General features: G+C 41.0%; 2 protein-coding genes across 4 annotated transcripts; one reads left to right on the top strand and one right to left on the bottom strand.

The window, feature by feature from the left end:
- Positions 1-58,178: 58,178 nt before the first annotated feature.
- On the bottom strand, positions 58,179-60,616 carry lsm6 (LSM6 homolog, U6 small nuclear RNA and mRNA degradation associated). The gene is made up of 4 exons (XM_088419810.1): positions 60,548-60,616; positions 59,215-59,321; positions 59,015-59,128; positions 58,179-58,227 (listed from the first exon to the last, which is right to left on the bottom strand). The coding sequence occupies exons 2-4, from the start codon at positions 59,306-59,308 to the stop codon at positions 58,193-58,195; spliced, it is 243 nt and encodes an 80-aa protein (XP_088275936.1). The 5' UTR covers positions 59,309-59,321; positions 60,548-60,616; the 3' UTR covers positions 58,179-58,192.
- Positions 60,617-76,233: 15,617 nt separating this feature from the next.
- znf827 (zinc finger protein 827) lies at positions 76,234-137,259 on the top strand. 3 transcript variants are annotated; one of them, XR_015866090.1, is made up of 15 exons: positions 76,234-76,710; positions 96,291-97,505; positions 103,109-103,281; positions 104,160-104,658; positions 112,200-112,475; positions 123,731-123,988; positions 125,649-125,703; positions 125,790-125,890; positions 127,519-127,656; positions 129,343-129,514; positions 130,676-130,842; positions 131,519-131,731; positions 131,859-132,045; positions 133,367-133,419; positions 133,560-133,631. XR_015866090.1 is itself a non-coding variant. In XM_088418848.1 (15 exons), the coding sequence occupies exons 1-14, from the start codon at positions 76,668-76,670 to the stop codon at positions 133,413-133,415; spliced, it is 3,537 nt and encodes a 1,178-aa protein (XP_088274974.1). In that variant the 5' UTR covers positions 76,234-76,667; the 3' UTR covers positions 133,416-133,419; positions 133,560-133,707. The 3 variants fall into 3 exon arrangements, 2 of the variants coding, with proteins under 2 accessions (XP_088274974.1, XP_088274973.1); XM_088418848.1 differs by having other exon boundaries at positions 131,859-132,036; positions 133,560-133,707; XM_088418847.1 differs by lacking the exon at positions 133,367-133,419 and having other exon boundaries at positions 131,859-132,036; positions 133,560-137,259.
- The last annotated feature ends 6,920 nt before the right edge of the window (positions 137,260-144,179 follow it).

Raw genomic sequence — 144,179 nt, 5'->3', positions numbered from 1 at the left:
AGCTCACCTTAGGCACACCTGAGGAATAATCATGCTAATTTTGGATGTTTTGAGGGCCTAACATGGCCACTCAATGTCTTACAATGGTGAAATATGTCAAGATGGTCTTTGCATGTTTGTTTGTTTGAAGCTTCCTTTTCCACTTTGCAATAGTTCAACAATATTCGTGTCTGTCTTTTTTTTAATTGGAAATGAAACCAAACTTGTGATACCGCCTGTTCGTTGGGCAGTTGTTGCAGTTGCCGCCATTGCAAGGCTTCGTACCTCTAATAGAGAAAGGTCCGTGTAGAGCAGGGGTGTCAAACTCATTTTTATCGTGGGCCACATTGTAGTCATAGTTTCTGTCAGAGGGCTGGCGTTACTGCGAAATCAAATACATTTTAGGTGTGTTTGTCACACTTCTGACTAGTTTTTAAATCACCTTTTTGAAGTTGAATCAGCATTTGAGCATAAAATGTGTGGCAGGCGGGATCTGGCCCCCGATCCTTGGGTTTGACCCCTGTGGTGGAGAGAATGATAGCATAAACACGGTTCCGGCGGATATTTTTGAGTGACCTATTTCTAAAGTCAATTTACCTGACTTGGTCAACTTTTTTTCCCACCAGCCCTAGTCAATATAATTCCACAATCTGCTCAAAGTACAGAGCTACTCACAGGCGTCTTAGGAAAACAACCAAATGTTTTTTAATGTGTAGTTTTAGAGATGCCAGACCCGGAACTTTTCTGACACCTCTTGTGTGGAGTCTCCTTGACGTGACTTGGCATGCGGGGGGAGGTGTGGGCGGTGGGAAATTGCTTTATGGCCATCCTCCGGCCACTGCCTTGTGGCAGCCGGGGACTGGGTCCAGTCAAGCGGAAGTGGAGGAAGGCCGCTTGAACGTAATCGCTTTTGACTGGCACGTCTTCCACGCTCGGGCGCTTCATTGATTGGGCGCATGTTTGCTCAATCACGGCCCGGTCCCGCCCTTCTGCTCGGTTCCGGCGAGTCCGGACCGCGGATCGCAAACGAGACGGTTTAGAACCAAGGATAATATGAAACAACCCCCCTGAATCATCCGCTAATGTTAGCACTTTGCCGTTTCCTCCACGGACACTCAGCATAACACCCTCCTTTTCCTCTCTTCCATTTCACTCCCCCCTATGCTGCCCCCCCCCCCCCCCCACACACACACACACACACCCACTCGTCCGTGTTCCAGACATGCTTTTTACAGCTTGGAGGATGTGGAAGAGCTTGGTGTCATGGGTCAATGTCACTCAGCCAGATGTTTTCTCAAGCACACACACAAGGACAGCAGAGATGAATTTTTTGGGGCCATTGTAGATCGATTGATTATGTATAAATTAGTTCATAATAATAATTATCATTAACAATGTGTGTTTGTGTGTGTGTGTATATATATTATATATATATATATATATATATATATATATATATATATATATATATATATATATATATATATATATATATACTGTGTTTGGCTAAACATGTCTATTTATTGATCTTTTTTTTTTAAACAAGCAGTATACAAACAAGGCTTGACTGCTTGATACTTATAAATAATAATAATATTAAACTAAAACAAATAAATCAAACAAACTCACAGAAGAAGACATGGCAAATACTTGGCAAACAGGGCAACACAGCTAACTCAGTTGCTGAGTGCAAACCCATGAAAAAAAATGAAGCCTATATAGAACCAAGCGCATTATTTACTTTTGAGCAAATTGTAATCAATTAGCAGTCAAAATGTCATTTTCAATCATTTCAAACCAAATCGTTGCAATGTTTTGCCAATCAAGAAACTCAACGCCATTTCACACTGTTAAATAATACATTAGGGTGAGAAAAGCAGAGGCTTTTGTCACGCAAACATGTGGGAAACATTGCCACCTGGTGGTAGGATGACAAAGTGCATGGTTTGACTGTAGCGAGCTTTTTAAATGTTAATATCGCTGAGAATCACCTAAATTAATCGTGGCAGCCAATATTGTTATCGCGATTCGAATTTGATTTATTGTGCAGTCCTAGAAGAAACCGTTTTGCTTGTTTAGAAAAAAAAATCTGATTCACCAATGTTATGAAGAGATGTTATTCCACTTTTAGTTGTAAACACTGAATTTACGTTGTTACATTTTTACATTTTTTATTTTCGGTACGTGCCACTTAAAAATGGACATCGGGGAACAAAAGGCCCCCGGGCCATATGTTAGACACCCCTTTAGGATTTGCTGTGTTATTTTCCTGTTTGAAAACAAATCAAGTCCAAACAACAATCAAATGCCAATCAGAATAGATCTTCAACTGTTTATGATTTTTTTTTTTTTTTTTTTGCAGAGCAGAAAGGTTATCAATTAACCTCAAGTACGCTTCAACGCCTCGGGCTGCCGCCAATGTTTTAACAGGGGAGTGATTGAAGAAGGTGGGAGGAAGTGGGGGTGGGGGTGGGGGGGCGGGATCAATATCAGATCAAAGTGTGATAGCTCACTTCACCGCAGAGAGAGACACTGTTGTTTACCGGCCATTGTCAAGAGGAGTTAGCATTCGAAATGAAGGATAAAAATAATAATACATCACAGCCATCATATTCTTGAGTGACAGCTTCAAAAAAAAAATACTAGCTTAATGCTAACATACAATGCCAGGAAACTGGCTAAAGAATAGCATTGATGTTGCGCTATTGTAATAATAGGGCTCTTACAATCAAATCTTTTTAAAATTGATAATCCTGTCGCTAATTCCAACACATAATTGATCATTTACCCCTATATCCCATTTCAAATGAAATAGCGTCCTGAAGGTCACTTACAAACGATGCTTCCGCAATATTCCTCAAGTGAACTTGTAGCTACTAAGAGCTCAATAACTTGCCGTTCTTCTTCTTCTTGAGGAGCCGACTGCACACATTTTGTGCTTGACGGCCTCCTACTGCTTAAAATGTGAACAGCTTAAACTGAGCCACTGTAATTTGTAATATAACCACTTTTGATAGTCAGCAGACCCGACTTGGTCAACTTTCCCCCACCAGCCTTAATAATAACCCTTAAAGCAACAAATATTGGAACCATATATATATATATATATATATATATATATATATATATATATATATATATATATATTAGGGATATATTGTAACTCATTAATTTCAAAATAAGGACTTCCTTTTATTTTTGCGTTCCTTCGCATTTTTTATGTTAAGGTGAAAAAGTTTGCATCCGGTTGTATTTTCTTAGGTGTGTTTCATTCCTCTCTCTGCGGGAGCGGGGTGGAGGTAGGAGGGGTGCAGGTGCGTAAGGGGTGAGATGATGAAGTTTCAGCGTTCAGGTGGATGTGTCATCCATTACAAGCGGGCAGAAAGGCGGCAGATAAATCACCTTATCAGGCCCCGGCCTTCTCCCCGCTGAGCTGAGGCGGGCGAGCGAGGGGGGGAAATCCATCACGCTCCACAAATAGGACATGACTCAGACATCAACGCGCTTGTGTACACGCCGAGGTGCGGCTTTAACGCCGCACTGCACCTCCTCTCGGGGGCGGCGTCACGGAAATCTGGGCTTACCTTGTTGTTTACATCCTGGGTCGTACCATTTTTTGTTCCGTTCTGGGGCAGAGCGGAATGGTAAGAAAGGAGCCTTAAAGCAGTGCTTCTCAAATGGGGGTACTCCAGATTTTAAAGAAAACAAACGTGCAAAGATCCTTTGAAAAATAGTTATTGAATTCATTGTTTCAGGAAAATATCAGTTCATAAAATGAATGTTATATTCAGCAGGTTATTCCATTTCATTATTGTAAAACGCCAGATTCTTCCCATACGACCCAACTTGTCACGTGCCTCCTCTCGTTACCTGTCAAGTTCATGAATTATTTTTGTCAACACATCTCTACTAATATCACAAAAGAGGACATTTTGACAAATATTTATTTCTTTTTGAGAACAGGTCCGACACTTTATGTTGTTTTTTTTTGGGGGGGGAGCAAATATTTATTAATAATTCAGTTAATTATTTATATTGTGAACAGATCTCTCACTATGATCCCAAAAGAGGACACTTTAAGTTGATATTTTCTGTGGATGGATATTTATTGACAATTATTTCTTTTTGAGAACAGGTCTGACACTTTATGTCGATTTTTATTTTTTTTTTGTGGACAAATATTTATCATTAATCAAGAATGATTAATTTTTATGAAGCAATCTCTACTGTAAAACCCAAACAGGGACGCACTTAATGTCATATATGTAACATTTTTCTGTGGACAAATATTTGTAATCATTTTTTAAATAAAACATATTTGAAATTAGCATGTAATTAGCTACAGAAAAGTCTTCAAATTTGGAACAAATTGTCAATGTGCTATTTGGTGATAAATGGACCATTTGGACATGGACCAAAGGAAACAATGGACGGTTTACATTTACATCAAAGGTATTCTACAACAGAGGGAAAGCATTGAAAAGGGACATAGGGAGCTGAAATTTCACCCTGATGATGACCACATACTTATCACTGTACCAGAAGGTCGCTATCCCTTGGCTAAAATGACGTGAAAGAATCTGTCCAAAAAATGGACACAATACTGCAGTTAAGGGTTAAAATTGTCAAACGCCGTTTAATGTCAAAGTAAATCTCAGATTTCAGTAATCCTCTTATGAACATGTCTTTGGAACCGTTTTTCCGACATGTTATTTCTGACTTCCGACTGAGTTCCCCTTCACGCGCAAATTTTCTAAATGTTTAGTTTCAAAGCTTAACACAGTCACACAGTTACTGTACCTTTATGGCTTCCCATTGCCGGTTGCCTGGCAACAATAATGACAGTGACCTTTTAGAAATCAGTGGGATACGTCTCACTCGCGGGGCCTCACCGCTTATCACAGTGCTCGCACACACACACAGTTTTTTTCTATCATAATGGGGACCTCCCATTGACGTAACCATCACAACAAATTCCCGAACCCTTACCCAATTTCAACCAACACATTTCTACTACGATCTCAAAAGAGTTTAATATTTTTCTGTGTTCTAATGTTTATTTGTAATTATTTGTTTTTGAGAACAGCTCTGACACATTATGTTGATTATTTTTTTCTGGGCGACAAATATATATAAATAAGTAATGATTTATTTTTGTGAGGAGCTCTCTACTGCAATCCCAAAACAGTACACTTGATGTTTAATATTTTTCCGTTGACAAATAGTGTTTTATAATTATTTCTTTGTGCAAACAGGTCTGACACTTTAGCTTTATTATTATTTGGTGGAAAAATATTTATTAATAATTGAGTTAATGATTTATTTTTGTGAACAGATCTCTGTTTCAACCCCAAAACAGGACGCTTAATGTTGTGTATTTTTTATGGACAAATATTAATTTGTATTTTTTTTTTTAACTGATTATTGATTGATTTGATTTTGATTAATTATTGATTTTTTTGTGGAAAAATATTTCTTAATAATATTTCTTTATATATATATATATTTTTTTTTAATTTTTTTTTTTTACCAAAAAATGCACTGGTTAAGGGGTATTTCACAGGGGGTACATGATTAAAAAAAAAGATTAAGAACCACTGCTCTAAAAGGTCTGAACTTGTGGGATCCACCAAAATGGTCCCTACAAGAACAAGACTCCCCCACAGAGACTAACCTGGAATTTGGGCCCCACCATGTAGCAAAAACCAAGGGCCCACACACACAGGCGCGCACACACACCCTTTTATTGACGCGTCGCGTGGACATTTTTAAAAAATGTAATTTAAGCGCATTTTCGCCCTTGAGGAAACCCGGAGGAGTTAGCGTTCCCCCCCGCTAGCTGCTTGTCACCATCCCCCCTCCCCTTCCCTTTTCCTCGTCCTCTTAACGTAAGCGCAGTCTATTGGTATTCAGCGGCACAGGTATGTTAAGACAGCAGAGGGCTTTTTAAACATCTTAGCCGCTGTTTGTTCTGACTCCGGCGGGGGCCCCTGGTGTCGTACACCGGGGCGCTTTGGGAATAAGACAAGGAGAATTGCAAATGTGTTTTTCGCCGGCGACACGCGCCACGTAACTCGGCTCCGGTGTTTTGTACATAAACACGCTCAAAGGTGCAGTGTTTTGTTTAATTTTTTTTTTTTTCAGGTGTTTTATTTTTTTTTACCGAGCAAGCGGAAGGTTCACTGTTCTGATTAATGGCTTGTCTACAAGGCGCGTTTGATGCTGTTGTTGTTTAGTTGGAACAAAATGGTGTGATGTGCAGTATAGGCATCGTTAAAAGTTATGAATAATTGACTTTTGAACGGCTTGTAAACAAATAGTTGGGGTTCTGGAGAGCCTCGCCACACATGAGTATGAAATTAAACGACCTGGTGAATTTTTGTTATCTGATTGTATTTTTTTTTCGCCGTATTGTTTGCTAATTGGACCCTTTCGTCTTTTGATGTTGAAAATGGGAAGAAAATGTGGCGATTCTGTAAGGTTTGTAACCGTGCGTGTTTCCTTGTTTATCTAGTAGATCATTGGTGACACTGTTGTAAAACCCCTGAGCGTGTTGATTTTGATGGGGTCACAGTGTTTGAAATGAATGGATCTAGTACAGTTCCCTGTGGAACACCGCTAAAAAAAAAGTGATTGTTGGTGTTGCTTTTGATTGGTTTAGGAGCTATCGCCCATCCATCCATCAAGCTGCCTAGCAAGCAAGATTGCTAGCTAACTAGTTCGCCTACTATGCATTCATGTATTCAACCATCCATCATCCATCCAGCTACCTAGCTAGCTAGCTAGTTTCCATCCAGGTACCTACCAAGCTAGATAGCTGGCTAACTCTTTACCATCCATCCATCATCCAGCTGCTTACCTAACAAGCTAGCTATCTTACTAGTTCGAATACATCCATCCATCCATCCATCCATCTAGCTACCTAGCAATCTAGCTAGCTAGCTAAATACTTACCATCCATCCATCCAGCTACCCAGTAAACTAACTATCTGGCTAACTAGTTAGCATACAATCAATCCAGCTACTTAGCAAGCTAGCTAGTTAACTATTTACCATCCATCCAGCCAGCTTCCAACCAAGCTAGTTACTTAGCTAGCTACCTAGCTACCTAGCGATCCATCCATAATTGTGCAAAAATCAAATCAAAGGAGTTGGTGAGAATGAATACTCAAAAAAAAAAAAAAAACTTTTTAAAACAAAGGTCTCTGTTACATTTCCCTGAGAGACACCTGTCCAAAATTCCTACCGACCGTTGTTGCTTTGGACGATAGAGTCATCGTTACACAAAAAGATCTCATCCCTCACATATTCACCCCACTTTTGTCCGCGCAGTCTATGCGACTGTGCCGACTTTAAGCCGGACACAACAGGGGAGCAGTTGGAATAAAAGCAACAGAAAGTTTCCCCGGGCATAGCCCATGTCCAGAATGGTAAAAACCTTCTCAAGTCACCTAGCTTGCATGTGAATAGCAAAAAACCTGTGTCTGTCGCCCCTTTTATGAAATCCTTTACAAGTGCCTTGACACCAGGGCCTCTGCCTTGTGCCGGCTGTATATTTCTATTCATAATTGATGGCCGGGACCCAGACAGACAGAGCGCTACACATGTAATATGGATTCGCTCTCGGTTACAGATGCATGCCCTCATCTGGACTTGACTCTCAACTGCCATTGTGTGCCAGAGCACGGATTTCAGTTTTTTTTTTGCTTGGAAATTAATCCTTTTGTTTCGTGTTTACTTTGTTTGTCCCTCACAAACATAACAGTATACCCTTTTTAAGTCTTGGGTAACCTTTGATTTACCGTAAATTTCAGACTATTAGCCGCACCGGTATATAAGCCGCCTTGGCAAAAATTGAACAAAAGAACAATTGTCGTCCATCAAATGTTGATGGAGAAAGCTAGTACATTATATGGAAGTTTCTTTTTTTTCATTTAAAACTTGTTTTAACTGCCTGCTTATAGCAATATCCTATCTTCAAAAGACTAAGCATGCCTGTGTGTTTAGCGGCAACATATTTTCAATATAACACCTACAAAATACTTCAGAGTAAAATACCAGTCCAAAGTCAAAATCAATACTTACATAGCATCTTCTTCTGCTTCCCTTTGTTTAATTGATTATTTTTATGAACATTTGACCACTTTTCACATACAGATATATATAATCAATAGGTAGGTAGGTAGGTAGGTAGGTAGGTAGGTAGGCCGGTCGGTAGGTAGGTAGGTAGGTAGATAGGTAAGTAGGTCGGTAGGTCGGTAGGTAGGCCAGTCGGTTGGGTCGGTCGTCGGGTTGGTCGGTCGGTAGACAGACATTCGGGTAGGTAGGCAGGCAGGTAGATAGGTAAGTAGGTAGGTAGGCAGGTAGGTAGGTTGTTGGTCGGTCGGTTGGTTAGGTAGGTAGGTAAGTAGGTCGGTAGGTAGGTAGGTAGGCCGGTCGGTTGGGTCGGTCGGTCGGGTTGGTCGGTCGGTAGACAGACATTTGGGTAGGTAGATAGGCAGGTAAGTAGGTAGATAGGCAGGTAGGTAGGTTGTCGGTCGGCCGGTTGGGTCGGTCGGTTGGTTGGGTTGGTCGGTTGGTAGACAGACATTCGGGTAGGTAGGTATGTAGGTAGGTAGGTAGGTAGGTAGGTTGTTGGTCGACCGGTTGGTTGGTCGGTTGGTTGGGTTGGTCGGTCGGTAGACAGACATTCGGGTAGGTAGGTATGTAGGTAGGTAGGTAGGCAGGCAGGCAGGCAGGTCGGTAGGAAGGTTGGCAGACAGGTAGGTATGTAGGTAGATAGATAGGCTATTTAAAAAAAAGAAGAAAAAAAAAGATAAGCCGATCACCCGCACTAACCTTTTAGCCGTAGGGCTCAAATCACGAGAAAAAAGTTGCCGCTTAACGTCTGAAATTTACGGTGGTTATGCAACGTCGTTCAATACCATTCGGGCAAATGTGGAATGACGTGGCCACTCCACTAGCCACATCCACAAGTGTTGGGTTCAGATGTCCTATAGACTAAATTTTGGATTTAGAAATAACAGAAAAAGAGTTCCGTTGACATGTATGGCGTTAACGATGCTATCGAGCTTGTCTGAAGCAAAACTATAGTTGAACAAGACCACTCAAGAGAGTTCAGGCCTCCACCTGTGTTTATTTATTCATTCATCCGTTGGCCCAAAAAAAACGACTTAAGTGACATTTTGGCCTCAGTGGAGGTCTGCGCCCTCTAGCACTCTCTAGCTTGAGGGCGCAAACCGTTGCTGTGGATTGAAATTTGGAGTTGGATTTGGATTTGTCACGAATGTCACAGTTTCCTCTTGTCCCATGATAAAGTTTGTCGGGAATACAATTTAGTTTAGTTCGCCTGGTTCCTGTCAAGGAGTGTCAAAGACAGTCACGCTAGCAGCTTTTTTAGGAAAGGTAAACAAGTACAAATAATTACTAGAAAGTTTGCATTTCAGGGATGAATCCCTGAGAATATCAATTATGCCCACCCAATTTGGTGTCGCTCAGTGACAGGAGCAAATGTATCACCAACCTTTGAAATGATGAATCTTCTGTGAGAGAATTTCACTATAAGGCGCACCGGATTATAAGGCGCACTTTCAATGGATGGCCTATTTTAAAACAGTTTTCACATATAAGGTGCACCACATTATAAGTCGCATAGAATAGAAGCTACTGTAGTGGCTATGGTTGCGTTATGCATCCACTAGATGCAAGGGAGTGTCAACAAAACAATCAGGTCAGTCAAATTTGATCAAAAATCAGAAATTAAGAATAAAGACAATTTGTGGAAAGCGCCATCTGAAGAATGGGGAGAAAAAAAACTTTTGATTACATTAAAAGACTGTTTAGATCAATCCCAAGACCAATCAAAAGCTTAAAAGAATTGAATTATGATTAATTGCAACCACAAATCTTAAAATCTTAAAATATATTGTTTTGTTGACGTAAAAACAGTTTTATAAAACCGTGCTTTCACAGTAATAATGGATTGAACCATTGTTAGCTACAATTAAATTTTGTTGTGAAGTAGCATGTTCATAGAGGAATTTTAGGACAGGACTAGGCTAGGCCATCAAAATTCATTTCCACGAGATGACTTTCATGTGTTCCGGCGCTAACTGCCTAAGCGTGTTGCATAATTGTCCATGTTGTCCTCCTCCCGTATGAACTCCTTTTGTGCCACTTGATTGAGCGCCCCAAACGACGCCGAAGAGCAGACACCTTCAACCCCTAGAATCCCGCCCTCCCTCAGTCCTCCAGTCTCGACTGAAGTTCACGAAGGTCGGAGTTCATAGTCCCTGTTTCCATAGCAACACATGGCATGTCACCCGTTCAAAACAGACACTCTCTCAATCCTCCGTAATGGGTTTGACCTTCGAACTCTGTCTTCCAAGCAGACAGGCATCTATGCCGCAAAAAGAGATGTTTGCAATGCTAGCCTATAGTCATGCAAGGGTTAATGATCCATGGGTCCAGTTGTCTCAAGTGAGGCTAATGCTAAAGGCTATAGGAGGAATCAAGGAGTAACTCCTGATAGATTTCGATTCCAAAGTTGCCAGCTGCTGGTTTACGACCTTCTCTGTTCTCGAGAGTTTTCGTATCGCGTGTAGCACTTGCCACATTAGTACAAAGTCAAGAGCGACTGATATGGGATTTTCAGGACCGATGATAGCACCGATTATTAGTCGTGGAGGAGGCCGATTACCGATATTTGGAGCCGATATTCATTTGCGGTAAAAGTATAAATTTTGTCGTAAAAAATGAATAATGCAAACAGAGAACTTCATTGAAATGCCAAAAGCATGTTTATTAAACCGCACAAATAGAAAATAACAGCTCAAACCTGCAAACGCGTCATCGGCAAAACCGTCAAAACGACAAAAATATACCTTCATATCGATACTCATATGTTTGAAACATAATAAAATGAAACTTACGGCATTCCTGTCTGATAATTCATCGAGGATGGCGTCAGATAGCGTTCTGTTCGATTAGCGCGACCGCCTGCAAACCCCGGAAATGAAAATGCGTCATCGGCAAAACGAGAAAATATACCTTCATATCGATACTCGTATGTTTGAAATATACAAAAAATGAAACTTATGGCATTTATGCCTGATAATTCAGAGAAAATAGCATCAGATAGCATTTTGTTCGATTAGCGCGGCCATCTTGGAAACAGAAATGCGTCATCTGCAAAACTGAACGTACTTCTATCGGGGAAAACCTTTTGTTTACACAAACAATACAATAATCATTCATCAAAATGCACCAATCATTTAACAATATTGAAAGTATTTACTTAGCATTTTTTGAAACAAAAAACGTCCTGTTCTATCAGCCTTAATGGCAACACATTTACATTGATTTATGCATGGCGGATGGTTGGACTAAAATAAAAAAATGAAAAACCCTGATATCGATATACGTCAAATTTCCAAATATCGGCCCAAAAATTGTCCCAGCCGATACTGGGTCAAGCACTAGTAAGAAGATTTAGTTGTTTTTTTTTTTTTTTTTTTTTTGACTTAAAAGCTGCTACTTCACAGGTCCCCCCCATCACCTCTTCCCGCCAACCCTGCATTATTAATGCGCGCTAATCAGGAACCCCCAGCTCCGGTTTGCTAGCTACCCGACCGCTAACATCACTTGCCCGACCCGACCCTCCCTGTTTCCCCGCAGCGTCGGTGTGTATTTACGCTAACGTCTGCTCATTAAGGGCTAGCCACGGCGCGCTGGCTGGCTTTTCAACACCGTGTAACCAGCCAAGACATCCGCTAGCGTTTGGGGTACAGCTCTGAGCTAATCTGGAACAACAGGCAAGCCGCGTGCCGGTAGCTCGCACGTAGCCGCGCTCGCGCGCAGATACGGCCCACCAGGACCCGCCATCCAGCTCCATTATTGTCTTAATTAGCGCTCCTCGGTGGCGTTTGCGCCGCCGGCCGTGTGAGTCGTGACCTCCTCCCGGGAGACGGAGCGAGGGCAGAGGGCCCCGAGCCTCTGCTAGCAACACAGCTGTTTGCTTATTTGATGTAGCCTGGGTGCACTAAACAGCTCATTTCTCACATCCGAGATGTTTCTTCAAACTAAAGCGTTCAGCAGGCAGGTGCGGGAATGGACAATCCACGTTGTAATGTGAGAAACTCAATGCCATTTCACACTGGTAAATAATATATTAGGGTGGGAAAAGCATATGCTTTATCAAGCAAACGTGGGAAACATTGCCTCCTGGTGGCAGGATGACAAAGTGCTTGATTTGACTTGTAATCAAAAAAAGTGCCTGACTTTTTAAATGTTAATATTGTCGAGGATGAGCTTGATTAATCGCGGCAGGCAATATCGTGATCGCGATTAAATTTCGATTGATTGTGCAGGCCCTAACAGTGCTGTTAGCGGCTAACGCTGCTAGCCGCTAACATATGAGCTGGCCAGAACAAGTCATATAAAAGTCAGCATAATTCTCTTTGAAGCATCCATGATTAGCATAATTAGCAATTTACTTGAGGACAATGTAGTGTTTTGGAAGTCGGTGATGAGTCACGCCGGCCGTTACGCGGTGGGTTCCGCTGTTATGCTTAGCATGAACACCCGATGCTGCGGTTAGCTTGACTAAATAGTCAGCTACCTGTGGCAGAAAATAAAAACCCTAACCCTCAAGCATTTTTTGAAATGACTCATTTCACCCCGACTAAAAATCGTCCTTCGAAATGCACCCAGAAAGGCGTTTTCTTCCCTCAAGGGGGCGACCATGCGTGATTTGAGTTAGCGACTCCTGCCTTGTTCCTGTTCCTGCGCTCGTCAAGGCAGGTAGCGAAAGGCGCTAACGGGGCAGCTTGAGGTGGAGGTCCCGTGAAGGACACGGCTCCCCCGGGGTGGCCGAGCAATGAGCGCGGGAGCGTGAAGGGCTGCGGCGCCGGGTCCGGCTTCGCTAGCCACCTTCTATTTGTTTGTGTTGCAGCTGTGGCATTTTGCACGCTTTGCAGATGTATTCGCATCCTCTCGACGCAAGTAAACGTATCAGATTGTGCAAGCCGAAACAGATTTATTCATATCATTTGTGTGCTCTGGAATGGACATTTCAATTCCTTTCCACTCATCGGAGCTACTCTTCCAGGTCCTCGCGTGCTTATCGCGTTGCAATCCGACATAATTGTTAAAAAGATTAGAAAGAAAGGAAATAAAAATTAACTGAACAAAATTACTAGGGAGGAGTGAGTACCAGTACCATCTGAGGGCGGATACCTGGACTTATTTCAAGGTATCGGTACTCGCAGTGTACTAGTATCTAATACTAGTATCATATGCTCTGTTTGAGCAGTTTTACGATCAAAAACAAATGATAAAAATTGAGTGCCAGTACCATGTGAGGGCGGATAACTGGACTTATTTCAAGGTATCGGTACTCGCAGTGTACTAGTATCTAATACTAGTATCGTATGCTCTGTTTGAGCACTTTTACGATCAAAAACAAACGATAAAAATTGAGTACCAGTACCATGTGAGGGCGGATACCTGGACTTATTTTAAGGTATCGGTACTCGCAATATACTAGTATCTGATACTAGTATCGTATGCTCTGTTTGAGCAGTTTTACGATCAAAAACAAACCATAAAAATTGAGTGCCAGTACCATGTGAGGGCGGATACCTGGACTTATTTCAAGGTATCGGTATTCACAATGTACTAGTATCTGATACTAGTATCGTATGCTCCGTTTGAGCAGTTTTTTGATCAAAAACAAAAGATAAAAATTGAGTGCCAGTACCATCTGAGGGCAGATACCTGGACTTATTTCAAGGTATCAGTACTCGCCATGTACTAGTATCGAATATTATTACCGTATGCTCTCTTTGAACAGTTTTACAATCAAAAACAAAAGATAAAAATTAAAAGATGAAAACTAGTATAGGGGTAAATCTTTCACGATTGGATTACTATTTTTGGTCGATACTTTAATTCAGTTGATTTTCGATTCCAATGTATTCGATTCAATTGAATTAATGATTTCTGCTTCACTCTATAGCTATGCAAAGAATCATATACTGCTTCAATCTGCTTTGCAAGACATGGTGACGTCATGACGCCCCTGATGTGTGTGTATATATATATATATATATATATATATATATATATGTTTTTTTCCAAGGACTGATAATTTTAAGGAATATGTTAAATTGGAATAGGTCGGTCTTTAAAATTATTTGTATTGGTATCGGTACTTGGTATCGATATTGGTTGTTGCATCATAATGCTTAAAGCAGGGGTGTCTGTTTATTTTTTTCCGGAGGGCCGCAATAAGAAAAACAGAAAGATGCGAGGGCCACTTTATTTATTTACCGGTATTTATTTTTATGCTAAATGATTAAACATAATAAATAACAATCAATCAAGCTACTACACATTGCCTGTATGATGATAAGATGCATCAAGGAAAAATAGGATTTGTTTTCATAATTGTAATGCCTACGATCAAACAAGTCTTTGACTTTTTTATTTTCAATAGTCAATATATTTTTTCATATATGCCACGGGTGGGCAACATGCGGATGGCGGTCCGCAAATGGGACATAATTTGGACACCACTGAACTAAAATTATGAAGTTGGACTTCAAGTCTACAACCACACACAGACGCAATTCCAAGAGGCATTATTTGTAATATTTCTCTCCGTTCTTTCCCGGTACTTCAGAAAAAAAAAAAAAAAAAAAACTTTATACACAAACAACTAAGAAGGACGCTATGGAAATGTATATATTTTGACTGGAGAGTTTGCCGGCGTCTCCATGAGCGCAGACGTGTGCATAATTCACGCGCGACAGCGAAAGGCTACACCGCGTCGGATGAATAAACTATAATGCTAAATATTTGACAGAATGCTAATAATTGCAGAAAGAATTCATTAGCATCCGCCAGGCATCCTTATGAATAATGGACCTGGAGGAGAGCGGGAACATCACGCCGGATCTTCCTGTATGGGCCTGATACCTGATCGCTTCATTCATTGACTAACTACTCGGCGCGGGCAACATGGGAAGGGCAAAAGCGCCATCTGCTGGTGACGCCGAAAACTGACGCAAGAGTTTTCTTCCCGTAATGTACTTCGAAATAGATCGAAGAGCAAATATAGGTTCATCTTGAAAAAATTAGCAGGAGTTTGAAAAGTGAAAGTACTATCAAATACTCTCTTTTGGCGCGGATGGATTTTGTTTTAAGATAACAAAAAAAAGAAAACCTACAACATGATTTTCAACGTTGAGTTTAGTTTGCTGTTGGCCTACTGAAAAGCTTTTTTCCATGATGTCATTCTAAAATCAAATCTCCATTTTCTTCTATCATTATGAACGATTACAATTTTAACCTGTTTTAACGGAACAAATAAGCCCAATAACCATTTACTTAAAGGGTTTGAGTTTTTGAATAAAAGTCCTATGGAAAATATTTACAGAATATAAAAATATCAACAAAATCAGTTTGACTTAATAGATGTGCATAATTTTCCATTTATTTGCCGATATTTAGCACTAAAAAGTCAATTAATTTGCTATATTTGTTATTTTTTATCCCCTCCTGCTTAAATTCTGCATCACCTCGATTCAAGGTTTGGGTAATGACCAATCATGAATCACCTGTTGGTCATGTGATTTTCAGAAACTGAATCGTAATCCATCGGCCGTTACGTGATACTCCAGAACTTATGTGATCTAATTTTCAGTCGACAGCAAGTTAAAAAAAAAAAAAACATGCTTTTAAAAGTATTAATTTACCTGAGAAATAATCAAGTTAAAATAAACATGCTTTCAAAATTCTTAATTTACCTGAAAAATTATCAAATTTTAAAAAAAGTGCTTTTAAAAGTATTCATTTACCTGAAAAACAATCAAGAAAAAAAACCATGCTTTTAAAAGTATTAATTTACCTGAGAAATAATCAAGTAAAAAAAAACATGCTTTCAAAACTATTAATTTACCTGAAAAATAATCAAGTTTAAAAAAAGTGCTTTCAAAAGTATTAATTTACCTGAAAAATAATAAAGTTAAAAAAAAGTGCTTTCAAAAGTATTCATTTACCTGCAAAATAATCAAGTAAAAAAAAAGTGCTTTCAAAAGTATTCACTTACTTGCAAAATAAAGTAAAAAAAAAAAACGTGCTTTCAAAGGTATTACTTTACCTGAAAAATAATTAGATGAAAAATAAATCATTCAATCCCAAAAACGTAAATCCAGACATGCAATCCAAGGTAATTAGTTGTATAATTTTTTTTCAATTCTTAGACTAAAGAAGTGCTGTTATATATATATATATATATATATATATATATATATATATATATATATATATATATATATATATATATATATATATATATATATGTAAACTGATAAATAATTGTATTTATTGCCCTGCTCTATTTCAATGAGATTCACAATTACAGCGAAAGCACTCAAGTTGCTAAACTTGTCTACTGTATCCTATTCGATATGTTACATAATTTATTTATTGTTACAGAGAATGCTGTGCAGAGAAATTGCCTCTGGGGAACAAGCTGAAAAGCTACTTAACCCAGACAAATGCACTTTATTATTATCTGCTAAGTTCACAGCAGCATTTTTTTGCATCATTTCAGATACAGGAAAGCACAATTTTAGTTTGACTTTAGTGAGATTATCAGAGCATTTTTCATGTTTGGAAAACATAGAATAATATTTTTTCTGTTGCAGGTGTACCTCACGATTTTTTTATTTTTCTTGTTTTGGTTTAAGACCGAGCAGTTAAAAATGTGTACTTTTGTTTATGTCATTATCACATCTGTCATTAATTTTAATTTATGATCTCATATATATATATATATATATATATATATATATATATATATATATATATATATGGTTCCAATATTTGTTGCTTTAAGGGTTATTATTAAGGCTGGTGAGGGAAAGTTGACCAAGTCGGGTCAGCTGACTGTTATATATATATATATATATATATATATATATATATATATATATATATATATATATATATATATATTTTATGTATTCACCTCACCTTTTTTTTCTCCTCATTAGGACCAGACCAAAAAAACTAAATTCTGATTTTATCTATTATTTTGATAAAAACAAAGTAAAATAAAAAAAAAGGAGGGGGAACTCAAGAAAAAAGAAATCAAAATCTACTTAGCGGATTTTGTTGACTGTTTTTGGACCAGAACGATACACTTCGGCAAAAGTGAAAATATCATATCATAAGTTTTTAAAAATAATTAGGACAAACAGGGTGTCCTGATGAAGCAGCGGTTCGCATATCCGCCTCACAGTTCATGAATCCAAGTTTGAATCCGCCTGACTCCACCTGTGTGAAGTTTGCATGTTCTCCCCGAGCCTGCCCGCTCTCTCTCCTACGACGTTTATTTATTCATAAACATGACCGAAAAGAAAACATGACAGCCTCGGACGCTCATTCGTCTGCGTCGGCCATCTTCTTTTTTGGCACTGATCGCCCTTAGTATCTTTTTTAATCGCTACTGTCAGGTGTCCCTTCCAAAAGAAGAAGGTAGAGTGTGAAGGTTAGCTGTGAGCATCTCTTTTCTACGTGTACGTCTTTCACTCGGCGTATCGGCAAACAATGGCGTGATCAGACGTGCGTGTGTGTGTGTGTGTGTGTGTGTGTGTGTGTGTGTGTGTGAGGGTGGGCTGACAAAAGTATTACTTTGATAGCGCTGATACGTTCCCCGCTTCCTGCTTAGAAGGTAAATGCCGTTGATGAAATGGAATGAGGAAGTAGACAAGCAGCTCTGGCGCACAAAATGACGAAGAAAAATAACTTGATGCGTCTTTTTAGTTGTCCTTCACTCTTGATTTTTTTTTTTTTTTTTGGATGTGTTGCAACTGTTAAGCAGGTTTTCATAGCGTATTTTCTGACTATAAGCGGAATTGAAATCATTTCAATTGCTCGAAAATCAACAGTTTGCCTTTTAACCGTTTTGGGATTATGTTAAAAATGACAGAAATTGGATTTTTTTATTTCATAAAAGAATCAAGGGGAAAAAATACTCTAGGGAGCTGAAATTTCCAGCAGATAATCAAAACATTATATTTAAAAATGCAACGATTCTGATATTTTTTTGTTATAGCAGCTGGACGTGCGAGATTTTGTGTACAAAAATAATTATTGTCCAAATTTTGGACCATATAAACCCATTATAATTACATTTTTTTGAGATGCATTTTAATCGGAATTATGACATTGATTTTCTTGCGATTTTTGCAACATTCCGTTGAGCGGCTGTCAAATTATGTCACCAAACAGAAAACTCTTTGTTAACTTGTGTTTCACCTCAAGACAGTAGGTGGCAGTAATGACCAGTTAAGTGTTATCACATCACTACAAAGCAAGACCATATCATGTTTCTTTTTTTTTTTTTTTTGGGGTGTTTGTGAAATTAACCTAAATATGTATGGATATAGTTTGAGTGGATGAAGGGGAAAAAAATCAAAAATACTTTAATGACTACGCCTTTAATAGCGTTTACAAATTTGGGGAGAAAACTAACAAACCGTTTGTTTGAGGTGACATCATCATAGGATACCGATATTTGAGGAAATAAGGCACAGATTGACTTTTGTCACTTTTTTACGAGAGGGGAGGCGTTTATACATTTGACGGCAGACGCCAACAACTCATGTAGTCTCGTTTGAGGTGATCAAAGTTGACTTGTGTGCCCTCCCAGCTGTGAAAAAGCAAAATGTATATTTCAGAGGCGTCGGCTCCCGTTTCCTTTTTCTCCCCGTCTTGTGAGGACCGCCCTTTTGCGGATTCACGCATTTGCAGATTATTTATATCCGAGGATGCCGTGAAGAGCCGCGACTGCCGCCGCTGTCCTGAGGAGACGGCTCGGCTCGGCTTGGCTCGCTTTCCTCCGCGAGGTGCAAATGTTTGAAAAAAGGCTTCCTCTGTGCCCTGGAAAGCTGGTATCACCTGCCACTATATATATATATATATATATATATATATATATATATATATATATATATATATATATATATATATATTATTCTTAGGCTAGAAGAAGTGATGTAAAAAAATATATATATATATTTTTTTTTTTCACATCATTATTACATCATCATTAAAAAAAATATATATATGTATATATATATATATATATATATATATATATATATATATATATATATATATATATATATATATATTTTATTCTTAGGCTAGAATAAGTGATGTAAAAATATATATATATATATATATATATATATATATATATATATATATATATATATATATAGATAGATAGATAGATAGATATATATATATATATATTTTATTCTTAGGCTAGAATAAGTGATGTAAAAAAAAATATATATATATATATATATATATATATATATATATATATATATATATATATATATATATATATATATATATAAATATATATATGTATAAATATATAATTCTTAGGCTAGAAGTGATGTAAAAAAAAATATATATATATATATTTAATATTATGTTTGCTAATATATTGTAATATTTATTGTTATATTTTCTTAATATAGTAAACTAGCAATGATATGTTTTTACATGCAACTTTATTATAACACTATTTTGACGCGAATGACTTACAATGTTCCTTTTTTTTTTTTCAAAGGAGACTTTATTCTGGCTATTCGCCTTGAAGTTGTTCATATAAAATAATATAAAATAAAAGTCCATTCAAACAAATATTCAAATTTAAAAGCTGAAGAACATATGATATTTTCTTTAAATTGTTTACATTTTTAAATACCAATGGTTAACATTTTAAAGAATCTATTGAAATAAATTCTAATTTATGATGTGAATTCAACCAATGCGATGTGAACATTAATTTTTTTTTATAATTATTTTTAGCCACTTTTGTTGTGGATATGCACCACAGCATTTCCCTAATTTGGCGAATGACATGTCAGATTTTTTCTTTTTATGGAAAAATGTATTTATAATATATTACCGTAATTGTATTCCGCCCAAAATATAGCAGCTCGTTCTTTTGATTGACGAGGAAGTCAACATTGCGCGTTAATGAATTTGATGACATCACACGAGACCCGAATCTTATAAATAGTCTGTGTGTAATTAAAAACCCGGACGGACCACCTGGGCCGCTCCAGAACCTCCCGGGACATCCGGGCGCGGGAATCCTCCCGCGTTATAACAACCGAGTATTAAATCATCACATTGAGGGAACAATTTGCGCCGCGACTCGAAGAGAAAGCGCACGAGGCCTTGTAAATTTTTACCGCTTGGCCCCCGAAGAGCAAGCGAGCGTAAATAGAATAAAATAAGGTGTGTAAATGAATATTAAAAGCAACGTTCTCGTCACGGTTGCTGTTTTCACATCTCCGCCCCCCCGTCCCCGCGTTTCTCTCGCCTACCTTTCACTCTCCTCCCCGAGGCCACGAAACACTACTTTTACATATATTACCTTTTGATTAATGGAGCCGTATTCATTATTCCGCCCCGTCGCTAATTAGAAAACGCACTCGCGCTAATGATATACAGTCGGAATAATACTTGCCCACGAGGCATCGCCGTCGCCTCGGATTTCATGCTCGCGCGAGCTCTCGACCCGGCCCGGCGACGCAACTTTGGCTTCTCCATTAGCGCGAGTCACGCCGTCGTTGTTGTCCGCCCTAATGAAGCCTCGCCGCCTCCCGAGACGAGCTGCGAGTCGCTCTTAATCACTCCGTCGATATCTCTGGATGCGCGCCCCGGGTTTTTGCCACAGGGCGGGGACCGAATCCCGGGTTTCAAGGTCTTTTTTCGGACCGTTTCGGTGGACGCCACGAGTTCAGGCCTTTTTTTTTGCGGTTCAAGACTTGCTCTTTGAGACTCTCGCTTTGAATCTAAGGGTTAGAATTCGGCAATTTCTGGGGATTTTTCACTGGCCTGGCCTATCACAAAATCTCAAAAGTATTTTCGTGGCTCCCAACGCCCCATCTGTGTCAAGAGAGAAACGAGCTGAGGGCTCCGGTTCGTTTGGCGTTAATGGTGAGCTCGTGTTTTAAGTGCACGTTATGTTCGCCGTTCGAGACCCGTCGACGATAAAATTGTCAAGCGTTGGTCCATCCGCCCCCTCACTCTACAATAAATATGGCAAGCGTTGACCGTGGTGTAAAAAAGCGTTAGGGACCCCTGCTTTGTACCAGTACCATCTGAGGGTGGATACCTGGACTTATTTTCATAAATAAATACAATTTTCAGAGATGTAAACGTTTGTGTTAAGCAGCAACAAGGAGTCAAAATCAGCATACCCGCAGACTTAATTTCTCTAACGAACCAAATAAGAAATCTCAACTTCGATAAGGTCGACGCAAAAGTACCCATAAGTCAGAGGGAACGTCCACGTTGACGTTGGCGGTAGTCCAATCCCCCTCATGCGGGGTCTACTGACCCCCACTCCTCTAAAAGTGCGGCCCATCCATATCACACCTACACACTTGTTCCCTCTCCTAATGCAGCCTATTCCCCGCGGCCGCACCGCGACAGAGGTAATGGCTGGCGGGGTGTGATGGAGGCAATGGGTCACAGCATGTTAGCGACAAGGTTACAACAACTTTGGGACCGCCGAGGCATGCGGGGGTGTAGTAAGGGGTTCGGAACATCGAGAACAAAGCCACTCTACAAATTCGGCCAAATGGTTTCGAAACGGACTCCATAGGGGTACTGTTGCAACCTGGCGTCCGCCCGTTGTCACTCTGGTGGCGAGTTAGCATTGTGTAGCCATAGGACACCAGATTTACTTGGTGCCGGCATTGGCGCTCTAATTTCTGGCCGTCGGGAGATGTCCTTCAGCAAAACCGGCTTATTAAGCGAATTAGACTTGTGGGTGCCACTAATATAACCGCGGGTCTCCGTGAGACTACAGCCAAATGGATGGGAAGGGATAACACTACACTTACGGTATAAGGTTTAATCACTTATCACGGGGGGTAATTCCGGTCCCCATTAACTGTGAAAAACTACGAATTACTGTATATTTTCTCATAATTTCTGACTTTTATATGTTAGTAATATGTTAATCGAATGATGTCTTTGTGACTTAATCCGAAGCCGATTTAGTCTGTAAAGGCTAACGATTAGCACACTCATCCACTGGGAAAAAAAAATACTGAAATAGGCTCCAACTACCTTCTCGTGAACCCTGAACAGGTGAAAACCGTAGAGAATGACGGACCACCTATTTTCGGCACTCAGGGGTCAGCATTTTCTGAGATTAGGTCGACTTATTTTCTCCTTTTCTACTCTGTCCAAGCGTCATTAGAGACTGCTGCACTGCCATTAGGGCTCTCTGTGTTGGAATGGAAACCTCTGCACTCTCTCTGCGCCGATTGAGTTTTCTCGTCAAATAATAAAGCCCGCGTGATTCTGTCATTGATTCTCAACGGGAATGCTGTATTCCTCTGAAGGTTGCAAAATGTGGAATTGTGTGCTCGGGCTTTTGAGGTGTACGAAAGCTTTTTGTGAGATTAAATATGACCTAATATTCGGTATTGTAATTTATGTTGAAAATGCTGAAAATGTTGAAAATTTACCTGCAACGTAAAAATGTTGAAACGGATGCTGGTGCAGATCGACAAAGTCACGGGTATATTCCCGAATCGAGGGTACTCAAAACCTATAAGGCAGGCAAGGCCGGACCTTGGCAAGTTGAAAATGGTCCGGTGTTTTACACTTAACATATTTGGGTGTTTTTCACTGTTTTGAATCAAATTTTCTGCTGTAAGACTCCTCACCTACAACTGAGACCAAACCTTTCTCGAATATACCTTGATAGTTTTGATTTCATTATACACTGCGTAGATCCAAGACACCCTAAGGCAGAAAATAAAAGTGCTTCCTTCAGTGTTTCTCAGTAGGAGTTTGCATGTTCTCCCCGGGCCCGAGTGGGGGTCACTCCAGGCTTCCTCCTACTCTCCAAAAACATGCATGGCAGGTGTGTTGGACATACTAAATTGTCCTTAGGTGTGATTTGGTGCGTGAATGGTTGTTCGTCTCGGTGTGCCCTGCAATTGGCTGGAAACCAGTTCGGGGTGTCCCTGTGGGATAGGAACCAACAAGTCTGCGACCTTTGTGAAGATAAGCAGCTATAGAAAATGGATGGATGGACGGATGGATGAACGGATGGATTTTTTTGTGTGTGTGTTTGCGAGCTGGCGCACCTTGCCAAGAAGTTCCAACTTTGTCTCGTCTGTCCATGGGACCTTCTCCCAGAAGATTTTCTAGCTAATCAAAAATGAGGTCTGGGAATTTCCGGTCTCTCTTTTCATGATTCTTTTACAGGGGTAGGGACTGACTCTCTCTGGTTTTTGATCGGCCTGCGTATTGTCACAGATTCAAGACTTCGTCTGACAGAAAATACCAGAACCTCCCTCACATTTAATAATGTCCTTTTTTGGTATTAGGGTGAGATAGGTGAGTTGGCGCACCTTGCGACGACTCTTCAGGTTAGTCTCTTCATAGTACCTTCTCCCAGAAATTTGGAAAACTTGGAAATTTTTTGGAAATTTTTTGGAAACTTTGGAAATTCCAGTCTCTCTTTGATTAATTCTGAAGGTAGATATTGACTCTCCCCGGGTTCGGATCCACCGGCAGATATTATAGAGGGCTCGGGGTAGACACGGATTTTGACTGGTTGTCCGTGCGGGACAAGCGCAGGTTCTCCCGCGGCGGGGTAGGCACGAACGTTAACACGGATCCACGGGAGCAGCAGACGGATAATAAATCACAAGCGATGTCTTCCACTCGTCGCCTTTGTGCGCCTCCACTCAGCCTCCCGCGGCTCCCGTCTGCCAAAGGTTCTGTGACGGCGAAACCCATTTTTTTTTCTTTTCCTCCACCCCGCCACCAGCGCACAAGTGTTTGAAAGCTGCCACATTTCCTAACAGCGTCGGCTTAAAGGCAAACACGGGCAAAGTGACAAGCCAAAAGAGGCGGCGTGAGCGCCACGGTTGACATATTCCCCATCCTTTCAGCGTGTCATCTCACTTTTTCTGGACACCTGATGGATTGTGACAGCCTATATTGGCTTCTTTCATATGAAAGAGAATTTGGCCATGAAATGTTAATGAGCTGGAATTTCTTGCCGCGCTTTTATTACAGGCCGCCAGTTTTTGAACATTATTCAAAGCAACACGCACAAATTCCACTGTTTGCCATCAATTAATCATGCCGGCTTGTCACCGAAGTCGCACGCGTTCTTTAATCAAGACGGCGGCGAGCTTCTTGAGGAGCCTTTCTTTATGATCACAACAATTACAAACTTAAAGGCGATTATTTGATTACATTTATTTGTTTCTGTCGCGCCGGAGGCAGAAGGCGAAGCCCCGGGGGCAGGATTTGAGAAATCAAGGCGAAAGGCTGCGAAGACACCGCAACGGAACCCGTCTTTCCAAAAGTTTTCAAATAAACATCCCAGAGTTTAACTCTGACGTGTTCTGATCCAGAAATCACAGAATTGAATGGACTTATTGCTTTGACTCACTATAACGGTTCATCAAAATTTGACAAATCGAGAAGGTCGGGTCCCTATGGGGCTGGATAACCGTCAATTGAGAAATACATTGATTGAATTGAGAAAATTCGACCTTAGGTGCGGAAAGTTTCTGTGATAACCTTTGCCTGCTTCGTTTATCTTGAATGGTCACTATGCTAATACAGTGGGTATTTTCAGTGAAGAATCCTATTTGCCTCGTAACGAAATTTCCTAACGTGGGAAACGACGATACATGTCCTGCGCGAACGTCAAGTACGTTACGAAAGTACAGTAGGTGTGTAATGCTAAAACAAGCAATAAAATGCAAAAATATATCGTTCAAAATTTGTTTATTAAACAAAAACGGCAGTATTCAGAACATGTGATCCATTTTGGATCCGGTTATAGAAGATTGAAAAAGAAGGTGCCTTCACTTGTACCGTTGTATCGAGCGGAACTTCCTGTTTCTGCGCGAATGCAGTCCGAATAGCTTCAAGTTCCAATGCGAGGTATCAATTGTTAATGCGATACAGTAATAGAAAATTTAATGCATACTTTTTTTTCCGGGTTTGGGAATTTCCATTTAACGGAGCTCCGTATTTGGGAATACTTACCATAGTAACGACCAGAAGACTACATGGGCTCTGGGCTATTTATTGTGTGCCACAAAGATCGAATATACTATTTTTTAGAAATTTTTAGGGACAATTACACAAGTAAAGGCTACAGTTCACAAACTGTTTTGATTTTTTTTCTCAGGCAAAAATCTCTCTGAAGAAGTCTTCTCCTAGACTTTTTATCCATCCTTTTATAATTACACTGGCAGTCCAATTACAGGTCAAAAAAGGACGGACCCAATATTTGGGTTAACGTGACTCAACTTCCTGCTTTGTTTCGCGCTAGACCAGTGGTTCTCAAGTGGGGGTACGGGTACCCAAGGGAGTAATTGTAAATAAAACAACAACAAAAAATAATTGAATTGTTTCTGGAAAGTTCATAAAACAAACTTTATTTTCAGTAGGTTATTCGATTTCATTATTGTGTATAGCCAGATTGTCCCCCATACTAGAATGGTTCGACCCATGTGCCACCTCTCGTTACCTGTCAATTTAACGATGTATTTTTGTGAACAAATCTCTACAACGATCCAAAAAGAGGACACTTTAAGTTGAATATTATTTGTGGACAAGTATTTCTTTATAGTTAATTTATCTAGTTTTTAGACTTTTGGGGAGTTTAACGAGTTTTTGTAAATATGTGACCGATTCGTGCTGGGGACTTCTACTAAACACATCAATTCCAAGGATGAGAATTTTTTTTTTTTGCCCGTATTTACTACTGTTGCGTAGCACGCCGGCAGCCCGGGATTGAACAGGCAGTGCCCCTCAATAAGTGATAGGCGCAGGAAGACGCAACAGTCCGGAGGAATTTCAGGCCCCGTCTAATTAGTCCCCATCAAAAATGTAATTCCTTTTTTTTTTCCGGGAATAACGCCGGCGGGGCCGAGCGGCCCAAAGCGAACATACCTGGCCGAGGACAAAATATATATAAATATATCTAAAATAATGAATGAAAGTCTTGTAACCCGGAGCCATAAGTACATTTATATGCTTGACACGAAGGCGCCATCAATGCCGACCCGAGCTTCTAATTGAATCCCTCCGACGTATGTGTAATTTTGCCATTAATATGAATGCCGGCCGCGCTGAATATTTCACGCCTCTCGTAGATATTGTGAGCCTCTCATATATCCTTCAAGGGCATATTAATTAATAAACTTTTTTTTCCCGATACTTTTTGGAGATTTAATAAGCAGGTAAAGAGGATGATGTAGTGCGCTGGAATGTAGTTTGTCTGACACCTCATTAACACAAGCGATATCTTTTTTATGGGACAATGTGGGATGGACTTTATGTTTATTAAATGAATGAAAAGTTGCAATACCTTAGAATAATTCATATCATGTGAACAAATGTTAATAAACAGTGTTTTTAAGTCTTAAAAGTTATAAAATAAACAATATTTAAGATTCGTATTTGAATTTTATTACATTATGTATATATTGTTATACATATATATGTATATACTCATAAATTTATATATATGTCAAATTTTCCTTTTTACCAATCCGATAATCATCATTTTCATATAAAATGCTTTTTATTTATTACAAATGAACAACAAATTGCTAAAAACCTTACTGATTTAACCCTTGTGGTTTTATCTTACAAATTGTGGAAATTCCTCTGATTTTTGATTTTTTTATATCACAAAAGAATGGGGGGAAAAACACACTGAAATTTCCATGTAAAATCATAATGTAAAATGTCATCATGTAAAATTTCACATGTAAAATTTCAAAATGTAACGATTCTCACACTTCTATATGATTGCAGCTGAACGTGCGAGGTTTGTTTACAAAATAATAATTGTCCAAATAATAATTTTGGACCATATAAAACCATTATAATTACAATTTTTGAGATGCATTTTAATAGGATTTATGACATTGATTTTCTTGCGATTTTGGCAACATTCCATTGAGCGGCTGTCAAATTATGTCAGTAAACACTTAAATTCTCTGTTGGCGTGTGTTTCACCTTAAGACAGTAGGTGGCGGTAGGGACCAGTTAATGGCTTAAGTGTCATCATCCTGTCACAAACACAGACCATACCATATTTCAATTTTTTTGTGGGTGTTAATAAATCAAACCTACATATTTATGGATAGAACTGATGCCACTAAACAATTCGAATTACACGTTCATGAGCATTTATAAAATTAGGAAAAAATGCAATGTATAGTTTGCAAGTGTGTGCACAAGGGTTTATGAAACAGCATCATGTAAATCGCGTGAGAATGAAATATTTTCATGTTTTTGATTGGTAGTCCCTTCCACTACCGCGGTTACCGTGATTACTTTTCTAAAACCGCTGCTCAATAATGAATCGATTAAGCACACAACATTAATTCCTCGCTTGTTCAGTCGTGGGGCCAGTCTGTTTGGATTTGGGCCCTGATGGCTGAGCCCCCCCCTCCCACACACACACACACACACAGCCTATACACACACATATAGGCAAGGAGAGATGTAAAAAGCCTCGTCGCAAGTGCCATTTGTCTGCAGGTTAACAGAAAGACGAGATATAGGGCGGGCGTGAATAATTCAAGCTCCCACAACACATGCACTTTTGCTTTTCAAGCATGAGTTATAATTTAATTAGCAACTTCTGGTGCCTCTGCTGGCCTATTTAAATATTAAAATCTTCCGCCGATCACATTGGATTAGCCGGCGCCGTGAAATTCCCTGAGATGTCAGTTGTTGTCTCAGCCCCCCCCCCCCATCACTTTAACTTCTCCCCGTCTTATCACTCTCGTCGCCGTTTGTTGTCGCCGTCGACTAGTCCATTAGAGACAAAAGGGGGACGGATGTGTGTCGCGGGCCTTTGGGAGGAGGCCTTAATGTAGGGCCGTGGCGCGTTAACACGCTTTGGACCAGATGTGATTGCAAAAAAATAAAAAATAAAATACACTCATTAAAGCATAGGTGTGAAACTCAAGGCCCGGGGGCCGGATCCTGCCCGCCGCATCATTTTTGTGGTCCAAAATGCCGATTTGACTTCAAGTTTCTGGCGAAAATATCAAACTTGCAAGTTGTCTTCAACTTTTAAAAAAATGTGAGGGGAAAAAAACGCGTTTTCTTCTTCCTAATTTCTTTTTTGAACAGTTTTTACCGGCTTCTGATTTCAAAACTAGTAAGTGTTTGATGAACACTCTAAAATCAGACATTCCGACCCTCTGACAGAAACTATTACTACAATGTGGCCCATGACAAAAATGAGTTTCACACCCCTGCATTAAGGGAATGTGTAAAAATTCTCTGCTTTAGTCATATTCAAACAAAAACTTTCTGAGATTTGAACACAAGTGGTGCAGCAACACAGCCAATCATCTAAGTCATTGAAAGGCTTGCAAATGTCATAAGTTTCCCGCTATCGCCACTCAGTTGTTTTGGGGTGTCTACAAATTTTTTTTATTGCACCCCCCTTCGTGAGTTACTGTTGAAAAGATTCTTGCAAAAATCGTGGGAAATGCATGATAAAGCATCGGGTTTTTAATATGTCCATAAGTGACAATGTTTCCAAGTTTGAATGGCAGTAAATGAGGCCGACATAGGCCAAAGTTTGACTCATTTCCTCTATTGTTTTGTTTTGTTCTTTGTTCTCTATAACCTGGTGGGCCTTATAACCCTGGTGCATCTTACCAAAAAATACGGACCAATAAATATACCAAATGTCAAATCTTCCAAAGCAAAAGTTTGACTAAAAATCAATAGATGTTCCAGGCTCAACAATAATGTTAAATTCATCAGTCCCTTAAGTGGCATTTTATAAAACTGAAAAATTTGATCTGACAGCTAGAAAATCCTCGTTAGCCTAGCGACATTAACTCCCTTTAACCTTTCACCTCAGCAACCTTTATGTTGCTCTTTCGTTACGTAAATCATTTATAAAATATAGTATTTACCTACTGTAACGTCTTTTTGATGAGGGGTGGTGTAAAGGACCCAGATTGATGCGGAGGTGTCCCTCCATACGCCGATGTTTACAGCCACGTGACATTATTAAAGCATGCGGTGAGGCCTGCATGAGCAAAACGCTTCAATATTAAATCCGACAGCAAGTCAAACACGTCTTAGGAGCTCTGAGTTGAAAGTGAGACATTGGCTTACTGCGAAAAACAACGTGGGAGAGAAAGCGTGGAAAAAAAAAACTAGCTTGCTACCGCCGTATTACGAAAAAGACGCTTTTAGATAAAGCAAATCAAGATGTTTATATATCGGTACCGAAATATTGATTTGTAAATGTTTTACTATGTCAATTTTGAGGCTAACGTCGTAGTGAGTAAAGTCGAGGGAATCGGATTGATTGCTAACGTTAGCCGCTAGCACTAGCGGCGCACAAGCGAGCTGCATTTTTCTTTTTAACTTTACAAAAGACGGTGTGTCAAATGCTTGATTGCGTTATACAACTTAACAATTCTTATTTTCAAAAAACTTATCGATGTTAAAGTATTTCCTTAAAACCCAACATTTCATGTTATTTTCATTTTTTTATGATCAGTTTTGGGGGAGCAAGTAATTCATTAAGCATTTGTGTTGTCCACTCATTGATTACATCATTAAAAATAAAAATAAAAAAAAAAGATACAAGTCCTTTTAGCCGCTAGCACTAACTACTCAACTGGTTAGCTATGATTGCTACATATTGCTAATGTATGAAAGAAGTTAAACGCAAAATATTCTTTTGCAAAATATGTTCTATCTTGCCTTACTAGTCTATTTTAATATTTATTTAGATAGAGCTAAGTCTTAAAATCCACCTGTTTTGAATCCATCTCGGGAGGGGGCGGCCATTTTGCCACCTGCTGCCGATTAAAAATCACAATTGAGCAATGCACGGGTTACAACCAATCACTGCTTAGCTTGAGATCGTCACATGACCAAATACAGAAAAGTGGTGTCCTGGGATTGCTCCTTACCTGACCCTAATAGTTTTCACTTCTCTGGCACGTTTTTCGTAGTAAAAAGTATTGTGGTCCATGGGGTATACAGTCCCATTGGTATTTCCTGGAAATGCAAGTGGGAATTTTTTTAACTACTTTTCCTAGTATGCTAGACTTATAAACAAGTAACATATGCCATACATTATATTTTCTTCGGGAAAATAAAAATGGTAGCAAAAGGGTTAAAATGGAAATTATTCCAAACTCGCGATATGTCCGCAAAGAAAAGTCCGTTTCGAAAACGTCGGTGCCAACATGGAGCGTTGAGGCGTATGTTTTTCATTGACCTGTTTCTATTTGGCTTACCCGGATTGGTCAACTTCCCCTCCCCAACACAAATTTTAATCTAGCTTTGTCACAATATCCATAACGCGATCGTAAAGATCCAAATGACAGGGAGATGTCCTTCTTCCGAGCTAAAAGCGCGGCCCAAAATAAAAGCCGACACGCGTCCGCCCATCGGGACGCGTGGGCAAACCCCAACGTCACTCCCCTTTAAGTCATTTTCCGCCACGAGGCTGCGGTGAAAGCCCCCCCGCCGCCCCCTTTACCGTCCCATGTGTAACATACGGTAGAGCTTCCTCCCTTAATTAACACTCACTCTGCGGTGTAGCGTTGCAATACGGAATGAATATTTCAGACCCCCCGCGCCGCCACCATTTTGAATAGGCCTTTAATCGAGACGTTCCCGGCGACCGCTCGGGCATGAAAAATGCACCAGCCGCTTAAAAGCAATGGCCGGTCACAAGGAGACGCTCCGAGACCCCCTCAAGACACGCCGTCGCTCAACCCCAGATGATCAGGGGCTACCTTTTCATCACGCGCGCCCAGCCGGGCCAGATTAGCCGAAAATGGTTTGATGGTGAAACATTAGCTCCCTTTAAATCTCCCGCCCGCCCGCCCGCCCGGCATTTTTCAAAACGCGAGGCGGGCTCAATAATTCAAGTCGGGCACATTCGCCCCGCAAAGCCGTATTAATCGTCGCCGCCGTCCCGCGCTCCTTTTGACGTATTTCAACTGTTATCTCGGGGATGAGCTCATTACCCGCAGACGTGTGAGCGCAGTATTAATGGGGAAGTGTAAAAAAATAATTAGCCCGAGCACCCCAATCGATTGAAATTTCACGCCAAAATACTCAGCGACAGATGTTGCTCAAATCCACCCGCTTCGATTTTTTTTCTTTCAAAGTTGTCCCAACTGGAGTGAAAGGGTTAAAAAAAAACGTGACAAAAATACCGTAATGTTCAAATATTGATCAAATCAATATTTTATTTATTAAACTTTAAAACCTTTCAAACTTCATTTGTATTGGTCCACAAAAAATAATCAACACAAAGTGTCCCGTTTGAATCATAGAAAAGATCTGTTATCAAACAGAAACAACTTAATTATGAATAAATATTTCTCTACAAAAAATATTCAACAAAGTGTCGGACCGCTTCTCAAAAAAAAAAAAAAAATGTCCACAGAAAAATTTTCAATAGAGAGCGTGAATGAAATTGTGAATAAATATTTGTCCACAAAAAATAAGAAACTTAATGTACTAAAAAAGTACTAAGTAGATAGTAACTATCTGTTCACAAAAATGAATCATTCATTTAAATATTAATAAATATTTATCCACAAAATAATCAACATAAAGTTTCAGTCCTGTTCTCAAAAAGAAGTGATTACCAAAAAATAAACACAGAAAAATATTAAAAATAAAGCATCCTCTTTTGAAATTGAAGTAGAGATCTGTACACAAATATAAATCATTAATTTACTTATTAATAAATATTTGTCCATAAAAAAATGATCAACATAAAATTTCAGTTACGTTCTCAAAACGAAAAAGAAAAAATTGACCACAGAAAATATTCAATTTGAAGTGTTCTTTTTTGGAATCGTAGTCGAGACCTGTTGAAAAAATAAATCATTAAGTCGACAGGTAACGAGAGGTGGCACATGACAAGTTGGGTCAAACTATTCTAGAATGCTGAGAATCTGTTTTAGGATAAAAGATCATGAAATTCAATAACCTACTGAACATAAAATGTTTCATTTTCCTGAAACATTCAAATAATTCAATAATTTTTTCAAGGATTTTTTTGTTTGTTTTAGTTAAACTCTTGAGTACCCCCCGAGTTCCTTCAAGTCCCCCCATTCGCGAACCACTGCTATAGAAGATAATAAATAATGCGTCGTTACAGCCGTTTTTTTCCACTGATGATATAACAGCCCTACTTTATGTCCCATGGCCCGCCATTCCATCCCCGCCGGCCGTTTATCGCCGTAACTGGGCACGCCGGCGGGTATCCCTCCTTAAGCGTCCTGCGCGTCACGCAAACCGCCAAAAGAATCAAAGCGACACCTCCCTCCTTTGATATGCCATCAGAGCCAGCCGCCGTCGAGTTTCCTAAGACGGCGGCGCCGCCGACGCCTTTAAGTGGCCAAAAGTCTAAAAATGTCATCAGGAGCGGCGAGGCGGAAGTACCTCCGGCGTTATTTCGCCACCATACCTTTCAATTATTGAAAGGCGCTTTTTTTGCAACGCCGCAGCCTCGCGGATCAACTACACCTACGGAAGGGTCAGGACGGCCGCCATTTTTAATATATTCCTAAAAATTGGCGCAGCTGCGGCTGGTAATTAGGAATCTGTATTTCCGCGGGCAACGCGCATTGCTAAGTTTGCACCTTGTATTAAAAGCATAATTCTACGACAAAGCCAGTTTAAGGGGGAAAACCTAATGTTATATTAAAGTCGAGTTAATCAATGCAAGGCGAGATACATTATTATGCGGCGCAAATGCTTTAATGTGCAAAAAAGAAAAAGACGCAAGAGCGGATTATTAGCGGCGGTAGTATGACGACAGGTTAATAAAACTTTGGCTTTCTTAATTTTTCATACTGGTGAGTGTGTGTTTAAATGTTTAATGAGCCCTTTATGCTCCAGATATTCCAACAAAAAGGTTAATAAGCCCTAAGATGGAGGAGCGGGTATATGATAATCGTCCCTCAAGAAATAAAAAAAAAAAAAAAAACGAGCGCTGGAAAGAAAGACACTTAAAATGCGGAATAATAATGCCGTAAATTTATAGAATCGGCTTGTTTAAATTTTTCATTGAAAGGAAAAAGGCGAGTAATTTATATTATGAATGCTGAGCGGTACAAAACTAAATACAGAGTTTGGATTTTTTTTCAAGGGCCTAATTCATTATTTGACCTTAAAAAAAGATTGCTGTGCCATAAACGTCGGATTTTGTAACTTTAGTAGACGCGTTTTATTCAGCAACTCCCAAAAATAAATGTTTGTGTAATTTTTATTTCTGCCTCATTTGCTGGAAATTGCAGCCATTCAAAATCGTATCGGTCGCTACCCGAGTCCATAGCAACGGAATTGTGTGTTTGTGTTGTCCACAATGTCCACGACAGTGGCGTGTCAGTATAATTTTCACACAGTTTTCTACGAAATTAACAGTTTAGAGCGTAAAATAGTGAATAAATTAGAATATTATTCCAAAATGGAGGTTCCCATAGCTATGGATTTCAAATATTGGCAGAAAAAAAAAAGGAAAATTTGACCCCGTGTGCCATTTCATTTGCTCTTAATTTGAAAAGAGAAAAAACAATACTGTTCGCACTGCGAAAAGCGTATTAAATTTGCCGATTCCTGCAGAAACACTGGAGTTATGTTATGGAGTACGGAAACGTACTGTACTTGCAAATACATTCAAACGTATTTGAATACAGCGTACAGAGTACGAGTGGCGAAATGGTAATAACGGAAGGGTTCGGTCTAGTTAAGACTGGCAACTGCGTCAGGGTTCGTTTTAATTTCATTAAAGATCGTTTCTTAGCTTTACGTTTCACCCTTTAACCCGTTTAACCTAACTTCTTTCTTGCAGTTTTATAGACCCCCTAGTGCGGTCGTGCCATGTTGAAATGTGACATGTTGTCGCCATCAGGGTGAAATTTCAGCTCCCTGGTGTCTTTTTTCAACGCTTTGCCTTTGATGTCAAATGCCTTTGATGTAAAGGTCAAAGTATTGGATAAAATACGACACAAAGGGGAATTTGATTTGATTGGCTGAGGATTTACGTCGCGCTTCGGTTGTGTTTTGAGGGACCCGAGATCTCCGTCCCCCGGCCGCGGATTTCACCAGGCAGTGACATACGGTTTCCCTGTTCCAGCTTGAAAGTTGTGTGCTACTTGGCGGCAAAGTTAAGAATAAAAAATGAAATTGCACCGCATGATGAAAATCTCCGACAGACAATCCAAACTCCACGCAACGCGACGGAGAACCGCGCCAAGTTGTCCGCGTTAAACTTTGATGCCTCTTCGCCGGGCGAGAAGTAACAATTGCACAGCGTAGCGGTAATGGGCGCAGCAGAAGGAAGCTGGGGATAAGGGCTTGGAAAAATTAGACGAGGGGAGAGGGCCGGACGGTTATAGATAGCGAGGAGAAAGGTTATCCATGATTTAACGCCGATGAGATGAGCCGTGCCGGTTCACGCCGCCGCGATTCTAGTCTGCGCTCGGGCCTTTCAGCTCATTTCATCATGGTGCTCCTAATGAGGCCCGGTTCTACTCCCCGACGCGCATTGGGGGATAGCGATGGGCGGTGCGTCGGTAACAACAGGTCCTGGAGTAAGTCAGATTGGTTTGGCTTAGAGGGGGTGGTAAAAAAGAAAAAAAAAATGGTGGTTGTCGCTCCAGGGCAAGCCACTTTGTCCTGAGGCTGTGTGAAAAGGTCACTGCCCCTGAAGACTCACCACGGGCAGGCGCTGTAGGGCGTCTGCAGGGGGGGAGGATGGGCGGGGAGGACTTGTTTTGGTTCAAACAGGAAGTGGCAGGTTAACAGGAGCGTGTCTTTCAACCACAAACCTCCTAATATTTTCCGTATCCTCGCAAAGGTTATTTGCAGGATATTCAAATGTACCGCCCTGCTTGGCGCTAGGTTTTAGCTTGCTATCGTGATCTAGCCAATCGCTATGTGCTAGCCTTCTCCAGTTATGATTTCCATAGGTACTTAGCTATACATCTATGTCGTTAGCCGTCCTTGTCCAGACTTTATTGCTGTCTCGCTAAATGTAGCTAGCTACATTTAATTATGTCTTAAGTTACCTAGACGTACTCTTCACTCTCTATTAAACCATCTCTCAAACTACCCAACTATGTACCTAGTATCTTTCTAGCTAGCTATGCTACTTCCTAACTTCGTCATGTATTTTCCAGGCAATCTTTCTGCCTCACTCAAGCTAGCTTTAGCTACTCAAGTTACTGTACTTTATTTCCTGATGTTAGCTACCTGTCACTCCAGGTAGCATCAGAATTGGGATTCTCATATCAATTCAATTGAAAAACGATTCAGGATCAAATCGAAGACCCGCAAATCGTAATCCGATCGTGAGACAGTCCGAGATTTCCACATCCACGATCTGGTTTTAACTACTTTTATCTCTAGCTAGCTCGCTGGCTATCTCATTAGCTCCCAAGTTCACTGTTTGTACTTCCAGCTAACTAATCTCATAGAGGCTATCTAGCTTGTTTTCCCGTCGCTAGCGTTGACATTAGTAATTAAACATATCGCGCGTGTTGCCGAGGCCTTAGATCGCAGTCAAATCCATCCGGGGGACACAGTCAAACCGGTCCCCCTAATGAGGGGTGGCTCCAGGGGATATGAAAGCTCAGAGTGGGTGGGGCAGGGGGCCTGCTGGTGGGGCGACCTGTCTATTGGCCTTTGTGCAGAGTTAATGATGCCGCTAATATGTTCTTTTAAAAAGAGCACACGGTGATTCATGGCTTTCATTAGCGCCCGTGTGCCAGGGTAGGCGTCCCGGCCTCGCTTTCTCTTCCCTGTCGCTTACCCGCCCCCTGTCCTGCCCACCCCGCTTTCTTTAATGAGGGCCTGGAGATGAGGTGGCACACTTGACCCTTAATCATATGAGAAGGCTGCGGGGGTGAGTCCAGCGGTTTTTCAGGGGAAGACGAAGGGGCACTTGGGACGCTCGCTAAGCGGATGGGAATCGAAGGGTTGCCAAGCATCCATTTTAATCCTTGTGCGCACGCTTTGCAAACTATACACGTTGCTTTTTTGCTCTAATTTTGTAAATGCTTTTAAAGGCGTAATCGTTTGTTATTTCGGAATATTTTTAGTTCCCTCAGCCACTCAAATTGTTCAGTGGAATCACCTCTATCCATACATACATTATGTAGGTCAAAAAAAAGGTTTGTAAATGGTATGGTCTGTCTTTGTAGTCTGTGACATGATAATGACACTTTAAGACATAGTCATGAACTGCTCTCTACTGACACCTCCTGTCTTGAGGTGAAACACATGTCAACAAAGAATTTTCTGTTTGCTGACATAGTTTGACCGCCGCTCAATGGAATGTCACAAAAATTTCAGGAAAATTATTGAATAAACCCTAGTAAAATGCCGCTCAAAAATTGTAATAATGGTTTTATATGGTCCCAAATTTGGACAATGATTATTTTTTTACACAAAATCTCGCAGACGAAAGGGGGTCTACCTGTCAACAGGATTGTAAGGATGGGCCAGAAAAAAAAATGTAAATAAGTTTAAAATACTTTTATATGGTCTTTCTGTATCACAAATTTTCAGGGGAAAAAAATGATATGCTCTAATTTGGAGTTGGGCGCATGGCCTTATATTGTAAAATCCCACCTAGCCCAACGAACGCCGAGCATCTCTCACCTCCGTCAGCCCATCGGGAGGCGGCCAAATAAATAAATGATGTCTAAATTACACACGGACATGCGGTATTTGCGCTCGCCGTGCACCAAATTACACTTGTTTACAAGAGCTAGACAGGTTTTAGACTAGAAAATTTCAATAATTTACTCACCATGTGTTGTGTTGTGTGTTGCTTTTTAAAAATGTAAAGCAGACTGTGTTAAGCCACAAACACACACCCGCACTTAATGCAAGTATTCCCTAAAGAACCCCCCCCCATCTGTCAATTTTTCAGAGGCGTAAATGTACAGATTCCGGCCTAAACCTCCCAACGCTTTCTGTCGCGAACTTTTCGTATGAAAACCGAAAAGATCGCTGTCACCGATGGGAAATGTAGATAAAAGAACGCCAAGAAAAGAAGCCGTCGTACTGAAAGAGCTAAATGTGATTTTATGTTCTATCGTGCATAAAACGTTGAATAATTTAACTTGACTGCCGGGATGACCTCAGGTAAAACGTGTTTACTGGGTGTACGTGAAACCCATTTTGCTATCCTGCTACCTAGCATGATAGTTTTCTAATTTTCGCTCTGAAATGGTATACTACCTTCATCCCTTTCATCTTTCGAGTTATCTGTGTATTTTTCTACCAAGCCAGTGGTTCTCAAATGGGGGCTACTTGAAGGTACTTCAGGGGGTACTTGAGATTTTAAATAAAACAAAAAAACGTGCTCTCAAAATAGTTAGAGAATTGATTAATTGTTTCAGGAAAATATAAGTTCATAAAACAAATGTTATGTTCAGTAGGTTATCCAAATTCGTTATGGTAAAAAGCCAGATTTTCCCCCATACTAGAATGGTTCGACCCAACTTCACGTGCCACCTCTCGTCACCTGTCGAGTTAATGATTTATTTTTGTAAACACATCTCTACTATGATTCCAAAAGTTGAATATTTTTCTCTGGACAAATAGTTTTAATTTCTTTTTGAGGTCTGAGATTTTATGTTGATTTTTTTTTTGTGGAGCCAAATATTGATTAATAATTAAGTTCATGATTTATTTTTGTGGAAATATCTATTGTAACGCCAAAACAGGACACTTTATCTTACCCTTAAACGCTTTGCGCTGGTTAAGGGGTGCTTGGCTGGGAACATATTTGAACAAAAACAAAAACATACATTGTACTGAGCTTTTACTTTACCTAAATACTCCACACCTTTCCATGTCGCAAGCTAGCTGTCCAGCTCGCTAGCCTTCCATCAACTTAGCTAGCTAGCGACCTTCTTTAGTTTGTTGCGAGTTGTTAAAAAACAATCTTGAAAATGAGTGAATTCCTCTGCTTTTCTGGTGAAACTTGTATCTCCAGCGCCTTCCTGGAACACTCGTCGTAAACAGGATGCGAGAAAACGCTAGCTTGGCTCGCCGATCCGCCGTAGCGCGGCCTCGTCTCCAGTTCAAAGCGCCGGGATGCTAATGAAGGTTCCCGTTTACAAAGAGAAGCTTATGTAAATGTTACCTCGCCAGATGTGGCGTATAGCGCTCGCGTAGCGCTAGCCCCGAGCCGCTACTAACGTTAGTTAGCATGGAGACAAACCTATGTGCCTACAGGGCCTGCTGTGGTGCCGCCGCCCAAAAATCAATGTGTCTATAATGAAGCAGAAGCCAATTTGCATTTGAAAGTAAAAAGCAAGGGAAATGGGTTCATTTTACAGCCACGTTTTATTTATTGTGCCCCTTTTAATAGAAATCAATGACACCGGGTGTTGCTTGTTCTTATATTGGACACAATAGTCATGAGTCTTGTTGTAATTGTCAAGTAAATGCACAGGAACAACATCAGAAAGAAAATGTGTATAGTTCTAGAACTCAGGTCAACAAAGAATTTTCTGTTTGCTGACATAGTTTGACCGCCGCTCGACGGAATATTGCAAAAATTGCAGGAAAATCAATGTCAGAAATCCTATTAAAATGCATCTGAAAAATTGGAATTATAATGCTTTTATATGGTCCAAGATTTGGACAATTATTATTTTTGTACACAAAATCTCATAGAAATGTCAGAATTATTGCATTTTGAAATGTTAATAATTTATTTGTAATTTAAAGGGATTAGGAGTATTTTTTTCTGGGGGGTTGGAACAAATTAGGCCATTTACATATAAAAAGCGCATCCGCTTAACGTAAAATTCACGTTTTAAAATGACTTCCCGAACGAATGAATTCCGTAAATGGAGGTTCCAACGTACGAGTAAATATGTCACCAAGGTGCTGAGATACGCATCCATCGTCGGATGTTAAACACCTTTTCCCAAGAGGTCTCGCTCATTTCATGTACCGTAAATACCGCAAAGTCGCTCACTAGGTGATCTTCCGGTTCCGGGCAAATGTAAGACAGGCAAACCTCGCCTCCAGCGAGACATCAGAGTAAAACAGTTGTTGACTTTGTTTGAGCGTCAAAGCCCGCCCTGGGGAACGCGTCGCTCCTTCTCGACATGTGACAAAGACTCGCATGAATAACAATGTCATTTTCCCACATTCTCTCCTTTCCGACTTCGACGCAGCCCCGCCGACAACCTCTCGTCCCCCTTATCTTTTCTTTTTTTTTTTTTTTTTTAGCGCTCCTTTCCAATTATTCATACGCGCTTTGAAAGTTTGGGCGTCGCGCCCCGGATCGACGGTGACACACAAACTGCATTATCCTCGCCGTAAACTAACTAGCGCCTTAGTTCATGGCTTTTTAATCAAGCAGCAGTTGGGGACGCAGATGCGCGCACAGATGCGAAGAGGGATGGCGGAGATGGGCGTTCCTAAGTGGCTGTTACGTGGACACGAAAGTCTTCCGAGTAATTGATGTTGCTCAAGTTCTGTTGTTTGTTAACAAAGGGAAAAAAAGCTACAGTTATGTCAAACTTTGTAGACCGGTGGCACAGTTGCTGAGTTAAGTTGTCTCCCTTGATTTTCGGTTTACATTTTGGAGAATTTTTGAATATTTGTGTCCCTTGAAAGTGTCTCCTCTAAAGGACAGATCTGAAGACAATTTGATCCGTCACATCTCATTACAGCAATCATAAGAAGGGGGGGAAAGTTTTCGTTGACTTTTGGTGAAAATTTTTGAGATTTTTTTTGCATATTTGTGTCCCTTGAATTTGTCTCCTCTAAAGGACAGATCTGAAGACAATTTGATCCGTCACATCTCATTACAGCAATCATAAGAAGGGGGGGAAAGTTTTCGTTGATTTTTGGTGAAAATTTTTGAGATTTTTTTTGCATATTTGTGTCCCTTGAATTTGTCTCCTCTAAAGGACAGATCTGAAGACAATTTGATCCGTCACATCTCATTACCGCAGTCATAAGAAGGGGGGGAAAGTTTTCGTTGATTTTTGGTGAACATTTTTGAGATTTTTTTTGCATATTTGTGTCCCTTGAATTTGTCTCCTCTAAAGGACAGATCTGAAGACAATTTGATCCGTCACATCTCATTACAGCAATCATAAGAAGGGGGGGAAAGTTTTTGTTGATTTTTGGTGAAAATCTTTGAGATTTTTTTTTGCATATTTGTGTCCCTTGAATTTGTCTCCTCCAAAGGACAGATCTAAAGAAAATTTGAGGTGTGGGAAGTCACAATTTCCCATTTCCTTTTATTACAGCAATCATTAAAAGGGGAAAAGAATAGTTTCGTTGATTTTCGGTTCAAATTTTTGAATAAAACTAAAAATTCAAATTTTATAAAAAATTAAGTAAGTTTTGTGTTGAGACTCCAAAACACCAGGGGGCGCTAGCGGTCAACTTATGACATTTGCAAGCCTTTCAAATAATTCGTATTGTGGCTTAGCCTGACTCCCATGATGCAAAGTTGCTGCTGGGCCTTGTGGGATAAAAGACTTTGCTCCAGGAACTAGAGGTTGCCTTTTTTTTTTTTTTTTTCTCCACACAAGCGTTTTAATTCATGCAACACATAACATTATATCTTCATATTTCTGCCTGCGAAATCTGCGGCATTGATTCACTGTTTTTTCTCCAAAAAATGAATATTATTTGCAACGCAAAGGCCTTGGAAATATAAATAAAATACTCCAAATTTTCTAAACCTTTAGATTATTTTTTTCTAACTGAATTTCGGGCCACAACACCATGTTTAATAATTTCTTGACAAAACTTTGGTTGAAACTTTCGGTAAATTTGTTGAAATTTTCATCGTAAAAAAAAAAAGGAATGAATAAAATGTCAAAAAAATTAGATCAACACCGAGGGCACGTAACTCTAAATCCAGATTTGACCGTAGTGTACAAACCCATAACAAACAAAGAAAAAAATGCAAACATTCCGAGCTTTTTCTGAATTCTAACACTAGAGTGCGTTTGTTGCCTCCCTGGCGTAATCGCTGCCCGCCCGGGAAGCCGAGACTCTCCCATTTAATGGTCACCGCGAGCGAGTGCAGGTAAAACAATATGGCCGCTTTATGACGTCGGCTTTGGCTGCGGGCGCCCGACCATCAATATCGCGCGTCCACAGCCGGGGGACGGAGAAAGCGAGCGGGAAGGCCGGCGCCGCCTTTCATCTCCTATCAAAATCATCCGTGGTCGTCCCGCAGCAAAGTGACACAAAGCCTCCCGTGCTTTTAGTGGCACTTTGGAAGATAAGACCTCAGCGGAGCAAAGAATAATCACGCCTTTCTACTCTCTACCCTTGATCGCGTTCCGGATCACCTATGACTTATTCATTCCTTCGTGGGAGGGGGGGAAAAAAAGTCCAAGCAAAGATGGGCTGACGCACCAAGAGGAGGTTGCGCGCTAATGCTAACACAAACACCAAAATGTTGCTTTCCCGAAGAAGTATTACTTTAAAAGTGGGCTTCTCACTTATAGTTTGCCAAGAACACACAACGCGCTGACTATAAGTAAGATTATTATTGATAAAAACTGTATAAAAATACCTAAACCTGTATCCTTTTTAACATTAATAAATTAAAAAAAGCAGTATTAATAAGGTTTTAAAACTGATCCTTATTTTTTACAGCTTTTAAACAGGTTACAGCTTAGTCTAAAACTGAAAAAAATTACCAATTGCCTCAAAAAAAAAAGATTAAAATTCTTATTACACTTCACTTGACACTTGCCTTGTTGTGCTGACTGTTCATTAATTTTTACAGAGTTTATACAGATTATAGCTTAGTCTAAAAATGAAAAAAAAAAAAACAAGTATATCAAAGTGCCTAAAACTAAACAAAAAAAAATCCAATTTTCTTGCCATTGCAGTTCACAAGCCTCATCCATGGATTAATATTTAGGAAAATAGTACTTACTACATTAGTTTGTTCCTAAATTTGAATATGTTTATGAAATTTTGACATGTTTACCTGCGGGGGTAAAGGTAAAGGGGTAAAGGGCGTAACGCGCCGCCCGTCGTCCGAATTTGAGCGCCGCTCATCCGCCGGCTCGTCCCCGTCACCCCCCCGTCCCCCGTCGTCACGGTCACCCCCCCCCCCCCAAAATCCTGCCTGCAGATTTTATACAGATTTTATACTTTATACAGATTATAGCTTAGTCTAAAAATGAAAAAAAAAAAAAAACAAGTATATCAAAGTGCCTAAAACTAAACAAAAAAATCAAATGTTCTTGCAATTACACTTCACAAGCCTCATCCATGGATTAATATTTAAGAAAATAGTACTTACTACATTAGTTTGTTCCTAAATTTGAATATGTTTATGAAATTTTGTCATTTTTACCTGCGGGGGTAAAGGTAAAGGGGTAAAGGGCGTAACGCGCCGCCCGTCGTCCGAATTTGAGCGCCGCTCATCCGCCGGCTCGTCCCCGTCACCCCCCCGTCCCCCGTCGTCACGGTCACCCCCCCCCCCCCAAAATCCTGCCTGCAGATTTTATACAGATTTTATACTTTATACAGATTATAGCTTAGTCTAAAAATGAAAAAAAAAACAAAACAAGTATATCAAAGTGCCTAAAACTAAACAAAAAAATCAAATTTTCTTGCAATTACACTTCACAAGCCTCATCCATGGATTAATATTTAAGAAAATAGTACTTACTACATTAGTTTGTTCCTAAATTTGAATATGTTTATGAAATTTTGTCATTTTTACCTGCGGGGGGAAAGGTAAAGAAGTAAAGGGACGCGGCGTAACGCGTCGTCCGAATTTGAGCGCCGCTCATCCGCCGGCGCTCGTCCCCGTCCCCCGTCGTCACGGTTACCCCCCCCAAATCCTCTTCCCGCCCTCCCGTCCCTTGGCTGAAATGACTTTAGTCAGTGAAGGAAGAATCCATTTCCAATGTGTGCTTTATAACATCTTCTTGACAATGCAGTAGTGGATTAGAGACATTTGTGATGAATCTTTTATAAAGACCCCCGACCCCCACCCCGCTCTCATCCTCCTCTTCCTCCGTCGTCTTTCTTCCCCGTGTGTACGCGCCACATGTGTCTGTTTGGATGTCACAGCAGAAGAGCCGGCAAAGACAAAGAAACCGGGAAGAAGGGTGACAAAGAATCGGCGGGCATTAAAATTTATCGGCGACGAACTTCTTTTTCCATTTTTTTTTTTTTTTTTTGAACAGGCGCCCGTCCTCTCAGACGCCCAAAGACGCGCTCTGTCCTCATCAATTCTTCACCGCCATTTTGACACTCGCGTCGCTTCGCGTCTTTTCGCGCGGCGCTTTTCCGAAGACGTTCGCCTTTCCCCCCCCCTCCGCTCGAAAAAAAGAAAACGCCCCCTTTCAAAATTAATGTCGGCCCAAAAGGAAATATGGAAACGCATCTCAAAGCCGACATGATGTTGTTCTACGTTATTCCCTTTGAAAAGCCATTTTGTTCGCCGAGCTCTTCGGCGAACAAACACGCGCGCGCTTGTCTGCTCCGACCACGCGGCCCGTCTGTTTTACTCCGCCGCTGAGCTGGAATGTGGACTTGCAACTTGTCTCTTGAAAAGTTTTTTTTTTTTTTTTAACCCCCCAAGTTATGTTTTTTGCCAATGTTGTGAATTTTTGTGAACAAAAATAGTCCTAAAAGTTGAAAAACAAGGAATTCTAACTTCAAAGTTTTGTTCCTAAAGTCAAATTTAAAAAAAATTTGTGAAACAATGACTTTGGAAGTTTGTAATAGTAAATTAATTGATAGTCTGCCATGTCATTTCAACAAAAATTTTGTCCCAAAGTTAAAAAAATCAACAAAGAATTTCCTGTTAGCTGACATAGTTTGAGCGTCGCTCAATGGAATTTCGCAAAAATTGCAGGAAAATCAATGTCATAAATCCTATTAAAATGCATCTGAAAAATTGTAATTATGATGGTTTAATATGGTCCAAAATTTGGACAATGATTGTTTTTTTGTACATAAAATCTCGCACGTCCAGGGGCAAACACATACAAGTGTCAGAATCTTCGCATTTTGAGATTTTACGTGTTTCAATCACTTGCTGAAAATTTCAGCTCCCTTGTGTTTTTTTTTTTTTTTCCCTCATTGATTCTTTTATGATATCATAAAAAAAAAATCCAAAGGAATTCCCATTTGCAACACAGTGCTACAAGAGTTAAACTAAAATTTCCAATCTGGTCAAAACGATTTCATGAAAATATTGGCCTAAAATTTGAAAAACAAGAAATTCTAACTTCAACTTTTTCCCGAAAGTCCAAATCCAAAAAATCAAGGTAAAAAATAAACAAATCTTCCAAACTTTGCATTCCAAAAACATCACCCCGCAGCGCAAACGACGGCGAGTTTCCGAAATTTTTGATCCACAATTAGGTCCAGTTAATCCACGGGTAACAAACGAGGCCTTTTCTCTCCGGCGGCTTTTCCAGCTCACCTCCCTGACCCCGACGGTCCGTATTTCGGGATGAAAAACAATAAAAGAGGACGGCGAAGAAAGGGAGCGCGGCGCCACGACGCCAACGTCTCTCACGGGAGAGGACGATGAAAAATTGATGGGCTTTCCATTTGAATTCAAGGTAGGCATCACTCTGCCTAAGTAGGCCTGTCTCTTTAAATCAGAGGAACTGTCGCCCGTGTGACTGCCTGTTTACAAAATAGCGGGCTGAAAATGAGACCTGCTCCCCGCGGACAAGCTAACTTGTCTAAATATGAATAATGAACGCGGGATAAATAATTCCCCACCTTTGAATAATGCACGCAGCCACGCGAAATTCACTTACGCCGGAGAAACGCGACGACTCCAGGTAGCGGCTTCGCTAGCCGGTGACCCCGCTTCTTCCGCCGGTTGGCTCAAGGCCCCGCGGTCCGAAACGCCGTCCGGTCGCTTCGTCGGTCCGAAATGGACGTGGGAATTATTGTATGTGGGTTATCTCGACATTTTTTTAATGATGTTCCCCCTGTGAAATATCTTTTCGGACTTATCCCATCGGTGTCTGATTTATTCAACTTTAGACCCTTTCAAACGTCGTTTGCAGTGGGCCACAAAAAAATAATCAACGTAAAGTGTCCTCGTTATGATCGTAGGAGAAATCTGATAGCAAAAACACTCATCTTGATTATTAATATTTTACCGCAAAAAATAATCAACATAGTGTCAGAGCCTTTCTGTAGAAAAAGTAATTATAAATAAATATTTGTAAATATCTGTTCACAAAAATAAATGATGAAATTGATTGTTAATAAATATTTGTCCACAAAATTAATAATCATTTAGGGTTAGGGTTATTAATTGTTAATAGATATTTGTCCACAAAAAAATAATCAACATAAAGTGTCCTCGTTATGACCATAGAAGAAATCTGTAATTATAAGTAATTATAAATAAATATTTGTCTACAAAAAAATATTATCTGTTCACAAAAATAAATTATGAAATTAATTGTTCATAAATATTTGTCCACAAAAAATAATCAACATAAAGTGTCCTCGTTATGACCATAAAAGAAATCTGTAATTATAAGTAATTATAAATAAATGTTTGTATACAGAAAATATGATCTGTTCACAAAATAAATTATGAAATTAATTGTTCATAAATATTTGTCCACAAAAAAATAATCAACATAAAGTGTCCTCGTTATGACCATAAAAGAAATCTGTAATTATAAGTAATTATAAATAAATGTTTGTCTACAGAAAATATTATCTGTTCACAAAAATAAATTATGAAATTAATTGTTCATAAATATTCGTCCACAAAAATAATAATCATTAACGGTTAGGGTTATTAATTGTTAATAAATATTTGTCCGCAAAAAAAAATAATCAACTTAAAGTGTCCTCGTTATGACCATAGAAGTCATTATAAATTAATATTTGTCTACAGGAAAATATGATCTGTTCACAAAAAATAAATTATGAAATTAATTGTTAATAAATGTTTGTCCACAAAAAATAATCAACTTAAAGTGTCCTTGTTATGATCATAGAAGAAATCTGATAGCAAAAAGACTCATCTTAATTATTAATAAATAATAAAAAGTAAATACTTGTCTACAGAAAAATATGTGTTCACAAAATAAATAATGAAATGAATTGTTGATAAATATTTGTCCACAAAAACAATAATCATTAAGTGTTGGACCGGTTCTCAAGAAGAAATGATTATAAATATTTGTCCGCAGAAAAATATTCAACATAAAGCATCCTGTTTTGGGAATATAGTGGATATCTGTCCACAAAAATAAATCTTTAACTTAATTATTAACAAATATTTGTCCACAAAAAAAATAATCAACATAAAGTGCTCGACCAGTTGATTATGAATAAATATTCCAAAAATAAATATTCAACATTAAGCATTCTGTTTTGGGATTACACTCGAGATCTGTCCACAAAAATAAATCATTACCCTAATTATTCATAAATAAATATAAAATTGTAAAAGTATTCGGGACTCATCTATAAGGCAATCAATTAAACCAGTTGGACACGCATTTAAAAATGTAATAATTTAGCAGTTTACGTTTTGTGTCTACATTTGTCGAATAAAATGCTGTTTTTGACCAAATAATTGTCAGCAACCTTTTGGGGGGGGGGGGCCAGCTTTGTAATAAAGGTGGCGTGCAATTTCCAATTTTTATTTCATAAACTAGCCGAAAAGCAACAAATACGCCGGTTGTCAAATGGAACATGTTGCTGAATAAGGGCTTATTTTCCTTTGTTTGTTTTGTTCCGGCAAACGCCGGCGATGGGGGCCCTTGCAAAAGTGTTCCCCGACTCCAAAAAGTTTGATTTAGAGGACGCCAGAGGTGGGAGTCCGCCCGGGTGTCCTCTGCGGAATAAGCCCGCTGACAAATGGCTCATTACGGCAAGTGCCAAGCGCTCAAACTGTAATTATCCTCAATTGGCTAATTGGATGGAGTTGTCGGATGGCATCATCTTAATTGCCGCTCCCCCTCGCCGGCGAAAGCAAGCGCGTACCGCGCGAAGATCCTCCGCGCGCGCGGCCGAGCATCCGATAACGCCGTCGCGAATCGGCGCCCTCCAAATAGCTTCTCGTGTTTTCGCCCTCGGGGCCTATCTACCCGCGCGCCCGTTAGCCATTAACCGCACGAGACGGTACGTAAAACTCTTAGCTTGAAAAAGAACACCATCGTGGCTGAAAAAGGACACACCCCATATTTGGGTCGGATTAACCCTCGCGCGCACACTTTGCAAACTATACACGTGGCATTTTTTGCCCTAATTTTGCGTATAAAGACGTAATAGTTATTCGGGAATATTTTTGATATTAATATCGACCACTTCTATCCATACATATGTAGGTTGCGTTTATTAACCTCCCTGAAAATTGAAAAAGTCGCGATCACACTTTAAGACAGAGCCATTAATTGGTCTCTACCGCCACCTACTGTCTTGAGTTGAAACACGAGTCAAAAAAAAGAATTGTCTGTTTGCTGACGTAGTTTGACAGCCGCTCATGGAATGTAGCAAAAATCGCAGGGATATCAATATCGTAAATGCTATTAAAATGCATAGCAAAAACTGTAATTAGAATGGTTTTATATGGGCCAAAATTTGGCCAATTATTATTTTTGTAAACAAACCTCGCACGTCCAGCTGCAATCACAGAATTGTCAAAATTCTCGCATTTTGAAATTTGACGTTTTAATCATCTGCTGGAAATTTCAGCTCCCTAGCGTTTTTTTTTTCCCCCATTGATCCTTTTATGATATCATCAAATCAAAGGAATTTCCATCATTTGTAACATTTTTGTCACAATTTGTCCCAAGGGTAAATACAACATTGCGTATTGTAAGTGTCAAATGAATCGTTTTGTACAATTCATGCGCCAAAATTTGCTTGTTTTGTCATTAAAAAAAAAAAGGGTTTGATCAAATATTGGTTTCTTCCTCTTCTTCTTCTTCTTCCTTTTCTTTTTCTTGTTCTCGCTTATCTTTTTGTTTTTTAGTCTCGTAGTTCTTGTTCTTCTTGCTCATTGTTTTGTCCTTGTTCTTGCTCTTCTTTTTCTTTGTTCTTCTTTTACTTCCTCTTGCTCTTCTCCTTCCTCTTCGTTTTCTTGTCCTTGTTCTCCTTCCTCTTTGAGGTCTTCTTTTTTCTTCACGCTATTCTTGATATTCTTTATCTTCTTTTTCATCATGGGCTTTTTATTATTGTAATTCCTGTTCTACTTCTTTTTGTTCTTCACCTAATTTTTGCGACTCTTCCTCTTTGTATCCTTGTAGTTATTCTTCTTTTTGTTCCACTTCATCTTTTAATCTTCTTGGTCTTCTTAATTCTTGTTGTTCTTGTTCCTCTTCTGTTTTGTGACTGTTCTTTTTTGTTCTTCTTTGTGTTCTTTTATTATTGATAATAATTATAGTAATAATACTATGCTATTATGTATTATCTTGATACTGATTTTTTTCTATTTTCTTGAAATGATAAATACAATAAGTAGTATTGAGAAAATATCCCAAAAGTAACCAAAATCAACAAAAAGTTTTAAATAGCACTTTTTTCAATGGTTTGACAAAAACATTCTCATAAAAAAAAGCTTTTATATGGAAAAAAAAACGGACAGAACCACCTTTTTTAAGAAAAATAAACGTAAAGAAAATATATATTTTAAAAAAATCATCACTGAAAAATATTGAGGAAGACGTTTTTGTTTTTGTATTTTTAAAGGGAACATTAAATGTAAACAAATAATTAGGAATGGGCAGATACCAATTTCAGGTAATTGATACGATACCCGGCCTACATTATTTTGATTTATCGGTACTCGCGATTGTGTCCGATTCCGGTGTCGACGAGTTGGTGGCCACCATTCAAAAAAATTGCTATCGAACATCCCTAATAATAATTGTAGTTATTTATGTATCTGTTTCACATCGATATGACTTAATGCGCTTTTACATTAAACACATAATCTTAGCAACGGCATAACATTATTGCTGTCTATGTTATGAAACAACATTTTAAGTTTTTTAGGGTTGTATTTTCTCCGTCGTAGTTAACGCAGACCGGCCGCGGTTTTTGATGATATTTGGTATCAGCCTGACCCCTAGTGGTGCCTGATTCCACTGCAACAAAAAAAAAATCTTATCAAGTTTCAGACCTGTTTAAAAAAAAAAATAATTCTAAATAAACAGACGCATATCCAACATAAACCGTCCTTTTTTTGAGATTACATTATTACTCAATTATTAATAAATATTTGTGCCCCCGCCCAGAGAAAAACCATCAAATGTCAGACTTGTTCTCAAAAAGAAATAATTATAAATATTTGTCCACAGAAAAAGAATCAACTTAAAGCGTCCTCTTTTGGTATCATAGAAGAGATGTGTTGACAAAAATAACTTGACAGGTAACGAGAGGTGTCACGTGACAAGTTCTAGTATAGGGGAGAATTGCTTGTGACAATCATGAATTTGAATAACCTATTGAGCATAAAATTTGTTTTATGAACTTATATTTTCCTGAAACAATTCATTAATTCAATAACATATTTTTAAAGCTTTTTGCTGGTTTGTTTATTTTATTTAAAATCGCTCAGGTCCTTCAAGTAGTTGTAGTTATATTAACTCACCAGCAGAGAGCGCTAAAGAGTCAAATGTTTCCAACTCGCCTGACCTTGACCACAAACGTTTATTTTGAAACTTGCTGGTGAATGTGAGAGGGGGGTACATGATATTTTGACTGGGGTTCTGCAGGTATCTGCAAAACAAATGTAATATTTTTAAGAGCAAAAAAAAACTTAATTTCCGACTGCGAGTGACATCTCATTTCTTATTATTCATTTCTTGTGGATGAGAAATCATTTGCCGGTAATTCGAGTTATTTTCTAAATACGTTCCTCCATTTTTGGCCAACCCGCCACTGATTCTAAAAGCGGGACTAGCAGCGCTAAAAGTCAACACGTCAATGGGGTTTCTCATTGTTTTTCAGCGTCACGCTAAGTAACGCTGTGATTTTTTTTTCCCATTTTAGATTAAGAGCAAATTAATTGGAACATGAAACAACTTCTTGCTAATTATGACTACTTTGCAAAACGTAGTATGATTGAAATAATTGTTTGCTCTAACTAAAGTTGAAAGAATATATATATATATATCCGTCATTATACATTTATTTGTAGCTTTACATCTTTGCGTTTGACATCAAAGGGAGAGCATTGAAAAAATGGCACTAGGAAGCTGAAATTTCATCCAGATGTCACCGCATGACAAATTTAAACATGGCAAGACCACTTAGTTATGACACGAGCAGAAGTATGCTGAAAAATTGCCATTATGATGTGGAAGAAAATAACCCAAAATGGTCCAAATACCACGTGATCCAAAAGGTCAAATTATTGCTCAAACGGTCTCAACTTGCGCGATATTTTGTCGATTCCGTTTATTTTTTCATCAAACTTATTTCACATCGAAGGAAACCATGAATGAAGGCACTAGGGAGCTGAAATTTCACCCAAATGGAGACAAAATGTAACCAAAAAAAATGGTCAAAATTCTGCGCAAGGGAAAATTCTTTCGGCAGAAAGCCATCCGCCAAAAAATAGAACACTCTCATTTCTCTTTATTTTATTTCTTTTCCTTTTTTTGTCCTCTATGATAATTTTACCACAGAGGCAAACCAGCGGTGACTGTTTTACAGCCCCCAGACAACCACACACACACGCCAATAAATGTGTGGCTCCTCAACGAATTTACATCCTCAGGTTTTAAAATCCCCCTTCTCCATTATCCCGGAATGCGTAATTCTTAATTATTCATGGCAGAGGCATTGAAGCAGCCAGGTCTTTTCAATTTTTCATTCCCGAGCAGCTTCAAACGAGCCGTCTCATAAAAAGGGACCCACTTTTTTATTGTTATTATTATTATTGTTATTCCCGGGGTTGGCTGGTGGTGGGAATTGCTTCGGGGAGGAGCTGACAGGCATTTGGCATCCTCGAGTGCCATTTTTCTGCTTGGTGACAGTGTGAAAAATGAAGTAATCCAGGTCAATTAGCAGCTGTGTGCATGGGTTAGTGACTGATATTGGCCACTAGATGGCGTAAGAGTATCGGTGTTGAAAACGATCAGGCAGCTACATTAATAAACTGAGTTTGTTGCGCGTAATCTACAGCCGTTTAAATAAAAACAAACACGTGATCAGATATCGAAAAGCTCGATGTTATTGATAATTATAGTAAATAATAATAAATCAATATTATAAATAATTATAATAATAGATATAACATATACATCTAGCATTACAATATGTTGTTGCACACTAGTGTTTATAATTTACACGCTGGCCGCGTTCCAGCTCGTTTTTGTGTGCAGTCGTAAGTCTCCGGTCTGACCTTGTGACTCATCTGGTGTGTCGTGCATTCGTGACTTTGTTGCAAAGCTATCAAGGAGTTTACGCTCCAGAACCACACTGAATAATATTTCATCTAGAGCGGTAGCTCCCAAAGTGTTTTCAATAACGCCACCTCTGTGAAAAACACATTTTTGCCACTTTTACTCAGAGCATTTCCAAAGGGGGAAATATAAAACTTTGCGGGTTGTGTTTTATTTATTAATGTCACTACAAACAATTCATAGTGGCTCGAATTTAGTTGTTCAAATTTTAACCAGTAGGGGGTTATGATGTCAAGCACGAAATCGCTCAATCTGCTTGTTAAGAAGAAGAACAGGAAGTCGTTGACCTCATAGCGGCCAACTGGCAGCTTTACCCTCATGTTTACTCTTGGAATATTGTTGTGCTTCTGTAAGTGACTTTAGGACATTATTACAGATTTAAATGTACATATAGCGTGTGAACTAACTACTAGTTAGCGTTTGTTGACTTTAAATGGCAATTTCAAGGATTGATCGTCATCCGAGTCGTATCGTTGTTTACGTACAGGAATATTTCTAAAACGGAGAGGATCATGTAAAAGCGATGATGTCTCCAACTGATTCAATTAAGAGCGCACCGGTTAGAGCACGCGAAAAGATATAGCATTTCACTCGTTGATTCATTGCTGTTTTTTGGCATGTACAAACAATCATGAACTCGGGAAGTCGCAGATGCTTCTCCATTTTGGATATTTATGGTAAAATCAACTCGAACCTCGTCGTGAGGAAAAGAAAACGCAACAGCTTCGAGCGCATTCAAAATCACACTGGCGAGGCGTTTACTGACCGCTCACAATGTGGGGAATCTGATACACGCTAACAGATATGAACACAAGAAAATATAAAGCCTTTAATCAAAATGAGATTTACTCTGTATATATATATATATATATATATATATATATATATATATATATTCTTTTTATCATTTATCTTGTTTCAATAGATTGTAAAATGATATACATGATAACCAGCTCCATATTTCATGCACAGTGACACAGCAGCTGCTTGCGGCATTTAGTCTGGCGAGAAAACAACAACAAATTACCCCCCCACCACCACCAACATTTAAATATATTAGAGTTTTGGGTGCTTGCCAGACAAGCGGTGGATTACCTCGCACTGCAGACAAATTGGCAATTGGCATGCCAGAGTAATGGAGGCTAATTGCTTGAGTGCTGGCTTAGTTTGTGTTTCAAACACAGATTGCAGGCCAACCTGCATGAGCGCGCGATTAGCCGTTAGCTAGCAGGAAAAGGAAAGAGGAGCCTATAACCTAATATATGGAAGTGGGAATTTTTTTTTAAATAAATTTTCCAAATATCCTAAACTTATAAACAAGTAATGCGGTATATGACATTTGTTTGTTTTTTTTGGGGGGCAAAAAAAGGGTTAAGCAAGCTCAGGAAGAAAAAAAAAAACATCAACATAGGACGCACCCTTAACTTGAGGTTAAAATTGTGGGGTATAGGACCCACCAACAGGTTTCCGACAATGTAAAAATTACAGCTAAACAGAGTAAATCTCATCTTTGTGAATTCTTCATATTTTCTTGTGTTCATATCTAGTTATATATTTGTTGCGCGTTAAGTGTGTGTTCATATTTCACATTCTTAATTGAATCAAATGGAGAAATCATAAATTTACACGATCGTCTTGGTTTTAGAACTGTGTGTGAAACGGACTCGGACGTGGGTTCAGTCTGCTCGCTTCTTTTATTGAAAATAATAACGTAACAACCCCAGCAAAAACGAGCTGCTGTTAGCTGCAACAGACTCTGGCTGCTAACAGCCAGCTGACGTCGGCGCTCTAGCTCGTCCCGTTACCGTAATTATTCGAATTAAGAATACGGCCGATAGAAAAAAAAGCACTATATTTAGGGCCGGTATTTGGGAAATTACGGTAATATAGTTTTTTGTACAATATCTTCTGAAACATTTGTGTCTGTTTCTCCATAGTGACCATTTGTTAGGAAACACACAAGGGGCACGGAACAGTTGTTCCCCTGCTTGTTTATCCGCGCCGGTTCGTGCTAACTAGCCGACAACATATGAAGGCGCAGCGAGGGTTAGGATATTGTTTGTTCCCGGGCCCCCCCGAAGGCCGCCCGCGGGTCACGCGCCCTCCGTCCTCGGCCATCTGCATCATGCCTCGGCTAGCGTGGCCAAGGCAGCGCCGGCAAAGCTGGCGCGCGTGGCAGGCGGGCGCGCCTAGCTTCCTCCCGCGTTAGCGAGGGCGAAGGTTGCACGTTTGCTGAAGGTCGACCTCCCGCCGCGCTAAATAAAGGACACCTTTTTAGGACCTCGCTCGCTTTTATAATCACAACGACCGCAAGCACTTGTTGGTTTATAGCTCAAAAGCTAACATGCTAACAGAATGTATGCTAACGTATAGGAAAGTAACGTACGGAAAGTAAAAGCCAGCTAAATATTTGAAGTCAGAATGGTTTTAATCGGAAAAAAAACAAATATGGAAAGAGATTTTGTGAAAATATGTGAAAAAGTGAGAATTGTTCAATTTTGGAAACTATCGTTGATTTAGTTGAACATTTTAAATCGTTTTGATCAGCTAAGTAATAAAATGTCTTGATACAATTGTGGAGTGACGACATACTTTAAAATTCCATCTCACATAGCATTAAGCACATCTTTGATATTGCAATGGAGCCAGTTTTGAATAATTTACATACTTCCGTTGGTGCTGCTGTTTTGGTGAACAAACAGCCTTCAAGCACTAATGAGCAAAAAAAAAATCTATTGGGGTAGTACTGCTGTCTAGACAGAAGGTGGTGCCATTAGCCTTGGTTCTCTTTGTTGTGTTTACCTCACACAATAGCAAAGTGGTCTCCTTTGTCCTTTTGCCTCCATCCGTCACCTTTGTGCAGTTGCATCCTGGGAAAAAAAAACATAAGCGGCACAATCCAATGACGTCAGTACAAACATAAATTGATGCTCGCATTTGATCGACGCTGTCAATGGATTGTAGGTAGGTGAGTAGGTTGGTAAGTAAGTAGGTGGATAGCTAACTAGCTAGCTAGCTATTTGGATAAAGAAATAGCTAGGTACCTAGCTAGATACATAGATGGATACTGTAAGTGCTAGCAAATGAAGTCAGTATGCAGGTAGATATATAAGTAGTAACTAGTTGGGCAGGTAGGTAAGAAGGTGAATAGATAGCTAGCTAGGTAAATACGTGGATAGAGAGACAGCTAGGGAGGTCGCTAGCTAGATATGTACGTAGTTTGGTAGCTAGCCACGTAAGTAAGTAGGTAGGCAGGTAGATAACTAGGTAGGTAGGTACGTTCGTCGGTAAGTAGGTCGAGAGTTGGTATGTAGCTTGGCAGCTAGATTGGCAGGTAGCTAGTTAACTAAGTAGGTAGGTAGTTAATTAGCTAGGTAGGGAGATGGGTAGGTAGCTAGCTTTATAGCTAGATAGATTGGGAGAAAACTAGGTGGGTAGTTAATTAGCTAGCTATGTAGCTAGGTAGTTTGCTAGCTAGTTAGGTGGGTAGACAGTTTTTAGCTTGCTAGACAGGTCGGTAGGTAGGTAGCTAACTAGGTAAGTAGATTGGTACAGAGGTAGATAACTAGGTAGGTAGGCAGATAACTAGGATAGGTATTCTAGGTAGTAGGTAGATATTTTAGGTAGATCGATTTAAATGACCTTTTTTTTAATTATTATTTAATTTGGTAAACCCGAATTAATAAAGGAGTTATCTTAGTATCGCAAAGTGCAAGAAAAACGTAACCATGTACGCTAGCGTGACGTCTTAAAAATTGGTCCGCCATTCATACATCAATTACAGACATTACTTGTCTCTTTTTTTTTTTTTTTTTTTTCCTCCACATGATGTCATGTCACATGTGTGCAGTGTTTTAATGAAAAGGGTTCACAGTAAGGTCACACTCGGCTATAGCTCCGGTGGGTAAATATTTGCCTCACGCTATCACCGGGCGCCATTATGGCTCTCAGCGTACCGCACAATGCATTTGTGTGTGTGTGTGTACACATTCGTCAATGCCTACATCTTCCTGTATGGCCCCCTTCCCTCCCCCCATCCCCCCGCACTGGTCTTATTTTTTTTTTTTTTTTTTTTTTTTCTTTACAGCGGTAGCTCCACACAGTTTGATCAATAATGTGTCCTTCATTGTCAAGCCGGGCCTGCTGACCTTGGCAGCCTTTTGTCTCCCGCCAAGGGGCCAGAGTACGCACGTACAGGTTGTAAAACAGGAGGCGGGGAGAAAAAAAAAAAAAAAAAAAAAGCCTCCCTCTCGAGGAAAGGTTTTTCCCTCAATGCCCACGCAAGCTTAATGAATCACATGAAAGGGGTCTTAGTTTAATTAGGCCATGCGGATGTTCAGCTAAGTTCCAAAATGAGGACACTGTTAGAGAGTTCCCTCAATAACGTGGCGAAAATGACGCGCCTCGTCCCGAATGCGACACCTCGTTTTGTTGCTCAAAACGGGAATCAAATGTGGAATTAAGTCTGGTTTATTTGTATAACCCTGAATCACTAATCTCAAAGGGCTTCACAAGGTGAAAAAGAAATCGTACGGAACATCACAAATACGCGACGGCATCTCCTGAATAAAGCGCCCCGAAGAGGAAGGGGAAAAACTCAAAAAGCCCATCTGGGGAAAATGAGAAACCTTCACAAGGGAGCGCAGGTGGGAGGAGCCTTCTTCCAGGCTCAACAGGTAGCATTAGATTTAAATTAGCTTAAAAGAAGTTCCATTTAAAGAATTATTTCAGAGTTCTAACTCACCTGTTATATTGCGCAGGGAACTTGTTGATAACATGTCGTGACTTCAGTCGGTGCTCCTGTTTTGGTTAGCAAGAGTCGAAATGTGCAGGTCAACTTGCTTTAACCACGTTGTGAATACTGTGTATTCTGACCTAAAAAGCGCAACAAAAAGCCTTCAATTTTCTCAGTGAGCCTTATGCAGTTGACGCATAAACCACGAATTTTCATTTCTGCAGGAGGAAAAAATTAAATAAATTGCCATGTGATTTTTCAGTTTTTACCTCAGCTTTCCAGTTACAAATGTCTTTTTTACAATTACATTTCTTATAACACCTTGTTTGAAATTGTGTAACGCTATATACGCTCCAATTTTGAAGAAATTTATGAGGGGACAATGTGCAAAAACTTTTAGCACAGCTCCATCTAGTGAATGCATAACTCAACCCCAGCCACTACTACTGTAGCTTCTATTCTATGCACATTATAATGCAACCATAACCTTGACAATGGGCGGAAATATGGCTAAAAAAAAAAAAAAAAAAATCAGATATTCCGAAACTCACCTATTCGCTGTTGGCTTATTTTAAATTGAGGGCAGTCCTAGAGATCACCTGGTATTTTCAGCGTATTATATCAACCTCATAAACACTCGCTCCTCTTTGCAGTGAAATAAACAAGCGACCCTGGGCGCCACGTCCGACATGTTATATGCGTCCCGTAGTCACGCCGCTATTGCGCTATAAGCGCTAATGGATTTTTGAACGGCCGTCTAAGTGATGGATCCCCGCCGCACTCGAGCGAGCGCGGAAAGCGTGTGACAGCTTTGTCCTGATTGGCTCCATATTATTTCCTGCCCCCTTCCCCACCCCTCAAAATGGGTTCCTGCCATTGAGAGCAATTAGCCCAATATTATCAGCTTCTAATCCATCCTCTGAGGCCTTATGGTTAAAATAGTAGTCAAGTCTTTTTATTGCCTGCTTCGGGGATAAACTGAATGATTGCTTCATTTGGTTGCTAACGGCAACGAGATATTAAGGTGTTTCATCTCAGGAAGTGCTTCTCAAATTTTGATCCCCCCTTTCGCCTCCTAGTGCCACCATTAATATAGTAGTGTAGTAGGCCTAATTTTTCATTGTTTTACTGCTAAAAATGTATATTTAATATGACTGTCACTAGCATTTTACAGTGCCGTAACTCATATATTGAAATGAAAAAAAGTTAAAGTTTAAAGGCACACATTTTGAAATAATACAACTCTGATATTTGGAGAATTACGGTAGGAATGATGAAATGTGTGTTTATATGTTCAATCAATCGACCAGAAAATCAGTTGTTTTATTCATTGTAATGTTTATTTACTTTATCTATTTTAGTTTATTATTATTTCTAAGTATCAAGCCTTGAAGCCTTGTTTATACAGTATACTGCTTGTTTAAAAAAAAAAAAAAGGGCAATAAATAGACATATTTGACCCAACGTGATGAATAATCGCGATTTCAATATTGACCGAAATAATCACGATTATGATTTCGGACATAATCGTGCAGTCCTAATTCATTGTTTGATGTTTTTTTTTTTTTTATTTTGAATCAGATGATTATTCAGGAATTTTACTCTGCTAAATATATTGCAATCGGCTTCAAAAAATTCAGTCTTCACAAGACATTTGTGTACGTTTACGTTCAAAAAATGTTTAAATGTTCCTTAAATTCTGCCTGTTTTTTTTTCGTATGAAGCCAACAATATACAGTAACAAAAAAAAAAGGAAAAATACAATTATGTTCCAAACGCAAAGATTTATTCACAATTCAAAGTTCAAAAACATTCTTCAAAACTTAGGTTGTTCTCAAACACAAAACTAACATTCATACCATACCAACCCCCCCCCCCCCCCCCCCCCCAAAAAAAAAAAAAAAAAAAAACACCACTAGACCTTCCTCTTCTGTGTGCTGATGTAAAGAACTGTGAAGACATGGAACACACACCGTCATATTAGTTATAAGGCTACACACCTTTATGCATGATTTGACCATTAAAATGCAAATCCATGAGTTTGAAATCCAAATAATAATCAGTTTTTCTAAGACTTTTACAAAGGAATGTAGCTTGAAATTGTCTCGCGACAGTGTCCGAATAAAAATAATAACAAATATTTGTCCACAGAAAAATATTAAGCATCAAGTGTCATGTTTTGGGGTTACAATAGAGATCTCTTCAAAAAAAATGATCATTAACTTAATAACAAATAAATATTTGTCCCACAAAAAATAATCAAAATAAAATGTCAGATCTGTTCTCAAAAAGACATAGCGATAAATATCTGTCCACAGAAAAATATTCGACTTAAAAGCGTCCACTTTTGAGATTATAGAAGAGATGTAATCACAAAAATAAATCAATAACTTGACAGGTAACGAGAGGTGGAACATGACAAGTTGGGTCTAACCTACTGAACATCACATTTGTTTCATGAACTTATATTTTCCTGAAACAATTCATTCACTCATGATTTTTAAAGCATTTTTGCGTGTATGTTTGTTGATTTAAAATCTCGAGTACCCCCTGGAGTTCCTCCAAGTACCGTTTGAGAACCACTGGTTTAAAGGGTTAAAAATGCCTTTACATGCTATTAGCTACCCTCAAATTCAAAGTATTTGATATCATATTCCACTTGTAGATTTTAATGCCACAAATATGCTTCAAAGAAAGAAAAAAAAAGTGACAAAATATAACGTACTGAGTCTCTTACCATTATTTCCTCTGAGAAAGGCATCTCCATATTTGTTCTTGAGCTGCCCGTTGACATACTCCTCCGTCTGCTCGATGGCAATGTTCATGTAACCATCCAGGCAAGCCAGGACACCTGCACACAAAGGTGACCGTTATTGGCGTGTTTTCACCGATTTATCAAAAATAATCCGTTGACGCAAGTCGAAAGGCTTCGGTTACCGCGGTAATCCACGCCCGAGTTGAGCTTGACCACCACCGGCCTGCCGATGATCTGCTTGAGGAAGTCGCTGGGGGTCTGCTTTCTCAGACTCATCTTGACTCTCCGACTATGACAAGATGAATTACGGCTCGATTATATCGTATTTTGGGGGGCAAATATCGGTTCCAGGTGTCAATTTATGCAACAACTATGAAATAGAACTGAAAAGGTGTTCATCAATGGCTGAACTCGAAAAGACTTTTAAAAATATGGTATTAAAATATTAAAATTATTCATGCATTGAACAAGATCTTATGCTAAAATGTTTCTTTATTCATTTTTTGCTAATGCGCCTTATAATCTGTCAAATACACTAAGTGTTTAACAATAATTCATCTACAAAAATGTAAATGGTTATGTTTTTATTTATGATTGATTTAATGACTAATTCTTTGTCATTTTAACTGCATTTTTATTTGGGTTGTCAAAGTTGAATTTTATAGTGTTTAAAAAAAATAATCCAGTTCTATTTACTTTCAGTTGCAGTTGAATTCTGTCAACTTTGCAATCAACTGTATTAATTTTCCGTGAGTAGAAAAACACCCGGCTCACATCATATTAAAGGGAATTACGCATATTATTAGGAATAAACTAATACCTCAATTTTCATTGTCGAATAAATATTGCATCACGTTTAAGGATTAAAGAAAGCAACCACAACACTCTTTTGAAATAAAGTATCGTATTTATTTGGTTTAACGTTAGTTCAAATATTTTAATGTCAACTACAAGCTTCGAAGTAAAAAATAATCGCAATTAGTTATGGGTTTTATTTTATTTTTTTAGATTACAGTTAAAAGTTTTATAGTTAGACTGTACACATTTTGACGAATGTAATTGAAAACAGCTGAAGTAAAATTGAATTAATTCTTGAGAAAAAAACGGAGTTTTTTAAGGGGGAGACTTTCGATGAAGATAAACTAGTATCTTCACTTGGTTAGCCACATTAGCTACTCATTGGGCTAGTCATGTTAGCCGCTATGTGTGTTATCCAAACAGGCTGCTAAACTTCAGCCAGACACACAGAAACGACTTTGAAGCGAAACGCGTTCATCAATATGTTCGTCGAGTTTTAATTTGTTGTACGACATAGTACAACATTAGCAATGGCTAAGCTAACAAGCACGCTAGGTAATAATTGTGAACGGGGCTTGCTAATTAGCGGCTAACCAGACATTCGAACGCGTTAGAATAACTAGAGTAGATTCAAACTATTTTGCACTGTATACATATACAGTAGATTATATTTATTAAGTATTCGCTGTGTACATATTTGCAAAGAAGCCACATTACCTTTCGAACGGTGTCCAAACAATGTGATCGTAGTAAGAGACGGGGACTGCTCGACCAATCAGACACGAGTATGGTACGGCGAGCGGGCAGGTCCGAAAATAACGCAATTTTACCGTCAATTACATTTCGTCATTTCAAATGACGAATATAATGTTACACTTCTTATTGAAAAAGAGCATGTCTCATTTTCCGTCCAAGTACTATTCTGCCTATTTGTATTTAGTTTTCTAATTAATTCATTTCACGAGTTTCAAAATTACTATGCAAACCTAAATGCTTTTATAGTATGCTATTACTATCAAATACTTGCCCTCAAGTAATTGGATCTGTTTTGAAAATGAAAAATACTTTAGCGACCAACAGTATGTTTTAAATATAATCATGGGTCTAGTTATCATTAAGTGATTTTACTCCGGAGGCGGCCATACGTCCAGATGCAATCACATGGAAATCTCAGAAAAGTAACAGAAAAAATAACAGAAAAGTTATGTTTTCATTATCTGCTGGAAATTTCAGCTTTAGAGTTTTTTTTTCCCCCACTTATTCTTTTATAATATAAAAATAAAACAATGGAATCTCCATAATTAGGGTTAAAGGAAAATGGTGGAAATCATGAGAAAAATGGAACTCTGTTTTACCCCCACAATTGCGCAGGTTAGCACAGAAACAGGCTCCTGTTAGACGAATGAGCTTGGATACGAAACATTAAAAAAACAAAAAAACATAAGTAACAAAAAATAAAACAATTTGACCCCATGTGTCCATGAAAACATCAAGAATGAAAACACCTGAGAGCAATTCTAAATAATTAAATCCGGGCATAACATGTCTCCTTTAGGCACCTTCATATTTATATTTGATTTTCTTTTTTTTTCTTACTGTCATTGCCAAAGCTGCTCCGTCCATGCTGTAGGGCGGAGGTTATGAGACGGCGTCACATCTGATAACGGCGCGGTGGGCCGGGGTGCGTGACCCAAATGGCGCACAGCTTGGGCGCGACATGAAAAAGCGTGTCACAGGAAGGAAGTAGGGCCAAAAGATACAAGAGGACGGCCGTGCGAGAATGTGTTCAAACGGACAGAGAGGGGGCGTATGGAGACAGCTTGCTTGTTAGCGGGCCGTGGCTAGCGCCGCGGAGGCTAGAGGTTAATTCGCGTTCCACTTGGGTCACGACAACGGGTCCTCAAGTCGTCAACACCAGTTCTTGAGGGCCCTTTGTACATCGGTGCTACCGGTTCATGAATATGCAGTGGGTTTTTTTAGTTATTACTATTTGGGGTCCCTTTACTGTTTTACCTTTCATTTTGATCAAGAAAAACAGATCCACTTGAAATTATTTGAATATTTGGTTTTCCTCTCGGGCAGTGGTTCTCAAAGTGGGGTCCTAGTCTTTGTTTTTTTGGTATATCCCCATCTAAGGGACAATATCCACCACAATTGTATTTTTTTTTAATTTTTAACATAATTTAGTGAGCACACCTAAGTCAATCAGTCAATTAAATGCATTTTTTTTTAATTGTTTAGTGTTATTTAAGTATTATTATTTTTCACCTACTATTTGAATACCTTTTTGGAAGGGGGGCAGGTTAGCATTCCATTAAAGGGACAGTGTGTAATATTTGGACCATTTTTCACTAAATGATTGTACATTTCAAAAACTTGCAACAAAATGTGTTCTTAATGACCAACTGTATGTTTTAGATATACCAATAGCTATAGTTAGTGTATGTATATATACTGTATATACAATATCCACCACAAGTTTTATATTTTTAATTTTTAACATAATTTAGCGAGCACACCTAAGTCAATCAGTCAATCAAATGCATATATTTTTTTTAACATTTTAGTGTTATTTAAGTATTATTATTTTTCAAACTACTATCTGAATCATTTTTGGAAGGGGGGGGCAGGTTAGCATTCAATAAAGGGACAGTGTGTAATATTTGGACCATTTTTCACTAAAAAGGAATACATTAAATGATTGTACATTTCAAAAACTTGCAACAAAATGTGTTCTTAATGACCAACTGTGTGTTTTTAGATATACCAATAGCTATAGTAAGTGTGTATATATATATATATATATATATATATATATATATATATATATATATATATAGCGAGCTAGTTTTTGAGCAGAAAGCGCCACGGCATGGCCAACAATCGCGAGACAAAATCCTTGCTCCACCCCCACGCCCCTTCACCCCGAGAAAGGGCCTGGTGAAATGGAAAGATTACACCGACTGGAGATGCCATTGCGGGTGGCAAAAGTGGAAATCGCGATGTGTGTGCGCGGGGGTGCTTGGAAGGGGCGGGGCACCTCGTGTCCCCAAAGCAATAAGCAGGCCACAGGTGGGGGTTCGGCGTCGCCGAACGCATGGACGGCGGTGACCCCTACGAGGCCAGGTTTTCTTTGGAGGTCAAGCTCGATATGGAGAGGATAATGGAAAAGCTTGGGGGTCTTTTCATATCCAAACACGTGTGTGGATTTGGGATCACGCGTGTAAATTCGGAATTTTCGAACAACAAAATAACAACATCATTGTACAGGCATAAATGTGTTTAGACTGGTGACGAGTGGATCTACCTAGAACTTGTTATAAGTATTATAAGTAATATTTGATTTGACTCCACTTTGTGTCAATTTCGATCCGATTTGGGCCATTGATAATGATACAGCTAAGAAAAAGCATAAAAAAATACTAGGCGGCTTAAAATGATTGTAGATGGTCTAATCAATTAGAGGTTCATAACGCCACAGTGCGTTCATTCCTAAATGCTTGCAAATGGGACTTACTTGATTGCAAAGTTTACAATATGGACCCGTATGACCATCGACAACGAGGGGTTAAGGAATGACATTTCGGGATATTTTTTATTTCTGGTAAAATGTCATAATATCGACAGTAATACATCAAGAAGCCAACTAATTGGTCCCCCCCCCCCCCCCCCCCCCCCCCCGCCCCCCGCTTTTTTTATTATTTAACCATAGTGACATTATGTTACAAATGATGGAAATTCCTTTGTCAATGGGAAAACAACACTAGGGAGCTGAAATTTCCAGCAGATGATAAAACATGTAAAATTGCTCCCGTGGATTTGTAAATGATTTCCGGATCACTGGAAATGTCAAATAAAATGTACAAATTACACGTCCTAAAAAGGTGTCTCGCACTGCACTCATCACAAACAACACCAGCACCATCTCAAGGCCAACAAGTGAACTGCATTTGAGTGTTTTTTTTTAATTATTATTCTTTACAAGATATATTATGATTATTATGCACTAATGTAATTCTAACATGTATTTGTTAGCATTTTTGATGCATTTTTATAATTTGATAATATGCATTTAAAGGGTTAAGGAGCATTTATTACTTTTGGAACGAATTAATTTCGTAAGTAAAAGTACCACTATAATTTCTGTTAAGTTTTTTTTTTATTATTATTATTCTTTACAAGATATATTATGATTATTATGCACTAATGTAATTCTAACATGTATTTGTTAGCATTTTTGATGCATTTTTATAATTTGATCATATCCATTTAAAGGGTTAAGGAGCATTTATTACTTTTGGAACGAATTAATTTCGTAAGTAAAAGTACCACTATAATTTCTGCCGTTATATACTTACCGATTGGCAATACCAAAATAGGGAAACTACAGTTTTTATGACAGTCTTTTATGTACCGCTATAACTTTTCGCCGAATAGAATTCATGTCATCACTCTGTCTTTTCCGTAGCTTGTTAACCGCGGCGACAATGACAATTCCGTTCCCTCGGGGGGGTCCCAACATCTCCGCTCGGCTGCCTCCCCGGATCCCAGTTGCCTCCCCGAGGATGGGCGCCAGCAGACAGTCGGACTGGCTGGCCCGCGCCGTATGGCTCGCGGGAAACCCTCCTGAGGTTTGTGCGCTGGGCGGGCCTCGCTCTTATTTTTATTTCCACCTTCCCTCACGTCAGCTCATCTTGTACGAGGTGGCAGTAACATCTCGAAAAGGGACGACAAGGGGAAAACTACCTGAATTTTGTGGACATATTTCAATGTCTGGATAACGAGAAAAAAAAAAGAAAAATTTATTTTTATTTATGTATTGTCATATATGAAACATTATATTTAAAATATAAACAAAGTCCCATTTTTTTAAATCAAATTTTCAGTATTTTTTCAGAAAATTATCAATTTGTGTTGTTTCATGCATTATTCGTTTGGCAGTTCATTTGGGCTAAAATAAATAATATGGAAAAAAGGAAAAGAAAGAGGGGAACGGAAAGGAAAAAGGAATGAAAGGCTAAAAGTAAGAGAAATAAAAGTCAGAAAAATAAAAAATAACGAAAGAACAAGAAAAAAAGGAAGAAAAAGAAAGGAAAGAAAGATTCAATCAAAAACAAAGGACAAAAGGAAAAAGGATGGAAATAAAGAAACCAGGAAACTGAAAGGAAAAGGAAAGAAAGAAACAGAAAAAGAAAGGAAGAAAAGGGAGTAAACAATGTAAACATGGAAAAAAGAAAGACAAACAATGAAAGAATCAAATGAAAGAAAAGAGAAAAATATGAAGTAAAAAATGCAAAGAATGAAGGAACGAATGGAGGAACACATGGAAAAAAGAAGGAAATAAAACAAATACGAAGGTAAAAGGAAACAAAGAAAAATGACAAGTAAAAAGAACAAACTATTGAAAAGTCAGCGAAAAAAAAATAATGAAAGAACAGAATAAAAGAACTGATAAACTACTAAAAACAAAGAGGGAAAGAACCAAAAAGACGAAATAAAGAAGCAAAGAAAAAAGCCAAAGAGAAATACAAAAAAGAAGGAAAATAAAGAAACAGAGAAAGAGGAAGGAAAAGGAAGGAAAAGGAAGGAAGGAAAACGTAAAGTCTTTAGCAAATCGCTCCGAGCATGTAACGCCATTCTAGGTGTACATCATGAAAATGCCAGCAAAAAGCACTTTACGCTAATTCCCACTATTTGTCCCGCTCGCCAAACAGAACCCCCCCCCCCCACCCCCACTTTGTCACTCTACTACCAAGTTGTCAGAGTGACACCCTCGTGATTTTTTTTTTTTTTTTCCTGCTTGATGGATGGTGAATGGTGCTTATACAAGAAGGCACTCCAGCGCGCCCATAAATATGCATGGTGACATTTGGAACAAAGCCAGCGCTCGTCTCTTTCCTGATGAGCCGCGCCGGGCCGCGCTACGACATATTGCCGTACTGTCCCACCTTGTGTTTCATAGCCAATCTCTCTGTTCATCAAGTTGCCGGATAACCTCCAGACGCTGACAGATGACGCCGCGCACATTTCCCCAAAATGGATGCTAATACAAGTCGTTAATGGGCTGTGTCGCGTCTGCTCCCATGCGGACCGCGCCGTTTTCCAGGTGAAGCCCGTTAACTTTCTCTATTAGTAGGAAGCGGGGACGTGTTCTCCCGTTGGTAGAAGAAGAACGCCCCCGTGATCTCCTTTACCACGGAGAAGAGTGTCAGGTTCAGGCAAGCCGGAACATTTAATGAGCGACAAAGCCGAAGGAAGACAACAAGGTTTTTTCTCACGAGGAGAGCTGGCAGGAACCTGACCTTCTCAGATCTCCTGGTCTGGTTACAGTTTCTGTCCACCTCTCTTTTATTTGTTAGGGTGGGCCCAAGTTACAAAACCACTTACTGCCCTGAAAGACTAGGGGAGACATTATGGCAGCAAGGTACAGTAAAACTCCTCTCCAAGGAAACCTGCATTTGCAAAAATTGCCCCAATGTGAAAAAAAATCCATTGACGCGTTGAATCCTTTCTCGCTTTCGTACTTCCCCCGACGAGGAAAAATCCCTCTGTTGCGTATTAGGAAATGTTTTTTTTCTGCATTTGGTTTAGACAGAAATTCAAGCGAAAACAAGCCCGCAGCAAAAGTCTAGCTTGGTTTATACGTAACGCACCAGCACATGTTTTGCAACACTTTATACTTGGAGCTGCTTTCCCCCTCAGTCAGATGATATTCTCCCATACTCTAGGTGGCAGTAAATGGAGTTTCCGGCATACAAACAACACTACTCTATAGCAGAGGTAGAGAACCGCAGTAGATTCAAACAATCAAAATTCTTCCAAGCGTTTTTAAACAGACTTTAAACAGACTCATCTCTCCCCAACGTGGTGCTCACCAGGAGTTGTTTACGGTATTTAGGTCACGGTAGTCCTTTTCAACCCATTCATAAAGGTGTTTTTGTACCGGCGAACTGCCATAAGCAATCATGTTTTTTTTTTTGTTTTTGTTTATTTTTTTGCTTTATTTCCTTTTTGTTCCGTTTTCATTTTCATCCTAACACGGCGATCGTATGAGAAAGCGGTTCTTTTCAAAACCCGCGCACATTCATACAGTCTCTTTCCTCCATCTTTTGACCACGCCACACGTAGAACTGTGATTCAACAGCCTGGATACAGTACAGCAATTTTCCTTCGGCAGACCCTCTTGAATATTCATCGCCAATCAAACGAAGCTAAGACCCACCCGTCTTCAATCCATCCTCGCCGATTTAAAAGCAAGTGCGTTCACGAGGGGGGGGGGTATATGGAAGTAATACAACATCTTAAAACGGTGGGCACGGCGGTGGGGGGACAGTAGGGGGGTATGTTTTACACTAATTCCCTCATCCCTTTTCGCAGGAGTGCCATGTTACAAGAGAATTCCTAAGGCGAGCCAATGGCCCGATAAATCTGCCCGAGCGCCGCTCTCTCTCAATTTGTCTCTGCGGAATGTCAGCTGGCCGCTGTCCAGATGGCGGACAGGCTCCTTCGCACGATGCGCCAATCTCGCACAAGACGTCTGGATGGATGGATGGATGGATGAATGGATGGATGGATGGATGGATGGATGGATGGATAGATAGATAAATGGATAATGGCTAATCCCTTTGAAGATGAATGGATGAATTGATGGATTTATGGGTCAAAGGAATAATAGCAAAAACCTTGACGGATAGATAGATAGATAGATAGATAGATAGATAGATAGATAGATAGATAGATAGATAGATAGATAGATAGATAGATAGATAGATAATCCCTTTGAGGATGAATGGATGGATTTATGGGTCGAAGGAATAATGGCAAAAACCTTGACGGACGGACGGACGGACGGATGGATGGATGGATGGATGGATGGATGGATGGATGGATAGATAGATAATGGCTAATCCCTTTGAGGATGAATGGATGAATTGATGGATTTATGGGTCGAAGGAATAATGGCAAAAACCTTGACGGACGGACGGATGGATGGATGGATAGATAGATGGATAGATAGATGGATAATGGCTAATCCCTTTGAGGATGAATGGATGAATTGATGGATTTATGGGTCGAAGGAATAATGGCAAAAACCTTGACGGACGGACGGACGGACGGATGGATGGATGGATAGATAGATAGGTCGATAGATAGATAGATAATGGGTAATCCCTTTGAGGATGAATGGATGAATGTATGGATATAATATATATAATATAATGTATGGAAAACCTTGATGGATGGATGGATGGATGGATGGATGGATGGATGGATGGATAGATAGATAGATAGATAGATAGATAGATAGAATGCTAACTAGATAGCTAGCTAGTTTTATAAATAGACAGATTAATTGCTTCCTCAACACAAGTCACGACTATACTGGAGTTATTTTTGACAACAGTAGCTTTGTACTTGCTCAAGAGTTGAATCTTATGAGTGGAGTTATTTACTGATATGCCCCCTCGCGCATATGTGAGTTACTCCCACCTCCGATATTTACCGCGGGCCTATATAAAGCCTGATAATCCGGATGTCCCCACGCGGCCTCGGAAGGCCCACGTCCAGTTCCCGAGCGGGCCCATACTGACAGAATGTACCAAAGGAAAGGAAAAAAAAATGAGGAAACCGCTATGCGACGCACAGATGCCATGCCAGAATCGTCTTGGAGCGCGGCGTGAAACACAAAATGGTCGTGTTTGGTGTCGCTCCCACATAGCTGGGTCCAGGTGGCGGAATGGCAGAGTGGGAGAACAGACCATGTTTGTGTGAAGATGCAACAACTCTCTCTCTCTTTTTCACTCTCTCTCTCTCTCGCGCTCTCTCTCTCTCGCATCCTTCCCTCCCTTCTTCTTCTTCTTCTTCCGATCTGCGGTCAAACAATCTTTGTTCTGTACTTCGCTGTTGGGGGCTAGCAGACAACTAGTTGCCTTGCGCCCCCAAACCTTGCTGAAAAAAGGGCTACATTCCTAATAAACATCAAAACGATGCCAGGAACACCAAAATTCTGTGTCAAAATTTCCCTGAAATGCCAAATAAAACCCCTCGTTTGTTTTTAGAGCATAGCTACAATATGCCTTCCTATTGTATTATAGAAACACCCAAATTTTAAAACTGTATAGCATCCCTAGTTTAAGTTTTTTTCACGTTACAAAGTGGAATACTGTGTTTTTTCGTCCCCTCTTTACAGCGTTTTTCCCGCTTTACGGCATCAACAAAATTCAAACTTGGCGGTCAGTATGCGTTCGTATGGCTCTGCGAGTCGCACCACGCTCGTACGTCAATATATGCGTCACTGCGCTAAAACGCTGCTCTGCTTTTGCCAAGCTAGGCTAGGCTACCCTCGCTAGAAAATATGGACATTACAAGCACGTCACGTCACTCAAAAGTCAATTAAATGTCAGTTTTCCCCGCATATATTTTTTATTCATGATGTTATTTAGCTATACGCATGTATATTATTTACTAGTACTTACTATACTATTTTGTTACTCATTTTTATTATGTATATAAAATTTAGATGTTTTTACCTGGTTTCGCATGCATTAGCTAATTAGCATAGGTTTCAATTGCACGCCGTATAACCATAACCGTATAATATATATATATATATATATATATATATATATATATATATATATATATATATATATATATATATATATATATATTCTCGTAGTATGATCATGTGATCATACCTTTCTTTGTGAACTACTTTGTAGATAACATATCTTGATCATAATAAAAGACTCCTGTGTAATTACTTTTTTTTTTTTTTTTAACCGTCCACTTCTTTGTCCTGCAGCGCCCCGACAACAAACAGCGAGGCAGCCACGCAAAAGCGCCGAAGGGGTTCATGTTACTGCGTGACAGTTGGCACGGGTGTCAAACAAACGCCTTTGCCAGGCTGCGCTGCCAGGAGCTCAGCGTGGCCGCTTTTAATATTTCAATTGCCTCTCATTACCCCCCCCCCCCCCCCCCCCCATCAATAGCCTATGTTCCGCAAACCAACCAGATTATGACAACTGGCCCGCCTCGCCGCTTATCTGACGGTCGCCTAGCGACAGATCCCTGACCTGGCTTTGACCTCCGCTGGATAAGGTCAGCACCTGAAGGCGCTGCTATTGGAGGGCTGCCTGCAAGGGGGTGGGGCTTGGGGGAGCAATAGGGAGACACGGCGGCTGCTCTCTTCTGCATACCAACCCCGATGATAAAAAAAAATAAATAAATAAAAGACAAGTCTCCTTCATACCTGCCCACGTGCCGGAAACGTGGAAACAGTTATTTAATGTGCTGTACATTCAAATAATTTGTATTTAATTCGATAATTAGTTGTCTGTTGATGTTGCAGACTTTAAATTTTCCCGTTAATTGCCACTTATTCGTCGCGCAGAAAGTTAGAATCAAGCAAGCTCACAAAAGAGTTTAATGGTATCGTTGGATTTTTTTTTCGTTCGCCCTTCTTCGGTATTTTGTCCAATCTTTTGTTCTCATATCAAAGAGAAAGCATTGAAGAAGGCATCGGGGAGCTGAAATTTCACCCAGATGGTGACATGTCACACTGCATTGCTATCAGGCAAGCAAAATGTATCCATTATGGGCAGTAGTCTTTAAATGCCACTAGGTGGCAGTATTTTTCAGTTTCACTTTCATATAAGTTCTGTCTTCAAGTTAGCGTGTTTTTCGGACTATAAGCCGCAACTTTTTTTCACGTTAGAGACCTGCATTTTCTCATCTCTGTATATATATATATATTTTTTTATATTTTTTTGCTAGCCACCAGAAGACAATCTACCAGTAAAGCAAATATGTGTCTGGGTTCAAAGTGCCAATTTATGGAAGAACTATGAAATAGAACTGAAAGTATGGGAATAAATGTCCGTGCTCAATCAAATTTTCAAACATATAGTATTAAAAACATCAAAATGAGGCATGAATTGAATAAGATTTTGTTTGTGAGCGGCATGAATGCACGATGGTGCGAGCCATTTGTTTCTCATCGGCTAGTCTGCTTAGCAACAAACAAACAAATACACTTTAGCCTTGGCAGAGGTTTTGAGGCAAAGGCCTAAATCGTACATGATATACCGCCTAACGTTAGATAACCCTACTGTACGTATGATATATATCTTTGTTTACAAGTTTTAAAATAACTCCTGTCGTGGTGTCACAGGACCTCGACTTCCCCCGCAGGGCCTTCCACGAGACCTCTGGCCCAGTTCGCCCGGGGCAACTTAGGCTCCTCCTCTGTGTGTGTTGAAGAGAGAAGCCGTTGAAGGTCAAAGGGCAGGAAGTTGGCCACCTGCCTCTGTCACGCTGCTGTCGGCGACGAGGAGGGAGGAAGTGCCTTGCAATCACACCCTAGCAGTCGGCGAGGTTATCTCCGGTAAGGCTTGAACGGGGGGGTCAAATTTAAAAGACCGTAATTCCACAAATATAATCCGCACTTTTTTTCTTTTTTTTAAAAAAAAATTAAGGCCAAATTCATCAGTTTATCACTTTATGTTGATTATTTTTCAATGAATAAATTAATTTATAATTAAGTTAATGATTTTTCGTTGCGAAGAGATCTCTAATCCAGGACGCTTAATGTTGAATATTTTTCATTGGACAAATATCCATTAGTAATTATTTTTTTAGAACAGTTTTGATACTTATACATATATTGACACTATGTTGATTTTTTCGTGTGTGAGTATGTGTAAAAATATTTATTATTGGTCAAGTTATTCCTTTTTGATAACATATATATATATATATATATATATATATATATATATATATATATATATATATATATAGATTATTTCAACTTTAGTTAAAGCAAACAATTATTTCAATCATACTACGTTTTGCAAAGGAGTCATAATTAGCAAGAAGTTGTTTCATGTTCCAATTAATCTGCTCTTAATCTGAAAAGGGAAAAAAAAATCACAGCGTTACTTAGCGTGACGCTAAAAAACAATGAGAAACCCCATTGACGTGTTGACTTTTAGCGCTGCTAGTCCCGCTTTTAGAATCAGTGGCGGGTTGGCCAAAAATGGAGGAAGCTATTTAGAAAATAACTCGAATCACCGGCAAATGTATTTCTCATCCACGAGAAATGAATAATAATAAATGAGAAGATGTCACTCGCAGTCGGAAATTAAGTTTTTTTTTTGCTCTTAAAAATATTACATTTGTTTTGCAGATACCTGCAGAACCCCAGTCAAAATGTTATGTTATGTTATATATACATATTCTATGATCCAAAAGAGGACACTTTATGTTGATTATATTTTGTGGACCAATAGAAATGAAGTTTGAAAGGGTCGAAATTTTAATAAATCAGACATCGATGCCGTGTTTTAAGTTTTATTTTGTTTTGTTTTTTTAACCCAAAATGCTTTGCACTGAAAAGAAATTTCACACTGAAAAAAAGGTGGAGAAGCCACTGTCATCGAAAACACCAAAATTTGACCCTAAACGTCTTATGGGAATTACGGTTGAAATACGGTTGAATTTTCTTGTACTCGCTGTCACTGTACTCCTGCACGCAGCGGGTTCTCCTTCAAATATCGGCCACTTCCCGAGTTTGCTAAAAAGTGTCTTTTAAAGAGCAACTAACAAGGTAAAGCGAGCGTGGGAGGCTGACATAAATCAAGACGGTTCGAATAAGAGGTGTCACCAAGCCGTCCAGCAATTATCCTGTCTCGTTTTCTCATCGGCGGCCCGGCCGGTTTTCACAGCTCAGGTTGTAACCTTCCTCGCCACAAGGCGAGTCGCCGTAGGACTCCTCCGGGCCGCCTCCTCCTTGGTTCACACCTCGGCCTTCTTCTGCGTCCCTTCGTCCTCGCGTCCCGCCAGGCCTCAGCCTCACACCCTGCCTCCCCCGCCCTGGCGCGGGAGGCTCGTTACCGTGGCAATTAGTGGGAAAAACTCAAATTAACCCTCTTGGCCGCCTGTAGGTGACAAAGACGCGTCGGCTATTCCGCTAATTGGGAAACAGAACAACATGATTAAACGGGGGCTGAGCCGAATGCGACGGGACAGGTTAGTTCGCCTTCTTAACTGGCGTATCGTTCAAGCTCCAAAAATTCTCCGCAAAAGTATATTACGGCATGTAGTGGGGATGTAGTCAAAACAGAAATTGATTTTTAAGTGTGTGTGTGTGTATATTTATTCAATTTATATAGTATATTTGTATATATGTGTATGTACATGTATATACAATAAATATACACATGTAGAAATGTACACATATAAATATATGTATATATATTTGCACAAATGTACACACACATGTACATACATATATAAATGAAATACATATATATATATATATATATATATATATATATATATAATATATATATAAATATATATTTGTGTGCGTGTGTGTAAATACATACATGTATATATGTACACAATCATCTAAACACATATGTAAGTATGTTTATTATATGTACATGCACATCTATCAATATATAGAGTATTAGCATTTTATTGCACTTTGCGGTATATAAATAAATATATGTAAATATAACCATTTATATAGAGTATTTGCATAAATGCGCATACATATAAATATACATATACACTCAAATATGGTATATACATATTTTATATATATATATATATATATATATATATATATATATATATATATATATATATATATATATATATATATATATATATATTTGTGTGCGTGTGTGTAAATACATACATGTATATATGTACACAATCATCTAAACACATATGTAAGTATGTTTATTATATGTACATGCACATCTATCAATATATAGAGTATTAGCATTTATTGCACTTTGCGGTATATAAATAAATATATGTAAATATAACCATTTATATAGAGATTTGCATATATGCGCATACATATAAACATACATATACACTCAAATATGGTATATACATGCAATATATACAATGCACACATATATATAGATATGTACGAATGTTTGCACATTCATAAATACGTATAAATGATATTATTAATTGTATTACTGTATGTGCGTGTATTTCTCTGTATATGCATGTATGCATATATCTTCATATATTTGTACTTATGTATACTTACAGTATGTAGTACTGTATATCCGTCACAAAATAGATGTGCAGTACAACACAAAGTCAGTGGTATTTATTGCCATTTTTCATTTTCATCTACTATTTTCCGACCACCTCGACGAACCTCGTCAGCAGTTTGCGAGTATACTGATAGTCGCCATGGCAACGCTGACATGACCTTGCTCGGGGTGCGTACCTAAAGGTCATTAATCACGACTCGAGGGATGCGCAACCATTGACAGCTCTCAGATTTCCCAGCTGTAAAACAAACACCGGCTAATGAGAAAAAGATGGCACAGTACGGCGCATATGAATAAGACGCGGCGAATGCCAACCTCCATTTTGCCTACACGCAAGGTCAATTGTAACCTCACTATAAAGGCGGTTCAGTAGTCGGGGGGGGGGGGGGGACTGCAGGGGGAATATAAGTGCCTCATTGAATGCACCGCTTGAAAGGAGACATGATAAAAACAGCAATGAAGATCAACAAAGGCTTTCTGTATTTTATTCAAGAGGAGACTGAGGGCACCCAGAAAACAATACACCCGATACAGTATTCTCAAGAAGACTAATGGAAAAAACAAACCACGGAATATTAAGGAAGGAAAAATTAAGCAAGGAAAAGCAATTGTATTCAAAAGGAGACTGAGGGCAGCGCTGCGGCAAAGTGGAGACTGAGGAGCATCATTCTGCAATTGTACAACACCTCATTGGATTTATCCGTCAGGAGATTTGTGAGCAAACAACGAGAATGGAGGAAAACTACCCTTTCCCGTATTCACATTTGAGCCGAAAGGAGACTAAGGGCATTGTCCCGGCGAAGTGAAAAGACTGGAAGATGCTAGCACAGTAACAAGAGTGCTTTATCAATTGACTGCATCAGTCAGGAGGATGTCTCCGAATAAACTAAATCAATAAAGGACAACATTTTATCCAAGCGGAGATTAAGGACAGGAAAGCAGACTAGTGGAGCATAATACTGCGGTAACAAAACACGACTGGTGAATAATGAGATGTAAATGACTTTTTCTCTCAAGAGGAGACTAAGGGCAGCCAGAAAACAGACTGGCGAGACTGCGGAGCATAACAGCGCAGCAGTAAAACACACCTCATTGACCGCAACGGTCGGAAGCATGCACGTTAACCAACAATCGTGGAAGACAACAAGATTTTCTCTCGGGCTTTGACTAAAAAGATAGAGAAAAAAATTCCCGCAAACATTTTAGCTTCAAGAAGGGACTTAGTAAGTGAATTGAGACTGCGGCGCATTAATGCCACATGACAAAATGTGCCTTAAATAAATGCACCAATTGAAAGGTTTATCAACAAATGTCTCCTGCGTGTTTAGGCAAGACAAGAGGACTGAGGAGATTGATCCAAGTAGCACATGAATCGATACCCAGTTCGATATTGACATTAATACCAAAGAGATATTATTGATTTTTTATGTGGACAGTATTTCGTTGTTGTTTCTCATGGATCCCTTACACCGTAGTTCTCAAATGGGGGTACCGAAGCAACTTCAGGGGGTACTCGACATTTTAAATTAAACAAACATGCAAAAATGCTTTAAAAATAATTAGTGGATGAATTGTTTCAGGAAAATCTATGTTCATAGAACAAATTTTATGTTCGGCAGGTTATTCAAATCCATTATTGTATAAAGACAGATTCCCCCCGAACTAGAATGGTTTGACCCAACTAGTCACGTGCCACCTCTCGCTACCTGTCAAGTTCATGAGTTAACGGGTTAGGGTTTATGACCACATCTCTTCTGTAATTTCAAAAGAGGATACTTTAAGTTGAATATTTTCATTGGAGAAATATTTCTATTGAGCTATATATTGATCTGTACAAACTGATGCTATTCTAAAGGAGACTAAGGGCAGATAGATAGATAGATAGATAGATAGATAGATAGATAGATAGATAGATAGATAGATAGATAGATAGATAGATAGATAGATAGATAGATAGATAGATAGATAGATAGATAGATAGATAGATAGATAGATAGATATGCTCTAAACACGCATAAAAATAAGACTATGGTGTTATTATGCAAGCATCGTAATAAATACAGCATATAATATATATTTAGGAAAGTACTTGAACAGTTTTTTCGAAGAGGGAGACACGAGGGTCGCATGGAAGTACATAACTAGACGATGGCGAAACAAATGACATCCAACGCGAAGACGATATTACGTTAGGCGGAGAAAGTAGCCCGCCGTCGCTTTTGGGGGGCACCTTGCTTGTCGCGGGGGCGAGCACCTCCAACCGCTCGCTCGCTCGCTCGCCCGCCGCGTGTGCGCGCTCGCGCGCGTGTGAGCGAGGCGAGCGTGCGCGCGCGCGGCCGTCTGCTCTGCTGTTGCTGCCCTTTGATCCCCCGCATTAGTGTTAGTTAGGGGGGGCTCCGAGGCGCACAGCAGCAGTCAAGACGAGCCGAGCCCAGCGAGCAAGGCAAAGCGGCCCAGGCGGCTCCCCCTCCTCCGCGGCCCGGGCTCCCCTTTATTCCCCCCCACCCCCCCTCTCGCCGTCCGCTCCCCCCTTTTCCTCTACCGACGGTCCCAGCGTGAACCGAGCGAAGGCAAGCCAGGTGCCAGACCGAGGAGCGAGGAGTAGCGGCTGGCTTACTCCGCCGCCCGCCGCCTGCCGTCCGTCCCCCTCCGGTCTCCTTCAAATGGGAGCGAGCCTCTTTTCTTCGGTCTCCCCGCGCCAGGACGAGAATGTGATTTAAAAAAAAAAAGCAAGCGTTTTGGGGGGGAAAATGCCAAGGAGGAAGCAGGAGCAACCCAAGCGCCTGCCTTCACGTAAGTCCCCCGGTTTGTGTGCGCCATTCTCGGCGGGGTTAAAGAGGTGAAAGAGACAAAAGAAGCTAGGTTATATTCCTCTTTTTTTTTTTTTTTTGCGGGTCCGAGCGAGGCAGCCATGTTGTTGGCGACGCTTTAGCCAGCCCCCGAGAGTAGCGGGAGGAACCATAAGCGAAGCGAGACGTTCATAATCGATTTTTTTTCTCCCCCTCCAAAAAAAAAAAAGGAACACACAGCTCGCTAAAGGTTGCGGGTTGTGGGGGAGAAGAGGAGGGGGAGGAAGAAGAAGAAGAAGGTGGTGGTAAGATGAGGGGGGGAGAGAGAGAACGCCACCGCGGTGTTTTTGCTAACATGTCCGCCTGGTTAGGTGGCTTCTCCGGGGGCGGAGGTGGGGGGAGGACCCGGGGAGTGTGGCCGCAATAAAACGGAGGGTCAGCCGGATCAGACGAGCCGGAGTCTGGCTTGGCTTGCCCGGTTAGCATTAGCCGGCACCTCAACTTCATTCCGTAAAAAAAAAAAAAGAAAGTATGGGAATATTTTTTTCACCATTTTCTAGCTACCCGCCTGTCAAGAGTGGCCATGGTCGGTCACCTGAAGTTCATGGTCCCCCCCCCCCCCCCCTCTCATCTTCCTCCCCCTCTTCTTCTTCTTCCCCTTTGCAGCCATTCATTGCAGACAGACTTGGATCAATAACGCGGTTAGACGAGGGGGGAAGCGACACAAATGCCAATGTCGTGCCGCAGTAGCCCTCTTTTTAATAATAATAAGACGACCCCCCCCAGCCCCCTCTTCCTTCCTTTAGCGAGCTTCCCACTTTGTCTCCTCAAATGCGATGTGTTTGGAAGCCTTTATCTGCGCAGGCAGGGAATGAGAAGGGGAAAGGGGGCTGCAGTTGAACACTGGGGTCGCTATGGGTTCAGGGCGGAGGAATTTTTCCTTGTGTTGCCGTGTTTTGTTATGACGCCATGAAATGCGTTTTGATGACATAAAAAAACGTCCGGATGAGGTGAAGTACCGTCGGTTTGTTTTGAGGTTTGGCTGACTTTTGGGTGATGCGAGTGAGAGGACGGGGTTTCCAACGCGGAACCCTGAAGATATTTGCCATCAAATCTATGTCTTCGTGAGACCAAGAAGCTTCATTCATGTCCGCTTTTGTGTCCATTTTGTCTCAGAAAGACAGCAATGTGAATTGCATCCCACCCGAACACATGAGACGTTATTGGTAAGGATGGGATGTCCTCTAATGAGGACACTGGGACATACAAGCATAACTTGAATGGACACAAATGAAAAGGCTGGGTAATGAGAAGATAACCTTGATCATTTCTCATTCTGGACAACTATGATCTTAATTTATTATTATTGAACATACCCAACAATCCTATAAGTCAAAAATATTTAGACAATAATGTATACTGATATTTAAATTGCTATTAGTTGAACTCTTTCATAGCTTGCATAAAAAATAGTAGTCTTAGCTCGTGCATAACTTACTTAAATGACAAATTAAAACAAGTTAGTAACTTTTAAACTTTTGTAAACTTTTCACGTAAACCAAACCGCAGTCTGTCACTTTTACAAATCCTCCTTTTCATGATTTAGCAAATTGTCATGTTTGATTTTTAAAATGACAAATTAATTGACCTGCCCTAATATATATTTATATACACACACACAGTATCTGGTGCAGGCGGGTCAATATGTCTGTAACTCATACGCTTTTGCAAAATTGCTTTACAGATCTGTTCAGCCAAGTCTCCTTAGCTATTTTCAGACAATTATTAAATTACCTGCTAATTTGCTCTACATATTTGGTTACGCTCTGCTGTGGCACTGTTGCCGCTATGATCCCCCCATCCCAAAAATGTACTGCACAATCTAAGAAGTTATTTCCTATTTTTTTGTGCGTGTGATTTCTTTACTAGATAAAATACTTAACATTGTGTTTTTGTTAGCCAGGTATACAATTACTTTTTCCTGAACATTCCTCTATATTTTTTTTTGTTCATTTTCTCACAGCCAATAACCTCATTCTCCAATCTCTCTCCATCGGTGCTCTTGCAACGTGCACACACTCGTGGCAGTGGAGTGGCACTGCAATGTGAAAACAGTTCACTGTATTAGCCGCTAGCTATCTAGCTGTAGCTGGTAGCCAGCTGGCGCTGCACAATCAAGGGTTCCCACAGCACAGTAGTTCCCCAGCAGCTGGGAAAGCAAGGAGGATGGATACGGATGCATCGGTCTTAACTGCGCTGGCAGCTCCGTGATCGGTAGTGCTTGAGACAATTTTTTTTTTTTATACCGAGACATATGTGATGACATCATCAATAAGCATTTTCCAGAAAAATTCCAAAACCAGTACCAGTATTCAGATCCATTATTAGGTATATTTATCTATCTTTAAAAGTCCATCTCTAATTCTCTATAGTCCATAGGTGTCGAACTCCAGTCCTCGAGGGCCGGCATCCTGCATGTTTTCCGGTTTTCTTTCCCCAACACACCTGATTTAAATAATTAGCTCATTAGCAAGCTCCGCAGGAGCTTCAAAATGATCCTTATCATTTGAATCAGGTGTTTTTGAGGGAAAAAGGTTTGCAAACATGTAGGATACCGGCCCTCGAGGACTGGAGTTCCACACCTGTGCTCTATACTATATAAATTACGACATTATTTAAGATTCACATAAAAAAGATTGGAACATTTGGACACAAGCTACGGTTTTAGGCACTCGCAAGCCACGTTTTAAGGCTCCTAGTTTGTTAGGTTAGCTTCCGATGCTAACTGGTTAGTTGCTACATTTTTTTTTGTCACCTGTGATACCAAGATAGAGAGCTGTTTTCACGCATGATTGGCAGACAATGGGAGGAAGGACCCGTGTTGTTGTCATTTCACACATGCTTCAGACGAGAGTTTGTCCTTGTCAGACTGGTTGTCACCTTCCGCGGGTGGGCTTGGACGGAGTTGAGGGTCTACTTTTGGAATATGTGCTGGTTGATGGTATAATATTGCTGTCGTACAGATGTTACAAGTGCTATTTTCTGGAAATATAAGCTATGACCCTGTGCGAAAGGTTCCCTGACTTCTCAATAGTTCCAACTCCCTTTTTCCTCAATAATTTAGCCTTTGCATTCTGCATTTTACTGTCTGTCTGTGCGGGGAGTAAAATCTTTGAGTCCATTAGCTTTGGCGCTAACTAGCCAGCTAGCATCGGGCTGCTTAGCTGCCCTTGTCACTTGAAAGGAAAATTACAGTAGTTTTACTTAACCTGAGGGGTTACTTTATTTAGATGTTTAACTCCCATCAATTTGAAGTCTTGGATGTTTGAAAATTCACGATGCACTGATGTTTTTATCAATGACCAAGTGTCCAATATTTACTTTCAATACTTTATCTGAACTTATTCATTATATCTTGTATCAGAGAGGAATAACAATTTAAAAATATGCACTATTCTTTTTTTGTACAGTTTATGAGAGGCAAAGGGTTGTTTTTTTTTTTTTTTAAACGCCAGTGTGTGTGTGAGACATGGAAAAGTGAGCTTGCAAACCAAGTGTGTGTGTGTGTGTGTGTGTCTGGGTGCATAAGCCAGCTATGGAGGTCACGGTACAGTATGGCGCCGTCACTCTTGACAAGTAAACATGACCTTTGTTGCCGCCATGCTAACCACTCTTCTTCCTCCGTGACCTTGCAGCGGTGTTTTTATTTGTGCCATTTTTACTTCCTTATTACCCACCCGTCCGTAAATTCTGTGAGGGACACATCAAACAAGGACGCCACTGCTGCGTATTGTTTGTCAGCATCGGTCGCCAACAACATAACTGATAAGGGCACTGTCTCGTAGTCAGTAGAGTGTGGCTTGGAAGGAATCTTGACCATTCTAAATTGTAGTTTCACGAAGTTACAGTTAGGGATGTGGCAAAAAAAAAAAAAGTTGACCAAGTCGGGTGTGGGCCTTTAAAAATATATTGAGGAAAAAATTCATGCCTTTAAGCTCCGCCTTACGATGGTTGCAAAACTGTTTTCTATGCTGACCTTTTTTTGCAGACACATGCAGGTAGACACCCAAACAGAATATCACAAGTTTGAGGTATTTTCACACCAAAAAAAAGAGTGACAAAATTAAAGGAATATTCAAATATGGAAATGATCTTTTAATCAGTTTTTTTTAATTTATTTATCCCAAAGTAGTGACTAGAGATCAACCGATATGAGTTTTTCACAACCGATAATTAGTAGCAGAGGAGGCCGGTAACAGATATTTGGAGCCAATATTCATTTGCAGTAAAAGTGTAAAAATTTAAACATATCAATCATATAACAATATAGAAAATATTTTCTTAGCATTGTTTGAAGCAAAAAAACATCCCATTGAATCAGCCTTAAAGGCAACACATTTCCATTGATTTCTTCATATCGGCCGGTCGGATTTAAAAAAAGACCGATATACGTCAAATTTCCAAATACCGACCCCGATAATTTGCCCGGCCGATAATCGGTCAATCTCCGGTAGTGACACAGCCTCCTGTTTGAAATTTGAACATTTTGGATGAATTCTGCTTTCCTTTTGTCAGTTGAATGCCAGACTGGTTCTCTGTCTACCTTAGTCCCATGGCGGGCAGTTTGCTGGCTGCCTTCCACTCGCTATGATTATAATGACCTTGCTGCGGCCTACCGTTGAAAACGTTGGATTAAGAGGAAAGGAAAATGGGAGGTTTCCATTTCGCCCTTGGCGTGAAATTTAAGGGGAAACTTCTGCCTAGAATGCCCCTTCCCTCGCTATCGCAATCCCCCTCCTCAGATGGATGGTCATTGGGGTCTCCGGCTATGTCGGTCGATCGGAGCTCAAGCGAATAATGATACACAAGCTTGAACTGGGAAATGAATTCACCACGCGCTGTCACAGGCGGCTTTCGCAGCGTCGGCGTGTGTGTGTGTGTTTTGTTTGATAGTACCTGAAATCACTGAGGCTGATGAGGATTAACAGTTAGCAGGGTAAGGTTTAATGGGCCCGCTTTCACAAAAGTAGCAAGGCCCCTATGTTTGGATCGATGGCAACACATAAATGTTAACCTTATTTGCTGCTCGAGACAAATGAGAGAGCAAGCCGCTTTTGTACTTGAACTTGAAAGTATAAACTCAACTTGTTGTTTTATGTTTGGAATGATGCACGGAATATTTTTAGCCTTCCTAATAGCGGTAGGACAATGTGTCAACATCGTGATGTTTTTTGTATTGCTGTCTTTGAAGAATTTAGATATTAATCCAGTCTCGATATGCGTTTTTTCAAGGTCAAATCTCGTGGTCATTTAAGACATGAAAACAAGCTTGTTTACTGCTGGTATTCCTTTGACTATACTCATTTTTATTTATTTTTTTTTGTTACTCATCTTAGTGTTCATAGGCTATGGCGCGTCATAACTCACGTATAACCTGAAGATACTTTGGCGTCATAAAATCATAACTCCCCGTAATCCTTAGACCCCATGTATAGTATCGAATCACCAACATCAAATGGCGATCTTGTTGCTGTCTGGTGTTCAAGTATAGGTACAAATTTTCACAACATATTCACCTAATAAGTCATGTGTAATCGCCAATTCAGGACTCGACTTAACTAGACTGACGCTGACGTATGGTACCTGTTGCCAGTGTTTAGCAGTGAAGGGTTCCTTTTATAGCTACATCCACTAGCCATTAGCCACAAGCTAGCAGCACTTAAGTGCTCCATATAGGCTGGCGTGATTAGACATGCAGTTGCCGGTCATACTGATCACTTAAACAAACCACACTGACTCAGTTGTTTTGTTTTTCTCAACCAGCAAATTTGTCTTAAAATTAAGGGCGGCACAGTTAAAATATAAGTAAAAAAAAAAAAATGTTGATTAAAAAAATATATGAACTACTTGCATTTATCACAGTGGTAGATTAGGGTAGGTTTAAAGTCCCAAAGGCACCATAACACAGTTTTTTTTTATATTATCAGCAATTTCAAGCCAATTTTACACAAAGTTACTACAAAATTGCAGTATTATGTTCGTGTCACTTCCATTTATATAGTCACTGCAAGTGTTTTTTCTTCTGTCTATTCCACTTGTGTCATTCATTTACTAATGTCTGTGTGGACTGGTACTCAACCTGGTACAACTCTTCAATTGCGATTGCAGAGCCGATAGATAGCAGGTATCTAAGGTAAAGGTTTTTGCTAATGGCTCCCGTTATGGATCTGGTATCAATCAGAACACCCTCCTCTCTCCGTATGGAATGGAAGTCTCCGAGTCGCCCGTTTTTTTTTTCTCCCCCCTCCCGTGTTGACAAGTCACAACACGGAGATCTACAGCTCGCAGAGCAGCCCTTTTTGGCGAGTGGCGGCAATCTCACAGGAGTAGCGAGGCTTTCAGCTGGCAGCGTTTCACACGGAACAGCTCGCCGGTGCAGCTGGGAAAGACAGAGCGATAGAGCAAGCTGCTGGTGGCGGAGACTGAGAGAGATGGAGGGAGGGAAGGAGGGATGCATGGAAGAAGTGGAGAGGAAGAGCCGCTAAGAGCTTTGGGCGGTTTCTCTGTTGTTGTTGTACCACACAAGTGCATCCAGGCCCTGCAGGACAAGCCTTTAACAGGCATGAGGGATGGAGAGCATGAGAGGAGGAGGAAGTGGAGGAGGTGGCGCTCTGTGCCAGACGCCCGCTCTAAACCGCGAGGTGATTTATCGCCGGCCGCTCACGTTTCGCTCCTAGAAAGCTGCTAAATGACTTTGTAGGGAAATAAAAAAAAAAAGTGCTTAAATCATCTGAGAGGAGCGGGTGTCCATTTGATCAATGCGGAACACGCAAAGCGTTGCCCAACCAGCATGCGAAATTGGAAAGTTTGTGCCTCAAATTGGTGCGCCTGATTCAACTTTAATTAAGTTTTTCATTTATTGTACTTGGCAGGTGGCTTCATGCCGCCAATGCTGCTTTAGCACCTCTGTGGTAGAACGCCGTACGAGTGGCAAGAATTGGGTATTTCATGGGAAAAATAAGACTCAAATGACAAGCAAGCTATCACCGTGGATGTTGTCACCCAATGCGTCGGCAAATCTTACGAGACTGCTAACAGAGCACCTTTTGTCGAGCACCTCAGTGACCTAATTGCGCCGCGCTTTTGACCTTTTTGTGGGCATCAGTGATAGAAGAGGGTATGCGTGATAACTATAGAAAAAAAACAAATGATGTCTTATGTGTTTATATATATATATATATATATATATATATATATATATATATATATATATTAGGGCTGCACAATTAATCACATTTTAATTGCAATCACGATGCCGCCACGATTAATTAAGCTCATCCGTGATATTGACATTTAAAAAGTCAAGCGCTCTGTTTTTGATTAGAAGTCAAATCAAGCACTTTGTTGCCCTACCACCAGGGGGCAATGTTTCCCACATGTTTGCATGACAAAAGCATCTGCTTTTCTCACCCTAATATGTTATTTACCTGCGTGAAATGGCGTTGTTTATCACCCTATTCCTAATACTGCCCGTGCTAGCTGTGAATTGAGACCCAGTTTTTAAAATACGATTAATGTCAGTTTGAAATGACAGAAATTTACATTTTGACTGCCAGTTGATTAAACATTGCTTAAAAGTAAATAATGTGCTGGGTTCTAAGTAGGATTATTGTCTTCATTGGTTTACACTCATTAAGTCAGCTGTGTTGCCCTGTGTGCCAAATGTTTGCCATGTCTCGTGCATTTGTTTTATTATTTACTTTATTTATTTAATTTAGTTTATTATTATTTGTATGTCAAGCCTAGCATTGTTCATATACTGCTTGTTTTTTTTTAAAAAAAAAGGGCAATAAATAGACATGTTTGACCAAACATGATGAATAATCGTGTTTACCAGTACCAGTGATTGCAAATGGCTCAAGTGTGGTGACTACCATAGAATAGGATGTGTGATGACAACCATAGAACAGAAAGTGAATTTTACTGCACCGCCGCAAAGTGGGTTTCGCTGTGCCGTAACATGTCAACAAAGCGTCGAGATTAGTTAAATGCACATTTTACAAATTACATGCAAACATAGTTAGCATGTAGCTGTAAACATAATGGCCAATAACCCCCGTCAACACCTGGGAGTTCTCAGCTAAGCTGCGACTTCAAACCAAGGCCGTTCAGTTCATCAGGCGCTGTTTACCAAAGTGGGAAAATATAAGTCTCAAGTAGTAGTCATCTTATGTATATATTTGCTGGCTTCTTAAAATGGCTGCCGGCCAACACGATGATCTTTGCCCCTCCACCCCCTTGCCAAACGAGCACATTCTGCTTGGCACGCCACTGTGCTGTGACCTCACTTCCTGTGTGGGTAGTCGAGTGCAGGAGGCATCTCATGCGCAGGCTGCCTCTATTTAGCCTTTAATGCACTAGCCAGGCTAAACCACCAGCACAACCCTCATCTCTCTTCTTCTTCTTTAGTGTGTTTTCACATTGCACTCAAGAGAAAGCCATAGGGCTAATGTCTTTAACCGTGCCTGCTAACATCTGCCCGTGTGATGATGCAGTTAAACAGGGACGCTGCACGTAGCCGGCAATGTTTTTTTTTTTTTTTTTTTTAATCGACATTCGGTAGTAGCACAGAGGCGAGACACTGTATCACCTCTACAAATGTATATACTGTATAAAGATTTAAAGCATTTGGCCACGAGGCAAAAATTCAGCGTTCCATAGTTAAAATCATTACGTGGCGTCAGAAAGCCGCCGTGCGTGAGTCATGAGGTTCAGTGTGAGGTAGGAAATACAGTTCAGATCAAGCTGGGAGCCTGTCGCGTGGTGTATTTTTGGGTGGGTTGGCGGGGGAATCTGTTGGGGTGGCGATGGGAAAACATGTCATTAAGGGTGCTGCAAAGTCCGCGTAACATAAAGTCTCCTAACAAAGATCACCTAAGTGAACATAAAATGCACTGATTATTCAATCGTGTGGAGTTAATCGGGCTTGGGTGAAGTCAGTGAAAATGAACTGAAAAAGAACTGAAAAATGATATTTCAGCGAAAGAAAAAGTCACATTGAAATTATACTATGTGCATTTTATTTATTTATATAAAACATCACGTAGTTCTGTTGGTTTTCACTGACTAGACCAAAGCCGGTACAACGCTCCATTATTCCATTAGAAAATCACAGAAACAGAACCTGTCTTACAAGATGAAAACAGACAAAAGATGTGAAACAAAATTCCATCATCCAAAGAAATTCTAGAATGAATGAGAAATATTGGACATCAGTCTGGAAAAGGAGATTCCATTAATCCTTGATAGCTTTTTTTTCCAAATGCTTGTCAGCAATATCTATTTTTTAAATTGATGTCAACTTCATTGAAAGCAGAATCATTTTGCCTCAAAATGTTTGCTTTTACTTTTGAAAACAATTAAGCTTTTTTCCAGTATTACAGACTAAAGCATCATATCAATCATCCGTTTTTTTCACACTATCATTTTGAAATAATGTCCTGTTTTTAAATGAAGGTATGGAAATATCTTTTTATAAATCCGTTTAATAAAGTTAGTTATAGCCCTGCATCTTTTTTCTGAAATGACTCGTGTGGCACTTGCGAGCCGAGCCGTGATTGGTTCTTACCTAACCCCTGAGCAACTATGATTTCGTTTTCAGTCGAGAGCAGGTGGCCAAGTGGCTGTCCCTCGAGAAGGACAAAAATCTGAATACCGTGTCGAGACTAGCGGCGCCCGTTATTAGAATAGAATCTTTTTCGATTTCAAACATCGTGAAAATTCTGCGTTGTAAAATCTCCTCAGCCAGACGTGTTGTTTGGATTTAATTTTTCTCTTGATTATTTTGAGGCAGAAGGCTGCCGTGTCAGGGATAATGGCGTGTAAAATCTGTCGGGGTGCTAAAGGGGATGTAACTGCTGATACAACATCCAATGAGGGAGTAGTTGCCGGGTGGACTGCATCCTGTATTTCTGCGTACATTTGTGTAGTATAGTACTGCAGCTTTTTGCAAACTTTTAAAGCCATGCACTCTACAAACTTGGCGCACCACTACATTCTTTTTTTTCCTCGTCCTATTACCAGCGCCATGTAATTGTTTGAAAACTCGCTCGCGTCCCGGGCATGTCGCGAGCATCCACTCCCGTCTGCACTTTCAGCAGCTTTGACCTTGTCGTATCCGGCAGCAAGAAATGAGATCATCGGCTCGGGAGACGAGAAGCTGACACGTCTCCTCCACCTACCCGCAGCTCTAAGTGACGGTTGTCATAGCGATCATTATGCCACCGAGCCCACTCGGGCGAGTGAAGGATGGCTTTGAATGCGGCAGCCTAGGGTCACAACCTGGTTACGCCAAGCGATGGGGAGCCGCGTTTGCGGCGAGTAAACAAGCGTATAGTCGCCTATGTGTGTCTATATAGTAAAAGCGAGGCAGGTATCGTCGGAACGGCGCGGTGAACGCCGCCTCTCGTTTTTATCTGCTGCCCTGTTTTAATATAGTGATTGGAAACAGAATAACACCTCCACCCACTTCCCTCATCCTCACTGGACCTGCATGTAAATTAGCGGTTAGAATTTCTTGCAAGTTCCACATTCTCTCTCTCTCTGTCTCTCTCTCTCGCTCGCTTGCCTTTTTCGGCATAGGAGCGCTCGTAGGAGTAGGGACCGGGACAAATCCTGATTAGTGTTCTTGTCATCCTTTACTGGCGCCCTGGCCAAACGGATGTCAAACCAATAGCGGCCGCTGAACAAAAGGTGCCCAGTTTGCCCCTCCCTCCCCTCCCTCGGCGCTCATCCTCTTGGCTCCTCGGCTCATTGCGGGGGATGCTGAGAGACAAGCGTTGGGGGTGCGTTCAGGCGACGACAGCCAAAAACGAGATGTTTTTCTTTTGGTCTTTAAAAGGACGGTTGAAATGAATTTGAGTTGACACGTCACCTCACACACGTAAACAAATGAGATCGAAACCCTTTTGAGCATTTTTTCACCACCTTGATATACCACAATCAATCCCTGACCCTCAACTCTCCCAACCCAACAAAAACACTTTGGGTAGAACAGACTTTTCACGTATCTCATCCGACCCCTTTACCTCAACCGACACCTGAAAAGCCAAATAAATTGTTTCACTATGTTCGTTTTACATACTGCCTTTTCTTGACACCGCAACTATCAAAAAAAAGCCCCAAACAAACCCTGTTTAGTGTTATACATGCAACAGCCTTTCCAAAATATTGTTGCCCACACATTCTCTTCTACACCCCAACATAATTGGCGCACCACCACCCCTACTTTGTATCTGGTGGCGACTAAAAAAATTACAGGATCGGGCCGCGGCCGGCGCCGATGAAAACGCATCTTAATTCATTCGCAGCAGACACGGGTGTCAAAGTGGCAATCTCGACAAGACAGGCTGCAATTCTTTGGGCAAGGAAAGTGTGAAAAGAACAGGCCATCACCCTGCTGTGTAGTTTTCTGGCATGCCGAAGCAGCTCACAGAGGTGATTGTGTGTGTGTGTTTGTGTGTCTCTGTGCGCGCAAGAAAAGTGAGAGCGAGTAGGAGGGTGGAAGGTGGGAGTGTGTGAGGCATCCATGTATTGTTTGTAAATCGCCATACCGGAAAAAAAGGGACATTGTGCTTTATGGTAGCTTATAGCTACCAGTCCACCCAAGGGAATAAAAAGCAAATTCCAGTGGGAGATTGCTATTTATTTTCGGATTCTCTTGTGTGGATTGATGGAGACACTGTACTTGGTTTGGTTGTGATTAATCCCGATCAGGTTTGCGTTTTTACTACGTGACGATGGTAAGGAAACGCAAGGTGAACGTTCGGCACTTTAGTATCTTTTAATAGGGTTGCTGAAAAATCAATTGTCAGATTTCGACCAATCAACCGCCTTACTGAACCATGTGTCTATCAGCATATTCTTAATGATCAACTTTTGAGGAATCTCAGACAATCGACATTCAGGTCCTAGCATCGTAAAAACTTACTTGTAGCTAGTGAATAGCTAGTGAATAACTATAGAAATAGTTTTCTTGAGTAAGTGTTTCAAAATATCAAAATAACTCAAATGCCGGTAATCATCAAAAGGCCGAATATCGACGTTGATAATCGGTCTATTTCCACTCCATGCGACCTGACCCTTCTACGAAAACCCCGCAAATCCTCCTGAAACAAAATATGAACATACCCTGTTACAGGAGAGAGCCTTTTCAAGGCCCTATTACACCTCCAACTCAATCGACATCCCAACGTTGTTCTTATCAGACGTCAAAAGAAAGAAAAAACTATCTGTTGTATTGCTGACTTGATTCTTATTTGTTGGGAAGACTCTCTCGATTTTTAATTTTTTAAGCCACCCCTAAAGAGGTTGCCCACGCCGGTTATCTGAAAATATCCTGGGATGCACGACTTGAACGCGATCACTTTCAAGTATATCTCGCGTCTTGAGGACCGAATGTAAAATGACGCTTGCGACAAAGCAATGTGGTTGGCCCTCAGGCCTTAAGTTGCTCACCCCTGACCACCGGCAGATACTTAACTAAAGCTCTCACGTTGGAAAAATGCTTCACCACACATCTTCCTCGTAGCGGTGTCTTTCTTGCAGGTGGGTTAAGAAGGTTAGGGCAAGGGGGGTGAGAATGCAGGAAGGAAGGCAGCGAGTATGGATGTCGTGAAGAAGGAGCTGTGGCAGTAATTAAGTGTCCGGCTGGGCCCTGGCAGGGGTTGCCACGGCTGCAGGCTATGCTAATGAGCGCGCCCGGCGGTCAGGACTGCCTTATTAGCGCTCGCTGGACAATATGGTGGGAGAGACGCTCCACTGGCGGCCACCGAGTCTCGGCAAATGACTAACGGTCCTCCCGAGGAGGGTAATTCTATTAATTGGCACGCGGCGGATCGGGATGGCTTCGTCAAGAATCCTTCACTTCAGCTCTCTCGTGCTTTTTAATGTCATCATTTGCCGTGGCGGCTAACTGGGAGTGCTGCATTCGAGGCTGCGGGGGAAAGTCGCGTCGCTCGGAGCTTCTTGTAAGTCGCGTTTTGAAATAAGTTAAGCCAAGTCAGTCAGGTAAAGTCTACTTTTAAAAATACGTCACCCACATATGGGCTCGAATTCTGTAAGCTGACGCTCATTGCGTCGTTCACAGAATATTTCGTTCAGGGGTATTTTTTTTTCCCTCGTCCTTTTTATCGCGATTGCACCGAGGTAATACAACGAACCGTACTCTTTTAAAACCTTTTATGGTGACTTTCTTTGCTGTCCCGTACACTTTCAACTCTCTCTTCTCACGCAACTTTGCCATCCCAAAAAGTGCATTTTATAGTTCTGGTGAGAGGATACTCGGCAAAGTTCGGCTTTGAGTATACAGAATATACGTCATACAGTACATTGGTCGTTGACTTGTATTGACATGTAGTGCAAATTACCATCTGTTGTATTTTAGGCCTTGACCTCCGCGGTCTGTGGCGACGCCGGGCATTTCGCCAGAGGTGAAACAGGAAGGAGAAGTGTTCTTAGAAGGGAATGAGAGGCCCGAGACATCCCCCTGCACTCAGCCAGACCTTTAAAATTCCTTATTGTAAATGAAGTACACTTTACCCCCACCCATTAACTTTTGACTCCATTTTGGGGGGCATCTCACGTTACGGGCCCAAAAAAAAAAATCATACGGTTTTACATGAGTCAAGAGTAAAATGATGGAGTAGGTTTCAAGACTTCCAGATTTGGAGTAGTTGTATCCAGTAAGAGAAAGGATCCCCAAATTGGAGGTCCACAAGCTATTGTCAAGATTCAGAGCTTAATTATGGTCTGGTTAAAAAATTACCCAGTCACACACATGGGTGGGACCGGGGCATAAGGGGGGTAGGAATCCAAAGACTTATTTCAAGCAAATGCATACATTTAGGTTCAGGATTCCCAAATTGGAGGTGCACAAGCTACCTTCAACGAGATCGAGAGTCCAGCTGTCGGGAATCGGGTGGCAAAAAGGGAGCGCAATGGTTTCCGAATTGGAGGTGTGCAAACACTCTTCATAGGGGCGCAACTTGAGATAAAAAGTAGATAATTGCATTTTTTTTTTTTTCCTCTGGGTTGAGTGCAGTGGATGGGGGTGCACCAACAGTCAAATGCCAATCGGGTGTTATAATCACACATTTTCTCACATGCTTTCCCTAGTGTTTTTTTTGTGAAACCGGGAGTTTGCCACTTTTATGAGGCATTAAAGAAGGAGCGCCTTAAGGATTTCCAACCGGAATGGTGGTCTGTTATAATAACACATTCACACACTTTATTTCCCCAAGGTGTTTGCGGGCGATAGGTGGTGCAACAACGGATGTTGAAGGAGATGTCTGTAAGGATTATATTTCAGAGTAATTGCAATTTAACCGTGCACATTTTTGGTGGCCAATCAGATGGGTTTTATCCTGCATAGCTTTGCAGGTAGCGCTAGTGGCTAATGTCTGTAAATTGTAAACCGATGTTTGTAAATTGAAAAAAAAAAAAAGATAGAAAAAGGGAGTGAGCTCGGAGTTAATAATAGGCCGTTTATATGCACAATGCGTCTCCAGCAGTAATAGTGCAATTTCACAATGCCTCCATTTTGTGCATCCAGCCAGACATTTAAATAAAAATAGCTGTTTAAGAGGGTCAGAGCCTAATTTACATCATTGCCCTGATGCAATTCATCCTCTTTTTTCTTATGCAAACCTCCATTCATTTTGACTAATATTTTCACTCGTTGCGCTCTTATAATGGTGTCAGGCTAAAAAACAAACCGAGGCGTTTAAGTGACAACACGGGAGGCATATTCGTGTGGTGTAAATGTGATTCACTGCTGCTGTTATGTGTTTACCCGCTCTGCATGAAATATTTTGTGGATTTTGGGAGAATTCAGTCTCTCTTGTAAACTTCGCATACTACTTCAGCCAAAATGTATCATTCAGCAATATAGTAACAGTTGTGCACACATCTGGCAGACCCGAAATAGTCTAAAAATGTTTTCCAATCGTTATGATTTTTGGCCACGTGCTATCTCAGCGGGACAAAATAAAGAATGCAATTGTGTAAAATCATTTTCGATTGAATCTGGATCAGGTCTTTGGCCAGTGGAAAATATTTCACGAAAACCTCTTCAATTTAAGCCTGCGCCAAATAACAAACTAATAATCTTGCTACTTGATGACTACATGCGGCGGCGCTTTGCACAGAGATTGCTAATAAGCTTTGGCTGGTGCTTGTGATTTGGTTAGCAACAGGATATGAACTGCAGTAATCGCACGTACTGCCCGTTTTTCCATTATGTTGTCACCTGGGTAAAGCCGCCATTTGATGAATTGCGGTAAAAATGACCATTTGGTTAGTGCGTTATATTTCTTGATATGGCCGCTGACATGGAATAGCTCGCTACATGCTAGCTTATCTTCTGATGTCAGCATTTGCTGCCTTCCGCCTATATCTCCTCGCTACTGTTTTGCCTCTCTGACACGTCTCTCTCCTTTCAGCATAGCCACTGTATTGATGCACCCCCGCCCCACCCCCATCCAGCCTTAATCGGCTAATGGCTTCCTCTTCTTTCCTGCCCTCCCTTTTTCTCATCCTTCCATCCATCCCTTTTGCCTTCCCGTCTCCTCCCTCTCCACTCTTCAGGGCCTGAGGTCAGTGAGGCCAATTTTCATGCCTGGCTAAGTGACAGAATGGCTTTGTGTGTGTGTATATGTGTGTAAGCACTGCAGCCTAACCCAAGTCACGCGGTGGGTGACCTCCCACCAACTCGACCTGCCTTTAGTTCAGTCCTTGCTTTTTCCTCTTCTTCCCCTGACTTGAACTTGACCTTTCATCGGTAATGACAGTCACAAGATGGAGCTTGCTGGTATGACCTAACATGTCGCAATACAAAAGGCTACAGCATAACGCTATCTACCGGTCTGTGTATGACCACTTCATCAAATCAAATGTTGAGAGTTAAAAACAGCCCGAAAAGTTGGTGACGGGTCCATTGAAGAATAATCCATGGAACCAGGGCTGCAAACAACAATTATTAAGAATTAATTAATCGATTAATTAATCGATGCTTTGGATTAAACGTCATGATAATATATTAATTAGGGCTGCACAATTAATCGAGTTTTAATCGCGATCACGATATTGGCTGCTCACGATTAATTAATTAAGCGATATTAACATTTAAAAAGTCTAGCACTTTTTTTGATTACAAGTTAAATCAAACACTACCACCCGTGGGCAGTGTTTCCCACATGTTTGCATGACAAAAGCGTCTGCTTTTCTCACCCTAATATATCATTTACCTGTATGAAATGGTGTTGAATTTCTCACCCGATTCCTAATATAACCCACTTCTGGAGCTATTATTTTCTATTTGTGTGATTCTGTAATCATGCTTTAAGCATTTCAATGAAGTTCAATGTTTGCGGTAGTAATTTTTTTACACCAATTTTTACACTTTTACTTCAAATGAATATTGGCTCCAAATATCGGTTATCGGCCTCCTCTAATTACTAATTACCGGTATCTGTCCTGAAACCCCCATAACGGTCGATCTGCAGTACAAATGTATTGTGACTAGTTTTATATATATATATATATATATATATATATATATATATATATGCTTTTTTAGGTTGTTCCTAGAAAAAGTAGAACATTTCCAGGTTGCGCCACAGTTTCCTAGGAGCAACACTAAAAAAAGACCCCCATGTTTTTGTGAACATAGCCTTGACCGATGACACATCCCTGACCTCAAATAATCAAAACGGCGCTGGCAAATCCACAAAAAGAAAGTGTTTGTGATACGGTAGCCGTCCGTTTAAGCCATATTCCCAGACTTTGACTCCCCGTTGCTTGGCTCGTGAAAGGTTAATTCAGCAAACACATCGCTGGCACGGCACTCTGCAGCCTGGAGTACGTCTACCATATTACCGACCCGCTATTTGTGCAGCCGGCGTTTGCACTTTGACTCGATAAGGCTCCCTTTTTGTCTACAATGCAGCTCAGTTAGAACGTCTGCGTGACCCAGCGAGAACATTCCTAGCCACCGTGTTGCTGAATCACCCGCGTATGTGTGCTCGTGAGCGATAACGCGTCCAGACTGCTGTGCGCCCCACAGGCTGTTTGCCTCAACAAAACGCTAAATGCTTCCTCTTTTTTGTGGCAGATGCTAGCTGCCGCGGCTCGTGTCGCCGCCACTCTGTTAGCGGTGGGGGGACGGTCGCCGAACCGCAGGCTAAGCGGTTATAGCCGTCTCATGCGCGACTCGCTTTGAATCATCCCTGACTTCTCAAGGAGGAGTTTGCTTTTCCATGTCACAAATTTGACTTTAATGTACCAGGGCAGAAAGGTGGAGGAACGACTGTCAGCCTCATAAGAGGTTCTGGGTTTGAGTGTGAGGGTTTTTGTCCAGGTACTCGGCCTTCTCACGCATTCCAAATGCATTCGTTTTAGATATCGCTGTCCCTGAGATTCGAGCGGTTGTTTTTCTCTGTACGCTCTATGATTGGCTGGCATCCTTGCCTCTGCTGCACACTGTCAGCTGGGATAAACTCCAACCGCAATCTCAATTCTTTGAGTGCCATTGACGTGGAATGTCGTCTACAGGAATCCTGACAAGGAGCCCCAGCGGGGGAAAATGTTGTTGACTTCATTTTTTTTCTTGAAAAATCAAATATAAATATTTAAGGGATGATATTCGAATGTTTGTCACTCATGAAAGTTGGTAGCAAAACCCTTCACGCTTCGGTTCGTTCCTTCAACACTTTGAGATTTTACTCTCTTAGATGTTTGCAAAAAAGTTGTGTTGGAAATATTGAAGACTCTGAATTCTATAAAAAATAATATTTAAAAAATGTATTCCAGGATCACTGCAGACTAAATTGTAACGTAAACTTATGTTTTTTATGGCCCCGAATATATTTTTTGTGGTACATCTACCTAACAAAGTTAGCTGTATAGATATTATGAAATATTACGGATGGTCCTTTTTCTCCACTACTGTGAGGCTAAAGCCAAGAAGGACTGTTGCGGAAAGCCGCTTTGGTGGCATAGTTGGCCCGTAGCTCACTTTGAGGTTCAAGAGCGAGCGTCCCCCTCAAAGCTTGAGACACCTCGGGTCAGCAATCTAGTGATTTGCCGCTAACCACATTACAGCCATTAGTGGCCCTGGCTGCTTTTCCGCATGTCACATGGAAATGGGTCGAGCCCTGCCCTGCATGACTCACACTGGCTCTTTTCTTTCCGACTTTCTCTCCGTCCTGTTCAAGTCAACTCAGGTTGCAAAGTAACCCAAATCATAGTCCCCTAAAGTACAAAACCTTTGCAAAATAATTCCCTAATAATTGCCAAAAGCTATCACAATGATCAATGCATCATAAAATATATTTTTGGAAGTATTGTACCGAGATTTACAGATGTTGAGTATTGATACCTGTTAATGTATCAGGGTGAAATTTCAACTCGGTATGACGAAAGCAATCTGCATTTGTGGAGGGCCCTCTCCGGCGGGCTAGTGACTGTTCACCTTTTGATGACCACGGTGCACCGTTTCGGGCCCAATCGCCAGCCAACTTTAATGATCCCTACAAGCTGCTGGGGTTCCGTTTCCTGGCAACTGTTTTGCTTTTTGCTGTAAACACAGAGCAGGTCGTCGGGCCCGTGAAAGGTGAAGACATGTTTGAACAATTGGGTTTATTCAATCTATTTGATTGAATGTTTTTTTTTTTTTTTTGTCCAGTACCATACAAAGGCAAGAAACAGTCCCTTGACTGTTTTGTTAATATGTATCAGGAATGCTCACTCCTCTTTGTTCGCCCTTGTCTGGCAAGCTGTAATATTTTGCTTATGAATATTGATACACGAAGTGTATATTAATGACCCTTGGTGACCTTAACCCTATCCTTATTGGCTCCCCGTTGGTATCTTGCGAGCTCATGAATATTAATGCGGTTCCGTAACCTCCATTACCCTAATCTTTGCTGTCTAGCCTCCCAGATGGATTTAGTTGTCATGGTAACGCCGTAACTCCTTGAGACCAAGGGTGGGAAGAATACAGTTTGGGAAAAAAAAATGTCAGAGAAATCTAAATTACTTAAAACATCTCAGAATCGTCTTGCAAAAGACCGGGTTATCGAAAAATAAATGGTCTCGAGTAGTTAATAGGAAACGGCCATTTTAATTTGGCTTACCAGTCGTAATTGTGTTATGAATGTTCAAAATAGTTGCTTATTTTGAGCAAGGTAATGGTGATTGTTTTTGCAGTCACAGTTCTTCCCGCCTCTTTCCATAACTGCGATGAACTCTGTTTGCAGGTGCACATGTGAGCTATTTTCTTGCTAGCCAAAACAGCAGCACACAGTGAAGCAGCAACAAGTCTCTTGGATTCAGAATTTACAAGGGGAGTGCAGGACTATACTGTAATCCTTTGGTTGACTAAAATAATTGTTTTATCTCTAATCTCCATTTCCTAGAATTCCGTCTCCACAAGGTTCAGTCGAAAGAGGATTTGCCTTCATTTTAGTGTGTGTTAAAGCTGATATCAGCAAATGCATATCTTTTATTCTTATTATCTGTCTGTAGATGTGGACAGCAATGACGAAGAAGGGCCTGACGGCGGCGCTGCGGAGGAGGAAGGCTGGTTCGGGAATGCGTCCGACACGCGCTCAGAGTCTTCGTCTTACGGCGACACCCAGGACGAGCTTTTCCTGCCAAGGGGCTCGTCCCCGGACGTCAACAATCAGAGCCCGACGGGTTGCCCCACGCCCGTCCACCGCGCCTCCTTGGAACTCCTGGGACTGGGCGGCGGCGCTTTCTCGCCGCAGGACACCGTCTCGTCGGTGGTGTCTTCGCTGTACGGCGAGGCGGCGTCCCGCGCCCTCGGGAAGCCCCTCAGCAGCAACCTACGCCGCCTCCTGGAGGCCGGGTCGCTGAAGCTAGACGCGGGGGACCTCCTGGGGAGGGCGTCCCGGGGAGGCGAGTCCCCGCCGATAGGCCTTGCGTCGCCCATGACCCTTTCCCCGTCTTCGCACCACGCTCAACAGCTAAGCGCGCTGGCTCGCAAGCTGGCCAACAACAACAGCGGCTCTGCCTCGCCAGCCTCGTTGGCACCCTCGCTCACCAACGTTAAACAGGAGCCGCTGGACCACTTCAACTCGCAGAGCAACGGCGGCGGCTTCGTATGGGCAGGCGTCGCCGACAAGTGGCCGCCCACCGGCCGCTCCACGCCCAGCGGCTCGAGCCTCTCCCCGGACTCTGCCATCCAAAAGTTAAAAGCGGCGGCCAACGCGGTGCTGCAAGACAAGAGCGCCGTGTCCGCCGCAACCGCCGCTACCACCACCTGTTCCACCGCCGCTACGTCCATCCCCCTCGGAGGGGCCGGCGCCCGGGGCGATGACGTGGTGCGCTTTGATGCCTTTAACTCTCCATTCAGCCCGCAGTCGGCGAGCTCCACCTTAGCCGCGCTTTCCAAGAAAGTCAGCGAGCGAAGCCACGGTTCGTCGGTGCCCGGCACGCCCGCCGACCAGCAGAACTCCGCGACGTCGTTCCTGTCGCTCGTGTCCATGACCTCGTCGGCCGCCTTGCTCAAAGAGGTGGCGGCCAGGGCGGCGGGGAACCTGCTCAACGAGAAGAAGGAAGGGTCCCCGCTGTCGGGTTGTGGCGGCATCCTCCAAGAGGATGCCAAGCCCTCGCTGGAAAAGAACCACAAAGCCCCCACGCCGTCGACGCCCACGCAAGGCCTGGAGCTGTTGTTGCCCTCCACACCCAAAGGAAGAGGAAAGCCCAACAGTCAAGCAGGTAATTATGATCTACTGCGCTATTTGCTAGCCCTTAAGTCCCTCGACCCATTAGTCCAATCGTTTTTCCATCAAATAATCAGATAAAAGTTTATTTTTGATTAAAGTTTGTTACGAAACAGGTTTTCTTTCCCCGGTTACTGTTGACTTAACATTTTTTTATTTATTTATTATTGTATAGTGAAAAGAAAGCAAGTAAACAACAACTTGGCAATGCCACACGAGCGATATTGCCTGATTCCCTTACTGGCTGAGTCATCAGTTTCCAAAATAAATGCAAAACTTGATTATTCTAAAATCACTTTATTTGGGAGAGTTTTTCGTTAAACTAATTCTCCAAGCAATTATTTGATCATTGAAATAGTTATGAATTAGTTTGGTACCCAATGTGTCATCTAATGGATTCATTTTTACACATAATGCTTATGCACTTTTGTGTGCAAATATGCAATGCAGCAAAGGTGAGGCTGCAGCAGAATGGAAACGCAAGAAGCTTGAATTTCACATAGTTCCAAGGTCATTTTGACATAAAGAAAAGAGTGTTCAAGAATGATGTTTTCAACATGCAAGGATGAATGGGCCATGAGCCAAAAAGTGGTAGTTTTCAGAAACTTGAGTTTTGGTATAGTCCATGGCCGCATACCCGTGGTCTGACACCTACAGTTTCCCAAACAAACAAGATCTTGAAACGGTGCACTTTTACAAAATAAAATAGCAAGAACAGTTGTAATCTAGCCCGAAATTAAAATATATCTATATAAATATTCATTAATAATTAAAAAATAATTCTGAGAATACCTGTAAATTTACCTTTTTTCCCCTCTCAGAACCCCACTTTTTGTGGAATTAATGTGTATCACCAATTTTTTAAAGTTTTTTAGTTTAAAAAAAAAAAATGGTTGTCAATTATGCTTGCAATTTTGCTATTAGCGGCCCTGCTTGGTCCCAATCCAGAGAAAAGAAGGGATAGCCTGTCATAATAAAATATAATAAAGAAAAAATGTCAAATGTAGGAGGCACGGCGGAGCACTGCTTAGCATGTCCGCCTCACAGTTAAGCGGACTGAGTTCAAATCCAGCTGGCTGTGTGGAGTTTGCATGTTCTCCCCAAGCCCGTGTGCGTTCTCTCCGGGCTCCTCCCACAGTTCAAAAACATGTATGGCAGGTGTATTGTTCACAGTTGGGACACATGATGATGCGTCATGGATTTTGCCAATAATTTTAGACTTTTAATTGCCCCTTCTGCATGTAGCATTTTTGTACAGATGTATTTTATACTGTGGTCTATAGTGCCGGTGGGCTGCATATATTATTGATTTGATAACAGAGGTTGCGGGCCGGTGAAAATTCGAACTCGGGCCTCAATTGGCCCGCGGGCACGACACGCCTGTTTGAAGATGAATAAAGTCAGAATTTTATTTTTACAAGTCATATAAACAAGTGAAATAACTTGTTATTCCAACTTAATTCTCAAAGACTTTTGTGTCATCTATGTCCTTTTTATTTTACAGCATGGCCCTTATACTCCTTGAAAGTCCACCACTGCAGTCTTAATTACCTTCCCTAGAAAGACAGTGACGCGTCAGCCAACCAAGCAAAGTCTGGCAAAAGGGCAGCGCGGGCTCCACGGGGGGCGGGGGCTCCCGAGCGAGACCTCGCCGCCTTCCTCGACGGGCTCGTTGGCGCTCGAGGGGGGCTGCCAAAAAAGCAGCGGGTGGAGCCCTCCCTCGCGCCGGTCCGGGCAGCGTGGAAGCCCGCTAACTGGAGCCGTCGGTGCACTGATAGGGAGGGCAGACCTTAAGGCCAAACGCGTCATACTTTCCACTGACTGGATACAGATGTGTGTACATTCGCCGCCCGCTCGCCGTTTATTCTGGAAGACGTGGACGTGTAACCCAAACAAGGGGAAAGAGAGAGAAAGACTAAGTAGCCTTTCGGGAAGAGCGGAATGTTTTCAAAGAGACGGACGGCCACTTTTGAAGGATTGTGTCGCAACCCCGAGCAAATCTAAAATGGCGGGATGAAATTGACTTCAGACGGATGAGGCGGCCGATGTAATATTGTGTGATCTGCATGTTAAAAAGGTGGTGGTGAAAGAGGGGGCGGCGGGGGGGGGGGGGGGGGGGGGGGGGGGGGTTGCTGTAACCCGGCGAGCCGTCAAGGTCGAGCGGCGCTGTAAAAATGCAGGTATGTTGTTTGGTCGCCAGACTGAAAAATGTGACCTTGATTATTGACGGCCAGGTCTTGTTTTTTATTGGCGTCCCCGCGCCACTCCCACCGTAAAGTCCATTTAGTGCTCATTTCGTCTGCTCCTTATTCATTTAGCGCACCGAACTCCATTTTGTTTTTCCTTCCCCGGATTTTCCTCGCAGTCATCTTGCTATTGTTTTACACCCTGAGCTCGTACTCGCGCGAAGATAAATTAATTAACTCTAAGATTGATTCGACAAATGCGAAGGACTTTTCGGATCATTGAGTAGTAAGTACAATGAAAAAAAGTCCAAGTGGATGCAAAAGTCAAAGTAGATTAAAAAAAAGATGAACTCAAAGTCATAATATTGTAGGATAAAAATGTTATTAGAACAAAGCCATAATGTGAGAGACTCGATAATTCCACTATATTTTAAAGTAAACCTGCCCATGTGCACTGTTCCTAATTTTCTAAATTCCCTTGATTAATTTTTCACGGTAATTAATCACGGTAGAGTGAGATTCATGCGTTGTAAGATGGATCTTAACACAGAAGCAGCTCAAGTTTAGCCTGCTATATAAATGCAAAGCACCTAATGGCGACAACATCCATAGCTAGCGATAGCGACCAAGACGCTAATATTGTGAGCCATTGCAAAACTGGACAGGGTGGACATTGTTTTATTTTTATAGTATTTTCTTATTATTTGGCCATTGGCAAAAGAAAAAAAGAGTCCTCCTGATGTCCGAAACTAAAGAATGCAGGGACAAGTCACAAATATGGCAGAAGGTAAACACAACTGCAACTGTTAGTTTGTTCATGAAAATAAATTATTGAAGCCACTTCTTTGTTGTTGTACCGAAATCTTTTGATCGGCCACAATAATTCAATGTACCTAAAAGAATATGTTTGAGGAGTTTTGCTCATATTTTTAGGTAAGATTAATCAGATCAATTAATTAATTGTTCATGAAATGTGCAAATCTGTGATAGACCATATAATACACGGTAATCACTTTATTGGAATCTCACTTAAATATATTAAAACTTACATTTTAAAGTATTGCGTTGCCAACTGCTCTCACTCTGTATAAAAAAAGAATAAATGAATAAATTATTGGAATAACATTGCTTTGAGGAAAGGACTCAAAAAGATTCCCCGTAATAGTTCTCCAACCATGCTTCAAATTGTATTATTATATTTGTTAGAAAAATCATATTTTTATGAGGAATATGGTATTTTTTAAGGAAGAAAAATAAGGTCTTTATAAGAATATAATCATGAAATCACACAAATCGGTCCCCCCAAATTTTTTCCAATGTTTACTTCATAGAGCGAGCTCCTTTTGTTGTTTTCTTTTGAACTTTTCCTGTGTCAAAACAAACACAAAACGACAACTTTTATGCGGCACCACAAACTGTAGCGTCGCCGCAGCAGCGGTTCATCGCTTGTTCATTGATTTAACGCCACAAATCATAATGCGCCGTGATTTGCATATACATTTTCGGTAATGGCACAATTCAAAGTGATGGCCCGGGCTAAACGGAGCCAAGCAGAAAGCCCTTCGCCATCAAAAATGGCCCTGTGCAATAAATACTCATTTTCACTCTCGCCCGGAGGCGTTGATTTAATTCTGTACATTTTCCAAAGGCTTTTGCGGTGCTGTTAGTCTGTTTGAGAGACGACACAACACAACACAAGCGAGCTTTAAAAGGTTGGACACTATAGAGTGATATATTGTACACAGCCGTGCGCCTTTGAAAAGAAGCTGTTAAGACACAATTTAGGCACGATGATGGACAACAATTCCTCTGGCCTCTTTGAAAAAGCTTGAAAGATGCGATTGGGAGTCAACATTGTTGTGCTTATGCTGGTAAATCTTTTTTTTTTTTAAACGTTAGCAAATGGATATTAGTGCATTTTTCGAGAATGTTTATGGATTAAGCTTTGTTTTTAAAAACCTGCTAGAACAGAGGCATTTAGCATAAATATGTTCGTAATTGTGCATGCAGTTAAGAATTAAATTATTAAACTGGGCATATTGCCACATCTTGGCAATCGTTTATTTTTAAACTCGCTGATCGGCGATTGCAATCGGCCTCAAAACTACTGATTGTGTAAAGTCTATTTAAATATAAATTTTAAACATGTGAGGACAATATCGCTAAAGAATGTTGGCTGTTGAATTGTAATTCACCTCTCAAAACCAACGTTATGATTTTGTATTTTTCAATGCAGTTTTTCCCTTGTTTATGACTTTTATTTTCCAATTCAGTTTTCTAGTGGAGATTTGTCAGTTTTTATTGTCTAGTGTTTTGCTTCCGTTTCGTTTTTATATTCAGTATTTTTGAATATATTTCAATTTTTAAATGCAGCCTACTGGTGCCACTGAACAATTTGAGTTTTTGAAAGAAAAAAATATTCATCAATAACTTATTACTACACCTTTAAAAGCATTTACAAAACTAGGACAAAAACGGCCATGTGTATAGTTTGCAAAGTGTGTGCACTAGGGTTAAGACATTCAAAACTTCTTAGCCACAATAGTAATACAGTTGAATGTCTGGCGACGTTTTGGCAAAAATTGATGACCCTGAACGCACCCTGGCGATATCAAAAGAGCTTCTACCTCCACAAAGGTTCCCCCTTCGCCGGTAAAGGGGCTTAAACAAATATAAGCAAATGAGTCTCACTAAGACGTTACAAACTAAGTCTTACTTCTAAAAAGAAACATGGCAGCTAATGACTCTTTGTTCACTTGGCCATCACTTGAATTCTCCAAAGCATGTTAATCTGCGCTCTCATTTTCGAGTTAGCGTATAAATCGTATAAATCTTAACATGTCTCGTGGTGCCAAGGATTCCTTGTGGTTCTGCATCTTTTGATTCTGTTTGGAGTAAGCATAATGGTCGCCCCCCCCATCGTGCCTCACCGCTCTAGCTGCAGATGGCCATTTATTGTTGCAAATAGGCAGTCTCGAGCTTTTACACCTCAGGTCAATGAATGGCTGAGCGCAGTCATTTCGCCAAACACTGATTACCAGATGTTTTTTTCCCAAGGAACACGAGCGGAATACTCATGAAGCCGTCCTGACAGGCCCGCGTAGAATTTGTAATGCCATCATGTCTCTTTCTAATAAGACCAATTAAGCGGTAATGGATGCCGGATATAAAGCCAACAACAATAATCGAGGCGTTAAAAAAAAAAAAAAGGCCTTAAGTTTTTGCTTGTGTTTCCAGCTGGCATTTCCCGCGACGGTCTTCGTAAAGGTTTATTGTGTACCCACGCACGCTGAAAAGACTTTATTTCTTTACAGGAACAAAGCTTGAGCATTATCACACAGTACATAAAAGACTGATTTTAATTGCGCTTTTGCAAATGTCACTTACAACAATTATCCCCCCCACCCCCCAGGCTCACCGGAGGACGGCGGCAAACCGTTCCAGTGTCCTGTATGCGGCCTGGTCATCAAGCGCAAAAGCTACTGGAAGAGACACATGGTCATCCACACGGGCTTGAAAAGTCACCAGTGTCCGCTGTGTCCCTTCCGCTGCGCTCGCAAAGACAATCTCAAGTCACACATGAAGGTGAGCTTGTTGCGTACTCAAATTTGGACGGATACCATTTGCAGATCCTGCATTTTATACATAATTGCTCATCGGTTGTATATCATGAGCTACAAAATAAGAAATTACAGTCAGAATTGTTTTTTCTCTTTTTTTTTTTTTTCAATATTTTGAAAGTTTGTTTTTCGTCTCCCGCTGATCCCATTTATTAAAAGGTTTAATTGTTATATTTTTGTCCCCAGCACATTTCAGGAGACGTCATTTTCCTCTAGTCATAAGGATGATTTTAATCATTTTTAACTAAACCCAACCAACATGTATTTACACAGTGTGATTTATTGAAAAATGAACCCCTGTGCAAACTATTCAGAAAACAAGAATGTATCCTAAATTTAAATGTTTTAACAAAAATTTAACATTCAAATCTTGTTCATTATTTGCTCATATGACACAATGAAGTAATTAATAACTACTGTTAACATACAAAGTATCTTGTAAACTACCAACCAACATTCTGGCGCTTGTGCAAAACCTCGATTTCACGATTTAGGTAATCTTGCAAATATTGATTTTTAAAATGACAAATTAATCAAATTATTTTGATTTATTTCCCAGTCTTAAAAAAATACTCACATTTTGGCTATTTGGCGCCGAAATCTTGATTATGTAAACCCTAATGGTTACACCCTGTTCGGAACAACACAACCTTCTGTACTCGCGATTCCATGTAATACTGGGACTTATTTGTAGAACCCCAGCGATACCACTTCAGTAAACTTGTCTTTTTTTTAAAACCGATGTGAACATTATTCCGTTCACATTGTCGCTTTTGTGATGTTAATTGAACTCGCAAAGTAACACTGAGCCTCGTAATGCGAAAAGTCCCCTTCCTCTTCCAGGTACATCAGCACCAAGACCGGGGCGAGACGTTCCAATGCGAACTCTGCCCGTTCACTTCCTCCCGTCACTTCAGCCTGAAGCTCCACATGCGCTGCCACCAGCACTTTCCCCGCACCGACGTCAAGGTGAAAGAGGAGCTCACCACCGACACCGAAGGCGAAGGCTCCCTGATGGGCGACGCCGGCGGCGCAGCAGATCCCAGAGGGACCCAGGTCTCCCCGCTAAACCCGGATGCCCGGCTGCAGTCGTCCCCGCCTGGCGAGGCGTCCTCCAATCACGTCCATGTCAAGGAGGAGCCACTGGAAAGGGACCTATCGGTGTTGTCCCCGTTTAGCATGGGCAGGGAGCGGCCCAGGAGCAGTGGCACCTCCTTGGACCTTCCGGGCGTTGGCGCGGGCGTCGGGATACGCTCCAGTCCCAGTGGTCCAACCACGGCCTCCCTCTTCAGTCCGGACATCACGACCAAGACTGCCACCGACCTGCTTATGAAGCTATCAGGTTAGTACCCGTTTGGAGTATTGTCTGCTGTTTTATTCCAGTTGTATCAAGGTATTCACAACTGGGCTGCGACATCTAACAGCGGTTTTCAAAAAACTCTGGTGTGTCCATCACTCATTTGTATCATTTGGCTCATTTGTAACACGAGTCTGTCCAAAATTATTCACATCCAAGCTCCGTTAAACCTCAGGCATATGGTAAAATGGTAAATGCAGCACCTCCTGCCTAAGCCTGTGAAAATCATTAGCTGTGAGCCCATCATAAGTGAATCTTAGTAAGCATCTCAATATTTGTATCCTTTTCTAAAGCGTGACAACAAATCATACATACATTCTTTAAAGTGCATCACTTGTGAGACCATATTTTGATTGGGGAGGGGGGTAGTCTACATAGCAGTGACTCCGCAGTTTGTCACACTAATCCATCTTAAAATATCCCAACTATACTGCAGAGTTGATATGCCGCTCACATATCACTGTTAAATAAAGACCTTCACACTGAACTGTGAAACATTTTGTGCATGAAGACAAATTCATAGCATGCCATGCGGGGAGTTATTAGACCACCTGGGAATTCTCACTTTCAGATGCAATCTGAGCATAAAAAACAACCAAAACTGCTCAGCACTGGCTCACGAGGAACGGTATGATTGGTTTAATGTGAGACTCCACAGTGGATAATGACTTGCTACCAATTAGGTTGAGAATGGGTTGTTATCGCTTCGTATTTGAACTTTGAAAGGTTGTTTTTCCGTGAAACTTGACAAAGATGCCGCTCCGTAGCAATGTCAAGTCCCGATGTTGTTGAAAAGTGTTTTGTGGTGTTGCAGAATTTGAAAAGAAGCACTCAGAGACGTAGGCAAGATTGATGGAAAAAGGTTAGGTGAGGTTCGGCGGCGGGGTCAAGGCTACGTCTGCCAATCTCGCGCTTAATGCTGCGTAATTAGATTGAGATCTTCGGCAGAAAAAAACAGGAACATTAGATTAATTAAAAATGTATGCATAATTCATAATTAAAAAGGAATTTATAATTTGAAATGATTAGCGCCCTTGGCTCGCCAGCCTGTGACCCAGGCAGGATGCGCCGGGGGGACTGGGACGACTCAGTTAACTAACCTCCCATCGCACCCCCTCCCCGACTCCAAACTGCTGTCCTCCCCCCCGGGTGCCAGTTGCACTCCACTCCCAGACTGCACAATCAAGCCCGAGGCTCCTCCAGGGAGGAGCCAGCGGTGACTCCTTCCAATGTCAGTCCGGTGTCAAGCGGCGGACATCTTAAGTTCTGCTCGTCATTTGTATGGAAATCAAAAATTGACGACTAAACACAAAGACGGAGTGATTATGGACTATAATGAATAGCGCTCTTTTGATCACAAACTACCCCCTTTGTCAAAAGAAAGGTTCTACTCAGATCTTTTTGAAAACATCGGCGCCAGAACAGGGGGCATTGAAGGTGAGGGAGTTCCTCTCGGGACCGAGGAACTCCATTTCTCCCTGCCAAACCAGATTGAGTGTGTTCACGGCTAGCTCATTCCTTCTACTTTTTACACCCCCGGTTCCCTGCCTCGGTCCCCCAAGGCCAAGCAAAGCGAGGGAGGCGGAGGGTGAAAGATATAAAGACTAGACGGATGAAGTGACATCTGAGCAAGCCAGAGTGAGAGAAGGCAAAGCGGGAGTTGCATCCGCTTCCCTAAACGCGAACAGGCCAGTGAACTTCTCTCGAACCCTGACGTAACAAGAAGATTGGTGGGGGGGGGGGGGTCTTAGGTACTGACCAGGTCGTGGGTCTATGGCAAAATCAACAACTATTGACAACTTAGCTAAAATAGTCCAAATCCTCTGATTTGAGGTTCTCAACGGTAATGATTCGTTGATTAATTAATTAAAGACATTTGCAAACATCTGTTTTTACTTTGGAAAACAATGACTCAACCAGTACCTGAATCAGTTCTGAAAACGTTGGTGAGTACATAAATAACAGATAACAATAATTGGTGGTGGTAGGGGAGTGAATTGTCATATTTTTCATGCAAAATGTATCTGATTAATTGATGAAACAACCAATGTAAAAAATGCTCGATTGTGGCAGCCCTACAAGGATCCCTATTCTGGCACGGAGACAAAAAACCAGCAATCATCTCTTGGGTCTAACATATTTTCTCAAGGGACCCTGAACTGGGCAGGCCATGGATTCCCGCTTCTAGGACTATATTTTGAGGGAAAACCGGACAATTCATCCTAAACATTTCTGGGGCCTATCCGATGTTGGTAGTTACCTCAAGGTTCCTTTTAAAAATGCTGGCCAAGGATCCCACTTCTGACACCATATCAGAATGAGCTTTGAAACAACAGATTTTACATAGAACCAGGGAACACTTTATGGGTGATTCCAGTTGGGGGTGCACCGCATGCCACATTTCTCAAAATGGGGGGGCCTGCGATTCCACCTTTGAAACTATACCGGGGGGGAAAAAAAACAGTCATTGTGTTCTCATTGTCGCTGAGACCTCTCACTTAGAGAAAGTCACTTGTGTCGAGAATGCTTCCAATTGGTCATTCCATGGATCCCACTTCTGGCACCGTCAAAACAAAGACTACTCATTCTAATCATCACTATCACATCTTGAAAGGGTCCTGGGCGGACCACGGATCCCATTTCTAACGCCATTTTGGATTTAAAAAAATTCTTTGGGGGGGAGGCACTTTCTATTGAGCATCGCGACGATACACTTTGATTTTGTATGATAGCATGCTGACACAGCCGTCAGCCATGCAAGCGTGATCCACATTTTGATTTTGAGATGAAAGCCACGCCACCCCCTCCCTCCCCCGTGCCCAGTGGACCAGAGTTAATCATGTGGGCATCCTCCAGACATCACCCATCCCCTCCCCCCGCTGCACTGACATAGGCACAGGCAGCTCGACCTTGGCTGGGTGTGAGTAATTGGCATGCAGGGCATTGTGGGAGGTGTTGTAGCTCTTATGATTGTTGTTCCCCCCCAGGAGAATATTGTGCATATAATGCTTTCCTCACACTGCAGCAAGCACCACAGGCAGAAATATGACAGCGTACCGTACATGTAACACCGAGAACGGGAGCGCCGTGTTCTTCTGCTCCTCATATTTGAACGTCATCAATTTGGACCTAATTACTATTAATGATTCCGTTAACTAACCTCCTTAGCTAATCATCCACGTGAAGAACCGCTGGAAACCTTAAAGAAGACAAATGATTCCATTTTTATTTTACTCAAGTATTTCTCCGGTGTCTGAATAGAATAGAAGATCTCTGACATCCTTTGCGTAACATATAGGCAACACGAAATGACGATGATACCCTAGAAGTAGACTTGTTTATGGCAACCCTTCGGGTTTTTTTCTTCTTCTTGACAATCAGATTGGGTACATTTTGTGCTTGACTACCCCCAACTGGTTAGAATGTGAAAACCTAAACCGAGAAACTATACATTTGCCGTTTGTAGCAATTATATTCTCGGATTATAGTCGAGTTCCTTTTGGGAATATTTTCTTTATTTTGGGAAGCTCCCTGTGGTAATATTGTTCTGAATAAAAGCCTACTAACTACTAAACCAGAAAGTGTTTTTAAGAACACAAACACCTTAATCCATAAGGCCACTGGGCGGTACACCAACCCAAGAAAAGGAGCCGTATGTCAAGATTGTCTTAACATTTTCGAATTACAGTTCCACTTTGACAAAATGACCGTATTTCTCCGTGTAAAATTATCCACGAAGCCTCGTTGTTGACAACAAAGAACCAATAAGGCGGCGCTTGAAGAAAGTGACTTGTACACGGAGAAATAAGGTACTTAAATTTTGTCCTTTTTTTTCATTGGAAATAATCTCAAACTTCTGGTTGGAGTCTTTCTCCTTTGCCTTCATTGCAACAATTTTTCAAGTCCACTTACCAGAGTTGCTTGAATTCTTTTCCGAGTCCAACACACAAATACTACTGCAGTCATTACACCATAAAAAGAGTTCATTCTTGACCCTGTTTGAATATATTACCATACAGCACCTTTTTTTGTAACAAATTAAACTTGGAAGTCAAGGTACCACTGCATGTCCGATGCGCAATATAGGTGAAACGCCATTTATCAGGGGAACGCCGCAGTCTGTTCGGTGACCTAAAAGCGTTGCTCGCAAGTAGACATAGGTCAAAACGCATGGACAAATATTCATAATAGAGTGGGCGAGTGCGATGAAGTGGGCGTGCGACTGATATAATGAAAACAGTCTGTCCTTGGTGACATTGTACTTGATATATTTGGAGTCCTTGTCTCCTTTGTCGCCGTCTATATAATATGTCGCGGATCTGAATAGCATTCCCATTTCCAGCGCCGCATGAGAGCACCCGCACGGGAAGGGCCTTTGAGCGTGACCTCTCTTGTCCATACATCTCCTCTGCAGCCATCAGTATCACTGTCCGGCGTCTAGCACGCTGTCAGCTCCTGTTGGGTTCTCAAACCAGCCCGGCGCTTTCTTTCCCTTTTTTTTTTTTCCACCGGTATAAAACAGCAGCCAATTGTCAGAGGGAGAGCAGGGCGGCGTGACAGAGGTGGAAAGCTAATGAAGTTATTTGACGGCGGGCCTGGCCGCGGAGCGAGAGGTGAGGCGCGGCGGACAAGCGCCTGGCAGCTAGACGGATGAGGCGCGAGGCGAGAAAAGCAGGAGGCGGCGGAGGCGCAGGCAAAAAGAACACCAATGTATGTAGCGTCGGTGGCAGGTGTCAGAAGGCTGTGATAACACGCAGACAAACTGATAGCGTCGTCGCGGCGGCAGAAAGGGAGCCGACTCGGGAGCTGGAGATGGCCAGTCACCCAGAAAGACACCCCCCATCTGCTTCTCGGCTCGCTTCACAAGATGACATGCCAGAAAAAACTGGACGCTCGCCTCCATGATGTGTTTATGTGATTTAGAGTCCTTTGATTTGGGCCCAAACTCTGCTTTCACTCCTCATACACTATTCAGCGCAGTTGTGATTTGACATAAGAGTCACTCTGTAGTCGGACTCTGTCAAATCTTTTTAAAATCAACCATCACGTCGATTATTTTTTATATTATTGTGTGTACCGTGTTTTCTGCACCTTCAATGAATAGCCTATTTTAAAAAGGTTTTTTTTAATTGGTGATATAAGGTGCACCGCATTATAAGGCACATAGAATAGAAGCGACAGTAGTGCCTGGGATTGCATTAAGCATCCACTAGATGGAGCTACGCTAAAGGGAATGTCAACAAAACGATCAGATAAGTCAAAGACATTATGATTATGATTAAGACAATCAGAAATGAAGAATATCGATGATTTGTGGAAAGTAGAATGGGGAAAAAATACTTTTCATTCCATTAAAACCGTTGTGCAATTAAGATAAATGGTATGTTGTTACCTTTGCCTGAAGTGCAAGGAGCTTCCCCAAATGCATGTGATAACCTATAAACAAAGTAATAGCATCGCCACGGCAATAGGGAGCTTACTTGGGAAGTGGAGATGGCCAGTCACCCAGAAACACGCCCTCCGTCTGCTTCTCTGCTCGATTCACAAGATGACATGAGAGAAAAAACTGGACACTCGTCTCTGTTGTGTTTGGGAGACTGCAGTGTGAGCTCAGCTTTGCAGAGATTCAGCTGTTACTTGTGCAACGCGCTTGTTCTTTTTTGTCATGGAGGGTGTTAAAAGTTTGAAAAAAGCATCAGTATGCGATAAGGAAATGCTGCAGAATAACGCAAATTTGAAGTCTGTCACTGAGTCAGCAAAGGTTTTTACACTCAGGGCGCCTGTGTAGCTTCAAAAATTTGCTTCGCTATATTATGAATGTTTCTGTTAACGTTTTTGAAAGGCTGTCCCAGTCATTATTGGCGACTACGATTTTCATCAAAGCAATGACCCCAAATATTCAAAAATACACCAAAAATCATGTAAACTACGAGACTGTGATGGGAACTGGGGAAAATTTTGGCAAGGGCCGTTGCGATGTTCGCGTGTCTGCCCTTGTATTTATTTACTTTTATTTTTTCCGTGTGCGTGTTTGGTAAAGTGGGGGAGCAAATGTCCTGTCCCCCCGATCTGATCCAACATGGCCTGACATGCTTCTAATTAGAGGACGTCCTTCCAGGTGCCGAGCAGGTTATACTTAGCCTGCCCGCCGACATCCAACGACGTGACATTTCCAGCTGGTACGGGCTGCGACCCCCGCACCACTGCCCGTGAACTTGAAGGTCGCCATGCCACCAACGGCCCGCCCCCCTCGCTGTCTTCCCTCCTGCTTGAATTACATATACCGCCACCCCTCGACGCCCGGGCTTGCCGCGGTGTGGCACCGTGGCACGGCTCGCCACGCTGGGTGGTCCGGAACGCCGGCACCTGTCCCCTTTTTTTCGCTGAGCCCTCTACCCCGATGGCATGGCGGTCATTAATCAGAGGGGCCCCCGAGTCGGCGCAGATGGATGAGGCGAGATGAAGGGGTTGGCGGGCCTTTGGCTGCTAGAGATGTTAGGTTAGATGGTCCGGCGTGTGTGCCTGTGTTTGTGTCTGTGTGTGGATCTCCGCTCTGGCCAGTGGCGAGTAGACAAGCATTTGACCAAGAGCGATGGTTCCTCCAATAGCCTTTCCGTGAGACACTTTATCTGCATTAAGGCTATCGTACAGCCAACCGTAACACAATGTGCTTTTTACTCAAATTTGAATCGAGTTGTCTTTGGAAAAGCCTGTGTGCGACCGCACTGTGTAATGAGATGCGACATGAGATACAAAGAGAACTTCTATTAGAGGTTGCTCCGTGGCTAATTATTAATTATTCATCTAAGGCGGATTACATGTGGCCCAGTTTCTCTTGAAGACGTCTGTGAAGAAGCGGTGGCGACGTTGGTGTGACAGCTCTCTCCAGAAGACCGCATCCTACAGAGATTGCCAGATAAGGATGACGAAGCTGTGATTTATATTGCGCCGTACGCAAGTTGCTTTTGGGTCGCGCTGTGGAAGGAGATCACAGATTTGGAGGGGGGCAGAAGTTGAGAATAAAGTCAGGGAAATAAATTGAGTTGGGGACTAGTTGAAGTTTATCAAAGCGCGGTTCATGGACTTCTGGTGTTACCCGTGAAAGTCCCGGGTCATGAATGAGATACAGCTAAGTACTATGAAAATTGATGCGCCCATTTTAAAATGATCAAAAATATTTTACATCTTCATTATTATTAAATATTTGTCACCAAAAAAAAAAATTATCAGCATAAAGTGTCATACCTGTTCTCAAAAGGAAATTATTATAAATAAATATTTATCCGACTTAAAGTGTCCTCTTTTGGGATCATCGTAGAGATGTGTTCACAAAAATAAATAATTAACTTGACAGGTAACGAGCGGTGGCACGTGACAAGTTTGGTCCAACCATTCTAGAATGGGGGAATCTAGCTTTTCACAATAATGAAATTTAATAACCTACTTGAACATAAAATTTGTTTCCCTCGAGTGCACCCATTTGAGAACTACTTTACAAAGTCTAATCCATTTTTTTTTCTCCACAGCGGCCAACCAGAGGGAGGCACTGAAGTCGCCCTTCCACGTGAAGGAAGAATCCAAAACAGAAGAAGCCCAGAGTCCCAGACCGGCCTCCCAGTGTCACATCCCAACGAGCTTCCCCGGGACGTTCTGCCAGGACGGGATAACGGGGTCCGCGGCGGCGGCGTCCGAACGCCCCGGGTCCCTCAAACTGAGGGAAGGGAGCCCCCCAGCTGCCAACAGTTTACTGAGCCAAGACATCAACATGAAAGTGGCCTCCGAGTTGCTGATCAAGCTTTCAGGTAAGATGAATTCACACCTCAGGTCAGAGTACCACTGTGGGATGTCCCATCATCTCATTTTCGTAGGGCTGAACAATGATAGAAAAAAAAAAATTAATAATCACATTTATTTGGATTGAGATTGAAACCATGACTAATTGAACATTTATTCATTGAGTTGAAAAAACGGTATTTATTTTAAATCTCAACTACTGAGCTAAAATAAGGAAAACCCTCATTTATAATTACTGTCGACTAGAAATGTGGTCTGTAGTTCACATACCTTCAAGCATAATAGGAAAAAAAAAATCTCCAGTGCTTAGCATCGTGAACGAATAAAATCCGACCTACAGCCGGTAGTTTCTGTGTACATCATCTCACAACAACAACATGACCTCCCTAGTGGAGGTGTGTCTCTTAAACGGTTTCATTTACTGAAAGAATTCTGAGAGACGCTTCCAGGTCACGCACTGTTATTGACATGTTTTATATTTAAATTGCTGTGGCTTTCTTTGGGTTAGCCAAGTTTGAGTCTTAGTTGTTCTACTACCGTACGGTATGTATGGTTTTCTTTTGTGGAGATTTCTCGCGAGTTTGTCTAAGGTATCTTTTGTATGCTGCAGGTCCAATTGTTCAATTCTGATAGCTTATACCTTATTCTGATAATATATGTATTTATTTTACTCACAAAACGAAAAAAAAAAAGGGTTGGGGGGGTCAGTTATTGGAATAACTATGAAATAGAACTGAAAAGATGTGAATCAATGGCTGAACTCAAAGAGTTTGAAAAATATTTAAAAAATAAGTCTAAATTGAATAAGATTGTGTATAAAATTTGTATTCATATTTATGATCGTATATATGAATTATCTGCAATGTGTTTTTACGTTCACTAAAATAATCTAGCAATTAAACAAAAGGGAGCAGAAGAAGATGCTATCGAAGGATTGATTTTGAATTTGAACTGCGATTTAACTCTGCAGTATTCCGTTGGCGTTATGTTGAAAATCTCCATCCGTTTTTGCATAAATATGTTGGTGCTAAATATGCAGGCATGTTATTCTTCTCAATTTTTGCTGCTGTGGCTTATATACCGGTATGGCTTTTAGTCTGGAGAACGAATACGGTAATTAAAAAGTAAATGAAGTGCAAACTTTGAAGATTTGGGCTACTGCAGATATTTTTGATAACATAACCCCCTACTATTAATGAAGGAAGCTACAATAACAGAGAAAAATCATCAACAATCGGATAAATTGCGTTTTTAGTGGGGCAGTCTTGAATACCGTTATATTTGTCTGAATGATGTCACTTGGACCATGCAGTGCAAATCCAGACCCCAATTGGGTCTGTTCCAGATTCTCTTTTCTATTTTCAATGTATTTGTATGATTCCTGAAGCGGGGGCCAATAATTAGAAAATTAACACAACCAAGACTTTTCACCCCGATTTGGTGTAATGGCGCAAAGTGATTTTGCCTGTGGACACTTGCGCGTCATTGCTAAATCACCCCGCCGCCGTTTGTTTTTAGTCCAAAATGAGCTGTGAATGCCAGGTCTAGTTGGAGTGTGTTGTTTGTCCACTGTGGCGAAGTGACTCTCAGGCAATTTAAAAATGTCAACTGTGTGCCAACGAGGCTAAGTTCAGCGTTGAGTTGATATTTGGAAAACGTCTGAATAAAATACAAACCTTCTGGGTGGCATGTTTATAATGAACTCAGTAATAAGTTGTCGCAAGCAGACAACCTTTTTTCTATTCCACTGATGTGGATTTGCCGTTTCCTTTGATGTGCACCGCTCCTTTGTGGGTGCCAAACTAGTTTGTTTCTACTCGGGGTTGGAACCAGTTTTTTTTTCCAGGGTTGGATAGTTCAACACATGAGTTTAACGTCTTCCGTCATGTTATGTTAAAAGCAGTTGTCATTGTCCTATAGCTTAAAAAAATAAATGTTCATTTAACATCACACCTCTTCTGAAGTGGAATATCAGGCTAACATCACTTTTAGGAAGTGAAAAGAAGACCTTCTTGCACAATAAGCGTCAGATGGAGGAATGACAACACAGCATGTGCTTCCTTCAAGCTATTTATTTTTGTCTCCTGGTCGAAAAGCTGCCTGTAACACTGAAACACTCAAATATAGCAAATTTAAATATCAATCAAACTTTGGAATTGCATTTGCAGTGGTATATCCAGGCGTATTTTTTTTCAGCAGCTCCAGAAGGTAGATCGTGAAACATCATCTGTTTGATTTCTGGCTCCTCCGCTGCAAAATTGCGTCATTAAAAATCCTTTCAGGACTTAACGTGCCATGCATGTTGCTTTTTGCATCAAACCCGATTCAAATGATCCTGATCTTTATGAAGCTCTGATGAGCTAATCACTTGAATCAGATATGTTGGGAAGGGAAACCTGGAAAACATGCAAAACACAGGTCCTCGTCGACTGGATTTTGATACTCTAGACCTTAAGGGGCATACAATAATTTGCAAAAGAGTCACTAACACAATTTAGCAATAAAAAATGCTTCATATTACAATTAATTTGCTCTTAATTTGAAAAGTAAACTACGGTCTATTTGTACTCCCGTTTCATAACCGCTGAATCTACTTTATCTACTTTTGGCTGACAAAAAGTTGAAAATTAGCATTGAAAAAAGTGTTACTTTAAGGCGCATGAAGCAGCAAACATACAGAATTATTCACGCATATATTCTCTCTGCTATGTGGGGACCGCAAAAGATGAACTGCATCTCATTGCAGCGATGCTGAATTGCATGAAAAGGCCGTCGATTGGGCCTTGCTGGGTTCCGTGTGAAAGGCAAGGGCAGATAAATGCTGTTATGGCTCTGATGCAGCAATTTTTTTTTTCTTGTAGAAAGCACATCTACGCTGGAGTTGTAGCTTCCACTTATTGAGTATGTACGCTGCGTATAACTTTCACGCCATTTTACGCAGTTTTTCTCTGCCTCTGCTTGGTTGACCCAGGTTAGGCAAAAGATGGCAAAATGTTCATCCACTCGCTCTCTGTTCTCAGAGTGCAGTGCCTGTGGTTGCCACGGCAACGGGCGGTTGAGGGAGGGTGGATGGAGAGGATTGTGGAGAGTGACAGCCTTGACAAGAGTCTGGACCCTGGAGTGACCCCGGGGAGGGGGGAGGGGTGAGGATGAGGAGAAGGGGGCCAGCGAAAGGTCAGCGCGTTCACAGTCACATGTGATTACAGTCACGAGGTTCAAGGGCGTCCGCACAATCACCTCTTCTCTATGTCCACTGCGGAAAGGTCGGCGGCAGAGCAGCCGTAATGCAATGAGGATGCATAATACGCAAATCACATTGAGGGCGGGGCCAGGAGTCAGAGCGGGGTTACTCTTCACCGGAACATCCTAATGTGTCTTACTGTTGAAAATCGATGCAGCCCATGTTCTCGGCGTTACACTGAATGCCCGTTTCTCACCGCTTGACATTCCGGACTCACCCGCAATGGGTGAAAATCTTGCAATATTTATGCATGCTAGGGCTGGGAAATAAACCATATTTATTTGATCAATTTGTCATTATAAAACTTTGCAAAAGGGATTTTGCAAAAGTGGCAGAATGCTGAACGAGTGTTTTACAAGACATATTTACAATAGGTAATAATAATTTTATTATGGCATTTAAGGGGATAGTCCACTTATTAACCCATTTCTAGCAGTAAAAATTTAGTATTTTGTGTATATTTAACTATTTTAGTACCATTCATTTACTCCCTAGCCTAACACTTGAAAATATTCCAAAAATATATATATATGAATACAGTACATAGTTTTGAATGTCTCCTAAAAAAATGTAAAATTAAGTCCTTGTGTTAGAATGACTTGATTTGATGACGAAATCATTTTTCACATACAAGCAATACTTGTTAAAACACATTCTTTTACTTGCTGTCGACTGAAAAAGACCAGATGTGCCGAAGGCTCAGGTAACGAGCAATCAATCACATTTCAGCTTGCGAACGTCACATAATCAACAGGTGAATTATTTTTCATATTTTCGCCCGGCCTTACTTTAACTAGACCATCCTAATAACCGTCAGTTGCAGCCATAATTCCATCATAATGGAAATTGCAAAATGCCACAGACGGGCTAACAGAATAATAATAAACTTAGAAACTGTTACTAAACAACAATTTACAAAGCAGCAATATATGCAAACATAGCATTCTACATTGCTCAGAGGCACGTGTTGTATCTGCAGGAACGAGGATGAACAAATGCTTACTAGAGGACCTTCTCTACCCCTTCTTCTCTTTTTTAATTACACTGCATCTAAATAGCTCGGTGCTTATTATTGTGATTCCTGCATAATCGAGGAGTTCACTGTACACAAAATTAACACAACTCCATGTTGTCACCTTTACTGCACATGGTATGGTAACATAAGTTGCATCATTTTTACACCCCCCCCCCCCCCCCCCCCCCCCCCCCCTCCGTTTCGCCTTCACGTTCTTATCAAACACTGGACGGTCGAGCAACCTCTCACATCTGTTAAAAAAAAACAGGTTGCCAGGGTCTGGGGGCTAATTACGCCGGGCTAAATAGTCCCAGGCGCCGACGGCTAAATGCGCACCAGCAGATGGCTGCTGGAGTTTGCGGGGCAAGGCGAGGGACGGGGAACCGATGTATGGGGGCGCCCCGGCAGAGTGGCATCAATGTGGGTAACAGCTGTGATGCCCAATCGTCGGCTCGCCGTTGCCCCAAATCATGCGATGTGCTCACTTCGCTGCTTAGGAGGGCGGCTTGAAGATGTAGTGTTTTGTGGCAGGGTTTATTTACAGCGTTATAAATAACCACTTTGAACAAACTTGAACCAAATTAAAATTCCATTGCGAGATGAATCCATTAAGAGCCACAATTAAATAATCTAAATAAGTGTCTAAATAATCATCTTGAATATTTTGGTCAATATTCAAATCACGATTATTCATCATGTTTGGTCAAATATGTCTGTTTATTGCCCTTTTTTAAACACGCACTATATAAACAAGGCTTCCAGGCTTGATACTTACAAATGATAATAATAAACTCAAATAAATAAATTAAATAATAATTATGGCAAAATCTTGGCACACGGGGCAACACAGCTAACTTACGTGCTGAGTGCAAACCAATGAAAACCAAGCACATTTACTTTTATGCAAAAGTCAAAATGTAATTTTCGGTCATTTCAAACCGAATTATCCCTATTTTTGCAAGTCGTATTTTTCAAAATGAGTCTCATTTTACAGCTAGTACTGTGTATATTATTAGGAGTCAGGTGAGAAATTCAACATCATTTCACACTGGTAAATAAAAGGGTGAGAAAAGCAGAGGCTTTTGTCATGCAAACATGTGGGAAACATTGCCCCCTGGTGGTAGGACGACAAAGCGCTTCATTTGCAATTTACGGCGGCAGGCTTTTTAAATGTTAATATCTCAGAGGATCAGTTTAATTCATCGTGGCAGCCAATATCGCTATTAAAATTCAATTAATTGTGCAGCCCTAGTATGTGATAGGCTAAACTTGAGCTGCGACCGCAGTAAGCAAGCGCCTTAAAAATAGTGCATCTCACTCTACCTCAATCAAAGTACTCGTTGGGGCATTTATTAACATTGAAATTTACATGCATCTCCATTTTCACCTCTTCTGATCTTGAACTTGCCTTCGCAAACAGGAGCCTATCAAGTTATGCCACACACAACGACAGCCAATCGGCGTCCACTTCATAGTGCGATTGACCTGTTTTCTGACTCCCACCAACTCAAGCCCAAAAAGGGAATGTACGAAAACAGATCTAATCAGCGCGCATAAAGCAGAAACTGAGACATTAAATATGAGACTAATGTGATTAAAAACGCTTTAAGTATGACTATACTTAATTCATCGCATTTCATTTATTTAAGTGGATCTACGCAATGCCCTCACATCCTTTCAATCAAACCCGTTTTTCCGATTCAAACCGTATTTTGTTACACTTCTACTGAAATGGAACACACACACCCCACGCCTCCTGTAATCGTCCGGCCACGTCAAATGACAACAATGGCGTAATCCGGCGTCACGTAAAAGCTGCGCTTGGCTTCGGGCGGCTGTCCTCGCTCTGCCCCCTTCGGCGCGTGGCCGCTCACTGACCCCTTCCCGCCGCTTCCCAACCTTAGGGTACTTGCTCGTCTCCTTGTTTATCACCGCGGCCGCCTCCCTTATTTTTTTTTCGCGGCTTCGACCTTATTTGGTGACTTCTGCTCGCGGTCGTTTGTCGGCTCGGGGCGCAGTCCGGAGCAAGCTGGTTAGCTGGGGATCAATGGTAGCTGCGGCAGATGCGTGTGAAGTCTGAGGGCTCCCACATGACACGCCGTCTCCACACTGCAGCCCTTTGAAGCGGCGTGAACTCTTCACCCCCTGTCTGAGGAGCAGGTTGGAGAGAGCGGAGGAAGGAGATGTGCTTGTGGGGGAGGGAGAGAGGGAGGGAGGGAGGGATGCGGACAGGGGTAGACTCGGATGTACCGAGTAGGGGGAGGCGCTTGTCACTTTGAATCCAGCCGTCTCCCCTCTACACTCCGCTACCCCCAGGTGTTCTTTTTCTGGCACCGTTTGACAATGTTTCCCCTCTCTTTACCCTTCCGTCTACTCCTACGCCGCGCCCAGGTTTTCATACCCACGCGTCAAAGCGGGCCCCGTGCGTTTTGGGTTATTAACGCCGCGACTTTATTTACACGTCAGCGTGCATGTGCTCCACGCCGCACAATGGTTGTTGACATGGGAAGTCAAGAGTTTATCGCTTAAAAACACAACAACCTCAGGCGCTCTCCGACTTAGTTTTAGAGGAAATAATGTGTGTCTGTTTGTCGTTTAACTCTAATATATGTGTAATTCATTGCGAGGGGCCCGTGAAGATCACTTTTTAAGGTTGCGTTTCCACCTAAAATCACACAAACTTTTCATTCTTGATGCTGTCTAAGAACTCAGCAGGCCCTTTTAATTGCTTATAAAGTAAGATAATGTGCTTGTGATACCAAAAAAAGTGATTTTACTCAGCATTGTTTTGTTTTTTTTAATTAATCAGTCATCAGAATCGTACTCTGCAAAATATATCAATCAACATTGGCCCAAAAAAAAAATCCATACCCATCAGACTCAACAAGGGTTATTGTTATCTGTAAAATAAGTTAAAACAACCTATCAAAATTACTCTCGCCCTTCCTCTGCACCATCCAGAGTTTACTATAGGTGCACCAATGGATAAATCTATCTAAGTATTTTTATATCCTTAAAAATACTCAGAATTTAAACTTCTTGTCAGATCCCCAGATTTCTTTTGTCCTCTATAAAAGCAGACTAAAATTGTGCCGACGCAGAAAAGGATATTTGCAAACATCTGCTTTTACTTTGGAAAACAATAATCAACATTTTGGTCACGCAAAAATTAAAATATGTGGGAGTAAATGAACGGCCAGTAGAATGGGGTTCACGGTAATACGAATGCCGCCGTTGCTTGGGTCATAAACAAAAAAATCTTTCATATACTTAATCTGGCTGCTTATTATTTTCAGTGCAAAACAATATCCCTTAACTGAATTTTTCTTGCCGCCTCACACGTTGGAATTACTTTATTTACATTATCGAGCTCAAGCACCACTCAGGAGTTCACCGGCAGAATGACTACTGTATATTAAGCGTTTTTTTTTTTTTTTCCCCCGCGAGGAAATGCTTCGACTCGTTTACAGGTTAAACCAGTGAGAAAAGCATCAAGTGGCTTCAAAATCAAGGACGCCACAAATGCTGAAAATTGCATCGCGCTAATTAAACTCATTTTTATGCGGGGGATGTTTAGTGGGACCCGACGGGAGCACTTTTCCTGCTTTTTAAAAGCTTTATGGCTCCGCGCTGTTGCGGTTTGTTTTGCAATACTCTGTAGACTTCCAATATTTTACAGCGTACTCTTTAAAAATATTGAAATATATATATACCCGAACAAAATGGATTGATAACTTGTGTTTCTTTATGGCTCTTTAAAAACTGTGAAAGTTCTAAAGTTGGGGGGGGGGACAAAAAAATAAGAAAAAAAAAACACTTCTACATATAGTTCCAGGAATTTCTAGTAGTAAAATGATTTGCCAAATGTTTTGCCACAGCGTTTTCTACTGACCCCAAAACTAACAATTCTTAAAACTTAAAAAAAAGGCGGGAAAAAAAAAAAAAAAAAAAATATATATATATATATATATATATATATATATATATATGTGTGTGTGTATATATATATATATATATATATATATATATATATGTGTGTGTGTATATATATATATATATATATATATATATATATGTGTGTGTATATATATATATATATATATATATATATATATATGTGTATATATATATATATATATATATATATATGTATATATATATATATATATATATATATATATATATATATATATATATATATATGTGTATATATATATATATGTGTGTATATATATATATATGTGTATATATATATATATATATATATATATATGTATATATATATATATATGTATGTATATATATGTATATATATATATATATATGTATATATATATATATATATATATATAAAACCAAAACACACACAAAAAATGACCTCGTTTGGGATCGTGGGGATTATGCCGGGTGAAGACATAGATGCACTTCTTTTTAAGGCAACTTGAACCATAGGTCAAGAAAAAGTATCATCGGCGTGGGAGTGAGGTCATATTTTCCCGCTTTTTATGTGGTGATAAGTGGACTTTGGATATGAGATACGGCTGATTTCAATCATATACCTCCCACCCGCAACGTGCCATCTCCGGGTAACGCCGGTAAACATGTTTGTCGGCGACTTGAGGGAGTTCAATTTCACAGACGTGACATTTAGCACGAGTTTTTTTTTTTTTTTTCCCCAGTTGTTAAGGGTGGCGATCCAGCGACGGATGCTCAGGCGTCCCCTGTTTGACCCCTTTACTCCCTTAAAGCCTGCCAAACAAGCTCCGTCCCCCACCCCCACCACTTATACCTCCCAAACCAACTCCACCACCTGATTAAGGGATTAGAGGGGTTTGATGCTTGTCTGTGTCTTCTCTCTTTGTCCCACCCTCCAATCAAACTGACACCTGGGCTTTTATGAACTCCGCAAGAGATTTTTTCTGCCTTTGTTTGACACCAGTATGTGTGTGTGTGTGTGTGTGTGTGTGTGTGTGTGTGTGTGTGTGTGTATATATATATATATATATATATATATATATATATATATATATATATATATATATAAACAAACAAACAAACAAAAAACATATATATATATATAATATATAAGTTTTTTGTTTGTTTGTTTTGTTTTAAATAATAATGCCACATAAACAACAATAACTGTGTAAACTATTTGGGAGAAAATCATTTTTTAATACACTCATGAAAAATACAATTTTGTTGGACTATTTGATTAATCAAAGGAATATTCTATAGAATTTTTTATTCTAAAAAATATACTTCAGAAAACGAAAATTCATTGGTTCTACTTTTTTTTAATTGTACTACTTTGGAAGGAAAATCAATCAAACTCCATATAAGTTCTAATGAACCTATATGGAGTTTGATTGATTTTAATATTAATATTCTGAATATTTTATAACATAGAAAACACAAAATAACACATTTAGTTAAACAATAAATCAGGAAACTTAAGCATCTCAATGATTAAGTTTTTTTGAACGCTTTTTATTGGATGGAGAGGATTGCGGGAATTTATTTTTGATTTACTTCAATGAACAGATTTTTTAAGAATAGCTACTAATAAAATAGACTTTAGAACAATTATTCTGGAATCATAGGCATGATTTAATTCAACTTTCAGTGTAGGCAAAGAATCTACATATCAATAAAAGTCATCAAACTTTTTCAGTTTTAGTAGTACAAAACATTTTTGTCATCTCTCTTTTTACAGACCTCTGATTTCAAAAGTAGCCAAGTGTGCAACAAACTCGAAAATTGATTTGACTTTACAGTTATTTCGGCCCTCTGATAGAAACGCTATCTATAATTAGGCCCACGATAAAAACCAGTTTGATACCCTTGCTCTCCAGACTTTCGACTTAAACTCTTTTTTTTTTTAATCAGCAGGCATTTTGTCAGTGACATTTTTCACTTTTTTTAGAAGTCGGTCCAAAATGTTTACTCTTGTTTACTCTGTTTTACACTTTTGGAAAAAATTGCACATCTCTGTTGTAAATTCTGTGACTAATCTTTTCTACGCATTTCTCCTCAAATTTAAAAATGTCTTATGGGTTCTTCAAACCAACAAAATGTGTGAAATTAAAAAGCATGGCATGTACTCATTAACACGTTTAACTGTTGCAATCTGTTTGCCACAAAATCCAATTTAGCCTATCAAAGTTAATTGCTGTGAAATGTGCGCGGGCTTTTTTGGCCTTGAACCAAATGATCATCGCCATATTCTCTCACATTATTGCTCCCGCGTAGCAAGAATGCGATTCATCTTACATATCCCTTTGAATAAATGCGCACGTTTACGCTTCGCTCTCTGCCAGTCAAAGCGGCAGAAATACATCAAAACTGCGTGAGATTTTCCAGAGGGTGAATGATGGCGGCTTAAAAAGAAGGAAATCCAAAGAGCAGTCCAAACAGACCGGCTTAGCCGTTTAGCGTGGCGCCGTGCGTTTACTGGGGCAAGAGGGCACCGCGAGGTCACGCCGCCGTCTGACAGGGAGGGGCGGGTCCCAGATGACGGAATCCGCCGCTGCAAAATAGAAAAACGCTCCATGTGAACCTGCTGGCCAAAACGTTGATGACAGTCACCGACTGGACGCAAACCGGGCGAATCCGCTTGGAAAGGTGACATGAAACAGGCGCGCTAAAAATAGTTAAGGGAGATGTGGCATCTGTTAGGAATGTCCCCGCCGATGACACCGACCGCTCTTTGGGGTTATATGGGAGTTGCGAGGGATTTGAAACCATTTAAAGACAACTCCAGTGAAGGAGGTGGCGTCTGAATGGGAATTTGACCTTGCCACAGGTCCAAAATAAGGACTTTTTTCAAAGCTGAATTTGTGTGCAAACCCACTTACAGTATGTAAAGTAGTGATGCCTTGAGATACAAGTGACCACTTACAAGTTTTTTTTAATATACAAGTTGGGATGCGGACATTTTTTTCATGGCAAGCAGGCAACCCGCGTCATGCTAACGACGATCAAAAAAATCTCTCTTTTCTGCGCAGAGAACAACAAAGACGGACACTTGCAGAAAGTGAAAGTAAAAGCGGAACCCATGGAGGTGGACCCGGCCCCCGCCGAAGTCTCGTCGCCCGTTCCCCCATCCGCGCCTCCTCCTCCTCCTCCTCCACACCTGCTGGCTTTCGGCACTTTAGGGACGCGCGAGAAGACGGAGCCGGAGCCTCTGGCGCGCCCCCAGAAGGACCTCTTCTCCCAGGACATCTCGGTCAAAATGGCCTCCGAGCTCCTCTTCAAATTGTCAGGTGTGTCTTCTCAACGTGTTTGTCCGACCCCTCGAGCGAGAGAAGGGACGGCTGTAAAAACCTTCTGTTTCCGTCCTTTAGCCGCGCCGTCGTAAAGTCAAGGGCGCGACATATCGCGAGTGACCGCGTGGCTGACGTTGAAGCTTGAACACGAACGAGTCTTCGTCGCGTATCAATCATGTCCGCCCGCCTCCGTTTAAAATCGTCCACATCCATTCTCGGGATGTCTAGCCAAGCTAGAGTGGCAAGTGGTTGGCATCGAAGCAGTTGGCCCACCGCGATTCGCGCACGCGGCGGCTAGCTTTAGCACGTAGCATTACACGCTTCCCCCCCTCGGCCTGTACAAATGTCTTCTCCGATCCCGTCCTTCTCTCATTCGGACTCGTTTTCAGACGTGCCGGCTCAAGCGCACTCGGCTGCGCACACTTCCTCATCCGCCCCCCTCCCGCTCTCCCTCCCGCCTTTACATTTCTCCCGTGCTGCATTGCCATGGCAACGAGGAAAGAGACCTCTGTCCTTGGCGAGTGGCGTGACAAAATGGGGGTGGGGGGGACCCCACCGTGGCATCTTTCGGACCTGGCAAACTGCGACAAGTGCCACAAAGGGATGATCTGGATGCGAAGGGAAATGGTGCAGGGTAGGTGGGTGGGTGGGTGCAGGGGGGGGGGGGGGGGGGGGGGGGTCTTGGTGCAAGACTGTCACACAATGAGCAATCAATACGAATTACCCGCAGCGGTAAGGCCTCAGAGATGCGTCGGTGGCAAGGTCGCGGAGAACGCCGTGGGAGAACGCTCGGCCGCTTTGGAGATGCGCCCCGTCTCCTTGAAAGTCGCACGTGTGACTTCTCTTTCTCGGCTGTCGGCAGCGTGTTTTTTTTTTTTTCCCTGTTTGAATCATCACGGAAGAAACTCCGGCAAATGTCAATCAGGTGAAGCCGGCGATAAAGTGACTTGCCGCTGCTCGACTTTTTTACCGACTCGCAAGTTGAACTTGCTCCGTACCCTTGTTTTTAATGTGGAAAAATCACACAGTACAGTATGGCACAATAACAGGATGAATAAAATGAGCTTAGTCGCTGAATGTGCTCAAGTTTGGGAACGTTTTCTAGTCTACAGCATAAGACTGGGCAATAGATCGAATCGTCGCCTTTTTCAAAACCAAAGATTTGAAAGTGACCTAAATCGTGAAATCAGTGTTTTGCAGAAGTGGAAGTTCTTTACAATACATGTTTGCAATCGTTACTCACTACATACTGGAACTCATTCAGTTCAATGTCAGATAGGACCTGTAGGATCTGTAGGACGTATTTGGTGCAACGGGACACAAACATTTGAAGTGAAACAGCCAATCAGTTTCGGGAATGTAAAAACAGGAAATGGAAACATAGCGTGGCCTTCCAGATTAAAAGTAAGGCATTTCAGGGTAAAATATAGCTGAACATTAAAAAATAAAGCCCTTGAAGAATTCCTAACAGAGAATAAATCTCATCTTAACGCCCGTGTTTGTGAACACGGATGGATTCGGACGGTGGTTTGGTCTGCTTGCTTCTTTTACTGAAAATAATGTGGTCAGTTTTTCTTGAAACTGCCTGGGGTTGGCCCTGGTCAATCTTTTTTTTTTTCATTTATAGTTATATGTAACCTGATTGTTTATTTTCCAGAAAAAGTGAGCAAAGCCAACAACCACAAGGACGGCAACATGGTGGGAATTAACAGGTGAGTCCATGACAACAAACCATAAAATTGAAAAGAAAACAACTTGTTGTAAACGTGCCTTTGGTTTCCCCTTTGTATATTTCCAGTCCGTTCTTGGACGAGTGCTTTCGACAATCACCCTTCAACCCGCGCTCCAAAAGCTCCTCCCCCGCAGAGGCCAGCTCCTCCACCCGGCCGCCTTTCCACGGTACCGCACACGCGTACTTGCACACACTCCCTTAGTAGTTGAAAAGACAAAGGCATTTCCACACACATCTCAATTAACTACATTGTGTCAACCTCCAGCTCCTGGCTTAGATCTCAAACGAGCCTTTGGGCTCTACGCCCCCCTTGCCCGGGGCATCCCCCATCTCCTTTCCTGTGGCAGCCGGCGGTCCGGAGGTTAATTAGCCTGTGCCAGCTTTACCTGTCCCTCTGCCAGTTAATGGAAATCTGATTGGCTCCTGGGTGTCAAAGAGTGGCCTGAAAGTTAATTCAACCCCCCCAATCCACACACACACGTATTTTTCCCTTGTGCCTTTGAACCTCTGCTGCTCCCTTTAACTCCGGTCCTCTTTTAAGTCGTTATCTGCTCTCCGTGTGAACGCATCCGCACCCTCGTTTCACTTGTCTTGACTCGCAATTTTTGTTGGAAATGCTGATGCTGTTTTGTACATACATATATATTTTGGGTGGCCAGTGACTGATTTGTGAGGACATGTGCTTGTGTGTGTTTATTTATATATATATATATATTATATATATATATATATATATATATATATATATATATATATATATATATATATATATATATATATATATATATATATATATATATATATATATAAAATTATGAAACATCTTATATCACAATGCTCTTTCACTTAAATAATGATAAAGAATGCAAATATAGTTATAAATTGAGTAATATTATGTATGTAATGCAAAGATATCAGAAAGTTAAATATTATAGAACACAAAGATCACTCACAACTTCTTTCTTAAATGGCAAATCCAAACATTACACAAATACAAGCACAAAACAACAGACAAATACACAGATTAGAAAAACAAGAGTATCGAGAAAATGACCATTAATTATCAGATAGAAAAAATACACATTAGGAAGACATGAAAATCATAAAGAAAACAAATTAAATATTTCTTCTATTTTATTACAAAAAATAAAGAAAACAAATAAAACAGAAGAAAAATGCACTGATGTGAAAAGAATTGAAACTCAAAATACTCTAAATGTATGTAAAATGTCCTTTTTGAATCAGATTTATTATTGATCATTATTCGTTATGTGGAGCAACCCTCCCCACAGTGGAAACTACAAACCATCACTCTAACTGCGTGTGGCTTTAACGTTGTCAGGTTACGTCGTGCGAGGGTTAACCTTTATCCCGTATCGTTCTCTTAAATGCAACTCATTAAACAATTACCCACTTGAAGCCCCGCGGCTCGACCTAATTGGCATAATCGGCTCGCTGTTTGTCAGGTGGCCGCCTCCCAAGGTTGTCATCGCCTGATTTGACCTGACCGTGCCTCTCCTCTCACCTGTGAGGCTTAGATTCATTAGAAGGTCTGGGAAAATACCCTCGCGCCATTTTACCCCCTGCAGTGTGGGAATCCCTGCCCGAGCCCGGCTAACCTCAGGGCCACACAAAAAAAAAAAACAACAACAACATTCATCGGTCAACGTGACCCGCTGCAGGGTGAAGATAAGTGTTAAAGAACGTCTGGAATTCCAAAGTAGAAGGAGGAGCGAAAATATGAATCAAGTGTAAAACATAACAGGAGTTTATTCGATGTGCTGTCCTTTTGTAGACTCGGAAAAGGAAGACGGCGAACCGGGCAACGGGATCCCCCAGTGGCGGCTCAACGAGCAGCTCTATCCGTGTCCCGTCTGTGGGAAAGTCTTTGGGAGGCAACAGACGCTATCGCGCCACTTGGCCCTACACACAGGTAAAAACGCATAAACGACTGTGACACAAAAATCATTTTAAATGTTTGCGATTGTCCAGTTCAGGCAACCTAAAACATTTAATAAACAACAAACAGGAAGGAAGACAAGGGTGTTTTACTCGCGAGGAGAGGGGACAGGAACCTGCGCCTTCTCAGAGCTTCTTCTGTTCCGGTTTTAATTTCTGTCTTTTATTTAGTTGGCCTTAGTGACCACTTGCCCTAAAAGGTTAGGGGAGACATTATGACAGCAATTATGACACCAACCAGTTTCTGATAGTGGGGGGACCTAGGTGGAAGTCCATATACTATCAGTCCATGCAATCCCTGCTATCTTCTTTCCAAGGAACATGGTAACACACCCCATACTGTTCCATCCTGTGATTAGGTCATCATGCCAGAGATTTATTACAGCTGCAGGAGACATGACAATTCCAACAGAAAATATGTTGCAGAAACAAATATGGGATAACCTATATACACTAACAGCAATAATTCATAGGGGGATTGTCCTTTTTAAAATATGGTACGGCGAGTTGCGGTGTGAGGATATTTAATTGAGACTCATGTAGAAAATGCCCCTCGACACAATTGGACAGGCTCGCTCGCGCGCACGCACACACACACACACACACACCATCTGAGCGTGTTGGCTGTGAACAGCTTGGCCACACCACAGAGAGCAGAAGCTGGGGCATATGTCACCATGGTGGTCTTTCTGGTCTCCCCGGTGACATAAAGGTTATCTGCCTTTGTGTCCTTCGGGCAAATGAAATGCCATGCGTGTTTGCTTGATGTGTTGGTATGTTGATTAAAAAAAAAAAGTCAAATAGCATGACATTGAAACATGTGAGCATACAGCCATGCAGCTAGTGGAAACAAGCATGTTTTAGGGTGTCTTCTATATTGACTTGGTTGAAGTTGACCAAGTCGGGTAGTCAACTTAGTTCAATTCAAAATATCTACCTCAAAGCTTATCCGTAACAATGTTTGCACCTCTGTTTTTTTTTTGTTTTTTTTTTACATGGACCTTTCTTGCAGGTGACACATCGATGATTTACTCCCCCCCAAAACAGGGGATATCCCAATTTTGGGATCATTCCCAACCAAAAAGAGAGTGACAAAAATAACGGAAATAACGGAAAAGGCATACCATAGTAGTACCTAGGGAAAAAACACAAATGCAAAGACGTACAGCTCTGCTGCTTGTCTTGGCGCACTAGCAAGACCCCGAAAAACGTAGAAAAAAACTTACTGATTTAGTAGTTAGCAGTTTTTCATGAAAACAATATTAGCACAAAGAAAATAAAACCACAAACGACATATCGAGGCTCGGTTTTAGGTCTTCAAATTTTAACCTGTAGGGGGCAATCAAGTATGAAAGGTGCCCAGCCTGCTTGTCAAGAAGAAGAACAGAAAGTTATTGACCTCGCTAGCGCGCAAATTGCTATCCGGTTAGCAAAGGCAATTTTTATTTGCGTGGTTATGTGCATTAACTTCTCATGCTTTGCGAATTGTTTTTGATAAATCTGGGCGTTGGCGATTACTTATGAACATTTTCCCCGTGCACTCGGGATCAAATCGACAGCGGGTTGAAGTGAAGTTGAGTCAGGGCCCGGTAATTAGATGTAAACAGACATGGGAGTGTGGCTAACGTGAGCTGCTAATGGTTTTGCCTTTTTGCGGCAGAGGAGAGGAAGTACAAGTGTCACTTGTGCCCCTACGCCGCCAAGTGCAGGGCCAACCTCAATCAGCACCTGACCATCCACTCCGTCAAGCTGGTCAGCACGGACGCCGAGCAGATCGTCAGCGCCGTCGCCGCTGACGGTGCCGAGCGCAAGAACTGCGCCTACTACTACAGGTGGTTATTGCCGGTCATTAAATCATGGACGAGCTACGTACAAAATATTCAATAAACTCAGGGATCGAAATATAAACGTAACGCCAAGTAATTAACTCATGCTGCGAACGAGAATTCTCGTCTTTTAAAATAGTCATAAGAATAATATATCATCAAATTCTGGTACAATACATTTTTATGGAGAGGAGTTGACACCCTTGACTAATATTTAGCTAATATAAGCCAATTGAGCACTGTAGTGATAACAGTGACCATTGGATGGCAGTGTTTCCACACTTACAAGATAGCTGTACACATTGTAAGTCAAATCAGCATTTGGCGCGTCAGATAAAATGATGCGGGCCGGAACTGGCCCCCGGGCCTTGAGTTTGACACCTGTGACCTAAGGTTATAGGCTATATTAGTTAGTAGTTCATTTACTTATTAGCTGTTTTTAGGCCGCTTATGTAAACACTTGAAAAAAAAATGTACAAATCATATAATAAATACCTGGAATTATCTTTATCTTTTAAGTATATCTTTAAATAGAATATATGTTTTTTTTAATTGAATGTGTTCAATACAAATGTAATAAAGATATGTATAAGAATAAACTAATGTTTTGTTTTTTTTTTTTGCATCAAATTCTTCTAGTTCCAGCTATTTTTTGGACCATGCATATAGAGATTTAAATAAACTATAGACTAATAGTGATTAAAAGATTAAAATTGGTAACTTAGAAGTCATTAAAAGTAATATTTCTTCCACTTACCACATTCTTATTTGAAAATCTGTTTTGACACCAAGCATTTGACGCCAAAGTTCTTCCCCAGAATTATTAATATGAAATTCTAGAGGATAATAAATCAAATTTTAATTAAATTCCTCCATTTAGCGCTGGCTGGGACTTAACATTTGGGGGTCTCGTTTTATCTGTCCCAAAAATAAAAAGAAAACCTTCTCGTTGTGACGTTTCGGTCACGGGTACGCGTTCCGCTCGGCATTGCGCGGCCGAGAGACGTTAGCTTAGCGCGATCTCGCGACTCCCTTGGAGTCAAATGACCCGCGCTTGCTTTCGGCGAGTCCAACGAATCCACCCTGGGCCTAATCTGCATCAAAGCCGTCGGCGCGCCGCTTAGCAAACGCGCGCTTGACACATGGCGTCTCTTTCTCTCGGCGCAGCTGCCACGTCTGCGGCTTCCAGACGGAGCTCAACGCCCAGTTCGTGGGCCACATGTCGCTCCATGTGGACAAGGAGCAGTGGATGTTCTCGCTCTGCTGCGCCGTCTGCGACTTCGTGTGCATGGAGGAGGGCGACATGAAGAGCCACATAAGCTCGGGCCACGCAGGTACGCGTCTCGCAAAGCTCGCCCCCGCGCGTTACTTGGCCAGGAGACGAAACATCTGGGAGGCGATTTTGCCGCAAAGGGCTGACGTGCGTCGGGGTCCCCGGTTCCCAAAAATCAGGCAAAAACTAAATGATGAAGCGGACTGTACATTTGATTTCAGTGAACCCCCGTAATTCTCCAAATACGGGATTTAATTCCGGTATTTTCTATGTTGCCGCGTGTAAGACGCACCAACAGTTTGGCGACAATGGAAAAACTATAGCAAAATAATAAATCTCATCTTTCCCACATTGGGAGCGAACAGTGAACGCCTCAAAAGTCGAATGCGCCGCATACGAGCAGTTGTTTTTCCTGTTCCCCGCCACACAGTTTGAATTCGTTTTACCGTAAATACCCACAGTTGTGTTCCATCAAATTTTTGACGGTGCCCAAATGCGTAAAGACTGCAATCAATAAACGAGTCAAACGAAATTCCTTTGTGCTCTCTAACCGGTGCGCTCTTAATTGAATCAGCTGGAGATACCGGAACCTTTTACGCCATCCTCTCCGTTTTCGTCATTCCTGTGCGCGGGCGAGGATGAACTCGGACGTCGGTTCAGCCCGCTTGCTTCTTTTATTGAAAATAGTGCCGTAACAATCAAAAAGGCGTCTTATCGCTTATGTCGTAACGTTTCAGGCTTGAACTCGAGGAGTCCTCTAAGTGAGACCAAGAGCACGTCGTCGTCCCTCTCTGCGCTCAGCGACTCTCTCAACAGCTCGGAGGGCGGCGACCTGACGCACGGCGGCGCCGAAGAGCTCAAAAGTCTCCTGGCCCCGCCCTCCTCGGCCGGCAGCCAATCCAGCTCTGGGAGCCACTCGAGCTCGGGCACGGAGGACAAATCCGACAAAGGTAAAATGAGTAAAAAATATATACGTGTGTGTGTGTATGTGCATTTGGGGGGTGCGATTAGTTTGTTTTTGAACTAAACGGAGCGTTTGCAAGGCGTAACGAAGGCCGTTTCCTTCCGCGCGCCCAGGGTTCGAGTGCGTCTTCTGCACGTTCGTGTGCAAGACGCGCAGCATGTACGAGCGCCACCTGCAGATCCACCTGATTACGCGCATGTTCGAGTGCGACGTGTGCCACAAGTTCCTCAAGACGCCCGAGCAGCTGCTGGAGCACAAGAAATGTCACAGCGTCCCCACCGGAGGACTCAAGTAAGGAAAGCAAGTACAAGTCACACCTTTCCTCAAACTCCGCCCGTCCTCCCCCCTCCCTCACCCATCACGTCACCGCACGCACGTATACCGCACATGGGAGTCGTTCATCGTGTAGGGATGTCCCAATCACGTCAGCGCGAATCGCGTTGTTTCCCGCTGATTGAAGTTGAAGGTTAGGGCCTTCGCTGTTCAATCTCTTTCAAATCGGTTATCCTAGCCATTCATCCTATGACTATTTTTTGAAATTATTATCTAAGATAATAGAAGATAACTTTATCTTAATACCTGTGAATTTTGAGACACCAACAAAATTTGCCATTAGCACAATTTATTTAAAAAAAATCTTAAAGTATCTTACAATAATAGTCACTCTTGTAATAATGCGCACATCTGTATTAAAGGTATAGAGTAGAAAGGCGCAAACATGTTTTTTGGTAGAGCTTTGAGGCGGATATTCTTTATCAACCTATAGCTAATCTTGACTGACCTGACTTGGTCGACTTTCTTTTCCCCCACCTCTATTAATTTATTTTTTTTTAGGAAAAAGACACTTAAAAGAAATTGATTTTATATTACCGTAATTTGCCAAATACAAGACACAAAAATGAAGGCCGAACGTATGGGTGCGTCCTATAAACGGTCATTTAATAATTAGATTGTTTTTAATTCGATACCGCTGAAGGAAGATTGATCCATCAGCTACAAAAGCCACAAAAGTTTGGACGCACAGATGCACATATTTACATCGTCCGTATTCTTGGTAACAATAATTACGGGTGGACGTCAGTCGGTTGTTGCAGCTAACGGCAGCTCGTATTAGCTGAGGTTGTTACCACATTATTTTCAATAAAAGAAGCGGGCACACCAAACCGATGTCCGAGTCCATGCTCGCTCACACACAGGAATATTACTAAAACGAGGAGGATCGTGGAAAGGTTACGATGTCTCCCGATTCAATTAAGGGTGCGGCGGTTAGAGAATACGGAAAGTCATCCATTTGACTGGTTTATCAACTTTGCTTAGTTTGTGTTCTTTATTAATAAATCGCGTCGGGCCGCGGTGCAACACGTGTGATGGGGACATCCCTAGTTTTATGCAAGGATAGCAAAAAGCCAAATTTGATATGAACCTTCTTCAGGTCACGCGATGGCACCGACCGAAAGGAGCTAGCAGGCTAGCGTGTAAAAAAACCAAAAAGCTAAGCGCTGCTTTCCACCAGCGGGGGGGGGTCAAATTTAGCGCGAGGCCGGTCAAACCCTAAGAGTCGAGTCGGCGGCCGCCTCCAGACGCCGAGCGCGGGAAAAACCCCTGTGATTCTGTCCCGCAGGGTTTGCGAGGCGCTTTGGGGCCCAGAGCAGATGAAAGGTGCAATTTAAAAATGTAAGTGGCGCTCCATTGCTCACCCACGCCCCTCCCGCCCATGGCTATCGAATACGCGACCGCGCGCTCGCCCGGCCGCCCGCCCGGCCGCCCGCCCGCTCGCTCCCGACCCCTTCAACTTTTGGCCCCGCCCCCCCCAGGTGCCCCTTCTGCATCTACTCCAGCAGTCGTCCGGCGGCCATGGCGTGCCACCTGAAGACGCACCTCCGGACGGAGCACCGCTGCCGCATCTGCCAGGGGCTGTGGCCCGACCGCCCCTCCCTGGAGGCCCACGGCCGCGCCCACCGCCTGGGCAACCACTACCGCTGCGAGCGCTGCGGCTACCTGTCCAAGACGGCCAACAAGCTGATCGAGCACGTGCGCGTGCACACGGGCGAGCGCCCCTTCCACTGCGACCGCTGCCCGTACCGCTGCAAGCGCAAGGACAACCTCAACCTGCACAAGAGGCTCAAACACGCGCCGCGGGAGGAGGGGCCGCCCGCCGCCGCCTCCCGCCGCGGACCGCGCACCCGCCTGGCCCGGCCCCCGCCGGCGGACCCCTCCGGGAAGTGCGAGCGGGCGCGGCTGATCCCCCTCACCGCCTTGTTCTCTCCCGCTTTGGCGTTCCCGCCCCGCCTCCCGCCCGCCGCCCCCTCCCCCGCCTCCCGCAAACACTCCTTCCTCGCCTACCTGGGACTCGCCGAGAAGGCTGAGACTCTTTGACTCCTCCCCCCTTTTCAATCAAACATTTCTAAGAGCTGTACATGCTAACGGAGAAAAAAAAACAACAAAACAAAACAAACGTTTATATCCGAAAGCTGCTTTTTTTTTTTTCTTCTACGTTGACTTTGGCCCCGGGAAGCTAAGCGTTTTCTAGCCGGTTTACAAGCTGCATCCAGATAGCATGCCTCTTTCCGTGTTTCACGCTAGCTTAGGAAGCTAACATCGAGTTTTTTGTTTTTTTTTATTTTTACGGAACCGACGAAACGGACGAAGGCTCGTTTCCAAAGCAGACGCCTCAAACCACGCACTTATTTATCAGTCTTGTACATAGTTTTCCAGTACCCTGCCCATCTTTTTTTTTTTTGACGTTTTGTCATTTTCTTTTGTACGATGGTCAAACCATGTTATGCTTAGCTGCTGCCTGACGTCACCTCGCTTTTTTTTTTCCTCCCCCAAAAAATTGACAAATATCCCAATTGAAGATCATTTTTTTTGCACTCGTCCGATTCCCAACGACAAAATCTTATGTACCGCGCTAACGGTTTAGCCGATTCAAATGGTGCTTTTTGAAGCTTTTTCTATTTTTTTGTGTACAAAAAAAAAGAAGGTAAATAACTTGGAAAAAAATGTTCCAAAATGACTTGAATGAATGTATTTTTGTTGAAAAAAAAAAAAGTGTGAACAGGGACATCTTGCGTGCTGGGTAAAAAAAGACGAAAAATTGCCTTTTTTATGCATTTTTGTTTTTTACTAATGAGCCTTTGTCATAATCATGTTTTTAATAACATTCATAGATCCTTTGCTTCCAGCAGACATGCTAACCACGGGATGGGCATTTGATAGAACTTTCAATCCATCAGAAACAATCATTTTTCGTCTTTTTCTTTTTCTTTACTTCTTTTGCCAACGTTCATCCGAGCCCCGCCCCCTTCCCGTCATCAGTCCGTCATTTTTTTTTAAGCCGGGCGAAATTGTGATCGGCGGTTCGTCTGTGTATTTTTGCCCCAACCTTCCATCGCCAGTAGAGGGCGACGTTTGACTTCTTTTTTTTTTTCATTCGTCAGGCGCTGGTCTACTTCTGTCTGCACTCACACTATTTTTTCTGTTTTAGTACTTATTGAAAGTTGACACCGTGTCTGTAGTTCTACAGTTACACTGCAATTGAAACGCAACGCCGTAATATAAGTGTAATACGAAAACTAAGCCAGCTGAGGGGTTTAACCCTAGGCTATAATACCATCACGTTCATTATCCCGCATTTGGGAAATGCAGGAGACAAGAGTGCAATTAACAGATGACAATATCATGCTGGATGCCTGTTCTCATATATAACTGGTCCGTCACTCGTCAGGCGCTGGTCTACTTCTGTCTGCACTCATATAATTGTTTTTTTTATTTCATTACTTACACTTATACAAGTTGTCTATGGTTCTACAGTTCCACTGCAATTGAAACCCAACGCAGTGATATAAGTGTAACACGAAAACAAAGCCAGCTAAGGGGTTTAACCCTAGGCTATAATACGCCATCATATTTATTAACCCACATCGCATCTCACAGAGAATGCAGATGGAACGAGAGTGCAATCCTGTGCACCGGATGGCAGTAACATGTTTTACATGACACTGGTGGATGTCGGTTCTCATTTATAATTGCCTGCCCTACAACTAAAGAAGACATTTTCTTTTACATTTGTCTGAATCGGTCACATACACTATAAGTAAAACCAAGTATTGCTGAGGTTGAAAATACGTCTTTAATTAGGGAACTTCTATCTTGCATTCGGTTCGTCTGCGACTGACTGACGGACAGTCCAAATTTGTAATCCGAAGGCTACGGTATGCTAACATCTCATTGGCTATCATGCCCATCCCTGATGCTAATTCGAACATCAACTTTGCACTTAATTTCCATATAATGTAAAAAAAAAAAAAAGCACTTGAAACGCTTGACAAGTGCTGGCAAAACAACTCAATGAAGACCATCATTAGGCTCCGCCCATACGGATTGTTAGATTGAGACAAATTGCGTGGATTTCCAAAGTCCGAGGTGAAGCTCATCCTGGGAGCTAAAGGAGCCCCCAGGCTAAATTCCTGATCAGCATTTGAAGGTTTTTATTTTCTCGCACAGCGCTGCACTTTTTTTTTTTTTTTTTTTTCTCTGCCACGAGTGGACGGACGCGTTCTGATTAGCATGTCAAAACATTTCTTCTTATTTGAGAAATTTCTTCTAAAGCAGAAGTTTCTTTGATTTTTCATTTCTTCTTATTTGAGAGATTTCTTCTAAAGCAGAAGTTTCTTTGATTTTTCATTTCTTCTTATTTGAGAGATTTCTTCTAAAGCAGAAGTTTCTTTGGAAAGTTTTTTTTTTTTTGGTCATTTAAATAATGTAAAAAGCTGTTCTAAATTGAAAAATGTAGCAAAATTCCTGAAATGTGGCGCTCCCATGTTTTTGACGAGAGAATCATCAAGTGGCCTTCATCCAAGCCTGAATCCCTGATTTGTAAAGGGACTTCTTTTTTTTTTATGTCCATGACACATGCGCTTTTTTTTGTTTTTTTTTCGAACATTTTTTTATTTTCTTGAATTGTTTTCGACCAAAATTGCCGCGGGGCGTGATGTTAGGATGTAATCCGTCACGTCTTGCTTTATTGTGTTTTTTGTTTTTATTTTGTCTATTTGCCAACTTGCTATCAGTGTCATTTTTTTATGCTAGTTGCAATTCAATCAAGCCCCGCCCCCCTCGGAAAAAAAACATATAAAAATAAGTTTTTTTTTTTTTTTAAACATCGCATATGTCATAATTTTCGGTATGACCGTTTTGCACTCCCTCTTAACATGACATTTGGGTCCTTGGGTTTGAATTTGAGCACTTCTTTTTACCATTGGATAGAAAATAGGCTCCACCCACCGCATCTGCTTTGGTAACAATTGGTATATGCTGTACAAAGCTCTTTTTTATATATATGATTATTATTATTATTATTATTATTACTCCATGGTTAAGGCTGTACAGGGTTGTGACAATAACTGGTAAATAGATTATTTGTACTTTTTTTTGTATTTGTTTTCTTTTCATGTTCAACATGACGGATCTTAAATGTAACAGGATTTGAAAGTAAAGCTTACATCAAATATGCTTTCTTGTTTTGTCTGCTTCGCTTGCACACCGGGCTTGAAAAGTGGCCTTTCAAACTTTAGTTTTAAACTTAAAAAAAAAAAAAAGCGACCATACATACTTTTTTGTTTGTTTTTTTTTAATTAAAAAGTCATGCTATACATGGTGTTTTTTTTAGTGGGGGGGGAAATATGCATTATTTTTGGGAGGGTGCTTTACTATGCATGGCCAATTTGGAGCGAAAATGCCTTCTAGCTCACATTTTGGAAAAAATTAATAAAATGCCATACTCGACACGGTCGTTTTTTTAGGAGTTTTTTGTTAAAGAAAAAAAAAACGGCTTACTATCCATGGATGGTTTTTTTTCAGCAAAAAAAAACACCTTATGTCCCTTTTTGGGGGGTAAAAAGCGCCTTACTATACTATACTATACTATACTATACTATACTATACTATACTATCACTACAAAAAAAAGCCTTACATACATGTTCATTTTTTGCAAAAAACAAAAAAGAAAAAGCCTTATTATACATGGTTGCTTTTTGGGTGAAAAAAATGCCACGGGCGTGTCCCTTATGGGGGGGGAAAAAAAACCCCAAAAAAAACTTATACATGGTTGCCTTTTTGGCGAAAAGAAGCCTTACTATGTATGATATTGTTTTATATGCCCCATTTGGGGTGGAAAAAAAAGCCCTTACTATACATGGCCGTTTTGGGGCAGAAACGCCTTCTAAGATTTTTATTAGGGGAAAAAAAAAAAAAAAGTTAGGATATTAAAAAAAAAAAAAAAAAAATTATATCCTAACATGGTTGTTGTTTTTTTTGTTTGTTTCTTTCTTTTTTTAATTCAAGGAAAAACAACCCGAATATTTACGGTCATTTTTTTTTCAAAGAAAAAAAAAACTCCTTACTACACATCAGCAGCGTCAAACCCCTTTTTATCGTGGGCCACGTTAAAGCTTCCGTCAGAGGGCCGGAATGACTGAACGCACGATGGAATGAATCCAAATCAATTTGAAGCGTGTCACACACACTTCCCGAATTTTCAAATCCGTAAAAACGAATACGAAAACGCTTGTGCGCCAAATCGGCATTTGGCAGGCCACGTAAAATGATGCGGCGGGCCAGATCTGGCCCCCGGGCCTCCGGTTTGACACCTTTTGAAACGATTGTTTTTATTTTTATTGCATGTCACGGTGCATCCACACGAGCGTATTTTCCCATCTTAAAACGCGAGCGAGAATCCCGTCCGAGGGACGTAACTTGTTCGGATTTCTCCTCGTCATCGGAAGGAACGGAATGGGTCACGCTGTGTTTTTTTTTTTTTTTTTTACGATCCCGACGGACGGGAGCGGCGCTTCTAATGAAAGTTGCCGGGCAGCCAAAGGTCGGCGCCGCCTAATGAAAACACATGAAGCAGATATAAAGTGTTTGGCCACATTAAGGGAGTCATTCGTCAGCGTTAGCGCCCGCGGCTAGCAAAAACCTTGGAGCGGTGCGCTTCCCGTGCTAGCAAAGTGTTTTTTCACCTGCTGGATATTTCTGTCCAAAAATGTCCACGCCTAATCACCTGATTTTGACGATACATCGTGAAATTGTCGCTAGTGATGGCGCAAAACCAAATCTCAAATTTGAGGTCGATTTATTTAATTCAAAGAAGCAAGCGGGCCAAAGCAACGTCTAAATCTTTCCATGATCACAAACAGCGGTACTGTGACCTATTCGGCGTTAAGAATTCATCAAGCGCTCCGGTTTGTATCGTTTACTTAAATGTGTTCTTATTTTGAAATATTCGCTTTTAATCTGGAAGGCCGCACTATATTTCCTGTTTACGTCATTTAGCTTTTAGCTGTGTTTGGTTTAAGACATAGCCATTAACTGGTCTCTACTGCCACCTAGTGTCTTGCTGTGAAACACACGTCAACAAAGAATTTTCTGTTTCCTGGCATAGTTTGACCGCCGCTCGACGGAACGTTGCAAAAATCGCAGGAAAATCAATCTCATAAATCCTATTAAAATTCATCTGTAAAATTGGAATTATAATAGTTTTAAATGGTCCAAAATCTGGACAATGATTACTTTTGTACAGAAAATCTCACAGTTGCAATCACATAGAAATGTCAGAATGTTTGCATTTTGAAATATGGCCTTTTTTTAATCATCTGCGGGAAATTTCAGCTACCTAGTCTTTTTTTCCCATTGATTCTTTGATATCATAAAAAAAAAAAAAATCAAAGGAATTTCCATAATTTGTAACATAATGCCACAAAGTTTAAAAAGACGAATGATACCCACTCAACCGATTTATTCCACAGCGCCGGTGAACGCTAACCAATTGTCCATGCGATAGTAGTATACTGCCCCCCGATGGCCAAGGAACGCAAAGCAGAAGGAGCAGCAGAACGAACGGAAGCATGAAATGTCCATTTGCATTCAAGACATTCAAACGTTTGTTTTTAAGCGTAATATTTGCGTTTAAAGGGCATTTTGGGCGGCGACCACCCAGCCGAGTTGAGCCGCCATCGGAAGTGTAATCTCCTCATCTGGCTTGGCGTCTTAATGAATCTTCCTGGAGCGTGCGTGAAAGCTGCTTAATTAAGTGGAAAGCGCTCACATGACCTCAAAGCGAGAACCCGTCTCCACGAAGACGCCGGCGGTAGCGCCGCTATCAGCAGAAAGAAAGAAAAACTCATTTGGATTTGCCGTCGGAATCGTTTTTGCCGAGGAGCGCAGTTCTGACGGGCGGGGTTCATTATACATGCCTGCGACATGTCAGGATAAAAGGTAAATTCAGACAGAGTTTTGGCGTTGGCAAATTCCTCAAATTTAGCGTCGTTTACCAAAATTTTTCGTTCGTAGTGACTTTTAGTTCGCAGGTTCTTTTTTTTTCAAGACCGATATGATTGTTCGTAAAGGTCAATAACCGATTACTGGATCCGATAATTAATCGACAATATACTTATATATATACTTTATATATATATATATATATATATATATATATATATATATATATATATATATATATACACGGTTAGGGTTGTCGCTATGGGAACAGCCATGTGTGTATATATATATATATATATATATATATATATATATATATATATATATACACATGGCTGTTCCCATAGCCCATAGCCCATATATATATATATATATATATATATATATATATATATATATATATATATATATATATATATATACACATGGCTGTTCCCATAGCGACAACCCTAACCGTGTGTATATATATATATATATATATATATATATATATATATATATATATATGTGCTGGTCTAAACGTTCTCATTTTTGGGAGCGTATTTAGCGTGAAAAGTGGGGAAAGGTGCCATGCGATTGGCTGGCGACCAGTCCCGAGTGCTACACAAAACAAACGTCTGGGGTTGTTTTGTTTTTTTGGGTTATGTCGACCCATTGAGAAATGTTCCCACTTGGAGTCCGCGCGGGCGAGACTTTTCTACTCCGTCCCGGCGGCTCTGGATCGATCTTGCGGGGTTTTTTTTGTTTTTTTTTTTTTTTTGCTGGATCGTGGCTTTATTCCAGTAGCGCTCTCTCACGGGGGGGTCGAGAGAGAATCTCCCGCTTGTTTGGCAAGAGTAATCCCGCCGTGACCCGTCGCGACCCAGCCCACCGAGGAAAGCTGCTTAGACACCATTCCGCGTCGGCGCCAAACCCTTTCCCGCCTTTTTTTTTTTCCGCCATATTGTCCTTTTTTTTGCTCCCCTTCTCACTGATTTCACACAGAGAGCCTGCAAAAACGGTATTCTGGAGGTGTAAACGTCTGTAAAACACTGGCCACACAATTTCCTTGAACGCGAAGGAAAGGAAGTGAGAAAATGATTTTCCTGATGCCGCTTTTGGCGTCCTACCTTCAGACTTTTGTGAAGACCCGCTGCGTCTGCTGGGTGAGACGTCTCCCAGCGGGGGTCGGGGGTTAACAGCAATCTGATTCACAAATCGCAGCAGGGGGGAGTGACGCTAGAAAAGGGAGGGGGGTGGGTGTCAGTCAACAACATGGCCGTTACCATAGCGATGACCCGACTACCCAGCGTCCCGCCCCCTGAGATGAACTGACAGAAATATAGCTGTGAAAATCAATCTGTTAATCCCCAACTAATTTCATTCGATCATATTTTGTTGGACGCCGACGCGATCAAAAGCCACAAACTTCAGCCTCTCATCAGTAATTATTCACATTTCTGGAGTACTTTGTCAGTTGCTTTGTTTATCAATAAAGAAATGAATATAATAATAATATAATTATATGTATAATAATATCACAAACAGCGGTGTGTGTATATATATATATTTTTTTTTTTTATATACTGTATTATACATATTATATTATACATATACTGTATAATACATATATATTACATATATTTTTTTACATATATATATATATATATATATATATGTTTTTTTACATATATATATATATATTATATATTTTTTTACATATATATATATGTGTATATATATATATATTATATATGTAAAAAAACATATATTTTTTTACATATATATATATATATATATGTTTTTTTACATATATATATTATATATATATATACTGTATTACATATATATTACATATATATTTTTTTTACATATGTATATATATATATTTTTTTTTTTACACACACATATATATATATATATATATATATATATATATATATATATATATATATATATAAATATAATAAATTTCAGCCTATCAAAATGGTATTTTTTGTATTATTACAAAATCAATCGACTATTTTAATAATCGAGACATCGCTTCGAGCCTTTGACTGAAAATGATCAAAATTTCAGCCTCTCCAAAAGTTTTCCTGTCGTTTGAAAATGGATTTTTTTTCTCGCAAATCTACCAAAATTCCACGTCGCCACGAGCGATGCGAGCGCTTCCGATTCCTTAAGTCAGGAGAACCTCAAGCTTTATGTCTTGTACCGGAACCGGCCGAGATTTTCGACGACTGATCGTGACAGGCCCTCAACCCTCGCAACCTTCTGGATGGCGCGTGACGCCAGAGCAGCCGGATTTCATTAATTGAGCGCCGGCAGCGTTTGGCGGCAGGGGTGAGTCACCGCCGCGCAACCCGATAGCATCTCCAAACCATAACTACAAATAATTAGACACTCAAATCCATTACCGGGGGTCAATCAAGTTCCCCGATCAGTTCTCGTGTCCAATTAGCGCCGCCCGGGCCCGCTGCGCGCCTTCTTGCCGAAAGGCCGGCGCTGCAAAATTACAGCGGTGGGTAAGGCGGGTAACGGAGCGATCATCTCAACGGAATTAGCGGGCACTTTGTCCGTCACCGTCAGCGTATTGTTTCGAAAGCGAGAAACCTCACTTCAAAAAGTGAAGTGACATTGGACACAACCTCCCAGTGCCAAAATGCTTGTTTTGTACAAACCCACAAAATGGAGGCTTTTTTTGTACACTCTGAAAACGAAAAGTTCATATCTAATCAATTTACGGGTCAAAAAATGACCGTCCCAATATTAGGGTCAGGCAAAGCTCCTAAAATTGGATTTTTCTGTATAAAATAACCATCAGTCAAATTGATGCATTACTTTCAATCATTGGGGTAGTTTTAAGATCATTTGCTTTTATCGTGTACAGAATAACCTAAAGAATTGGGCTGTTTTTTCTCAACAACCCCCAAAAATTGGAGTCATTCATTGAACCCAAAAATAATAATGTGCAGGTTCCTTTTCGACCTATTTTGGGTCATATTTTACCTGTTATTTCACTCTAAAAATTGTTGTGACCCAATTTTTGGGGAAATTTGGTCCAATTTTTGTATTGTTTTGCTTAATACAGCGTAACGAAATGGTCGTATTGTAAAAGACAACATCAAATTGTGGATTGTTTTGGATAAAACCAGCCAAAAAACTGCTTCAAATTGACCCAAATTTTGAGAACACTCTGTATTAACCCACAATTGGGTTACTACTGACCCAAGACGTAACATTTTTAATAAATAACCCCAAAACCTGTGCAGATTCATTTTGGACCAATTTTGGGTCATTTTTTACCTAACTGTTATTACACTCTAAAAACTGTTGTGACCCAATATTTGGGGCAATTTGGTCTAATTTTTGTCTTGTTTTGCTTAAAACAGCTTAAGGAAATGGTAGTATTGTTGACAACTCCAATTTTGGACCAATTTTGGGTCATTTTTTTACCTAACTCTAAAAACTGTTGTGACCCAGTATATGGGGCAATTTGGTCCAATTTTTGTATTGTTTTACTTAAAACAGCTTAAAGAAATGGTCGTATTGTAAAAGACAACATCAAATTGTGGGTTGTTTTGGATAAAACCAGCCAGAAAACTGCTTCAAATTGACCCAAATTTTGGGACCTCCCTGTGGGTTACTACTGACCCAAGACGTCCACATGGAATGCAGAGTTCCACAGAGCGCACCAAGACACGCGAGTGGCAAAAGCGTGAATTTGTGTCGCGGTAATGACCGCGAGAGTTTGTCAGGGCTAATGAATGCATCTGCATTGGCAAAGCATCCTGCTCAACACGCGCTCTGTCGGGAGTCCGCTTAAGGCGGCGGAGGCCTGTTGTGAAATTTCCAGAAGAGATTTCCTCTTGGAGGAAAAGAAGGCTATAGCATAAGACTGGTCCATTATGTGTTCGCCTCTAACGGCTTCCGTACAGGAGTGATAAAAGATGGGCGTCATGGAGGTTCTAGTGGACGGGACATTTGTCTACTCGAGACGCGAGAGGAACTTGGGTGACCTCTAGTGGTTATATCACGATATATCAGTGCTTCTTAACTTTTTCAGTAAAGTACCCCCTGTGAAATACATTTTCTGCTAAGGAGCCCTTAATCAGAGCATTAAAACATTTTTTCACCCAAAAAATTTTTCACCAAAAAATAATTGATATAAGTG

The sequence above is a fragment of the Hippichthys cyanospilos genome, chromosome 7 (genome assembly GCF_059441005.1).
Source record: "Hippichthys cyanospilos isolate Australia breed blue-spotted pipefish chromosome 7, RoL_Hcya_1.0, whole genome shotgun sequence".
Taxonomy (NCBI): Eukaryota; Metazoa; Chordata; class Actinopteri; order Syngnathiformes; family Syngnathidae; genus Hippichthys; species Hippichthys cyanospilos.
This window is presented reverse-complemented; position numbering and strand designations above follow the sequence as displayed.

Coding starts and splice junctions, on each gene's coding strand:
- lsm6 (XM_088419810.1), bottom strand. CDS start 59,308: ATGAGTCTGAGAAAGCAGACCCCCAGCGACTTCCTCAAGCAGATCATC. Junction 59,129..59,214: donor CTCGGGCGTGGATTACCGCG/GTAACCGAAGCC, acceptor CTTTGTGTGCAG/GTGTCCTGGCTTGCCTGGAT. Junction 58,228..59,014: donor CTTTCTCAGAGGAAATAATG/GTAAGAGACTCA, acceptor ATGTCTTCACAG/TTCTTTACATCAGCACACAG.
- znf827 (XM_088418847.1), top strand. CDS start 76,668: ATGCCAAGGAGGAAGCAGGAGCAACCCAAGCGCCTGCCTTCAC. Junction 76,711..96,290: donor ACCCAAGCGCCTGCCTTCAC/GTAAGTCCCCCG, acceptor ATCTGTCTGTAG/ATGTGGACAGCAATGACGAA. Junction 112,476..123,730: donor GTTGCTGATCAAGCTTTCAG/GTAAGATGAATT, acceptor TTTTCTGCGCAG/AGAACAACAAAGACGGACAC.